The 106,451-nt window shown below is 44.5% G+C and overlaps 15 protein-coding genes and 1 pseudogene across 19 annotated transcripts; 9 read left to right on the top strand and 7 right to left on the bottom strand.

The window, feature by feature from the left end:
• Positions 1-7,379: 7,379 nt before the first annotated feature.
• On the top strand, positions 7,380-12,262 carry LOC4331650 (4-coumarate--CoA ligase-like 1). The gene is made up of 6 exons (NM_001417217.1): positions 7,380-8,437; positions 9,812-10,004; positions 10,342-10,484; positions 11,216-11,283; positions 11,422-11,524; positions 11,914-12,262. Exons 1-6 carry the CDS (start codon positions 7,403-7,405, stop codon positions 12,028-12,030), a joined length of 1,659 nt encoding a protein of 552 aa, NP_001404146.1. The 5' UTR covers positions 7,380-7,402; the 3' UTR covers positions 12,031-12,262.
• A 2,176-nt stretch (positions 12,263-14,438) lies between these two features.
• Positions 14,439-16,534, bottom strand: LOC4331649 (peroxidase 44). The gene is made up of 2 exons (XM_015773835.3): positions 16,199-16,534; positions 14,439-16,095 (listed from the first exon to the last, which is right to left on the bottom strand). Exons 1-2 carry the CDS (start codon positions 16,412-16,414, stop codon positions 14,851-14,853), a joined length of 1,461 nt encoding a protein of 486 aa, XP_015629321.1. The 5' UTR covers positions 16,415-16,534; the 3' UTR covers positions 14,439-14,850.
• A 1,811-nt stretch (positions 16,535-18,345) lies between these two features.
• Positions 18,346-24,891, bottom strand: LOC4331648 (transcription factor-like protein DPB). Of its 3 annotated transcripts, XM_015772519.3 has the most exons (10): positions 24,451-24,891; positions 23,776-23,852; positions 23,623-23,666; positions 22,834-22,911; positions 22,614-22,760; positions 22,458-22,526; positions 22,186-22,284; positions 22,017-22,087; positions 19,699-19,777; positions 18,346-18,844 (listed from the first exon to the last, which is right to left on the bottom strand). In XM_015772519.3, the coding sequence occupies exons 1-10, from the start codon at positions 24,765-24,767 to the stop codon at positions 18,806-18,808; spliced, it is 1,020 nt and encodes a 339-aa protein (XP_015628005.1). In that variant the 5' UTR covers positions 24,768-24,891; the 3' UTR covers positions 18,346-18,805. The 3 variants fall into 3 exon arrangements, 2 of the variants coding, with proteins under 2 accessions (XP_015628005.1, XP_015628001.1); XR_010740091.1 differs by lacking the exons at positions 18,346-18,844; positions 19,699-19,777 and adding an exon at positions 19,929-20,451 and having other exon boundaries at positions 22,017-22,114; XM_015772515.3 differs by lacking the exons at positions 18,346-18,844; positions 19,699-19,777 and adding an exon at positions 19,929-20,451.
• Positions 24,892-27,121: 2,230 nt separating this feature from the next.
• LOC4331647 (heavy metal-associated isoprenylated plant protein 3) lies at positions 27,122-28,805 on the top strand. The gene is made up of 4 exons (XM_015773366.2): positions 27,122-27,312; positions 27,446-27,708; positions 27,821-27,899; positions 28,022-28,805. Exons 1-4 carry the CDS (start codon positions 27,192-27,194, stop codon positions 28,603-28,605), a joined length of 1,047 nt encoding a protein of 348 aa, XP_015628852.1. The 5' UTR covers positions 27,122-27,191; the 3' UTR covers positions 28,606-28,805.
• Positions 28,806-35,034: 6,229 nt separating this feature from the next.
• LOC4331646 (ras-related protein RABF1) lies at positions 35,035-38,072 on the top strand. Its single transcript, XM_015772981.2, has 8 exons — positions 35,035-35,251; positions 35,711-35,784; positions 35,881-35,964; positions 36,083-36,177; positions 36,374-36,479; positions 36,848-36,937; positions 37,022-37,108; positions 37,803-38,072. Exons 1-8 carry the CDS (start codon positions 35,227-35,229, stop codon positions 37,839-37,841), a joined length of 600 nt encoding a protein of 199 aa, XP_015628467.1. The 5' UTR covers positions 35,035-35,226; the 3' UTR covers positions 37,842-38,072.
• Positions 38,073-38,585: 513 nt separating this feature from the next.
• Positions 38,586-42,757, top strand: LOC4331645 (cell division cycle protein 48 homolog). The gene is made up of 9 exons (XM_015775671.3): positions 38,586-38,741; positions 38,865-39,027; positions 39,620-39,848; positions 40,183-40,949; positions 41,035-41,256; positions 41,349-41,420; positions 41,492-41,773; positions 41,857-42,216; positions 42,312-42,757. Exons 1-9 carry the CDS (start codon positions 38,704-38,706, stop codon positions 42,606-42,608), a joined length of 2,430 nt encoding a protein of 809 aa, XP_015631157.1. The 5' UTR covers positions 38,586-38,703; the 3' UTR covers positions 42,609-42,757.
• An 871-nt stretch (positions 42,758-43,628) lies between these two features.
• On the bottom strand, positions 43,629-49,556 carry LOC4331644 (uncharacterized). Its single transcript, XM_015777080.3, has 12 exons — positions 49,240-49,556; positions 48,922-49,137; positions 47,748-48,839; positions 47,217-47,339; positions 46,625-46,806; positions 46,310-46,541; positions 45,999-46,208; positions 45,749-45,877; positions 44,807-44,875; positions 44,181-44,303; positions 44,047-44,097; positions 43,629-43,953 (listed from the first exon to the last, which is right to left on the bottom strand). The coding sequence occupies exons 1-12, from the start codon at positions 49,483-49,485 to the stop codon at positions 43,804-43,806; spliced, it is 2,823 nt and encodes a 940-aa protein (XP_015632566.1). The 5' UTR covers positions 49,486-49,556; the 3' UTR covers positions 43,629-43,803.
• Positions 49,557-50,441: 885 nt separating this feature from the next.
• Positions 50,442-51,412, top strand: LOC4331643 (GCN5-related N-acetyltransferase 8). The gene has a single exon (XM_015773322.3). It carries the CDS (start codon positions 50,492-50,494, stop codon positions 51,173-51,175), a length of 684 nt encoding a protein of 227 aa, XP_015628808.1. The 5' UTR covers positions 50,442-50,491; the 3' UTR covers positions 51,176-51,412.
• Positions 51,413-52,896: 1,484 nt separating this feature from the next.
• LOC4331642 (uncharacterized) lies at positions 52,897-53,450 on the top strand. Its single transcript, XM_015774999.3, has one exon. It carries the CDS (start codon positions 52,957-52,959, stop codon positions 53,263-53,265), a length of 309 nt encoding a protein of 102 aa, XP_015630485.3. The 5' UTR covers positions 52,897-52,956; the 3' UTR covers positions 53,266-53,450.
• Positions 53,451-53,582: 132 nt separating this feature from the next.
• Positions 53,583-62,133, bottom strand: LOC9268736 (probable lysine-specific demethylase SE14). 2 transcript variants are annotated; one of them, XM_015774997.3, is made up of 8 exons: positions 61,022-62,133; positions 60,857-60,935; positions 60,713-60,780; positions 59,848-59,998; positions 57,530-58,137; positions 56,447-56,866; positions 55,625-56,142; positions 53,583-55,489 (listed from the first exon to the last, which is right to left on the bottom strand). In XM_015774997.3, exons 1-8 carry the CDS (start codon positions 61,986-61,988, stop codon positions 53,972-53,974), a joined length of 4,329 nt encoding a protein of 1,442 aa, XP_015630483.1. In that variant the 5' UTR covers positions 61,989-62,133; the 3' UTR covers positions 53,583-53,971. The 2 variants fall into 2 exon arrangements, with proteins under 2 accessions (XP_015630483.1, XP_015630480.1); XM_015774994.3 differs by having other exon boundaries at positions 53,583-56,142.
• Positions 62,134-67,157: 5,024 nt separating this feature from the next.
• Positions 67,158-72,185, top strand: LOC4331639 (uncharacterized). Of its 2 annotated transcripts, none has more exons than XM_066308670.1 (14): positions 67,158-67,681; positions 67,768-67,845; positions 67,940-67,995; positions 68,766-68,885; positions 69,018-69,088; positions 69,274-69,367; positions 69,446-69,658; positions 69,803-70,054; positions 70,170-70,278; positions 71,219-71,286; positions 71,380-71,449; positions 71,538-71,612; positions 71,708-71,799; positions 71,880-72,185. In XM_066308670.1, exons 1-8 carry the CDS (start codon positions 67,322-67,324, stop codon positions 69,996-69,998), a joined length of 1,188 nt encoding a protein of 395 aa, XP_066164767.1. In that variant the 5' UTR covers positions 67,158-67,321; the 3' UTR covers positions 69,999-70,054; positions 70,170-70,278; positions 71,219-71,286; positions 71,380-71,449; positions 71,538-71,612; positions 71,708-71,799; positions 71,880-72,185. The 2 variants fall into 2 exon arrangements, with proteins under 2 accessions (XP_066164767.1, XP_066164768.1); XM_066308671.1 differs by having other exon boundaries at positions 70,170-70,507.
• Positions 72,186-72,475: 290 nt separating this feature from the next.
• On the top strand, positions 72,476-79,830 carry LOC4331637 (inorganic phosphate transporter 1-2-like). Its single transcript, NM_001402045.1, has 4 exons — positions 72,476-73,838; positions 74,194-74,243; positions 77,341-77,530; positions 77,926-79,830. Exon 4 carries the CDS (start codon positions 77,946-77,948, stop codon positions 79,530-79,532), a length of 1,587 nt encoding a protein of 528 aa, NP_001388974.1. The 5' UTR covers positions 72,476-73,838; positions 74,194-74,243; positions 77,341-77,530; positions 77,926-77,945; the 3' UTR covers positions 79,533-79,830.
• A 1,232-nt stretch (positions 79,831-81,062) lies between these two features.
• Positions 81,063-83,640, bottom strand: LOC4331636 (uncharacterized; annotated as a pseudogene).
• Positions 83,641-85,589: 1,949 nt separating this feature from the next.
• On the top strand, positions 85,590-87,655 carry LOC4331635 (inorganic phosphate transporter 1-1-like). The gene has a single exon (NM_001402044.1). It carries the CDS (start codon positions 85,792-85,794, stop codon positions 87,373-87,375), a length of 1,584 nt encoding a protein of 527 aa, NP_001388973.1. The 5' UTR covers positions 85,590-85,791; the 3' UTR covers positions 87,376-87,655.
• A 1,535-nt stretch (positions 87,656-89,190) lies between these two features.
• LOC4331634 (probable inorganic phosphate transporter 1-12) lies at positions 89,191-91,234 on the bottom strand. Its single transcript, NM_001417461.1, has one exon. The coding sequence runs from the start codon at positions 91,055-91,057 to the stop codon at positions 89,432-89,434; it is 1,626 nt and encodes a 541-aa protein (NP_001404390.1). The 5' UTR covers positions 91,058-91,234; the 3' UTR covers positions 89,191-89,431.
• Positions 91,235-93,945: 2,711 nt separating this feature from the next.
• LOC4331633 (ethylene-responsive transcription factor ERF096) lies at positions 93,946-95,119 on the bottom strand. The gene has a single exon (XM_015774758.3). The coding sequence runs from the start codon at positions 94,928-94,930 to the stop codon at positions 94,505-94,507; it is 426 nt and encodes a 141-aa protein (XP_015630244.1). The 5' UTR covers positions 94,931-95,119; the 3' UTR covers positions 93,946-94,504.
• Positions 95,120-106,451: the final 11,332 nt, after the last annotated feature.

The raw sequence follows: 106,451 nt of genomic DNA, 5'->3' as shown, positions 1-106,451 counted from the left end.
TTGCTCATTCATGCTCCACATCTACTACCCCAGTTTTTCAAAAGGTTCTCGAATTGGATTGACATAAATCCAATTGATATGACGGCGTTATGGTTGATTGTTATATGTTCGGAAGGAGGTGAACTTCTTCCCACTACACAAAATATGATGATTTATTGGGGAAGTATTAAAGATGTGGTAGTGAAGTTGTGGGTATGTGACTCCATTTATCAGGGTTCAAAACTTCAAATCATGTTGTCACGTATGCAGGTGGACTTTCAACAAGATTTTCAGGGATATGCCGTTGGTTTTCGTCTCTTATGATGCAATTGTGGTTGATTGTTATGGGTTCAGAAGGAAGTGAATTTCTCCCCACTAAGCAAAACATGATGATTCATTGGGAAAGCACTAGTAGTGTGGTGGTGGAGTCGTGGGTGTATGATTCCATCCACTAGGATTTAAAATCATGTTGCACATAAATATTAGAAATACGCACATGCAGGTGAGATTTTAACATGATTTTAGTGAGATTAGGTATATGCCGTTAGTTTTCGTCTCTTAGAGTATGTGTTAGGGGACGTTCGTAGGGGGTGTGAGTGTAGTGTTGCATGTGTAGTGGTGTAATATATAATGACTCATTAGTGTACAATTAATTACTTCATCCGTCCTAAAATAAGTACAATTCTCTAAATTTGAATTAGAGGCGTGCACTTATTTCGAAACGAATGAAGTAAATATTAGTTCAAAATATTTTAAAATATATATTAATATGTTTTTTACACTAATTTATATGTAAAAAGTTTATATAAAAATATATTATTATTCGATAATTTGAAAAATATGCCCATGAAAAGTTTGGAAAAGTGAAGTTAGTAAAAGAGAAGTTGGGAAAGGAGCAGTACTACAATTCTACAAATGTACAATTCAACAGAATTTTTTTGAGAATTAATATTATTTTTATGGAAAATCGCAAAAGTAGTGGTCAACCGGAGAAAATCGCGAAAGTAGGTCCCTGTCGAACGGGTGCAGTTCGATAGGGCGCCTATCGAACGGCCAGAGCGCGACTGGCGAGGAGATCGGAAGGCTGCCGTTCGACAGGACCTATCGAACAGCCCCCGTTCGACAGGCAGGGCTGTCGAACTGCCCCTGTTCGACAGGAGGGCTGTCGAACTGCCCCTGTTCGACAGGATATCCGTCGAACTGGCGCAGTTCGACAGGGTCGCGTTCTCCATTTATTTGTAATAAGTTATTTTTTTTAATAATATGTAATTTATTTTAGTGTGTAAGAAAGGAAAATATTTTTGTAATGTTATATGTATATGATTTAGGGTTTTGATAATGTTTGGTCAGAAATTGTAGTATTTATTTGTTGGTTAAAATATTTGAATTATTTAGTTTCATTATTTTTTGTATATTTGAATGATAATTTGTCATGATTCATTCGAAGGGTATGCTACTGAGTAATTATCCGAAGAAGTTTATGAAATAGTACTGATAGTACTAAGTTAATCGTAAAGTGTTTCTCAAATAGTACAGACAGAACATAAATGACTAAAAGTTTAATACAAATAGATAAGTCAAGGACGATCAGTGCCCTTCGCACGCTTGCTAGGTCCTCCCTTCTTTCTACGCCTAATCTGCTCAGTGGGATATGTCAAATTATCAGGGGGGTGCCTATCTCTAGCTGCCTACTGTGGTGTCACGTCTGGCCCCTGACCGGCCTCCGTCTCCTGCGTCGGCTGTGTGACCTGAGGTGCTGCGTGCCAGTAATCCATCCCTACTTCCCCCTGGGGAGGATCAGTGGAAAAGAAGTCCTCAATGAATGCTGTGCGAGGGGAGTAAGCAGGCATTCCGTGATGCGTCGACGCCGAACCGTACTCATCGTCTGTTTACACAAGAGGAAGAAACCAAAAAATATGGCGTAGTTAGTAACGATACATATAATTAGAAACTAAAGCGTGTTATTGTTTAAAATGACTTACATGTGTGCTGTGTGTGGCCCTGCTCTGGCGCACGCGGAGTGATATGAAGTCCCCATGCTGGTGTGTTCAACACGTTGTCCCCCGTTGGCATGTAAGGGAAGTGTGCCGACCCAGATGCTCCCTGCGAGGGGTGAACATAAGGCGGAGTTTGGAATACCTGCGGACGTGGTGGTGCCGTGCTCGACGTGGGTACCCCTGATCCGGCTGACCCCCTGGTGTACTCCGGTGCTGGGGTGTGCTGAAAGGAAGGACGACCGTGAGATGTGTGGGCCGCTTCGTACCCGCGACGTGAAGAGGATGGACCACTCCGATCCACGCTGGAACGTCGGGGTAGTGGTGGTGATGGCCGTCGGCCCGACGTCTGCACCACATCTGCCGCGCTCCGACAGGAGACACGACGTAGTAGTGCGGCAGCACGTGCAAGGAAGTTGTGAAGGATGCTCGCCACGTCGTCAGGCCTGACGACTGGAGGTCTCGCCTCTAGTCTTTGCAGCAGGGTGTCGGACTCCACGTGAACGTGCTCAACAAATTCCGCATGTTCCACAAATAATCAAGGCAATTAAAATTATTTAACCAGTTGCACATTTATTAAGAGTATTTAACAAGATGCACATTTGTTAGAAATAATGAACCAGTTGCACATCATTTATAAATACTGAACTAGTTCCACATTTATGTAAGAAAAGGAACTAGTTGAACCAATTGCACATTTATTAGACATACTGAACTACTTGCTAACTTTTTAAAAATATTGAACTAGTTGCTCAAATTCCACAAATAAACACGTACCATTGAGTTGTAAGCTGATCTAGGCTGAGGGGCAAACGTGTCAGTAATCGCTGCCTGGTGGGGGACGGTGCTATCTCCTTGTGGAGGAAAACACCTCCATCGTGTAACACTGCGGTACCAACGAAGGTAAGCTCCATAATAACTCCCATCGTCTGGAGGTGTCTGAAGTGCCAAGTTATCAGCTGCGTGCTCCCACTCTTGTATCGTCGGCTGAACCGTGGTCACAATAACTAGCTCGTAGGAAAGCCCGAGCCCCTTTCTGGAGTACCTGCACAACAACAAATTCACACATTAGAAAAAATGTTGTGCAGTGATTTATTTTAAAAAATGTAGGATTAAACAACTGTGATGTGAACTAACCTATGAAGACTATCAGCCAAAGGACGACCATCTCTCGGAGGGAAGTCCTGATACATGCCCAACTGTTTGAGAACCCTGTGGACATTGTGTGGCTCGACGTGCACGTCCACCACGAGGTGACAAGTCGTCATCCAGAGTTGCATATCTCGCGTGCAAAGATCCGCGAGACCGTGCGGTGCACGATCATTGACATCGTGCTGAGTGTAGGGAGTCCACCGAACACGGTCAGGCGTAAGCTGATCAAAGTCAGCTACAAACTGAGTGTAGACACGATGTAGATACAGATATTACAGTACCAGCACACATAGATACAGATAAGAACAGTTCAGTACATTTCAATTTAAAATTACAAGCCCACGACACATATATTATGATATTACAAGTGCAGTGCAGTTCGAAATTTAAATTACAATTCCAATACAAATACATGACGATATTAAAAGTGCAGTGCAGTTCAAAATGAAAATTACAAGGCCATTACAAATAGATTCGGGTAATAAAAGTGCAAGAAAGTTCAAATTAAAATTATAGACGCAATAAACGTAAATTGAACGATAACGATCTTCAAAGTAGGGAGTCCACCAAGGATAATAGCGAACTAAGGATTATTTTTCTTCTTCGACTTCCCCTTTGGAACGCGACGAACATCAGCGCCTGTGGCATCTTGCCCTACATTGTACATGCTGCAATCTTTACGGGAATGGTTCTCCCCGCAAAGAATGCAAGCTTTCTTACGACGAGAACGATCTTTCACTCCAGCTTCATCCATAAGGTTCTTGATCCTGCGCGACTGGCGATGACCCTTAGTATCAACTAATAAATTTGAGTCAGGAACCCAATTGGTTTGCCCTGGAGGAGGACGAGTGAAATCGCACACGGCACGCCAACCACGCAATTCACCACGCCAAGTTGCCTCCCACGATTCCTTTCTAAAGTAGGGAGAAACAAAAATGTTTCCATCAACACCCCCTTTTGCGGAAGCAGCAAGAACATGGGAACATGGCCGATGTAACAGGTAAGGCTTGTTGCAATTGCATTTGCAAGCGTGATACTCTGGCCACAACGTGCATTCCAATGTGATGTCAGTAGTCCCAATGCCGACACCACTCTTGTCACGAAGTCGTATCTCAAATAACAACTCTGTATTCCCAGCAGGCCACACTCTGTGGATTCCTCCCTTCTTACTTTTCTCATCCATGTACTGTGTAATAGCGGGGCTATACTTAACACTGGGTTTGCTGAGGTTCAGACTAGCCATGGAATACCTTTTACAGAGATACTTCTGTGTACCCCTCGTGATGCCCTCCAGGATAGCAACAAGTGGTAGAGGTCGTGTATTCTTCATAACCCAGTTATACACTTCAGCAAGATTTGTTGTCATCACACCATACCTCGATCCATCTGTATCGTACAACAACGACCATTTCTCCCTTGGCTCAAATTCTACCCACTCCGTGAAGCACTTCGTGACCCTTCCACGCTTCCTGCGCCGAGTAATACTTGGTGCTTCATTAGGAATGGGTTCAAGTCCCTCCGGCTCCTCCTGTCTGGCAACTATAGGTTTTTTCCTAACCTCTTCCATGTGTGTAGTGGTCAAACGATCCAGTTGATCCCATATGGCATCAAACTTTCTTTGTTGATTCTGCTTGCATAACTTCTTGAACAGGTCCATCAATCTCTTACTCCTGAATTGTCTATAAAAATTAGCCCCAAAATGTCGCATGCATCATCTGCTATGTAAATCTGGCCATGGCACGGACTGTGTGACATCTTCTTGAAGCTTCTGTATCGCTGATAGCAAACCGGCGTGTCGGTCATGCAGAACACACACATTTGGTCTGTTTTCAACAACACACATTTTAATGTGCCGCAAAAACCATAGCCAGCTTGATGTGTTCTCGCTTTCAACAAATGCAAAAGCAATAGGAACGACATGGCTATCCGCGTCGACTCCGATCGCGGTTAGAATTGTTCCTCTGTACTTGCTTGTCATGAAAGTGCCATCAACACAGAGCAAAGGAATGCAATTTCTAAAGGCCTCTATCATGCACCCAAATGACCAGAAAGCCCGACGAAGAACATTCTCCCCATATTCATTCACCTCATCGAGAATAGCCATGTGTGTGCCCGGATTTCTTGCCTGCATCACCTCCAATAGTGGGGGAAGATTGTGATAAGAATCCTCATAAGTTCCAAACCTCATCTCCAATGCTTTCTGTTTTGCCCTCCAAGCCTTGTCGTACGATATCTCATATCCGTACTCTTTCTCAACGTCATGCATTATGGTGAAAGGGGACAAAGATGTTTTTCTAACCACCTTTGAATATACCATTTGTGCCACAAATGCCGCTGTCAGGTTTCTGTGCACCAGACGGGTATTCTCCAACAAACACGTATGTTGCTCAACCCTCGAAGCTACCCATAAAGTGTCATGTTGTGGCTTGTAACCATGCACTCTCCAAGGACATCCACCCTGTATGCACTTCACGTCATACGTCGTCCTATTTGAAACCTTCACCCTGAACTCACGCTTCTGGACAAATGCCCACCTCTTCACCGCATCTTGTAAGTGACCTTTGTCATGAAACATCTGTCCAACTTTCACCTGCTTACTATCATAACACCAGTGGGCATCTAAACCATCGTTTACCTTCATACGACTCATTGATATGGTCGTCCAATCATCGGGTATGTTGGTTTCGTTGTCCCACAGTGTTGTATCTTCTCCTTCCACTACAAGCGCAAGGTATTCCTCGTTTTCCACTTCCATCTGATCCACTACCGCCTCATTCTCCTTCGCTGCATCAACACGCATAGGCGAATCAGGTTCTTCATCGTCCAAGTCGTTGGCCTCACGATTAGTACCACGAACAATGACCTCTCCTTGTGTATTACCCTCTACTACTTCTTCCCCTCGACCTTGCTTAGTCTGCCAAACATTTTCAGCTTGTCCACCTTCCAACGGAGTTTCTTCCACCACGGCATGACTTGACTCCCCCGATCGATCAACACATGTTGTCTTCTGCACCACTATTGCCAGGCTATAGCCTTTCTCCCTTACTTTACTAACAAACTTCCTCCAACTCCCAGTTGACGCAACCTCCACTACTCTCCACTGCCATCCATGTTGACCCCTCACTGGCCACACGGCACTTATGACAAATTTATCGTGCACTGGATCTACCCCAAACATATTATACAACCACCCTAACACGTCGTTCAAACCCATATGCTCCGGTGCATTCAGACTAGTATCATGGAAGGCATATACAGTCAAATCCACCCCGCTATCACATATTTGTATAGGAGCATCGCCATAATACAGACGAATGGGCATATCACCTGACATCCTGATAAAACATGACAAATAGTCTCACGTTTAATCATTTAATCATTCGATAATTACCCTATTACAACTTATACTATATTGCCGTGTACTAATTTACAACTATTAGTAACAAACAACTAGTTTAATAATCCAAATAAAATATAACACCTTTGTACCTATTTTAACACACAACATATCAATAATATGTACTAACTAAGAACTAATTTAACCGTACAATTACTTAAATACCTCTACCAACATTTAGCAATAACAAATATGTGCTAACCATACATACTAACATCGAACAATGCGAAACAATTAACAACTCTTAAACCAATTTTTTTATTAAACTTTCATATGCATTGTACTTAGGGATTACTAATGTATACCTTAACTTCACTGCTGGAGGGCGTCGCCAACCCTTTCCTCCCGGCCGGTGCCTCCTCGGCCTCCTCTCCGGCCTGCTATCCCCTCCCCTCGCTCCCTCCGGCGCTCACGGCGACGATGTGGCGACTCTTGGCGGCAGCTGGCGATGTGGTCACAAATCGAACTCGCGGCCTGGGTGGACGGGGCTTTAAACCGGCCTGTCGAACGCCCATTGTTCGACAGGGTCGGTGGAGGGCCCTGTCGAACGCCCCCGGTTCAACAGGCCTCGCGGCGCCGGGTGGTGGGCCCTGTCGAACTCCCTCCGTTCGACAGGTGAGCGTGTCGAACGCCAGCCGTTCGACAGAGCTTTGTCGACTGCCCGTCGTTCGATAGGTGCCCTATCGAATTGCACCCGTTCGACAGGGACCTATTTTCACGATTTTCCCCGGTTGGCCACTACTTTTACGATTTTCCATAAAAATAATATTAATTTTTTTCTCAAAAAAATTCCAATTCAACGCACCCTCGAGTCAGCACTCACCACAACAAAGCCCTCCTATTCTCCCGCACCAACCAAACCCAAGAGGCGGGGGAAGCCATGGCGAGCGCGTCGGTGCCGGCCGCCGGCTACGGCGCGGACGGCGTGTACCGCTCGCTGCGCCCGCCCGCGCCCGTCGCGTCCGACCCGGGCCTCTCCCTCACCGACCTCCTCCTCCGCCGCGCCGACGCCTGCCCCTCCGCGGTCGCGCTCGCCGACGCGGCCGCCGGCGGCCGCGCCCTCACCTTCGCGGAGCTGAGGTCGGCCGTCCTCTCCACCGCCGTCGCGCTCTCCTCCCGCGCGGGCGTGCGACCCGGCGACGCCGTGCTCCTCCTCGCGCCCAACTGCGTGCTCTACCCGGTCTGCTTCTTCGCCGTCACCGCCCTCGGCGCCGTCGGCACCACCGTCAACCCGGACTACACCCCGCGGGAGATCGCCAAGCAGGTCTCCGACGCGCGCGCCAAGCTCGTCATCACCATCTCCGCCCTGGTGCCCAAGATTGCGGGGCTCCGCCTCCCCGTCATCCTCCTCGACGACGACGCGAACGCCGCGGCCGCCTCCTTGCCTCCGGACGCCACCGTCACGCTCTACACCAACCTCGTCGCCGGCGTGAAGGAGGCGGATTACCGCCGCCCACCAATCAAGCAGAGCGACACGGCGGCTCTCCTCTACTCGTCGGGCACGACGGGGGATAGCAAGGGCGTCATCCTGACGCACCGCAACTTCATCGCCGCGGCGAGGATGGTGACCTCCGACCAAGACGAGCGCCGGGAGGGGCCCAACGTGTTCCTCTGCTTCCTCCCCATGTTCCACATCTTCGGCCTGTCCGTCATCACGTACGCGCAGCTGCATCGCGGGAACGCCATCATCGCCATGTCGCGGTTCGACATCAACTCCCTGATGGAGGCCGTGCAGAGGCACCGCGTCACGCACCTGTTCTGCGTGCCGCCGGTCATTATCGCGCTCGCCAAGCACGGGAAGGCCGGTAAGTACGATCTCAGCTCTCTCAAGTTCATCGGCTCCGGCGCCGCGCCGCTCGGCAAGGATGTGATGGAGGTCGTGGCCAAGAAATTCCCGGACAGTGAGATTGTTCAGGTACTAATTGAACTGAACATTTGATATTTTTCACTGTTTACTTTCATAATATATGCTGATGAATTGTTGAAATTAGCTTATGGTTGGTTGCTTTGAGGTGTCAATCCATACAGGATAGGTTGATCCATCATGGCATCATCCCGTGATTACGATGGGATTAGTCAAGTCATTGATTGACCAACCCATTGCATTCCTCAAACCTAACACGAAATAATGGTTCAGAGTTACGTTTGGGCAGTGAATTCATAACAACATTTGTTCTGACCGTACGTTTTATAAGGACATACCTGGTTTGATTTGGAATGACTACGAAATTAAGTCTTTCTTTGGCTGTGCCTTTGTGGGGTCTGATCTTGGTTGTGCCTTCCAGGGCGTAATATAGTGTTCATATGTGAAAGGGCATGTAGCCTAGTGATTGCAGTGACCTGAGTAGCACCCCAAGGTCCTGAGTTCAAATCTGCATAGGAGTGAATTTCAGATTGTGTTATTTGAGGGCTAAGTTCCTTGTTTGATAGGCTAAGTTCCTAATTTAAAAAGGTTGCATATATCCGGTTGGATGTAGAGGCCGGGTAAAAAATCTCTAAAAAAATATTGATTCGATAGAAGCTGGAAAATGACATTTAAGTGCGGGAGACTGACAATTTTGTCCTATAAATATAACCTCATTGAGGCAAAGGACATTTAATTTCTTTTTGTTTCTATATTTATACTTAAATCCTTAAAGTGTGTTCGCGTGTGTGTTGGTGATAGGAAATTAAGAATGTCAACTTGCAATATCTGAATAATAATGGATATTTTGCCTAATGCAGTGGGCATTGAACTGGTTCATTCGTAAACTAGTCCTATCAGATCTGTTTGGATCAATTTGGTATATTGTATGTGCTAATTTCAGTCTGATGTGGTCCACAGGCCAACACCAAGACAACTCGTCAAGATGTAAAAACTTGCTCTAAAAGATGTGATTTCTGGTCTGTAGCCAACTGTTCTAGACTCAAGAGGTGTGCAGGCATTTCTAGTGTGTCTTCAAACTGCAACTTATGACAGCTAAGGCCTTTTTGTTGACATAGCTGTAATAAACATTGTCCGGATACATCTTTGATGCAGAGGCTGGATTTATTTCCGTAATCCAGTTTTGGTCAAAAAAAAAAAAAGACATACACCGTCATGGTCTAGCACCTAAGCAACCACTGCAATAAGATCACAGAACTATCTTAAAGTGGTTTGGTAGTTTGTTGCACCACACTCCTTGTGGGAACATGATTAGTGTGGTGGCATTCTTTTCTTCCATGATGCTACAGTGTATCTGTAAAATCAACTAGTAAGGTTAAGAATTTTATATCTCAAGTTGTATGGCATGTTATGCTCCTCTTTCAGGGTTATGGTATGACTGAGACTTGTGGAATCATATCGCTCGAGTACCCAGAAAAAGGACAGGCTCGTGAATTTGGGTCAACTGGCACGCTTGTCTCAGGAGTTGAGGCAAAGATTGTCGACATAAAGACATTAAAACATCTACCGCCCAATCAAGTAGGAGAAATTTGTGTTCGAGGGCCAAATGTAATGCAAGGTAAAATTTGAATTATACATTTGATCAATTATTATACACTGGTTCTCAAAATAACTATTTCAAATACCAGTATCAGTCTAATACTATAATCATATTACAATGGAACTGTAGCTATTTATTTGTATTCTTTGTTTTCAATTGTACATTGAGTCATTGACAATGCACAATTTAACAAAGACTAGTGATGTCGAGCATACAAAAAATATTTGAAAATATTCCACCTACTAGACCTCACTATTTTTCACTGACAATAGATCCCAATATATCTTATGCATTCTGTCCTGCAATAATAATAGAACAAAACAATTGCTTACCTATCTGAATGTTGCGTTTGTAGGGTATTTCAACAATGTGCAAGCTACTGAATTTACAATCAAGCAAGGGTGGTTGCACACTGGTGATCTTGGATACTTCGACGGAGGAGGCCAGCTTTTTGTTGTTGATAGACTTAAAGAACTGATTAAGTACAAAGGTTTCCAGGTAAAGAAATTGATTCTTTTTCCCTAAATACTTTTTTTTGTCCAAAAAAAATTTCTGGTCAGCCCCTCTACTTATGTTAGTCACATCAGGGCCCTTGCTAATACTATGTAAATTATGTCATTGAATCTCGTGCTGATGAGTTTTATAAGCAGACTTGAAAGATCATATACATATAGGATCAATTCAGAGTTTGCCGCAAGGATAGATTGATATAGCACACCAAACCTTCTGAAATTGTCGTGGCTTACTAGAATAATTTCGTGCATATATTATTTATTTATTAAAAAAATGCTTAGCAGGAGCTCTTTCCATTCACTAAAGAAAGAATCATATAGAATAGAGCTGGTTACAATCAGAACACCAAAGAGAGAATAATATAGGATTATTTCTGGGCTCCGTTCGTCATGTATCTTAACATTTTTGTCTTGAGCATACCATAACCTCACCTTTTCTTTTTTATGGAATTTCCTGTCTTTTTTGTTTACTCTACTGATAGATTGCATCTACTGAGATTACAATACACTGAAAAGCCTTTTCTCTATTACCATTTACCAAAGCACATATTTATAGATGGGAGTTGTCTGAATAAGATCCTTCTTGTTTTAGTATCCACTATAACAATCATAACAGGAATCCAACCTAATGCTTGTGTTTTGTCTTGCTTGAGCACGCGTCATATTTTGTCCAATATATGGAAATAGCTAATCATCTCCTTTATTTTACTTCTTTAGATTGCACCTGCCGAGCTTGAAGGGTTACTTCTATCTCATCCAGAGATTCTAGATGCTGTTGTTATCCCGTAAGTTGAACCACCTAAAAATTTAAGTGTTTCTTGCTCCTTATGATATAAACTGTTCGCTTGTTACAACATTGTTGTTTTGGATCGTTCTCTCTCTGTTGTGCCTTGTTTCTTAACGGAGCTCTACTTGTTTCCAAGGTTTCCTGATGCTAAAGCTGGGGAGGTTCCCATTGCCTATGTTGTTCGGTCACCTGACAGTTCATTGACAGAAGTTGATGTCCAAAAATTTATTGAAAAACAGGTGAGGCTGATTTGGAAGTTGGAACCTTGTTTAATTGGGATTGTAGACTAGTGGAACTTTTTAGCAGCATGAGACAATTTGGGTAAAGCTCGTCCAGATACTAATGTTAATGAAACATGGAGCATCAATTAGTACATCGAGTTTCATTCATATTTTTCTTAGAGTTCTACCCACTTTGACTATACATGTACCTGGTAAAAATCCAAGATCTAAATAGCAAGAATAGTTTGCTGTGCTGGCCAAACACTGGTATTAGCATCCAACATTTGCAATCCATGAATGAACAAGTATTTTGTGTTTTCCATCGACTGCATACTACCCTAGGTGCTAATATACTTTTTTTTGACACAAAGGTGCTAATATATTTCACTAATGAACTGCATTATCAGGTGGCGTACTACAAAAGATTGAAGAGAGTTACCTTTGTGGGCAGCGTGCCCAAATCAGCTTCAGGAAAGATTCTGAGAAGGCAGCTTATCGCCCAAGTGAGATCATCCAAGTTGTAGCAAATTAATCTGCTTCTCTTTGGGAATCAATCGTGCTTATGTTTTGCCTTGATTCAGCCATTTTCAAAACTTGTCCGCGAAGGTTTATGTAGCATTGTGAAGACCACGTGAATGTATGATGTATCAGAATGGAACCCCCATACTGTGCATTATAATAATGGAACATAAATGCCAATTTCAAGATAACATACTCTGGAAAGGATATAGTACTAAAGAAAAAAAAAGCTCTGACTTAGGCTGCGTTTGTTAGTTAGGCCTTGTTTAGATCTAAAAACATTTTAGCCAAAAACATCACATCAAATGTTTGGACAATGCATAGAGTATTAAATGTAGAAAAAAAACCAATTGCATAGTTCCGTGTAAATTGCGACACGAATCTTTTGAGCCTAATTACGCCATGATTTGACAATGAGGTGCTACAATAAACATTTGCTAATGACGGATTAATTAGGTTTAATAAATTCGTTTCGTAATTTACAGGCATAATCTTGTTTAGTTATTAGTCTACGTTTAATACTTCAAATGTGTGTACGTATACTTCAAAAATTTTACACCCAAGAAGTAAACACGGCCTTAGGGTTCCCAACCCAATCCCTTTCGCGCGCACGCTTTTCCAACTGCTAAACGGTGTGTTTTTTTGTAAAAAAAAAATCTATACGAAAGTTACTTAATTAATCACGCGCTAATGGATTGCTCCGTTTTCCGTACGTAGGGCACTAGTTCCTAATTGGGGGAAACGAACACAGCCACTATCCTCTAGCATTGAGCCTACAAGTACCAACTTATTCCGTTCCAAAAATCCAATCTAGTTAGGGATAGGACATTACCTCTCCAATGAATGTCTCATCCCTGCAAGGTCAATAGTGCAGCAAGCGGTAAGCTCCAAAATTTTATCATGTTAAGATAGAGCTAACTTAAGAAGCCAACTCATACAACAGGCTAACTACAAATTATCTATAAGCTGCCTTGGTTAGAGCAAGTTTAATAGTATAGCCCACTACTAGCTCCAATTCATCTATAGCCAATTCATACAATAGTTTCTTACTATACTATTAATATATGGTCTCACATATCATACACACATTGTGTCTTGGAGTCCGTGCTACAGCTGACTACATATCTATAGCCTGCTGCTCTTCTCTCCAATTATTTATCTCCATAAAATATGTTTATAGCTAGTTAATAGCCTGCTATTGTACCTGCTCTTAAAGCATACATACATTAAATATAACAAGTTTTTTTTTGTGTGGGACCTACATAACAAATTTTTTCTCATCTCCCGTGACCGATACAGCGTGGGGCGCTGTGCAAGCGCCGGCGCTAAAACAAGCATCCGCTTGTTTCTCTTCCAGCGATTTCTTTCTCTAATCTGGTATTAGGCTGATTAATAAGTTTTGGAGCCTTCTTAACGGCGCTATTGTACCTGCTCTAAGTAGGTTAGGTTTATGGGATAGAGGGAGTACGAGACTCGCGCATCAATCATTTCATTCCATGCCAAACACATGATGCATGTGATTGACAATTGTTTGGAGGCAAAAGGTAGGGGTAGCGATGTGTGCTACGCTGGCAGCCTTGCTGCACGTGTCATCGTGGAGGACGTACGTGTAGGCAGGCGTCTTGATCGACGAGCTCCTCGGCTCTTCTACGGGTCCGGTGCTTGTGACTTGGGAGAGATCCGAGAGGGTAAACCGGCCGGCGAGAAACGGGAGGAGGCAGCTTGCGAGCAGCAGGGGTGCATGCCTCTTGCGGGACACGAGCGAAAATGCCGTGCGCGTGGCGCGGACCGAATAGTTGATGGGCCGAATACCGGCACGAGAGGGCCGTGGTTTAGCGGGCCCCTCATGGACCGTAGTTTGGCCTTTTAGGCCTTAATTTCCATGGGCTTCTAGTCACGTGTGTGCGCTCCTAGGCTATTGACGGCATAGATGTCTATCAAAACCGGTGCAATTTTACTCCGCTTAAAAATAAGTTCACTTTGCTATATAGCACTCTATCCAAAGGAAAGATTTGAACTTAGACTAGCTGCGTAGGTACTCTATTTTAGGTTGATATCTACTCCGTCTTGATCAGAATCCCACAGTGAGATGAGATGTTCCAATTCCAATTGTGCTAGTCCCTGTTTGTAATGTGTAAATATTTTTCATAAATAAATTAGTCAATGTCCATCTGAATCTAGAGTAAACACTTGTAACCCGCTTGCCATTGTTTTTTTTTCATTAAAAGAAAGAAGAAAAGTTGCATCTCATTTAGAATTTTAAGATTAATCATTTTCGTTAACCAGCCTTGTTTTCATGTCTAAGAAGACGACTTTAAAAACGGCCTAAAATAATCTTTAAAATCATATTTCACAATCTGACTTTTTAGGAACTAATGAGGTGGAAGAAACGGTGGCCAAGCTTACATGGTAGTAGCACGTATATCGTTTCACATGCATTGGTTGATCTAAAAAAACAATTACAATTGTGTACCTGTCTCTCTATATAAAAAGGGGAAATTTAATACACTTTTATTTGCCAGCCAGATTGAGTTGGCAACGAATTCTTAACAAGAATGACAAAAAAAAAAGGGAAAATGAAAAGAGAAAATATCATCGAGCTTTTGGTCGCTGTTAAAAAAAACTCGACACGACATTACTTGCAAAATTAAGCCTAGTAATTAGCGGTAGTAGTATGCTCGTCCCTTCTACAAACAGGCGAGAGAGAGAGTGAGAAAATCAAAAACGATAAATGGCAATGCGCGCTCGATCAGGCCGCCGTGCGAACGGCTCAGCTAGCAGCGCGGCATCTTCTTCTTCTTCTTCTTCTTCTTCTTCTTCTTCGTCTACTGTTGCGGCTGGCCCGCCATGCTGAAGGATTGGCTCTTCATCGCCGTCGACTTCTTCGCCGGCTCGCCGCCGGCGCCGGCGCCGGCCATGCTGAACGATTGTCCGCCCATCGCCCTCGGCTTCTTTGCCGCCGGCGCCGCCTCGTCGGCAGGTACTTCTGCGGTCACCCGCTCGGCCTTCTTCTTGTTGGACTTGGTCCCCTCCTCCTCCGCCGCCGCCTCATCGCCGGCGGCGCCACCAGCTGCCGCTTGGTTTTCATCCTCGGAGGCCGCAGCAGCCGTCTTCGCCTCACCGGCCGCCAACCTTTCCGCCATGGCGCCGCCTGAAGCATCCGTCTTCGCCTCACCGGCCGCCATCCTTTCCTCCATGGCGCCGCCTGGTGCCACCTTCCTGGACTCCGAGGCGGCGGAGGGGGACTTCCCGGTGGCCGGCGCAAAGGAGCCCATCATCTCCTCGGGGTTCAGCGAGCTGATCCGGATGACGGACGGGCCGTCGTCGGTGTTCACCGGGTTGTTGAACTCGGAGCACGATTTCCTGATCTCGCCGTCCTTGCCGGTGATGACCTTCATGCCGCTGAGCTTCGTCATGGCCTTGCCGAAGGTGGCGTCGAACTGGTCGGTCTTTTTACCCATGGACTCCACGATGGGCTTCGTTCTTGCGTCCATCCCCATGAGGCGGTCGATGGTGAGCGGCATCTTCTTGTCCATGACGAGTTCGAAGTAGTTGGGGTCGACGACGTCGGGGGTGATGGGATCAAGGGGGACGGCTCCCTTGTCGCCGTCCTTGCCGTCGCAGAAGGCGGTGATGTTGGAGCGGTAGGTCGGGTCGATGGGCGCCGCGTCGACCTCGATGAAGAAGCACTTGGCCTTGCCGATGGAGTGGCCGCCGGCGAGGAGGACGACCATCTCGTCGGCGCTGAACCCCTTCTCGGAGAACTGCGCCATGAGCTTCGGGACGGCGATGTCCGGGCCGGGGAGCGAGTCGCCTTCCTCGCGGTTGGAGACGAGCGAGTCGCGGCGGCCGGTGGGCACGTCGTAGTTGGGGCCCCCGGCGAGGCGCACGCTGTCGCGCGTGCTGAGCGCCACGATGTCCGCGCACGACACCACCTGCGGGCACTCCTTCTCCAGCTCCGTCTTGATCTCGTCGATGATGTCGTAGCCCTTCACCGAGATGTTCGGCCCCGCCTCCTTCTCCGCGCTCTGGTTCGACAGCGGGTCGATCAAGATCGACGCGTCGCATCCCTACACCACCCACACACGCACACGCACGCACGCATCCAACATCACATGCAAGTCAGCATCCGCCATTGCCGGCGGCGGGCAAGGTCGTAGAACGTGAACGTACATTGGCGAAGCAGTCGTGGAAGAGGAGGCGGAGGAGGAGGGCGGAGGTGGTAGGGTCCTCCTTGAACTTGCGCTCGATGACGGTGGAGACGACCTTCTCGACGTTGGGGCAGGTGGAGGAGTAGAAGTCGGCGGAGAGCTGGGCGGTGGCGAGCAGTGGCGCCGCGGCGGCGACGACGCCGGCGAGGAGGAGGAGGAGGGGGAGGCGGGTGTCCATCACGAGGGGTCCAGTATCGTGCAATGGTGGGGCTCGTTGCGGGCCGTGCTTATACAGAGCGCATGCAGAGGTGGTCAGCGCGGGAGAGGAGTGAGCGGTCGAGGCGCGCGCGTGCGCTGGACGGTTCATGGCTATCGCGCCTTTCGACTTCTGGGGGTGTAATAATAGCAGGGGATGCTTCTTCCTGCTTCCCTCAGCTCTTCTCGGCATGCATAGCCACGTTACCTTGTTCAAAAAAAAATGTTTTCTGGTCGTTTTCTGGTGTATCGACGGGACGATCGATCGGCTGGAGGAACGGAGGATGCATAATTAATCTAAGAGAAAATCCAAATAAATATAATTGACAAGCACACAATTTCAAATAAGTCCAAGTTTCATGAAATGTCATTGCATCAGCGATTTAATTTGTCTCAAAAATATCATCGTCGTTAATGTTCCGTTAGTACTTAGCATCTCTCCATTAAGTGCTATAGGATAAATAATACATTTATCGTGGCGGGATGATCGAAATTCTAACGGCAATTTCATCAACGGTGCAGATCCAGATCCGGATCTAGGTGCTATGGTGGTCCCTATATGGTGGCGTTTGGTGGTAGCGATGGTTCAGCTCCACGACTCGGTGAAGCTCAGCGGCCCGGCTAGGTGGAGGAGCGGGTCATCAACAGCGCTGTCCAGTCGTGGTGCGGGTTGTTGTGGTGTGTAGGTGGTGTACATAGTGCAAGTAGTTTCGATGTGCAGGTGGCATATGGTTGGATAGGACTCCAAGGTGAAAGTCTTGCTTGGCTTGACGGTGCTAGCGGCGGCGACATCCTCTGACGCTGTTCACTTTCTTGAAGGCGTTGCTATGGAGTCCTCATTCAACTCCACATCAAAAGATTTCTTCGGGTGAAAACCTTATATTCGTTTGGATTGGGCGATGTCGTCGTTCTGTTAGCGTGTCCTTAAAGCTTTGTTTAGGAGTTTTTTCCTTATTGGATGGTTGTTCTTTAGTTCAGTAAGTCAACGGCAGGATTTTTGCCGGTTTTATATAAATTAACCGTGCCGTTGTGAGATTTTTAGATCTGTTTTTTTTATAGACTCTCTTTTTTCTCTTCTATAGTGAAATGTGGGAGCACCTCGGAAAATAACATCCATCAGCAATGTCTCTTAAAAAATACCATCACCTCTCAAAAATCACAAGAGGAAATAGATACACAAGAGAAGACGAACAAAACTAGGAATTTCGAGGAGGTAGAGGTGAATGTATAGATGGCCAAAAGGCCCGAGGCCCGATGGCCCGGCCCATGGCATGGCATTTTGGCCCGGCCCAAGCACAGCACCGGGCTGTGCCTGGGCCACTCCACCGGCACGTTGGGCCAGCCCGACACAACCGGCCCGGCACGGCACGATGGGCCGGCAGCCAAGCCCGATACACAAAAAAAAATAGGGGAGTAAAAATAGACATATTATATGCCTTGGACGAAAGAAAAGGATGTAAAATAGACTTATTTTATCTATACATATGTCAGCCCAAAGAGGAGGGATGGAAAATATACTTATTTTAGCTATATATATGTCAGACCAAAGAGGAGGGACAAAAAAAATAGACTTATTTTAACTATACATATGTAGAAGCCCAAAGAGGAGGGACGGAAAATAGACTTATTTTAAAAAAACCCGATGGGCCACCCGTGCCTTCGGGCCGCCACGGTACGGCTCAACAGTTGGTGGGCCATGCCTGGGCGGGAGGTGCAGCCCATGGGCTGGCACGGCCCGGCACGAAGTGCCGATCGGGCCGTGCCGGTCCAATAGCTGGTGGGTCGTGCCTAGCCGTGCCTGAGCTGGGCCGTGCCGGGCGGGCCTTTTGGCCATCTATAGGTGAATGCAATGCAGCAATCAGAAAAAAGGAGCACAACTCTTACCCCTTCGAAATTCCTTCACGCCTTCCAACAAATTCAATCAACCACTCCCATTTACGAAGATGCAACTTTTCTACATAGGCCTGGTTTAGTTCTTATTTTTTTCTTCAAACTTTCAACTTTTTTATCACATGAAAACTTTCCTACACACAAACTTTTAACTTTTCTGTCAAATCGTTCTAATTTTAAACTTCTAATTTTAGCGTGAACTAAGGCACCCATAATAGAAGGCCAAATCGTCGTCGATAAGCTGCAGTCTTCAGTGGGGAAGAAGCCATAGTTGGCTGCCAGTATCGCCGCTCCCAGAGACAATCCAGAGCACCACACAGGCACTATCGAGGCGGCTTGTGCCCAGCGGCCGCGCGTTTTCCGCGAGCGACGCCACCCAGAGCCCCCGTCCCTCGAACCCAACCCGCCCGCCGAAGGAAGACACACAGGCGGATAGGGGCACAGCCCCGCGGCGGCGACGCTGGGGCATCGGGAGTTCAGTAGATCAACTGCCTGGATCAACGACGGCAGCCTGGGTGAAGGTCTTGCCGAAGGTTCACGTTGACAAAAAAAAAAACAAAAGGAAAAGGTTAACGGAAGGCAACTCACGTTGATTGAACGGCGATGGTAAAAATAACAAAAGGAGAAAATAGCTTATACCATGGTATTTTGTAGAGCTTACATCTCTATCTATATTATCATAAAATTTATTAGTGGTAATGGTTTTGTCACTTCCACCTATCTTATGTGCTACTATTTGCTTCCTGAACAGTATAATACATTGTTTATCGTATCATCTTTAACCAGAGTTTTAAAGTGATAATTTATTATTATATCACCGTTAATCAGAGCTGGAGAATGATGATTAATTTTAGTTAGCTGATAACCCATTTAATATAATTAGAGCCCGTTGTAACATATGGATATTTTGCTAGTATCAATGGTATTTCTTAGAATCGATGGTTTGTCGATAAACAATCTTAGAAATTTCCCCTTTTTCCATAAGAGCAGGTACAATAGCAGGCTATAAATCAGCTGCAAATATATTTTAAGTAGATAAATGAGGAGAGAGAAAGGTAGCGGGCTACAGATTTGTAGCCAGCTGTAGCACGGACTCCAAGACGCAGTGTGTGTTTGACAGATGGGACCAGATATTAATAGTGTAGTATGTAAGTATTGTATGAATGAGCTATTAGATTGATTATAAATGAATTGGAACTAGTAGTTGGCTATACTATTAAACTTGCTCTAATGGCAATGGAAAATTGGTGGACTCTTCAAAATACATTGGCTGATTGGCGGACGAAAGGCCTAGAGAACCACCACTCCAAAAGCTTTAATGAAGTGTGAACGTGTGATTGTTCAACCGAGATGCATTTGCAGTTTTTTTCTGGTCACCTGAAGTTGAGGATAATCACACCAGCGTGTAAAGATGTTCACAAAGAAGTTGTTCGTGTATCCCATATTCCCTTGTTTCCTTCATAGCCAAAACCAAAAGGCAATAAGGGAATCAGATCGATATAGAAGTATGGAAAATTTTGCTAAGACAAGTAGTAGTATATCATATAACTAAGGCAAATATCCAATACAAATGTATATGCCTACAATAAGCATGCAAAAGGCTGAAATTTCACTCAGATCAAATGCTAACTACTTCAAAATGCTTTAAACAATTACATGACGTTAAAAGACGTCTTTTCTCAACCATGGCGGAACAGATTAAAAGCCGGTTAGAAGTTACTCGGGGAGTGATACAGGTCTGGTCAGGGCACCCGCCACTCTACCAATCAGACTGCAGCGTTAAATCGGAATAAACTACTTTTCCAATGCCCACTAATTTACAGGCCATTTACACAAAAAAATAAAAAATAATAAACCAAACACGCCAGACAACAATCAACAAACACACTACACTAATGCTCGTGCTTCACTCGCCCTTTCAGTATTCCTGGAATAGGGGGTGAGCTTGGCAATCTAGCTGTACCATTAGTTGATCTTGCAGGTTGCTGCACTTGCTGCCTATAAATATTTGGCATGCTTGAGCTCTCACCTCCATTTGAAATTAGATCATGAATACCGTCGATTTGTTCTTCTCCACAAGAACTCATTGCTTTCAGTACAAATGAGTCATCATGCAACTCAAATGGTGTGCTGCAGTTTCAGAAATGTAAATATCAAGAACTTACGCTGATCTAAGGGAAATCTAAGAGGCTGCACCGATATCAAATTATTTCTTTCAACAAAAATAAAAGGCATATTTTGATATGTTTCATTCATTTGATAGTTCCTTTTAGAAAGAGTAAATTGCACTCATGGTGCAAGAACTTGTCAGGTGGGCGTGTTTTAGTACTAGAACTTGAAATTTGAGCATATTAGTCCATTAACTTGGCTATATGGTGCATATTTGTTCAAAGTGAAGGCCACATTACATATTTTTGCCACATCAGCAAGGGACGCTGTCGATTGCACATCAGGCACACAAATCGCTTATCTCCCATCCCAACAATTTTGAAACAAACTCCCGACTATTTTTCATGTTCTAATTGTTCCAGATGATATATAATGTCTGCTTCTTTCCATTTATTATGAATTCACGACTCCCAGGTTGATCCATTACTTTTGGTGAACTATGAATCTTGTGAAGCTAGATCATCTACGGCAAGATGTGGCAATGCATATCATTCCTGTTCACATGATCAAACTTTGGAAATATATAGGCAAAAATCGAACAGGCTAGCTAACTCAAAGATGTTACTGTGTGCTTCGTCAGTGGTGGTGGCGGGTGATGGTGATGCTAGTCTTCTCGAAGCAAGCGTTGGCCTTTTAGATCAAGCTAAATTTCTACTGTCTAGTTTCATTGTTCAATTGACAGTATAACTATGAATTGATTCATGCATCAATCAAGAGATTACAGTGCCCTCTATCAAAGCTAAATCTAGACCTATAGAGCTTTTGATTTGATATTGTTACCATTGAACTGGGGATATTTGCTAAAATGAACCTTCAGTCTATCTGTCGTTTGAAGGAAGAAGCAAAAACATGTTACATGAATGACATGTCTTGCTAACGTGGCCGAAAATTCCGTGTGGTATTCACCTTGACCAAAAGCGCACCGTCTAGTCAAGTTGGTGAGCCAGTTTGTTCAGTTTTCAAGTTCTTACAATAGAATGCACCCACCTAACAAATTCTTGTACCGTGAATGCAATTTACTCTTTTAGAAAAGTAAAATGAATTTCACACTTGGGCTCTCATCTTCCCAATTTAGGATGCCAATGTCTCCCTATTATTCAAGAATTAGTGATATGGCAAATGTCACTAGGATAATGAGGACCTGCGACCTGTAATTGGACTAAAACTAGATGACTTAGCTCAACCAATAAAAGCTAACAACACTTTTCAAAAGTCACATTATTTACACTTCCGCTTGTACCGTCCCATCACTAGAGGTTTGGAGACAAAAATCTCTACCATCCAAATTTGATATAGCAGCTGAGATTTTAGTTCTTTTTTACAGAGTGAATTATATTATATTTTAAGGGTTAAAAGACCACTGCCAGAATTTAAATGAGATAAGAGGATGCCCTTCCAGTGAGGACCTTCTGCAATCATATCATGAAAGAATAGAAAAATGGAAACAGAAAGAGAAAGGTGTGGCTTGCTAGATAAATTGTAAAGGTGTGACCAGATGGGAGAGAATAACAGGATTCTTGTTTTACCTATTAAAGTCAAAATGTACAAGTTGCATATCTTCTGATATTTCAACTTCCACAGTTGCATGAGGCCGTGTCTGCATGATTCATTCTTGTCATTTAGCCTGAAGTCATGTGCAGGAAACAGTGCCATGAAACAAGAGAATAGAAGACAAAGAATTTATGAACTATTCACCTGAACAAGGATAAATGGTAATGCAACTCCACCCGAGGGAATGTTTCCTGAACCATATAGCTGTTCATTTCTTTGTATCAACTTTTGCATACCTACAAACTTAACATGCCAAAAACAATGTTACCGAGTAAGGGCATTATGTGTATCACAGTATCTACCACTAAAGCCACACAATTTGAAGACTATGGTACACTGCTAGCTCAGTAGAACAGTTCATTTTATATATTGCATTGGACATGACTAAAGAAAAGCAGGTTGAGCTATATCATTACTTGGTCTTGCAGCTCCTGCAAATATGTATTTTTCTTCTCAATCCTACTTTTCAGTCCTACAAGTTCCGTCTGTAAAAGAGCATAAATAAATTAATAAATATGACTACCAAAAGTACATCAAATGTCGATAACCAGTGGGAAAAGAAGACGAAAAACCTGCAAATCTTCAATATCATTTATACTGGTTCGAGGCAACCCCTTCCACTGAATTTCCTTTTTATCTTTAGATATAATCTCCATAGCCATCAGAACATTCAGAGCATCATAAACCCTTCTCCGTATATTTTTCTCGTCATATTGTTGCTGCATTTAACACAAAGTGAGCATACAACTGACTTAAGAAATAATTGGTGATGCAGGCAAGTCATTTCTCAACTGCATTGGGATTATCCGGATCTGGTGGCAAAATGCTGTTATTGGGATCTGCAAATTCGGCAACAAGTTCATCTGCCACCTGATAAAGATAAGTCAGAAGGACTATGAGACTTGGACTTCACCAATAAGGGTAAACATTGAAAACTATCAACAAATGCATAGCCAAAATTATTACAACTTTTTGCCAGAGAGACAAAATATGATAGTTTTTAGCAATTTTGAGGAACTCCAAACATGAACATGAATAGATGCAAAGACAGATTGTTAGTTTAAATATAACAGTAGAAGAGGGTGATATGTATAGCGGATTTACAATGATCAATATGGTGGATGTCACATATTACAACACATCACCATAGTAAGATCTGAGCAAGCTGATCAAACAGCAGTGTTACATAAGACATGTGAGTGAGTTACCAATTTTATAGCCCCAAATCATGATGCGGAACATGGCAGTTTTATAGATAATGAATTGTTTGACAATACCACCAGGTGGACGGACAATATGAACATGTTGGCTTATTGGAGCAATAGCTAGTCCTGCCCTGTGCATATATTGCTATTAGGTTTTACATTGCATACATAGCCTAAGTCCTCTTGAAATAACTGATTGAATCTTCAAGGATAGAGTTAACAAGAAGACAACTATGCAAAGAAACAGGGAGCTGACACATGCAACATTTGTGATCTCAATTTGCTGCTTCAATCCATGTGATGTGACCACGTACATGATGCCATCAGATGCTCAGAACAAGATACATGAACTCGGTAGAAAGAGGAAAGCACTAACCTCGTTGTATGTTGTTCTCCCTTTACTTTCAACTTTCTCACAAACTGCAAAAGAACAAACAGTGTCATCATGAGTTTTTATAGCACATACTTGTGGTGCTTATAAATAAACTCAAATGGTGTACTAATAGGGAACAAATGGGATTTAACACACCTTTCATACTAAACTGGCGCAGCCCCCTGCCACCTTTGTCAGGACCAACTGCTCGTGCTCCTCTCTTCTTCTTCTTGCTGAATAATTTTATTCATAGCAAAAACCCTTATTGCAAATGCACAAAACTAGATAACAATGAAGGGATTTATTTTTTGAAAAGGAGCCTTAAGAGGTAGAGAACTTCTGCCAAGTCGTACTTCCAAATTCATAATGCAGAAAAACATGCACTGGCATCCAAACAGCAGTGTTCTACAGTCTGGAATCTATGTAGCAAAAGAGGTCACATGACTGATGTTTTACTGATCATCGTGAGTACAGTATACACGTGTAATAGACTACAGATGAGAACTACTCCGTATATATATAGAATTAACACTTTCAGCAAGGTAAACCTACAGAGCATAATCGTATAAGCATCCCCAGAAAATCTTACTTGCAACCACACATCAAAGTGATGGCAGGATACACTTCCCTAAGCATTTTGCAGCCCAAACACAGCTAATTACAACACTACGGACAATTTTAACCACCCGGTGCATCTCCGGAGCATTTTAAGTAGCGTACAGCTACAGAGAAAAACAAAAACCAACCAAATTCTCAAAATCTTAAAATCTTGTAATAACATTGGGAAAAAAACGCAACCCCGCGGCGAAAACTGGCAAACCAAACGCTGACCTCGTTGGAGCCTGTGAGGAAGGCGCATCGTCGCCGTGGATGTCAAGGTCGTTGAGGCGGAGGAAGGTATTCTCACTAATCGGAGTAGAGGCCGCCGCCGCCCCCGCCGCCATGCCTGCGGCTGCGGGGACATGCTGCTCGCTGCGGCTGGACGGGGAGCCCGCGCTCCCGCCGCTCGTCGAAGCGGATTGCGCTCCGCCCGAGGGCGGCGGCGTGGCCAGGGACGGCCGCGCGCCGGCCGGCTGCGGCGGGCGCTGGAACGTCGAGGCGGCGCGCCCGCCGTCGTCGTCCGGGCGGTGGGCGACGCCGGAGACCATGGGTGGCCGAGATCGCGCGAATCGGGGACCAGAATTGGGGAGGAGTTGGAGCGCGGAAACCCTAAAACGACAAAGAGGGGGCAAATTGGAGGGAGAGAAAGAAATGAGAAATCGACGAGAGGGCGGGCAGAGACGCGGAGACGAGCTTCTTTTCTCCTCTTTGCGTTTTTGTTTCTTTCTTTTTATTTTTATTTTTTTTTCTTATGAAATTTGGCGGTTTCGGCTCCGTGACGCGCCGGCTGCCGGCGCCTGAAATGAGCCCAAAGCCTAGTGCGGTGCCAGGTGGCCTCATCGTCTGAACCCAAAGCCTAGTAGGAATGAGAACTTGGGAAGCGCGAGCATTTCCGACGAAATCAGCCTCTCCAACCATTCACATAGCTAATTCCTCTCCTGATTTGGCTATTTGGTAAGCCAGACTCGCAGTTTTTTCATCTACACTTTTCATTTGGGTCTATAACAGTGAGACCTATGTATCAATCCATCACTTTTTTTTTTCGGAAATCCATCACTTTATTTCTCTCCTTCTCCTTCCTCCCACGTCCCAACCACTACTCCGTACCTCCATCCTCAATGCAATATCCTCCCAAGTGCCAACCACTAATCTATTCCTCCATCCTCAATCCTCCACCCTCGGTAGTAGTGGTGGGAGGGCGAGGACGACGGCAACATTAAGCAAGCCGCTACACTTGCGTAGAGTGGGTAGGCGATGGAGGAAGCTAGAGTTGAGGATGAAGATGTGTAAGAGGGCAGGGAGATGTATAGATAAATGGCCAATAAATTCAAAATCAATATTTGTTTAGTAGTAAAAAGTAGGCCACAATGGTGATAAAGCTATTAGCGCATGATTTTATCCATTAAAGCTCAAATCCTACTGCTGATTTGCATGTATTCCTAGAGAAGTTGTAAAGCCTATATACTTCCATTATCTTAAAAATAATAATAATAATAATAATAATAATAATAATAATAATAATAATAATAATAATAAACAACGTTATTAATAAGTCATACTACACGTTGAATTCAGGCCCAAAGTTCCAGTTGAACCCAATACAGGCCCAGTACACATGGATAACACCACGTGCGTTTAGGTCTTTTAAAATACACCGAATTGCCGAATAAAAAAAGCGTTTTTTCGGCCCAAGTGGCACAGCGTTAGGCACGTCAGCCCAAAACTGACCTCACCGCCGCACGCGGCAGCCCACCAACTTAGGTCGTTCTTATCCAACCCACCAGCTCATCGCAAGCCAGTACTAGTAGTTCTAGAACGTTCGAGAAACTGAACCATCGCGCGTCGCTGCAGCGGCTCGCCGGTTTCCGAGACGTGGGCCCACACCCACTTGGGCCCTTGATGGGCCCTACTTGGTCCAAAGCGAGCGCGGCTTCCGCCACTGGATTCCAGCGAAGGACACGTACACCGCCTCCCGCACGTAGGGCCCATTTTTGTTCGAGAAAAGTGAAGAAAAAAGAAGGGAAGGGCCAGGGCCCACGACCATCTCGGCACACGTCGCCTTCCACCTTATCGTCACAGCGATCGTCACACGGCACACGATAATTTTCGTCGCACAAATCGTCGCCTCGTACGTGTGGTTCCCTTAAAAAGGGAAAACGTCGTACGCGAGGACTGAAGAAAAGGGGAACCAAAGCCGTTGCAATTACCATCCTCCTCTGACTGGAAATATCAACGACCCCTTTCTAAAAAAAAAAAACAACTAATGCCAACATTTACTTGATTGATCACCGTGTTTTACCATAGTTTTTGCTCTGAAGCTACGTGGCAAGAAAGGACAGTACTGTATCTCTGTCACGTATGAGCCGTGGCCGCATAGAAACTCGAACATTGTGACAAGGTAGTACTGTACAAACTTGAGTTGTGGAGTACCAAACAGTATCTGGTCGGTGACATCCAACCAAACAGCTGTTGATCCTATCTAAGGCAAGTAGTACTGTACTAGTACTAAAGTCCAGTACACTGGCTACGTAGGAGTACACAGCAGCAAAGGCACCAGCAAAATCTACGCGATGACGCCACGTGACATGACATCGCAGGTGACCGTAGCCAAAGCCAAAGCACCAGCCGCGGCAGGCAGGCTGGCTTTGCTGGTGGGAAATTACCGGCCACTGAAAGGAAACTTGCGCCCGACGCGTACACGGATCCGCACGGCGGGCGGGCGAGCGGACTGACAGGGTGGCCCCACCCACCCCACCGCGGCGTCTACGGTTTCTTTCTCTTTCTCTCTCTTTTTTTTTCTTCTTCGTCTCCGTCGCCTAGTCGGCTTCGCCTCCGCTTCCTCGTCTCGTCTCCCTCCCCCTATTTATCCCCGCCCACCCAGCGCCGCCATTTTATTCGCTTCGTCAGAACTCAAAATCTCAAATTCCAGACTTCCAGAGGCGAGCACAGGAGGAGGTTGGAAAAATCCATCCATGGGGGATGAGAAGGCTGCTCCGAAGGCGGGCGCCACCGCCGACCCGGTGGTGCTGAGGATGGAGTTGCATTGCGCCGGCTGCGCGCAGAAGGTCAAGAAGTCCATCAAGCACTTGGCCGGTACGCATCTCGGTCTCGATTATTCGCCGCTGCCGCCTCTCGTTTCTTTCTCTTTTTTCTTTTTGAGCCTTTTTTGGGGGGTTCGATTTGGTGTCTGGGTGTCTGAATTTTTGGGTTGTCTCTGGGATCGCAGGGGTGGAGTCGGTGGCGGCGGACGTGGCGACGAACACGGTCGTCGTGGCGGGGACGGCCGAAGCGGCCGCGCTCAAGGCGAGGATCGAGGCGAAGACCAAGAAGCCCGTCGAGGTTGTCTCCGCCGGCGGCGGTGGCGCCGCCGCCAAGAAACCCGCCGCCGAGCCCAAGGCCGTCAAGGACGATGGCGGCGAGAAGAAGGACGCCCAGGCGAAAGAGGAGAAGGGGAAGAAGCAACCGCCAGAGGAGAAGAAACCCAAAGAGGTCGGTACACAAGAGGCAACCCTACCAACGCCATACGCATACGCTTCTCTGCTCCTCCCAACTACTCGTTTGACCTGAGAACTCAAAATGTCTCTCTGCTTTGTTGTTACAGGAAACGGTGCTGCTCAGGATTCGCCTCCACTGCGATGGCTGCGCCGACCGCATCAGGCGACGCATCTACAAGATCAAAGGTGAGGATTTTATTTTTTTAATTAATCTTTCCTCTGTCAGTTTTTGTACTACTCTCGTTCTGCTGTTTGTTTTGTTGCTTTGGCTCCAAAACTGACGCCTTCTGGCTTTTGCTATGTGTCAGGGGTGAAGGAAGTGGTAATGGACGGCAATGCCAAGGATGAGGTGAAGGTGTCGGGCACAATGGACGTGCCGGCCATGCTGACCTATCTCACCGAGAAGCTCAACCGCGCCGTGGAGGCCGTGGCGCCCGGCAGCAAGAAAGACGAGAAGAAGAAGGACAAGGGCGGTGACGCCGACGGCGGCGAGAAGAAGAAAGACGCCGCCGGCGGCGACAAGAAGGACAAAGGCAAGAGCATCGAGGTCGCCGGCCCGTCCACCGCCGCCGCCGCGGCGTCCATGGCGCCGGCGCCGGCCGAGGCGAGCACGTACCACGTCTCGCCGTACGGCCACGGCTACTTCGCGTACCCGCAGCAGCAGGGACCTCCCCCCAGCTACTACCAGTACTACGGCGGCGGCAATGGCGACGGCGTGGGCTACGCCAACCCCAATGCCGGCGGCGCCGGCGGCTACTACCACCCCCACCCCAACGACGTCCCTACCTACCAGCCGCCGCCGTCGTACCCGCCGTACCCCTACCAGCTCGACATGTCGCCGGCGCCGCAGCTGTTCAGCGACGAGAACCCCAACGCCTGCTCGGTGATGTGATCGCCATGTCTCCGGCGACAGAGCTCAGAGGCCAATCTGACGACATGTACATACCGAGGACTTTAGACTTAGAAGATCAGAGGCATCCACCAAACGTGTTGTTATGCTTTCGATCAATTTTTGTCCAAACTTACCCCTTCTGTTGTAGCGTCATTTTTTTTAGATCAATTCTTGACTGGTTAAGCGAAATTTGATTTTAACTAGAGTATTAGCGGATGAAATGGACTGATGGAGTGATGATCTTTTGGTCGCAAAATGCGTGCCTAGTCAGAGATGTTGGTTGAATCGTGGACTAGTTCTGTCTTGGTCGCGTTGCTTTTCATCAAAGACGTGGTGTTTAACCAGGCGATTGTAAATTAAAATATATGATTAAATCTTCGTTGGTCTTGTGCTGTTCGTGAGGGGCAAAGAAAAGTTTCCTCAAACGCGGAGTAGTTTAATTTTCTTTCAAACGATTCGTGGCGGCAAAATTGATCTCGTTCTTCCCCGTCCGACGTGGCGCCGACGAGGACGGATAGCTACGTCGGTGATTCGGATTCGGATATTCTCCCAGCTCTGTGTGTAAGAAGTCTTCTCCGCGATATTATTTGATGTTCTCTGTGTGCTACCTGGTTGCATTGCCGTTGCGATTAATCTTCAAATTTCAGATTATTGCGGCGATTAATAGTTTTATAATTGAAGACACACATCTTTTTCGATGTGAAGCTTTGGCCATGCGTGTGCAGGCCGTCGTTACCATCATTCATATCCCTTTTGACATTTGAGACAGTAATAAAGGGTCGGTAAATCCAAAAACCTTTTCGTCTTTACTACGTTAACTCTGATTCGTAGACCATTTCAGAACAACTGCATTTTCTGATCTACCTGCAACTTGTGAAATCCAGAACTATCACCTCGGCAATATTTGTATACAGCAATTCTAGCTCTGTGATCTACACATGTTCTGTGCAATTTTCACATGGGAATAAGAAAAAAAATAACAAAAATTTCAGCGTTCCAGACAGGGAGTCAACAATGTTCATCAAGGTCTTCGTTATCCGGAATGAAATGCCCACGTCCTTTTCGCCCACATTTTGCAGGTTTGGCGTGCCACACGGTCACCTACCATTGAAGCAATCCAAATCACTAACACGCCCATGTTTGAAGAACGCGGCAATTGATAAGAGAATAAAGAAAGCGATTAGACTGCACTAGCTTTGGAATATGACCGTATTAAGCATATTTAGACTACGAACAATTAGTCCCGGGATTGGACTACAGGGTCAGAGGGGTATGGTCTCTCTCCATGGGGACACGTGTCCTGTTCATGATTGAAACCTTCCTGGTGAATTATCCTTAAATATCATTTTCTTCCACTGTCTAATCTCACATGGAAATCCTAATAATCATTTTGTTCTTATATATCCGAAGGTTATCCATTCCGATGGCCTCTGCTCTTAATTAATTTGTGCAGTTCTTTTAATCCCTGATGCTGTTGCATCGTTGATCCGTTGCCAAATGGAGGAAACAAAACACACAGCAAAACTATTTTTTTTCATGCTCTGTTTTTGTCTTCATACGTGTGCCTGACTAAGAATATTCTCCCAAATGGCAATTAAATATGGCGTTGATTAACTCAGGCAACATGTCAGAAAAACACGGACTTCTGAAAGCTGAAACTTGGAAAATGTTGGACTGCAATTCAATTTCTGGAAGTAGTGGATAACCTAATCCTGTACGAACAACTGCTGGATATGAATCTCTTGTCGGTGTGCTGATTTTCCATTAGTTAATTGAATAATTGAGTCGGTGTTTTCTTTAATTATGGTTTGGGGCATGCCGCATTGCCGCCCTGATTACGCAAATTGTTTTTATATTTTTTGTCTCGTGGGTTTACGAATCGGAAGAATTGGGTTGTGTTTAGATCTAAAGTTTGAATCCAAACTTCAGTCCTTTTCCATCACATCAACCTGTCACACACACACAACTTTTCAGTGACATCATCTCTAATTTCAACCAAAATATAAACTTTGGATCCAACTAAACACAGCCTTGGTCTGACCGGATTGCAATGCCGGTCGTTGTGCACTAGACTTATTTTTTTTTAATTTTATCTACATTCATGTTACATTATTCGATAATATCATAATATGGCAGCAATATGGTGCTTTTATATTTTAGGGAAATGTTAAAAATAATATACTCCCTCATTTCCTAAATATTTGACGCCGTTGACTTTTTTAAACATGTTTGACCGTTCGTTTTATCAAAAAACTTTTGTAAAATGTGTAAAACTATATGTATACATAAAAGTATATTTAACAATAAATTAAATGATAGGAAAAGAATTAATAATTACTTAAATTTTTTAAATAAGACGAACGGTCAGATATTTTTAAAAAAGTCAACGGCGTCAAACATTTTGGGATGGAGGGAGTATGTATCACTGGCTGTGAGGATAACATCGCCATGTCATTGGGTCGTTCTGTTCTCTGTTCCAGCCTCATTGGATGAGAAACACATTAATATTCAAACAATATCATGAATACTGTTGGTTTGGTCAGCTTGTCCTAGTCGGATCTTTGGACAAATTGACCTGAATCGAGCTGGCAACCGTGCTAATTTTCAAGGAAATCAAAATTTTGAAAGAAACAACCAACCGACCGGTCACCGGTGATCTTATATTCTTATTTGAATAGTACTTGCAGACCGTCATAAATCACAACACTTTGGTTGTGTTTAGTTCGTGTGCCAAATTTTTTTAGTATACGGATATACATTTAAAGTATTAAATGTAGACTAATAACAAAACAAATTACAGCTTTTGCCTGTAAACTGCGAGACGAATTTATTAAGTCTAATTAATCTGTTATTAGTAAATGTTTACTGTAGCATCACATTGTCAAATCATGGTGTAATTAGTCTCAAAAGATTTGTCTCGCAATTTACAGTCGGACTGTGCAATTGTTCTTTTTTCGTCCATATTTGATGCTCTGTATATGTGTCAAAACATTTGAAGTTTGAAAAAAAAAAGTTGGAATCTAAAAGACGGCCAATGTCTTGTAAATTTAACTGTCTGCTACGTTTGCGCAATGCAGTGAAGTTAAGTATAGTTCAATGCTCCCATGTTTTTTTTTTTTTTTTTTTTTTGAGAAACTTTCATGGAAATGTCACTGCAACTGAATTCAGGTTCTGTCTGAATTGGATTGCAACTAGACATGATCCATGTAAACTCCCGCCTAAATTGAAAGGCAATCTTTGCACTGCCCTTTAAAACCTTTTTCTTCTTTAGCTCAAATTTCCTTTTGACTTTCTTCTTTCTTCTTTATGTTTCCATTTTTTATTTACCCGCAATAAAAAGAACAGGGGATCACTTTTCACTAGGGAATCTATCAAAAAACAAGAAGGAAAGAAACAAAGACAGTTTCAGACTTTGGTAAGGGCAGTGGGCCTTGCTCATTTCACCCTTTAATCACATGTTTGGGCCTTCTTTAATCCCAGATTTGGCACTCCAAACTTGTCCACTTTCTGACAGCCATTTCCCTGATGGCAGGTAGCTTCTGTGTGTGCCACATACCTGCATATGCTGGATGAGTGGCTGCCAACCATGATCCTGGACCATTTCTTCCATTCTTTCACTCATCCTGGCAGCTTCAGGTCTGGTGAGACCGTGAGAGTGGCCAGATCACAAACTTTTGGCTCAAGTGACCAACTGAATCTGAATGTGGGTGGCCTGCAGGTAAGTGTCAGTACTAACTTGCAAGGCCAACAATCAACTGGTTACTGATCTGATCTAGTATTGCAGCACATTATTTTCCTGCTACCAACTGCAAGATCGTCATCATTCTTAGGCCTGTTTAGATTCCAACATTTTTCTTCAAACTTTCAACTTTTCCGTCGTATCGAACTTTGTTACACACACAAACTTTCAATTTTTCCGTCACATCATTCCAATTTCTTTAAATTTCCAATTTTAGCGTGGAACTAAACACAGACTTATGCCAGCTGTATGGCTTCGTTTGTTAATTGTTATTATTGTTAACTTTGCTGATTACAAAAGAGTCAATTCATGCAGTTCTTTCTTTGTTTTATGGGGGCTACTTGTATGAAATTATTGAAATCTGTAATCAAATTGCACACAGTCAGAAACCGGTGGTTAGAGGCCTTGGTCCTGAAGTCTCAACTGTACTTCCTTGAATTCGCTAGATAAATCACAGAAGATGATTCGACGCATTAACTAACACCATTGAGTTCAGCATCATGCATCACAACGAAGAGATCAAAGTTTCAATTAGTACCACACAATGATCTTGACTAACAATAAGCTCCAAACCAGCGTACAGAGTTACAGACAGTTTTATTTGGCGTGATCTAGACTTTGCAAGCAACAATTTGGGCGATAGAGATAAGAAGGGAAAAAAACAGAGGCACCCGTACTAACACAAAATGTCAGCTGATCATGACGTACTGTTTACCTTCCTATGATCTGAAGAAACCTCACAATAGTGTTAACTGTTTACTGCGATACCTCAACCATGCAATATATAATTTTTCTTTTCTAGATTTCCACTATGCTTGTATTCCAATTAAAAATACTACTATCTTCTAAGATTGACCTTAGTTTTGGATTCAGAACCACCAAAATCCAGGATTGAATAAAATACCACAAATAAAATATATCCCTAGCTTGACCTTACTTTTTTATTGTCCCTTCTTCTACCATGATGAAAGGGTTGAAAGCCAAACAAAAAAGAAGTCCTTTAAGCTAAAGTTAAAGAACAAAGTGGATCGCATTGCATGGCCCCCCTTGACACATCACTTTCGTTCCTCTATTTCTTCAGACATATCATCACTTGTATCAGGTTTGCTGCATACATGCAGGAGAGGATTTGGTGGAGAAAGTGAAAGTGGAAGAAAAACATTCTTGCACGAGCAGAGCACACTACTGCCTGATGAGTGTTCTTTGCGATCCAACTTTGTAGAATTGTAGGTCACCACAGACGCTTTACGCACATGTGTTGTTGCACGCGATGTCGCATGCTTTGATCCAGACATGAGGAGACGAAATGCGTCCATCCAAATTTCTGGCAAAAGTGTCGAGGGAAGCATCGAAGTTTCACCATAGTTTACTTGAAGTTTCGCAAATTAACTAGCTAGACCTTGCACTTTACAGTGCTGAAAAAGTTGTAAAACTCGCAGCGGCTTCACAATTCAGTTAGGAAAAATGAAACCGGATATATAGGGGCTGTTCAGATTGATACTATTTTCAAACATTCTATTTTTTTTTGTTAAAGTTGCAAAAAAATGTCTACATCTAGTTTGTTTTCAAATTTGATAAATACATATGAATTCCAGCCAAAATTTTGACAATATTGACATATTCGGTATTGCCAAAAATTAGTAAGATTTATTTGGCTACAATCTAAACAGATCTTATTTTTTGGCCCATGTTATCAAACCGGCCCATTCCATTTCCGAAGTAGTATCACGTCATTTCTCTCTTAATATACAACAATTGTGCTTTTTCTGCAGCTCCGTCACCTCCCTGTCACTGAAGTTCCAAAGTAGGAGGCTAGGTGCAGATAACTTGTGTCTTGCAAGTGTCATAGATATTGTCATATATTCAAACAAAATAATTTTCAGTTCACATTTTCTCAGTGCTGCAAAAAATGTAAAACTCGCAGCGGCTTCACAATTCAGTTAGGAAAAATGAAACAGAATATATAGAGGCTGTTCAGATTGATGCCATTTTCAAACATACCATTTTTTTAAAAGTTGTAAAAAAATATCTACATCTAATTTGTTGCCAAATTTAATAAATACATATGAATTCCAGTCAAAATTTTGATAATATCGACATCTTCGGTATTGCCAAAATTTGGTAAGGTTTATTTGCTACGATCTGAACAGACCTTATTTTTTGGCCTATGTTATCAAACCGGCCCATTCCATTTCCGAAATAGTATCACGTCATTTCTCTCTTAATATACAACAATTGTGCTTTGTCTGCAGCTCCGTCACTGAAGTTCCAAAGTAGGAGCAGAGAACTTGTGTCTTGCAAGTGTCATAGATATTGTCATATACTCGAACAAAATAATTTTCAGTTCACATTTTTTTGTGGCTGAAATCTCAACGGATGAATTCCCAGAAATTCGGACAATAACACACCATTGTCCCCTGCAAACTTCTAAGCAAAGCTCTATGACTTGACAGTTCGTGAAACTCGTCCTAAAATCCAAAACCGGCCGGAAATTCCAAAGGGGGATTTGACAGGAGTGATAGGCCTACATGAGCCCAAATGCAAAAAGGCCCCACAAATAAATTCAGCCTAAGCCCACTAAAATTCTGTGGATAAAATCGCATCTCCGCCGTGTGACACTGACACCCTGACCCACCAGTGGGGCCCACTAGCCAGCGGCAACGACCTCCTCCCCCCTCTTCGGCTTCACCGACCAAACCAACACAATCGCGCGGATCAACAGACTCGAGTAGGGGAGAGAGAGAGAGAGAGAGAGAGAGAGAGAGAGAGAGAGAGAGAGAAGGCGACGCGGCAATCGATCTGCCCGCCTCACCTCCGGCCACCGACCACCGCCGCCTCCGCGTCCCTCTGCCTCACCTCGACGCCGGCTAGCATCGCCGGCGATGGGTTGCTCCTCCTCCGTGCCAGGTTCTCTCTCTCACACGTTTCCATCCCCCTTTTTTAGATTAGATTTCCTCGTTGGCTATGTTTCGGCTGCGGATATTGTTGGTACCGAGTGTTAGGTAAGCAGGTGTTGCCGTGGGGGTTTTCAAATTGGGTTCGATTCGTGGCTTGCTGCTTTGGAAAATGGGAGGGAGGGACCAGCTTTTTTATGCTGAAAGCTGATTGGGGATAAATGTTTTCGGTCACAGCGTTGATCGGGGCGAAAATTCGCGCAATCTGGACGGTTTTGAACTGTGATTTAGTGAATTTAAGTCAATTTGTGGGTTAATTGGAGGTTAGAGCAGGGTGTCTGCACGATCTCTATGAATGGGAGGATCGTGTGTGGATGTATGTGAGTGGGGGCTGGGGAAAGTTTGTAGCTGGAGTAGAAGAATTAGCCATTTTCCGCCATTTGTTAACACATAGCACTGTTTTGTCATCCAGCTCGAAGCACTGGAGGGTTGAACAATATTAGCAACGATAACTCCGCTACTGATTCAAAGGACTTGCGTGCTAAGGTTTACTGCACATTTTGCCCTTTATTACTACAATAATGCCTCTATATCATGTTACTAGCAGCTTTCTTTAACGTGTCCATCCTTTTGATGTTGTAGTTGGTATTGCTTGGTGACTCTGGTGTAGGGAAAAGTTGCATTGTTCTTCGCTTTGTTCGTGGTCAGTTTGATCCCACTTCCAAGGTGATTACTGTTTTGAGTCTCTTAGTTTCAGTTGATAATGTTATTCTTCACCTTAGATGCATGATTCTTACTTTCAGAAGTTCGATTGTTTTAAACTTATTTCCTCAAATAATTTCAGGTAACTGTCGGTGCATCATTTTTATCACAAACATTGGCTTTGGAGGACTCAACAATAGTGAAATTTGAAATATGGGATACCGCTGGACAAGAGAGGTACACATACAGCACTATGGTTTTAGCTTCTTCCAATCTTGGGATAATGGCATGCTGTTGGTGCATTAGAAGCATTGGTTTTGTGAGAAAGTTCTAGTAGTATGTGTTACTGATTTTTACAATTGATCCATCTTACGTGCCACACATGCATATGGTTTTTCTCAATCAAGAACTCATTGGTACCAGCCAATTTTAGGTATGCTGCCTTGGCACCTCTTTACTACAGAGGAGCTGCTGCTGCAGTTGTTGTCTACGACATAACTAGTCCAGAATCATTTAGCAAAGCACAATACTGGGTGAAGGTATGCTATCGCCAAATTATCTGCTTTTCTGATGTCTGGTTGATTGATTACTCTTTCTATCTTTTACTATGAGTTTGTATTTTTTGCCCGAAACTGTTCTAGTAAAATTTTATATCATACTGTAAGATTGCTGCTAAAATATTATAAATGTGTTGAAGCTTATGCTCAAAGATTACCCTGACTAGCGTGAGAAGTGTATATAATATGAACACTTGCATTTAATCTTAAAATGCACCTTCTAGATTTATTTCATCAATATCAATTGATTCAGTGAGATTGTACCATGTCGACTATTGTGAAGTATGTTATGTTTCCACTTCTTTTTTCAGGTATGAAGCACTTTCAGATTGTTTTTTCTTATATTGCAGGAACTTCAAAAACATGGTAGTCCTGATATTATCATGGTTTTGGTTGGTAATAAAGCTGATCTACATGAAAATCGACATGTATCTTCTCAGGTCAGATCTTGTGTGAAGTTGTAGTAAACATAGTATCACAATATGCTGCAAAATTGTTTTGACGATATGGTGCACATTCTGAAGGAAGCACAAGAGTATGCAGAGAAGAATAATATGGTTTTCATCGAGACATCAGCAAAGACAGCTGATAATATAAACCAAGTATTTGAGGTATGCCCCCTAGCATATGAAGCTATTTGCTTTCACGATGTCCAAGAAGCAGGATAGCTAACAAGAGAACATGCTATTTTATTTCAAATTAATCAAGCTGAACAAAAACACCAAAGCTTCAAATTCATGGAAATCCTAACTGTTTCACCCACCCCCTTACGTGTAAGCATTGAATGGACAGCTACTGCGTTAGGCCATCAATGGTCATCATCATACTAACTCGTTATGGTATGATATTTTTCCATTAACAGGTCACCGTTTTTGCATTATTAATTAAAAACAGAAAGATTCCTGAGTTAGTTAGAAGAGGTTTGGGGTATGGAAGAACAGCTCTAACCTCATATTAAACTCTCACTAAGTCACTAGCACATATATGTGTGGATAAACAATCTCAGCACAAGAATCAGTGATTTTCTCTGATCTCGCCTAAGGATCACCACAGATAGGGACAGCCTAATGTGGGCATTTTAACAACAAAGTTCAACTCTACACAGCCTACGCCCTACGGATAAACACTTCGTTGCATTTTCATCAGTCAGGTTCCTGGACATTGTCCACATGCACTGTCACCTTCATGTTCTTTTCCTATTGATGTTTTTATCCTCTTATGTTTAAATCTTTTGCTACACTACATAGCTGGGAAAAGAAACTTTGTGAACGTCGTCCTCATAACTTGATCATGTTCCTTGTACAGGAAATTGCGAAGAGGTTGCCCAGGCCAACGGCGTCTTGATAATTAGCTTCGGTGTTTGTTGAAGTGGAACACATACAAGCTGGTAATGTGCATGTAACATGTCTGTCAGGGCAAAAACTGCTGTATGGTCGATTGTTTGGAAAACAAAGGATACTGTACAGTTTATCCCATTGTGTTCAATCGTATCGTATTGTATATGTTAATAGTGCCGTCGTGTAACATCTTAGTTTACTAAAACAATCTAATATCGGTACTAAAAAAAGTTGCTTAGTTGCTGTGCCTGTGTACACCCACCACACCGAAGTTTCATCTAAACAAGTACTCCGTGTACAATTGCAGATGGCTAACCTCAAACAGACAGAAACTTTTGCCTTTTACGCTCTACAATTTGTGCAGTATAATGAATTAATGCCACGATCGCATACGAACACGGGACACTTTCCTTACAATCGAAGGCAGCAAAAGATGCGAAACTTCTCTTCCGAGCCGAACACATGCTCCTATTCCTGCACGAGCAGGCACAAGTGAACAACAACTACCTGATACACTGACATGTCGGGCCCACACTCTCTCAACTCGGCACGGGGCCCCCTCCATCTTCCGGGACCCACCTCATCCGAACTCTATGTCGCGTGGGCCACGGGCCTCGTGGGACCCACATGTCATGGACCTCCGGGGACTCCCGAACCGAGCCCAACCCGTAGGACGGTAGGAGGTCGAATCCCAAACCCCTTCGGCAAGAAAGGAGCTATTTAAGGTAGACTAATCCCCTCGTCTTCCCCCACAATCACTTCTCCCCCCGGAATATCTCCGCCAAGAGAAGAGAAGAGACACCCAACAACCCAAAACCTAGCGCCTCTGCGCTCGAGGCCCCCCCGAATCCGCGAATCCGCCGACTCCCATGGCGAGCCAGGGAGAGCCCTCCTCCTCCTCCGATCCGTAAGTTTCCCCCCTTCCTGATCTAGCCTTTTCGATCTGGTAGATTATCGAATTTTTGCGATTTTTTTGCGATTTTTTTGGGTGATTTTAATGTTCGTGGGGTGGTGGTGGTGTTGTGAGCAGGAAGGGGAAGAAGGATTTCTCGACGGCGATCCTCGAGAGGAAGAAGTCGCCGAACCGGCTGGTGGTCGACGAGGCCACCAACGATGATAACTCCGTCATCGGGATGCACCCCGACACCATGGAGAAGCTCCAGCTTTTCCGCGGCGACACTGTGCTGCTCAAGGTTTGGGGATCCTTGCCTCTGTAATTCTTCTGTTAAGCTTCAATTGCGAGGGTTTGAAGGCCTAATCTGTGGTGCTTGTCCTGGATAGTAGGAACTGATGGTCTGAATTGTGAATATGTATGAAAAAAGAACTTAGCTTTCTTGTCTCTAAGCTTAGGTTTGTGTGTCTACTGTTTTGTAGAGGATAAATTATTAGTGAGGTTGAATGTTTGCTACTTTCTAGTTTTTGCCCCTGATGTTAGCCTTGGTGTAGATTATTTATTCAGATTACATATGGTTAGATTATATGTATTCATGACTCATGACTCTTTAGCTTCCTTAGTACTAGGTTGTTACAGTAATTATGCTGTGATAAGTGATCCTCTAATTTGATTGGGTACAGCTTACAATCTGTAATTATGTCAAGATTATTGCAGTTAACTTCTAAACTGTGATGGCTATTCACTAGGTAGCTTCACAACAGTACTTATTTAGTTTTATAATGCCATGAGGTCGGGAACTTGGGATTCTGTTTTGCATTGTATGATAATTCTTGTGTCATCAAGGCATATTTTATTATTTGCTGCTGACATTTTGGCTCACTGCATCACAGGGTAAGAAGAGAAAAGACACCATCTGCATTGTTCTTGCTGATGACACCTGCGAGGAGCCGAAGATCAGAATGAACAAGGTTGTCAGGAAGAACCTGAGAGTACGACTTGGTGATGTCGTGTCTGTTCATCAATGCCCAGATGTCAAATACGGCAAGCGTGTGCACATACTTCCAATTGATGATACTGTTGAGGGCATCACCGGAAACTTGTTTGATGCCTTCCTGAAACGTAAGATTTCTTTATCACTGAAGTATTTTGATTTTTCTCTTATAGAAGGTTCTAGATAGAGAATTTTAGAGCTTTGCTGCCATGTTCTAAAACAGTATTAGCCATTTCATTTGAACTTGCTTGTTTGATACTTAATTATGTCGAGGAAAGTTTTTGTGGCTCCTAATTTCCATGAACTGTAGTACCTATATTACGATGTACATTATAACATTAACTACATTGTTGCTAATATTATGGCAAATATTCAACCTTGATATGTTTAAACGTGCTCTTGCAACCTCTAGTGTCGCCTTCTTACATCCTGCTGATACTGTTTTTATTTGTAACTTTTCAGCGTACTTCCTTGAAGCATACCGTCCTTTGAGGAAAGGAGACCTTTTCCTTGTTAGGGGTGGGATGAGAAGTGTTGAATTCAAAGTTATAGAGACTGACCCTGCAGAGTACTGCATTGTTGCACCTGATACGGAGATATTCTGTGATGGTGAGCCTATTAAGAGGGAGGATGAGGAAAGACTTGATGAAGTTGGTTACGATGATGTTGGTGGAGTTAGGAAGCAGATGGCCCAAATCAGAGAACTTGTTGAGCTCCCATTGCGCCATCCCCAACTTTTCAAGTCTATTGGTGTGAAGCCTCCAAAGGGCATACTGCTTTATGGACCCCCTGGCTCTGGAAAGACCCTCATTGCTAGAGCTGTTGCTAATGAAACAGGTGCTTTCTTCTTTCTGATTAATGGCCCGGAGATTATGTCAAAGCTAGCAGGAGAAAGTGAGAGTAATCTCAGGAAGGCATTTGAAGAAGCTGAGAAGAATGCACCATCAATCATTTTCATCGATGAGATAGACTCCATAGCACCAAAGAGAGAGAAGACCCATGGAGAAGTTGAGAGGCGCATCGTTTCACAGCTGTTGACTCTTATGGATGGGCTCAAAGCTCGTTCCCATGTCATTGTCATGGGTGCTACAAACCGGCCAAACAGTATTGATCCTGCTCTCAGAAGGTTTGGTAGGTTCGATCGGGAGATTGACATTGGTGTTCCTGATGAAGTTGGGCGGCTTGAAGTTCTTCGGATTCACACCAAAAACATGAAGCTGGCTGAAGATGTGAGTTATCACCACTACAGTCTAGATGCAAAATATTCTTTATTGGTTGCATTTTTTTTTAATAGTTATTACATTGTTGTCGCAGGTTGACCTGGAACACATTGCCAAAGACACTCATGGGTATGTGGGTGCTGATCTTGCTGCTCTTTGCACTGAGGCTGCTCTCCAATGCATCCGTGAGAAGATGGATATTATAGATCTTGAGGATGAGACCATAGATGCTGAGATACTTAACTCGATGGCTGTTACAAATGATCACTTCAAGACTGCACTAGGGACAAGCAACCCGTCTGCTCTCCGTGAAACTGTGAGTATTTTTAGTATGATCTATTTGCACATTACCAGGATCTATTCCCATTTGTTTCCGAGGCTTACATCTAGCTTTCCTTTTAAATTCAGGTTGTTGAAGTTCCAAATGTCTCTTGGGAGGATATTGGTGGACTGGAGAATGTCAAACGGGAGCTGCAGGAGGTACTTATTGCTCTTTTCTTTCCTCACTTATGAGTTCTTATTTGTGGTTAACATACTTTAAAACCTTGCAGACTGTCCAATATCCAGTGGAGCATCCTGAGAAATTTGAGAAGTTTGGCATGTCTCCGTCCAAAGGTGTTCTGTTCTATGGCCCTCCTGGCTGTGGTAAGACTTTGTTGGCCAAGGCAATTGCTAACGAGTGCCAGGCTAACTTCATTAGTGTCAAGGGACCTGAGCTGCTTACCATGTGGTTTGGTGAGAGTGAGGCCAATGTGCGTGAGATTTTTGACAAGGCTAGGCAGTCAGCTCCTTGTGTCCTCTTCTTTGATGAGCTTGACTCAATTGCTACCCAGGTTAGTTATCTCTTCTGAACAAACGATTTCCATGGTTTTTTCATGATAATCTTTATGGCTGATTACTTTCAACCATATTTCAGAGAGGAAGCAGTGTTGGTGATGCCGGAGGTGCTGCTGATAGAGTGCTGAACCAGTTGTTGACTGAGATGGACGGCATGAACGCGAAGAAAACCGTGTTCATTATTGGTGCTACTAACAGGCCAGATATCATTGACCCTGCCTTGCTAAGGCCAGGGCGTCTTGATCAGCTTATCTACATTCCTCTGCCTGATGATCAATCTAGGCTGCAGATCTTCAAAGCTTGCCTCCGGAAGTCACCTGTGGCCAAGGATGTAGACCTGAATGCTCTTGCCAAATACACCCAAGGTTTCAGTGGTGCTGATATTACAGAAATCTGCCAGCGTGCATGCAAATACGCCATCAGAGAGAACATTGAAAAGGTAACATAAATATCTTCAATATTATTTAGTTATTAATTCCAAACATACTTCTGGCTTATGCTTGCGTGCTAACGGAGACTTGATTTTGATTTCAGGACATCGAGATGGAGAAGCGGAGGAAGGACAACCCTGAAGCCATGGAGGAGGACGAGGTTGATGATATTGCTGAGATCAAGGCGGCTCACTTCGAGGAGTCGATGAAGTACGCACGCCGGAGTGTGAGTGACGCCGACATCCGCAAGTACCAGGCCTTCGCCCAGACTCTGCAGCAGTCTCGTGGGTTCGGCACCGAGTTTAGGTTCGCTGACCAGCCAGCGTCTGGCGCCGGCGCCGCCGCTGACCCCTTCGCATCCGCTGCCGCCGCAGCTGACGATGATGATTTATATAGTTAGATCGCTGTGCTATTTATATTTAACCTCCGTGCTTTTGTTCAGTATGTCTATTTCGCTTTGGTAAACTTTATCATATGTAACATACGGGGAAACAGTGTACTATTTTTAAGTTAATATTTTGAGAGGTACTGAACCGAATTGCATGTTTCTGTATGGATGTGTCGTGGATGAGCATGGTTGCGGGTTGTATTCATCGATTGGAGCATGGATAGATTTGCGTTGTATGTTTGTGAGGTTTATAGATGCTCCTGCAAGGCTGGAACTTGTTGAAGTTTGTTTTTATAGTGTTAATCCGAGGCTTCATTTGGTCGGCGAGACACCAACCGACAAAAAAAAACAAAGGTCAGAGGGCAGACATAAGTTGACATAAGAGATTACTCCGTTTCTTGATAATTGATAATTTCGGCGTTGACAACTAATTGCTTTTGAATTGTTGAGACCAAATTGAAAATATTTTGAACGTACCACACATCTATAACATTACCATTTTGTACTGTTTGAAAATATTCAACAAATATATGAAACGGATACAAATAGTCCGATCAAAACTATTTGTAATGCGTAGATTTGTCCCTAAAAGTACTTAAATAATATCACAGATTCATTGGAATTCTAAAAATTCTCAAATCTTCTCTCGCATTCTCTCCTCTTTACCTCCTACGTAAAGAAACATCATTTACTCCCACTTCATCCATCAATACTGTCGGAACCAGAAAAGCATGCATAACACGGTGATGCCATCTAATTAATACTCTCTCCGGACCGATAATACTTGTCATTTTAGATAAGGGTGAGGTCCAACTTTAAAATCTTTGATTATGAATCATTTTTAAAATCATTATCTTTCAAATATGGTGATTACATGTATAGATTAGTCTTAAAAAGTATTTTAATAAAATCATATATTTGTTAACACTTTTATATATATTATAATAGAAAATAATGGTCAAAGTTATTTTTTGGAGACCGTGTTCTTGTCTAAAACGATAAATATTATTAACCCGGAGGGAGTACGTAGGATTGAGCAAATGCACATTCTGCTATTACATCTAAAAGATTTGGCGCAACGCGCGTTTTGATTTTACACTCGATATGCCAAAATTCTGTCGTGCTCATGTAGACACAATATGAGCACGCCGATATATCGTTTGTATGCTACGACAAAAAAAAAACTACTTTGCCTCGCCCACAAAGCTCAGCTCTCACCGGATGTTCTTCGCTTTTTCTTTTTCCTTTTTTCAGCCCCATCTGACCTATCCGATCGTCTTGATTGTTCCTGCCTGATCTCCATCAGCTTCGCTCTTGCATCTCGGAAGGGAGCATCTGATCTCATGGCCAACAATTCCTAGCAGAAGAGGGATTTCACATCAAAGTTAAGAACTAGTAGCAAGAGTTTTTGATGGAAAAGGAGTTTTTGATGGAAAAGGCGGAATCTTACTTTTATATGATCCATTGCAGCAAGGTTGAAACCTATAGCATCCTTGCATTCCTAAAGGATGAACATCACATAAATACATTACCAGGTTGCTGCGAAAGGTATAACGGGAGATAACAAAAGTAACCAAAAGTTACCTTTACTCTACTGTAAAGAATGCCTTTCAGTTCTGTAAGTATCGATCTTGCAGATGGTGTCGTAGTTAATTGGCTGTGGTGTGTTTGAAGCAGCACTAGGCAAACCCTACAAACAAGCTCAACCTGCAGCGTACAACAGACATCAGGATTTGTGCAGATGAGGGTATGGAACAATTAGGTCAATATAAAATAGAGTAACACAAACGTGTGGAACTGAATTAATCAACAAAATCCATGAAGCCACCAGTGATGACCCAATATCTCTGTAATTTTTTAATGTAAACAGTAGCTTAAACAACTTCCATGAATCAGCGTAAACCTAGCCATTATGGACTACACATTTTTTTACGTCCTGGGTATTCATGCACATAAAAAAACTCACAATTTTGAACTTGAAGAGAGACAGCTAGACTGCTAGTTATGAAATGGCTTGTGATAGGAATGGTGCGATTCTAGCTGAGAACAAAGAAAGTGGTTTCTGACAAACAACACTCGAAAACTCGCAGTAAAATGAACTAGAATGGAATGTCTATTGCAGTCATAGGATTGGAAACTGAGAAAGTTGACAGGTAAATTACATTTATGACATAACTAGTATAGAGAGCAATGAAGTACTAGCATTTTACCTTCAAAGGAACCATAGACCACTCCTTTAAGTAAGACATGATCTTAAGTGCATCTGAGAATGGCAATGACTGTTGCAGGGAAAACATAAATATATAATCAAATGATGAATGATTAATATACAAGGATGAATCTGTTTAGTGGTTTTTTAAATATGCTAACGAACACAATCAATATGCTTGACAATATGGTTATGTACTAAAACAACAAGGCCAGATTGAACAAAATCAAAGAATTGTGTTCTATACTACCCCAGTAGGGCATGACACTTTATGGTTCCAGAAAGCCTTTCTTACGTGTGCAGTCTTGTTGAAGTTGGAATTCATCCTATCAGTTGAATTTTGTTTCCTTTGCAATAGGGGCAATCATGGGCCACTTTGGATTGATGCCAAAATGTGCCATGCCAATTTTTTTGGTAGTTTGAATAGTAAATATGATGGTTTGGTTTGAAGCCAAATGGATGGTAATGCACATGCTTAATTTGGTATAATTCTAGGACTTTCTTCACCATAACATAAAATTTGGCTTCTAATTGGTATCAATCCAAACACATTACTTAGAACTCCACCCTACCAAATTATTGGTAGTGCCATATGCCTAGATTTTGGCACTACCAATGTTTTGGTATGGCACTAAACCAAACAAGCCCTATATCAGTGAGTTTCATCCATATCTTCCCTAAAAAAAATCTACAATATACCACTCACAGCAAGGTTGCCAGATGGCCCTGGGCCCACATGTCAGTGGGGCATCGGTGGAATACGTGGACATTAGATGATACTCAATGCATAAAATGGATCACCACACTACAAATATTGGCTAGTAATTTACTATAACAACAAATAATTGATGGTGGCTTTTCCCTGAAAGCCGTTCTGTGAGAAATACAGGACAAAACTAAAGGAATGATGTCATCCATTAGGGAAGATAAGGGAAAAACTTACAAGGAGAGCCTGTTCCAAGTCATTTGGACGAACATTTGAAACTACATTCAAAACATAATCCGATGGTGACTGCCCTTGCATTATAACATTGGGTTGAAATGTAGTTCCATTCCCATTATTTTGTCCTTCCTGAAATTATAATAAATGTATAGCTGAAGTAAATATTCCACTTGGTGAGTCATCATTTAACAGCAGTAACAGAATAGCAACAAGGGTTGCACATTATGTTTTTAGTTTCACTTTTTAATACCTGGTGCTGATCAAGGCGTTTTACTTCTTCCTCGGCAGTGTCAAGTGCATCAATAATTGCATCAGCAGCAGTTACTGTCTCTTTGGTTTTCCTACCAGGAACACCTACAGAACCCTCATCAGGAGCACCATCTTTTTGCCCATACTTGTGGTCCATAGCACTATCTAAATCAGCCTCGAAAGTTTCCTCCAACCTTTTCTCTTGCTCTTCCTGCATTTATTTTTGTGGGTTTCAGAGCTAAGAAAAATCTAAGCAAAGATAGCAAACATTCAATAACAGGATTCCATTAAAACAATACAATCACTGCATACCTCAATGAAGAGTTGTTCTTCAGTACGATCCCAACGCCGAATAGAGCGGTCATGAGAACCTGTTACAATAAAATCACCACGACTGCTGATGGCAAGACACCAAACTTCAGCATGGTGTCCTTCCAGTGTTAACAACAACTCGAATTTATCAGCATCCCAGTACTTTACAGTGCGGTCTTTCCCAACACTGAACATATAATGTGTTTTAGAAACAAACTTAACATCCATCACACTGCAAATTGAACACGTGAGAAAAAGGTGTAAGGATTGTGCCAACAGTCAAATCACAAAGAAAACAAAAGGGCAAGAAATAACCTGTCCGTGTGGGCAAATATAGACTTATGGCAGTCACCAAAATCCATACCCCAAATTTTCAAATTTTTGTCTGCAGAACCAGTAACTATTAGAACTCCATCGGATGATATATCCATGCAGAGAACTGGAAGTTTGTGGCCATAAAGGGTAAGGGCAAACTTCAGTGAGTCCATAGTGAAGACCTGCAAACACACAGCACAAGATGTTGAGGAAATTGATGAAATCAAAAACTTAATTCTAGATTGCATTTTTATTTCCATGTTTGCAGGATGCCAACTGGCACCTCAAGATATAAAAAAAGTTCAGTACAAGTGCTTACTGCGTTACCAAGTTTGCAGGATGCCAAGAAAATATTAACAATAATAGCTTTGCCCATATAAACTGACTGGCGGAAAATAGATATTTGCTTATGCTTGTCCTGTTCTAAATTAGAAAACTAAAAATTTTATGGACAAGGAAGTAAAGAATCATGCTCTCTATCTATATACACAATACATAATCATAAAAATAAGCCCCAAATTTGTGTTCACATAAAGGTCCCCACTAAAAAGAATGTAGTTCATTTTCTAGAGAAGTTCAAAACCATACAAACCTTGACTGCGCCATCCAAGAGAGCAACAGCAATATGATTCCCAGTTGGACTGATGGTTACTGCAAGGACATCGTCATTCATTTTCAAAGTTTTGACATTTGTTACGCTCAGCTGCTTAGAGTCCTGGAACAAGATGAGAAAACACTAAAGTTATTCTAAAAGCCTATGCAGACGATATTTATGATGCTTATCAGATTAACATTGAAAGTTCAACTAGAACAGATAGATCGATGATCTTGCGCATTCATTACATCAAAAACAGTGCAACACAAGAAATTCTTTGACATTGAATTTTTATATTTCTGTGTAACATCATTTAGAAATTTGGCAAAACATGCCTCTTCATGTGGAGAACTGGTTAGTAAACTTGCAGGCGCAAAATAAACCAAAAGAATGTCATTAAGAGATGCATCACAATAAATTGTTGTTCTTCTTGGCATATAAATAATGGAGACTTGGTTAAGAAAAACAGACACTTCTGTAGAGTCATAGGAGAACAGACGATGCCAAGGGATTAGACAGAAGACTCACATTATCAGATTTCTGCATCAATTGGTATTCCCAGAACTTGACATCATGATCAGCACTTCCAGTGACAAAACCCCATGCACCAGCAGTTCCATCCTCGTTTGGAATGAGTACAATTGATCGTATGGAACCAGCATGAGCTTCTATAACCTCAATAGAGCTTCCACTATTAATATCTATAATCTCCAAAGTACCACTCTTTGTGCCTACAAGGGCATACCGATTTCCAGGAACAAATGCACTGCACAATCCATAATCAGAATCAATTGTCCGGAGACAGTCGCCAGTACTAGGATTCCATATCTTAACAGCATTGTGACTTGTTGACATCAGGAGGTTGTCCTCTGAGTTAAGTGCAAGACTCCTAATATCAGAACGGTGTCCATGCATCTCAATGGAATACATATTCGACACATTCTCATTATCCACTGAGTATGTCTCAAGCATGTTATTATTCAGAGATAGAGACAAGGTGGCAAGGCAACCTTTTGGTGGATTGTTTGGAGAAAATGCGACAGAGCAAATTTTCTTGTTAACCCGCAAAACATGGAGAAGCTTAAATATATCGGTGACAACAGGAGTGGGATTCTGCAAGTCTTGAGCCGACAAAGGATCTATAACAGTACCATTCCCTTCAGCAGCCATGGATTTGGCCAAAGCCTTCTCCTTCTTTCTGTGCATCCTCCTCTTGGCCTTCCGTGCTGCCTCTGTTTCATCAAGAACCCTATAAATATCCACCGTCTTCCCAGCCACCTGGCATGCCACAAGATTACCGTTCTTATTGAACTTAACAGTCGCTACCCTTTCCTTGCTTTGCCTTGGAATCTCACCAAATAGCTTCAGCATATCCCACTTGCTCCAATCCTCACCCTCCTCAGCAGATTTCCGGACCGTAAACACCCGCAGCTCTTGATCGGCCGACCCAGACACCAAAAACCTCTCGCTGGGATCCACATCAATTGACCATATTTCACTGCGGTGGCCACCAACAATCTGAAGGCAGTGCTGCGTGTCAAGGTCCCAAACCCGGATTAACTTATCCTTGGAGCAGCTCACTAGTTTCTTCCCTGAATCCAGAAACACCAAACCCGTGACCTACAGCGAGTAATCGCCAGATTAGTATGACTGAACTTTGCTACCCAATAGAGACAGAGAAGAGAAGCACAATGTAGTATACCTGATCACGGTGGCCACGGAGTCGATAAAGGCCGGCCTGTCCAACTACATCCCAAAGGATAATGTCACAGTCCTTACTGCCAGAGGCGATGATGGCGCCAGAGGGGCCGAATACGAGGGCGGAAGCCGCAGAGCGGTGGCCATGGAGGGTCGCCTCACAGGAGCCGGTCTCCGTGTCCCATAGCCTGATGCTCCCATCGGCGTGCCCACTCGCAATCTGAAGCAAACCAACACAGCGCACGAGATGATGAAACCAGCTCAAAATGCGGAGAGATTAAACCGCAAAAGGGGAAAGGGAGGAAGGTTCAGCGTGTGATACCGAGGAGGCGGAGGCGGAGGCGGCGGAGGGGAAGGTGGCGAGGCAGGAGACGGCGAGGGAGGGGGACGGGGCGGCGGTGGCGAAGGAGAGGGAGGGGAGGCCGCGCTTGAGGTCCCAGGCGGCGAAGCGGTCGAGGGCGGCGGCGAGGAGGAGGCGGCCGGAGGGGTCGTACGCGACGTTGGACTCCGGGGAGGCGACCACGCCGAAGGAGATCGCCGGCTCGTACCGGAGGTAGGCCTTCACCATGGCGCCCGGCCGCCGGCGGCGTGGTGGAGGAGGAGGTGGAGTGCGTCGCTGCGGTTAGGGTTTATGGCGGCGCGTGCGACTTCGGTCAAGGGGGGTTTAAAAGCCAACACACTAGACAAAAAAAAAAGGAAAATAGAAAAATAGATATAAAAGAGTAAAATTCATAAAAATTTCGAGGCATATCTAACATAAAACCTAAATTATTATAATTTTTTTCAGTGAATCTCAGATTTTAAGGTAAAATATCTTAAGCTTATATTATTGTTTTTAATATATTTATGTATAATAATTATAAGATAATAATAATACGAGATATTGCAGAGTACATATCATTTTTTTCGATTATTGGTAGTATCATTAGTTTTTATATATATAAGCAACCGGTTATATATTTGTATTGTGTTTTTTCAATTGTATAATAGTAAAGGAAAAAATGAATTATGCCGGAGGGATGTGTATTTTGAGCTTAATAATGTAAATATATACTTAAAATATTATAACTATTAATGAAATTATGAGCATGTGATATAAATATGGGGATTCTTCAAAAACATTTTCTCTTAGTATCTGGTATTTTCTAAAATAAATCATAATATATGGGATTTTATATTACATAGTACTCCTTCGTTTTATATTATCGTTAGATTTTTTTCCTTAGTCAAAGTTATATATGTTTGACTAAATTTATAGAGAAAAATAGTAATATCTACGACAGTAAGTTAGTTTCATTCATTAAATTTAACGTTGACTATATTTTAATACAATATTTGTTTTGTATTATAATTCTTAGTATTGTATTTTGATACAAACTTAAATTATAGAAAAATGATTAAAAAATTCAATCGAGGTATAATATGAAACTGAGGAAATGTGCTTTAAAATCTATAGTGTTTTCCAAAATTTACTCCAGATAAAAAGTCACACAAGGGGGGGGGGGGGGGGAAATCTCTCCATTTGCCAGTCGCCACATCTCCCTATCGTCTCCGCCGCAAGCCCGCAAGCGAAGATGGCGACGCCGGCGAACGCCACCACATTCTCCGGCGAGGTGTGGGCGGAGCTCCGCCTGGCGGACTCCAGCGACGTGCCCCACATCCACGCCCTCATCCACCAGATGGCGGAGTTCGAGCTCCTCACCGACCTCTTCGCCGCCACCCACGAGCTCCTCACCTCCACGCTCTTCCCCTCGCCGCCGCGCCCTCCCTTCACCTCCTTCACCGCCCTCATCCTCGACCTCTCCCCGTCCCCGCTCCCCGCCTCCGGCCCCTCCACCATCGCCTCCCACTGCCTCGACCTCTCCGCGTCCCCGCTCGCCGACCCGGAGGCCGCCGCCTTCGCCTCCCCTCGCGGCGGCGGGCGCGTCACCGCGGGCTTCGTGATCTGCTTCCCCAACTACTCCACCTTCCTCTCCAAGCCCGGGCTGTACGTGGAGGACATCTTCGTGCGCGCGCCGTGGCGCCGCCGCGGGCTCGGCCGGATGATGCTGTCCGCGGTGGCCGGCAAGGCCGCCGAGCTCGGGATGGGGCGCGTGGAGTGGTGCGTGCTGGACTGGAACAAGAACGCCATCGACTTCTACGAGGGGATGGGCGCCGAGGTGCTCCCGCAGTGGCGCATCTGCCGCCTCACCGGCGCTGCACTCGACAAGTACAAGGGGAACCAGGAGGAGGGGGGAGGCAGCAAGGCGGCGGAGTAGATCGGCCATGGATGGAAACGTCGATTCTTGGCTGTCCAATCTCGAGTGAGTGATTAGTGATAATAAAGGTAGTGGATTTTGGTTCCACTTATCTGCTCCTTGTGGTGATGTATTTCTTGATAGTGATTCAGTGCATTGGATCGGTTCTTCATTGCTATGAATTACAGTGATGTTTTAGCTTGATTATGTCATGAACTTGATCTGAAACATTTCGGTATCAAATTCTTGATTGAACCACACTGATTTCGGTATCAAATTTCTCATAGGGTGTCCAAGTTGATTCATCAGAGTTCAGTAACACATGGCTTCAGTGCAATTTGCCTCCCATGTCTTATTCATTATCATCTAAGCTATTTTCATTTGTGTCCTGAATCCCTGATGCTTCCATCCTGGCAAGGAAACATATAAAAGAAAAATGGAAGAAGTGGAGTAAAAGCTCCAATGGTATATGAATGTCTTAGCTGGGTCATGTATTCATGTTGTTTAAAGATGAACGAAAATGTATGTGACTGCGGCACATATGCTACTAAAATGTTACACATCATCTGACCACAACACAGATATTTTGATTAAGACCTGCAACTATGTACAACAGAAGTAGGAGCTGAAACAACGCTCCTGGGATGTGTTGAACAGTTTTTTACAATTACTGGAATCTACATTGTTTCTAGGAACATGTAATTTCTTCCCAGATTGAGTTTCTGAAGCAAGATCTTTCTGCAAACTGTCTAGTAACAGTATCATTCTAGCTGGATTGGCTTATACATTCATCTTTGTTCTTGTCGGGACCACAGCCATCAACCACTGTTTGACGAAACTGTATTATCTAAATGATGATTGAATCGGATGCATATTGCATGAGGCTTTAGGGCCTGTTTAGTTTGCTAAAACAAAATTTTTGGACGTCACATCGGATGTTTAACCGAATGTCGGAAGGGATTTTCGGACATAAATAAAAAAAACTAATTTCATAACTCGCCTGGAAACCGCGAGACAAATCTTTTGAGCCTAATTAATCCGTCATTAGCACATGTGGGTTACTGTAGCACTTGTGGCTAATCATGGACTAATTAGACTCAAAAGATTCGTCTCGCGATTTCCCCCCTAACTATGCAATTAGTTTTTTAATCTATATTTAATGCTCCATACATGTGTCCAAAGATTTGGTGTAATGTTTTTGAGAAAAAAATTTGGGAACTAAACTAGGCCTTAATGCAAGCTGTATTCTTGTTCGGACGTCCAGTTAGTCAGATTGGTTGCAAACATCGAAATCCAATTGATGACAGTATAAGGTGCATGTAAAATTGATCAGCAAAGACATTTAAGCCAAAACGTTCTTGTATAATCTACTACACATTTTGACCCCAACCTGTATGGCAAGTTTTCTATCATAAAATTGAAATATTCAATTCTATCATCCTGAAAACTTTGCGAGTAGGCAAAAATCATGAGAAGAGGTCACCCGCCGGTCAGCCCATTGGTATTTTCTTTCTTTCATGAAAAGAAAGTTTTTCTTCCGTAATCCGAAGATGATAGTATGATTAATGATTCTACTAGTAATTGTGATCGGACGGTGGCTTTGCCTTTGCTCGCCTTCTTTCTTCTTCCCTACTCCAAGGCTTATTACCGCCTCTTTTTCCTCTCCACGCCTTGCTGCTCAGCTTCCTTCTCAAGAAAAACACTACCCTATAAAATGTAAACGACGCCACCTCTCCCAAATCATCGTAGCAACAGCGACAGCCAAAAAACATCATCAAAATTCTTCGGGGGGAGAGAGTTTGATGGAGGAGAAGGGTGCGGAGGCGATGACGCAGAAGGCGCCGGAGAAGGAGGCGGCGGCGATGGCGTGCTACCGGAGGACGGTGGGGGAGGAGGCGACGTTCAAGGAGAGATCCAAGGACCTGTTCCGGCAGTTCAAGGACGCGCCGGCGGGGGATCACTGGGTCTGCCTCAAGAACAAGGTCCGCGCCGCCGGCGAGTACGCCACCCTCCGTACTCGCCAGGGCATCACCATGTTCGGCGAGCCAAATGTCGGCGACCTCTTGGGAAGAACCAAGGATGACGACTCCAAGAAGACGCCTTCCGCGTAAATTATAGACCAAGATTGAGTGGAGAAGCAGTAGCATTCTTGAGGGCGAACCATCTAAGTTTGTTAATAAGTGTTCTCTCTATGGTTAAATGATTGATTAGTTCGAGTTTTACTCCGTTCGTGTTGATTAGTCCAGGCTTTCGAGGTGTAATAGAATACTGCAACAATAGAAGTGTGTTTCTTTTTGTTTTGGTTATTTTCCCTTCAATTCATCAAGGACACGCTGAATTTCGCCTCCCGGCTTACACGGTTACACCTATAAAAACATCTGGATGAAAGCACAGTTCATATACCATCGCCCAACAACAATAGTTGTCATATCGTAAGCCATATTATTATTAGACAGCAATGTGCTCACTGAGACCATGAGACATTAACACATTTTTCAAATGGTACTTGGAAGTTATCCAAGTGATCTGTATTCATAAACTTTACGGACTGAAGAAAGAATGAATGATCCCATGTAAATGGGAAAGATCAGCTGCTTATGAAAATCTACGTTGATGCATCAGGGGGTACAATCCTTAACCCCCAACTATTTCTCTACTTTCTACACTAAACACATTGCTAACGAAGGAACAAACACTAGGCCTATCAGACGTCAGGTGGTTAAATACGTGATCTGGTACAACAAGCATGGCCTCAACAGCTAGAGCTTTTGCCCCCAGCTGTGATCACTCATCAGTAACATGAAAAGTGGCAACCTATCAATAATGATTAAACTTCTTTCTATGGCGACTATAATCTGAGACATATCTGAAACTCTGGCCACAGTCAGGAGCCGAGCACTTGTACGGTCGCTCGCCTGTATGGACTCTGATATGCTCAGTTTGCGCCCACAACCACTTGAAAGTCATTGGACAACCATCCCAGGGGCATTTGAATGGCCTCTCATCTCTGTGTACACACTGATGACGCTTCAGGTATTTGTGAGAGCTGAAGCGCTTGCCACAAGACTCGTCGGTGCAGATATTGCGTTGGTGAGCACGAAGTTCAGCTTTAGTCTCAAATGTCATGTCACAAAATTCTATGTCACACTGAAATGCTTCCACCTTTGCCTTCTTCCTCTTATTTGCAGTTGAAGCTTCTGCAGTTTTTGTTTCGTTTGTCATGTCTTCAACAATCGCAGGTCTAGTCCTTGGTCTCAAGCTTTCACATGGAGAGCGGACAAAGCTCCCCAAGCTTTGGGGACTATTAATATTGAACTCAGATCCGCTCTTTCTTTTGTGTTTGCGTCTGGCATAACATATGATATTTGTTCTGTTTGAACTTCCAATGCTTCTAGACACTATGTCTGATGAGCAGAAGCCATGCGACGGATCAGTGATCTCTGCAACTTCATCCTGAGTTACATCATCTGCAGATTGGTCATTGCCAGCCAGTGTCATCAATGTCAAGGAAGCTTTGCCAACCTCATCCTTTCCAGAAGAGACCTTAGATTCATCGGCTAGAACTCCAAGTAAAATATCAATTGAATTTGACTCTGTGTGCATGGATGTTCCATTTTTTCTGGGAATTGCAGTTGTTGAAGCAGATTGCGCACCTTCTGAAATGATGAAATCACTGCTTGGAGATTCATGAGGTAATTGTGTGGTATGAATGCTATTGAGCTTAGCACCCTTGACATCAGTCAAACTGGCCACAACCTCAGCCTTTGAATTATGGACTGCCTGCAACTCACTGCCCATCAAATCATGAGCCATAGACAGCTTTTCGCTTGAAAAGGCAGCATCAGTGGAGACAGGGCAGTCCAAGGTCAGACTGCAACTTCTGTCACTGCTAGAAATCATCTGGTCACAGCTCGACTTTGGTGTTACAAGAACAACACTACGATCACATGTTTCAGGTTGATCATCTGTATCAGGTTCGCTGTTCTTTAATACAGTGTCAGAACAGTAAGACGTATTACCACAGCTATCCTCATTTTCAAGGGTTGATGATGCTGCCCCCCCATGTAATTCTCCTGCAACCAATTCTGTGTTGGGATTATTACAAAGTACCATGGCCAACTGATCTTGTTGAACTTGCAATTGTTCATCTTTGCACACTGAAGTTGCATTGTCAGATTCTAAGTGCTCATGATTACTTATGAAGTTCATGCTGCCTCCCTCAGCGATAAGCCCATTGTCCAGGAACTGTTTTACAGTACTCAACTCAGTTGATTCAGCACCACATTGTTCTCTGGTAGGTTTGCCAGCTGACACTGCAACAGTTGTGGGTGAATCCTGGGAATCAAATGAACAGATAGGGTCATCACATGCACTCACACTTACTGGACGCTCACAAACTTGATGCATCATAGGATATTCAGCAACAGCAATTGGAATATTAATAAGAGAATGTCCATCCTGATCATTCACCTTGGGACGCTTGCACATATCAGCTACATCATTGGATTCTTGCAGGACACAATCTTGTTGCAGAGTTTGTTCACTTCCAATGTTTTCATGAGCATTTCCAGAAGTGTCTATCTGAGTTTTTGTAACTGCGGGCTTAACTTTGTCTGGAGTTGCCACAACATCAGGGCTGGAAGCATAACCAATGACCTTATATGGAGTCCGTGCTTTCCTGCAAAGCCATTTCAAGTTTGAAACAACTGAAATAGGTGATGGCTTGGAAAATAATCCCCAAAATGATAAAGGAGGCTGTTCTTGACTCTCTGGTGTTTCTTTCCTAATCTTGGAACTATGTTTGAGGTTTAGACCCATCCGTGATGTCCAATCTGTTCCCTCTTCCTCATATCCCTCATCATCAATTGAAATATTAATTAGATGCAAATTAGACTTGGACGCATTTGCTAGTGCAACATCTTTATAGTCAAACTGAAACTCAATTTCCTCAGCTATTGATATTGCAAGTGCTTTTAGTTTGACATAATCTGCAGATAATGGAGGGAAAAAGGTTATCACTGAATTCAGGGGACAAATTAATCAAATAATCACAGTTAAAACAACTACATTGATTTTCAATCATGATTTAAAAAGTTCAAGATATTTGGAAGGAATCAAAAGGGCCCATAATACTTAAATCCCCTCGGCTAATATCTCTTATTTTCAGTTAACTTCAGCTGACAAAAACATGTCAAATAAACAATAAATAAAATTCCACATCCAGTGTGCAGGATTAATACAATCTACGGGAGTTACATTGAATGTGACAACAGAAGTCTGCATCAATCGTACCTGCATGGCATATGATGAGGGCATGAACTCCACCTTTGCTCGCAAGCAACTCCTCAATCTCAAGGGCATGTTGTAAGCAAAAGATCCGAGGCCGTGCAAATGCACAGCCTGTATTCCAGCTGATAGTTTCCTCACTACCTTCGACATCTGGTACATTAACATCACCTCTGCCTGATTGTTTACTCAACTCTGAGCCAGGGCAATCACTTGGTATTTTCTTCTCAGGGGTTTCTGTGTCACCGTAAGGATGAATGGTATTTTCACTGCTACAAGAACAGGAAGTGCCAATATGTTTCCCTAGGGTTCCATTAAACTCCTTTCCCATCAAAGAAATGTCACTTCTAATTGGCTTCACATCCTGATGACTGAGGTTAGCATTTTCCACAGGGCTGGACGATCTATTGGCGATGAGTGGGCATCCTGATACATGGGGGAGAAACATTTGTCAAGTTTTTGTACATGAAAAGAAAATAGAACAAATCATTAAAGTTGAAACATAGAAGATGCTCAGGATGATGGATGGAAACCCATGCACTTCAGTAATACAAATACCAAGAGCTCAGCTAGACAAAAGTCTGGCTATCTCTAACTTATTGACGAAAAAGACAGTTATATTAATCTTGTGTAGTAATCAAGCAACAACGCACACTGTACAATAAAAATTATGGTACTAAACCTAGTTGCAGGCATAACATAAACATTTGAGAGGATTACAGATTTGAGTCCAAATGATCATAATACCCTTGTGTGCATTATTATACGTTGCTAAGGAGTCGACATTCATTATCCTCCAATAAAATATATGTTCAAGTGTATGACAACAGTTCCCTCTTGCCGAGGTTTATCATAACAAAAGAATCTGCCTCACTGTAGCTCACTGAAGGCCACTAGAACAACAGCAACGTGAAGTACACACACTGGGAACGCAATTAATTTATTGGACATAGAAAAACAAGACACTTGAAGAATATCTAGGTCTTATGAAAAAAAAAGATCTACAACCATCATACAAATTCACTTTATTTCCTACATTTATAAATAAGGAACTAAAACACAAAATCTTCAAAGATAATAAAGGCATACCGGAGCTACCATCATTAGGAGAGCACGGAAGCACATTTGAACAAATCTCTTTTTCACAACTCAGTTTATATCTTTCCTTATCAACAAGGGAAATTTCTTCCAGTGCTTTTCTGGAAGGTTGCAAAATCGCCATAAATGGATAGCCAAGAATCCCACATGCAACACATGTCAATGAACCAGAATCAATGCTCAAATCAAAAGGCAGGTCATCTCCGTCATCGGTATCAAGCTTTTCTCCCTCAGGAGCTTGTTTGCTATCCATAGACAAGCCTTTAGATTGTGTCCCAGTCATACATGCAGTACCATCAGATGAGCTGTCATCTTTTGAGCTGGATTGGGTAGATCCAATTCTGGGACCATCTTCACCCTTCTTTTCAGGAGCTTTTGAGCAAGACGAGCAGGGGTGTAGAGCGGTAAGCGATGGCAGCAAGTCAGGCTCCCATAGAACAACATTATCAACCGATTTTTTTCCAAGAAATGAACATATAAGTTCATTTTCACTAATCATATCCTGCAAGAATTCCTGTTTGACCAACAGTTCTCGGTCTTCTTTTTTACGATCTCTTAGACGAGAAGTTCGGATTCCAGACAGTAGTTCTCTAGGGTTCCTGAAAATAAAATGAATCCAGCAGACTCATAAGTGTGTGCTATGATAATGATTTAGCATACTTGTTAATATAAATGGGCACAGAAAGCATTAGAGGTAATGATTAAAATATACAATCAAATGAGTGCTTCAATATTAAACACTTCGAATAATCAATGAAATTCCAAAACACAAGGCAATCATGTGAGCAACAAATGAACAATAGAAGCTTTCAAAACAAAATGAACAATGGATAAAAAAGGCAAGTAATTTGTGTGGATGCAGACAGCCAACATTCTGCTTGTTAGCTTCTCTTTGGGGAGTGAATATTGATGGCTTCCAACAAACATGGAATTGTTACAGTGGCAGAATCCATAGGGATGTAATCATCAGCACTTACTTCCATTTCTTTTGTTTCGATAAAGCATATATTTTGGACCTTTTGGCTTCTTCTGTTGTTTCAATTGTTTATCATTTCAGATTTCCATGTCCGAAGATATAGGCTGTGTTCGGCACTGTTCCCAAAAGAACAGTGCTCACGGAAAACGGAGCGATCCATTAGCGCGTGATTAATTAAGTATTAGCTTTTTTTTCAAAAATGGATTAATTTGATTTTTTTTAAAGCAACTTTCATATAGAAACTTTTTGCAAAAAACGCACCGTTTAGCAGTTTGAAAAGCGTGCGCACGGAAAACAAGGGAGATGGGTTGGGAAGAAGGGGTGCCGAACACAGCCATAGTCAGTTGTAACTTATTCTGGTAACATCTAGAATGGTCAGTTTTAATATATATATCAAAGCCATCTTCCCTCCTAGGCAGCCACCCTAGACCCTCCTAGGTCCACCTTAGGGTAAATTAGGTGCTAAGCACTGATCTGTTTCCCAGCTAGAGCCTGAACCTTCGCAAACACTTGTTCACATATATGATACATCTAAAACCCTTTATGAGTTCTTACTACATTGGATAACTATCCCAGAGAGTAACCTTCAATCATGGTGTCCCATCTACTATAATCCAGAGAGCACTATGCTACAAATAACGTAAACCATTGCCAGATTCAAAATGTAAAGCGGCAAGCTAGCAAATACCAATTTATGTAAAACATAAACAACTTATGCAAAATATATGTATGAAGGTAAAAAAACATATACAACTTATCATCAAAACTGTTGTGCACAAAAAATACATATGGAAACTATGAATGCAAATTTCCTATTCCCTAGGGACTCTAGAAGCCTTAGCTTCCCATATAGAGTTGGGCAATCTAGAATCCAAGGTGACTTAAGAGAGGAGAGGAGAGAGAGTACAGCTTAGGGGAGGGGATGAGGGAGAGGGTGGAGAAATGGGCTCATGGACTGGGTAGCGGGTGGGTGTAGCGGCTTGAGTGGGTTTTATGCGCTACATTTTCCATTTGCCGTTTATATTTCCATCTGATATACTTGGAATATAATGTGATTTAGTTGAAGTCTAGCTTACACCTAGCATTGTGGTGATCCTGTAATGCGGCGTCTCCCAGGAGCACCATGACAACTTCACCTTTGCGGTTATGCGTAATCCTTCTGTATGGCAGACCTAACAAGCATCTAACCCCTACCCACTAGCTGTAGCATTTGGTTTGTTGGAGGACAAAGGTAATATATTTTGTTTCATCAACCTATTAATGAGGTGCAAAAACTAAAAAGACACTTTGGACAGCACAAAACCAAACTCCAAAAAGAAAAAGAAAAAAAAACCTGGATATAAATGAAACTGCTAGCAAGTACAATAGTTGTTGATGGGAGAGCATTGGAAGATAATTCATCACAGCCCTTCGAACTGCAGCCTCTTTAGCAAACTTCAACCATTGGGGAGTCGCAAAATTGGCAGCTTCTCCACAATTGAATCCTGTATTATATTACACGAACATTAGAGTTGCCGATAGCATGCATAGCAACAAAATAAAATAAGGAATCTACTGAACATGACATGCTGCTGACTGCATTGGATATTCAGTTTCTACAACATACCACAATCTACAAATTGTTTCTTTTGGTTCCACAAAGTAAATGAATCTCATAGATAGGTTGACTCTCAGATATAAAGTGAGATCCTTAAGAGGATCTCAAGTGTTCCATAAAACTATGAACGCAAATAGGTTAATACGAAGAAGCTTGAATTCTTCAAAAAATTAGTATGAAGTTGAAAAAAATCAAACTCACCAAACTAGTTAAGACAACGGTAAAAGGATCACCATAATCTTGCTTCAGGAAACAAGTATGAAAGAGTAATTTGTTTTGCCATTACCCATTAGTATCATCTGAATAACCTAGTTTATTATCTTGAATTATGATTCATGACAAGACAAAACAGTAGCAAATATTGGTTATATTATAACTGAGTGTGTATTACTACCACGGCTCCATCACATCGACAACTGCACTTCATGCCTAGATCTATGCAGCCACATGCACTGTGTATTGTAAAAGATTTGTGTTCATTGACAATACCATAAAGAAATTAAATTAAAGCATACAAGGTTCAGATGATTTAACAACTAGCACATACTGATGAATCAAATAACAAGTATTGTGAGTTCAAAATATGTATGATTTAACCCACCATGGCTAAACCCGACATGGTAAGCCCTTGGGAATGTCACCACAAACTCACCAGGATATTGCACCAATCTGAAATACAATGCATGTCAACACATAAATTAATTAAGATTGGTGTATTGATTGCTGACGGTTTCAGAACTTGTACCTACAGCAGGGCACACCATTGTCTATAAGGACCTCTGGGGACATTAGTGTTGTTTTCTCACCAAGCACTGCTAGTGACGCTGCAGAAACCAACCAGAACTCATATCATTCGCACCATCGCGTGAGCACAAGATCTGGATAAAGAAACACAATATAAGACAAATACCGATCCGATCAGTGTTGCCTCCATAGCCATGTACACGGATAACTTCCTCAAGCTCAACAGCCCTATCACCAGGAACCGCATACCACGTCTTAGGTGCGCCAGTGTGGAGGAAGTTGAGACTATGCAGATCATGATCCTCCACATGCCACGCAAACCAGCTGAACAGCATGCCAATGTAAACCATTGGAGAAGTCACCCCAGGAACATCGTCAGGCATAAACCGTGTGAGCGAACCAGGAGCCCGCGCAATTGCTTGCAGGTTCCATGGGCTATTTGACAGCCTCCAGCCTGAACTCTTCTCCCATTCGTCCATCGGGGCAGTCTCTCTTTTCTGCTTCTTCTTGCGTTGCAACTGCACGGGTGCAGCAAACCCAGAGCCAGGGACATCATTGGCGTACTCAATATAGATAGGACGGTCCGCCGACGCCTTCCAGAAGAGTGATTCCACCGCGAGCGCAGTCGGTTCGTGGAGTCCAGCGAGGTGCGTCTTTGAGAAGGCGCGGGACTTGGACTCAAACTGGTCGAGCGTGTACCGCTCCCCACTCTGCCACACCTGCTTAAGCACCTGCGGCGTCGGGCGTCCACGCCGCGGGTTGCCGAGCTCCTGGTGCCGTGTCGTGAACACCGCGGCGGAGACCGGCGGCGGCGAGGAGGAGGATGGAGGAATGGACGAGTCGGAGGCGGCGGCGGGAGAGGGCGCGGGGGCGTCGCAGGAGGAGACGAGGGAGCGGTTGAGGTGGGCGAAGACGAAGCGGCGGGAAGGGCGCGGGTGGGGCGGGATGACCTTGCAGATGCCGTAGGCGGCGGCCTCGCGCTCCACGCGGGAGAGGAAGGCGATGGGGTCGGCGAACTCGGACTCCGTCGGGCGGTACTCGGGCGCGCGGGGGAGCCCCCTGAGCCAAGCCGGGACGGCGGGATCCGGGGCACTGGCCGACGCCGACGCCGCCGGCGGAGGCTGGGGCGGCATCAGGGGGGGAGCGCGCGGCGAGAGGGCTAGGGTTTTGGGAGGCGGGGACGGGGAGCGGAGGGGAGCATTTGGGTTGGGGGGGTTTGAGGAGAGGAAGGGAAGGGAGGATTGGGCAGCCGACCAAAGGAGATTGCGAAGACGGTGTGCGGGGGAATCGCGTCGCGGGTGTGGGTATGAGGGGAATGGGGGGGGATGCGGGCGGTGTGTACTGGAGTTTGTGGGCGGTGGCTGTGGTTGCGCGCGGTCGTCGGCCCGTGGGCTCGCGTCTCAAGGCTCAGGGTGGGGGCCGGGGGGTGAGTTTTGCTTTCTGCGCTTGTCGTGGATAGGGACTGCGGTTAGTTTTTGCCCGCAAAACTAACCGCCCTTCTCTCGTATGCCTCCGCAAGACCGCAAATACCACCGCTGTCTTATACAAGTAACATTCAACAACAGAAAGAATACGGTGTCAATAAATTAGAAAAGTGTTATGAAACCTATTTTTATTATAAGACGAATTAAAATATGAATGGAAAGCTTACTACAAAAGAAAACTTGCGTCGAAAGCCAGCTTAGGAGAGAAGCCGGCTTACGACGTAAGTTATCTTGCAGTAGAAGCCAGAAGCTTCCTCCGTCTATAAATAGGACCCTGAAGGTCCAAAGTGAGATAGAGCTCCCTCGAGCACCTCGCACCTCCTTTTGTAGCTTGTAATCAAATCCAAAAGAAATAAAGCTTCCACTCGCTCGTATTTTGTGTGCTCTGCAGCTCTGTGTTTATCTGCTTGTGTGTAGAATTGACTAGTTTCTTAAAGAAAATAACATTTATTATAATTTTAAATTAACCTAATAAGAGCTTTTTTTGTGTGTGTGTCAATGATTGAGCTATGTTAGCTCCAGAACATACATTGACGGAGCGTGGGGCTCCTTACCGGGAGACCGCGCAGGCCCCCCTTTGCCGGTTCGGCCGGGGGCGCTAAGTGAGGTTCTTCGCCCTCGATCTGAGGAACGTCAGTGAGAGAGGAAGCGCACAAGACACGGGCGACGTAGACAGGTTCGGGCCGCTGAGAAGCGTAATACCCTACTCCTGTGTTCTGGTGGATCTGTGCGTGAAGAAATACAGAGAGCCGGAGAGCCAGAGAGGGTTCAGGCTCTAGAAATCACTCCCCCCTTCCTCCTTTTTCTCTCTCCCTCCTCTCCTAGGCCTGGGCCTCCTTTTTATCTGGTCAGGGGTCACCACATGGGCCTTAAGCTGCCTAAGAAAAGAAACATTCTTTTTACAATGAGGGCTAGTCTACAGCCGGAAGTGACCTCTGACAAGCACAGCACACGCCTTCTGCTCCGCTCGTCAGCTCTCCCGGTGGACGCCCGTTTCAACCTTCATTCAATGGCCAGTGACTTTCTTGCTATGCTTGCGCTGAAGCCTAGAATGGATCTGACCGGGACGGACATACCAACTCCAGGAGTCAGCACGCCAGCTCCGGCTAGAGACGAGAGCCAGGAAGCTCTCATCATTCCGACGGGACGGGGCGAGGCGTGCGACAGGCCGCCTGTTGCCACCTAATCCGCGATCTGACCGGTCTGTGACCGGTCACATACCGCGACTGGTCACGGACCGGATAAGCATGCGCCACGCCGCATTGAATGCGGCGTGGCGCGTTCGTCTGACCCGCTATAAATGCGGTTAGGTGAGCGTCGCTGTGCTCACCTAACCCACACACGTGGCGCCAACACCACAGGGGGTCGGGGCGCCCCAGCCCTCGGGGCCGAAACGGGAGCGGCCCGACCCCTCGGGGAGACAGAGGGAGGGGCGGCCACGTCACCCTCGGGCCCGACCCCCCCGAGGGGGTCGGGCCACGTGGGTGATCGCGGCTACCCAAGCCTCTAGTCACGATACCCCCGGTCCCATGTCACCGACATACATTGACAATGCATTTGAATTTTTATGATGGTTTAAAATTTTTTATTTTATTTAAAATGTAGTCAATTAATCATCCAAATGTTATTAAACGTAATGCGGATTCATATTTATGGATTCAGCTTAAAAGATTTTGGATATGGAGCTATGCCAAATATAACATGGGAGGAGTGATTTAATTCAATTTTAAATCCACGAAAGGAGAACTTGGTGTTAATTGCTTTCAACGGGATTTTCAACGGGATTTTAAATCCATTGAAGAATGATCCGGGGTCCATGGTTACGAAGAAGGATTTATCAGGATTTTAAATCAATTGAAGATGAACTTGGTGTTGATGAACAAGAATATATATGCTCCCGTTGTTTCGTGGAATAAGCGAAACAACATATTTACAAATGAAAAGTAATTTGTGAATAAAATTTTTATATACGTGTTCTTAACGATCTAAAAGCAAATTCTGTAAAATAAACTTTGATTAAAAACCCTTAAAATCAGCTTCAAAATTAAAGTTGAATTTTCAAAATTTGGCTGATAAGCATAAACATAAGCGAAAATATAAGAGGTCATGTGACTTCTTTATATAGTTGAAACCCATCAGCTCCAAAAGCTCAGTATACAAATACAACACGCCATAAATCCGCTATAAATTATTACTTTGAAGTATCTTAAATCGTATGAAACCATAATGCATCATACAATATTATAATTTACAAGCACATAAACCCATTATGCCCACATCATTTTCGCCACATTTTAGCATATATCTATCCATCGTTTCTATAATCTGTGACATACATTGATCCATGCATTTCACATGGCATTAAAGGATCTTAAATATTGACCATCAGTGACAATGCAATACGTAGCCTCTCACCATCCACCTGTTCGGCTATCAGCCGCAAACAAATTTATTTTTTAAAATGAATTTTAGAGTTGATTTTAGTTTTTTTCCATCATAGCATATTAGAGCATTAGCTTTTACACAACAAAATTAAAATATAAAAAGTTTTATCCTTAATTTTTTTAAGTGATATGACTTATCAGCCGTATCTCAACTAATCATAGTTATTCCCTCCATTCATTTTTATAAGTCATGTTTTGATTTTAAAATCTTCTAAATTTGACTTCATTTAACAATCAGGGCCGATATCGTCATTCTTTACATCTTTATACATGTGGTATGTGTTTAGTGTACAGTGCATGATGTGATCCCAAGTCCCCAAATTCATAAATCTAGAAAAGGGCCACTTTTTTTTTGTTGAGAATTTAGCATCCGTGCTAGGAATAGTACTATAGTAGTAGTACTAACCATCTGGGCCGTGCTAGCCTGTAACCCTAGAGATAATTGGGCTGGGCAGCTCTAACATTGGGCCAGAAGGCGAGGTAGTCCAGGCCCACAAATAGCTATCAGCAGCCCATCCCCAAACATTCTGTTTTGGCTGGTGGAGCCCACCCATGCTAATCCAGCTAGCTTCTCGTCTGCACGCCGATATCATATGCACCCAACTCATGATGAGTTGCGCACGCTGACGCGGTGGACCATGCTACAATGGACCCACGTGTCAATGGGTTAATTCTGCACGAACATTCTCGTCCTTCGTCCACAGGAGTTTCTGCAGAACTGAAGCCATTATTGGGGAAATTTTTAAAGTGATCCAAAGCTTATGCTGAGTTGTTCTAAAGGGATCGAGAACTATTTTTTTTAAATGGAACGGCGAACCAGTATATGAATAATTAAGTGTTAGATAAAAATAAAAAAAATAGTATGATTGTATAATTACTCCCTTCATCCCACGATATAATTGTGTGTTTGGATAATGGGAAATGAGGGGTGGGATTGGGATTGGGAAATAAAGAAAGGGTTAGGATTAAATGGAAGAGGGAGAATGGATGTTTAGGATTTAAAGATGTCTTTTGATGGGTGGGAAATCATTTCCCAATCCCATTAGCCAAACAAGGCCTAAGGGATTTGTCCCTTGTAGCTGTCCTATAATATAAGAGATTTTGGTCATATCCATTAACTCCAATTCAAATTTTTACCTATTTTAACCCCAACTACCCACTCGAGAATTCTAATTCGCGCGCGCGGGCCGCGCGTGAATCTTTTTTTTCTCGCGCTGCTTCTTCTCTTTTCTTTTTTTCGCTCTCTTTTTTTCTTTGATTTTCAAATCTTGAGTTGAAAGTTTTTAAATCTCGAGTTGAAAGTTTTTAAATTTTTTCAAATCTAGACTTGAAAGTTTTCGAATCTGAGTTGAAAATTTTCAAATATCAAGTTGAAAGTTTTCAAATATTTCAAATCTGGACTTAAAGTTTTCGAATCTCGAGTTGAAAGTTTTCAAATCTTGAGTTGAAAATTTTCAAATATCAAGTTGAAAGTTTTAAAATTTTCAAATCTAGACTTGAAAGTTTTTGAATCTGAGTTGAAAGTTTTCAAATCTCGAGTTGAAAGTTTTTAAAATTTGACTTTAAAATTTAAATCTTAAATCAAAAGTTTTCAAATCTGACTTAAAAAATTTCAATCTATTAGTAAAAAAATATCACAAAAAAAATCTTGAAAATCTTCATAATTACTTGTTATTAGAGTTAAGTGTTAACTAATATAAAGTAGTTATAGAGAGGGAATGGAAGGGGAAGTGTTCGCTACTGGCGTGTGTAGGGAGGGAAGGGAAGGGGAAGTGCTCGCTGCTGGTGCACACGCGCCAGCTAGCAACCCCCTACCCACTCACCTATAAGCAAATAACATTTAATATGGGCGTTCTAGTATTTTATTGCTATCCTTAAACTTACCTAAAAGAGAATAATCTCTTATATTATAGGATAGAGGGAGTATTACATATAATTATATAATTCTTTAAAGTACTTCGTCCATTTTATACAGTAAGTCGTTTGATATTTTTCTTAGTCAAACATTTTTAAAATTTGATTAAGTTTGTATAAAAACATACTACTATTTTTAATACAAAACAAACATATAATTAAAATATATTTGATATTAAATTTAATAAAATTTATTTAATGTTATAATGTTACAAATTTTTACTTAAACTTAATCAAACTTAAAATACTTTAACAAAGGAAAATATTAAATGAAAGAAGTATATCGTTAAGCAATTCGACAACATATGTATTTCCTCTGTTAAAAAAAAGGCACAATGCTATTTCATCATGTTTAGGTTGGTTTTTTTTGGACGGGGAGACTACGTGAGAATTAATTAAATAATAAAAAATAGAAATTAACAAAGAGAAGAAAAGAACACACGCCCTCTCCTCCGCGGCTGAGCGGCTGCGGCTCCGCCTCCTCCCATCCCACCATCCCAAACTTCTCTCGCACCAGTCACCCTCCTCCCGTCGCTTGGCCGCTCTCTCTCACTTCGCGCGCGCGCGCGAACCCGCACCTATCGCCGCCCATGCCCTCGCGCTCGCGGCTCTGATCCGGTCGCCATGCAGCAGCGCTCGCCGACGGCCGCGTCGGCCTCGGCCTCGGCCTCCTCGGTGGCGGCGGCGGCGGGCGTGGGCGGGGTGGAGCCGGCCGTGACGCTCGACCAGGTGCCGCGGTGGAGCGACGCCGACCAGCGCCTCTCCCCCTCCTCATCCCCCACCGCCGCCGGATCCGACGAGACCCCCGCCTCGTCGTTCCTCTCGTTCGCCGACCCGCTCATCGGCGACGGCGCGGCCGCTGGGGCCGGGGGCCGTGGCGCGTCGCGGTTCCCCGTCGACCACGAGATCAACTCGAAGATCTGTCTCTGGCGCGGCCACCCGTGGAACCTTGAGGTCGATGCCGTTGTCAATTCGACAAATGAGGTCGGAATTCGCTTAGCTGCTAGCCTCGTGGTGTTGGCGTGCTGCTAATGTTACAGTTGATATGATAAGTTTTGTGGTTGGTGTAGAACTTGGACGAGGCGCATAGTAGTCCAGGGCTGCATGCAGCGGCTGGGCCAGGGCTCGCCGAGGAGTGCACCACCCTGGTGCGGTTTGATTTTGGGGTTGCTGTTTTGGGGGTCAATTGGATTATTTGGGTTGCAATTCATATGAGGATTTTATTTTTGTCGATGATTACAGGGTGGTTGCCGGACTGGGATGGCTAAGATGACCAATGCATATGATCTGCCTGCTCGGTTGGTGATCTGATTTTGTTTGTACGGTCGCTTTCTAATGTGTGGTGCATATGTATTTACAGTATTAGCATTTTTTATTTTCAAAAAAAAAGTGAGGATAATGGCATGGAACTCTTGAATCATGATAATATCTCACAATATACCCAAATCACTATGTTATCTGCATGCATTGCTAAACACAGGGTCCTGAATCCCATTAGATCTGTGAACATTATTATCTAAATAAGAGAAGCACACATGATCATTCATCATTGTAAACCTGTTCTTTGAATATAACACAAACATATGTTCTTCTGCTGTTAATGATTTGTACTTTCTTAAATAAATATCAAAAGGAATAATAGGTTTGTATGGCGTGTTTCATGGGTTGATTCATATTGCGATGTTTCTATGGCAGTTATATTCTTATCATACTAACCTCCTGTTTTGTCTGCAAATGGCTGAGCTATTACATTCAAAGCTTTCACATCACATAGATTGTCCATAATGTGCTCAGAATCTCAGACTAGATTTCTTCTTAAGTGCTATATATTCCACTTCATTACTTCAAAACCCTATTGCAGGTTGACTGTAATTTGTTGGAGCAATGCAGCTTTAGCTCTACGATATTTCATTTGAAGAAATGTGAAAAAAAGTGACAATGTTTACCAGATTAAAACCTACTTGTTTTCTACCTGAGGATGTTAGTTTATTTCATGATATGGTTTTGAGATGATACACTGATATACATGCTCTTCACTGACCTATAATGCTTATGAATGGTCTGGCAGGAAGGTAATTCATACTGTGGGCCCTAAATATGCTGTCAAGTATCACACAGCTGCAGAGAATGCACTTAGCCACTGCTACAGGTCTTGTTTGGAACTTCTCATTGAGAATGGTCTGGAAAGGTATATTAAAAGCACCATTTGAATGCATATTTGGTTTGGGTTGTTTTGAAGTTCCTGAATGCTACATTTCACATTGCATATGTTGTAATTCCATCAAAGCTAAGTATTTTATTTTGCCTTTCATGTGATTAGCATTGCAATGGGTTGCATATATACAGAAGCCAAAAATTACCCTCGTGAACCGGCTGCTCATGTTGCAATAAGTGAGTTATCTGATCAATAGTTTCTTCTGCCTTTTGTTATCTTTCGCTGTTTGATTATTTCTACTACTCTTATGCGATTGCCTTACTGGTGGAGACAGTAGTTTCTTTCTTTATGAATGATTATCTGTTACACATTTAGCTTTTCCTGGTTTTAATTCCCGACTTTTTTGGATGATGGTGAACAGGAACTGTTAGACGTTTTCTGGAGAAGCAGAAAGGCAAAATAACTGCTGTTGTCTTTTGTACTACTACATCATCTGATACAGAGATATATAAGCGGTACTTAGACTAACACCCACTTATGCTAGCTAAATATGATAAATTTCTTATAAAGGTTGACAACATTGCATTTTGCAGATTGCTTCCCCTATATTTCCCTCGGGACAAGAAAGAGGAAGAGATTGCTTCATTGAAACTTCCAGCTGATGTTGGGGATGAGAATGGTGAAACAATAATAGATGAACGGAAAATACGAATAAAACCTTTGCCTGCTGGGTCTGCTATTAACAAATCTGCAGCTCCTGCGCCAGTAGATATTCCTCTTTCTGATTCTGGATTGACACGTAGTAGGTGAGACAACCATTTGCCAAAATTTTGATTCGATTACTATTTGATCTCCTTCAAGACACATTTTTCATTATATACCCATTGTATGTTCAGTTGTCCTATGGCCCCCAATTGGGTTTTATCTGATCTTAGCTAGTCTCTAAACAGGAATTCTTTCAAGTTAGATTCATATTTGGATCCTGCCTTTATGTCACTAATTAAAGATCCAGATCTCCGACGCAAGGAGCAGTTGGAAAAGTCTGTTCAGGCAAACAAGGGATTTAATTGGGCTAAATTGGTTGGATTTGGCGACCTTGGTGGTCCTCCATTATCTGCTGCTGAAGATTATTCACTTCATTCATGACACCTTGCTAAAGCAAATTCTCTCAGTCTCTCAGAGATTGCTGAGATGAAAATAATGTATGTAAATTACCATTTTCAGTTAAATTCTTTTCTAAGATTCTCCCTAGTTTGCTTGTTTATTTTAGTTTACCTTTTATCCTCACATCATTTGCCTTTTCCCCCTCAATTACAGTTACCGCGGTGGAGTTGATAGTGAAGGGCGTCCTGTTATGGTGGTTGTTGGTGCTCACTTTCTACTTCGCTGTTTGGATCTTGAGCGATTTATTCTATATGTAGTAAAGGTAATTATCAATCTAACTGAGATACACGACTTGCACAATATAGGATGCAGAAGGCCTGATTGCCTTTCCGGACATAACTGAAGTGAATTTGTGAACTCCCAAAGATTAGCTGATAGCTGTCAGTTACATATTTCCAGTGCATATGAGAGCGATGGAGTTTCTCAGCATTTGTTCTACCCTGACCACAAGCTGATGATTCCTATCTATTAATGTGTTTTTTTCTCAACAAGTAATTTCAATGCAACCATTTCTATTCGTTATACCTTGTGATGATGATTCTATTTTTTGTAGAGCTTTAGAATTTCCCCCCTTTACAAAGAGCATTGGAATTCCACTAGATTGCAGATACCAAAGATTGATGCAGCATATTTTATGAGACTCTCCTTAGTTGCATTACTTTTTTACAGTGAGATAACATATTCCTTGGGTTGATCTTAAATGAGGGGTGGACCTTGGAAGTTTTTTTAGGAAGGGAATATAAATACTTGTATATAATCCAAGTTTCCTACTGCCTTGTGTTAAATAGATGGTTTTTACTTTGTCCATGAATCAACCTGGATTTTCTCAATATTCAGGACATACTGGATGGAACACCAAGTTTAGTACTCCATCCATCTTGTTTTGAAATCATGAGTTTGCAGGAACCAATATACAGTGTCTGTTATGAACTTATGAGGTGTGTTCCATACAGTAGTGCCAGAGAGCCACAGAGCATCTAATATCTATAGTTCCAATAGAAAGGAACAGTTTTGTTTTTTCCCACTAACTTTTTTGAAGCGGGCCTGGTTCAAGCATCATGGCAGGAATTCCCAAATGAACTATATAATAGATTAGCTAAGTTCGTTGCCCAAAAGTTAGCCTATCTAGACCACTGTTAATGCCTTTGTGTATTTGAATTTGGCAGCTTATTCTGACAGGATTAAATTTGCCTTCTTTGCAGGAGTTTGAACCATTGATTCAAAAGCCTTACTCAATTGTCTATTTCCACTCAGCAGCATCTTTACAAGTGTAAGATTCATGAATAAGTAGGTTGAGAAGGACATTGCAATCCTTTCTAAAACTTGGTGCATGTAACACGAGCTGTTTTAATTGATTTTGCAGGCGACCAGATTTAGGATTCATGAAGCGGTTGCAACAAATATTAGGTCGGAAGCATCAGCGCAATCTTCATGTCGGTATCTCATATGATCACACTGTGTGGTTCTGATTGTTCATTTAGGAAAAGAAATATGAACTGGTGTTGTTATTGCACTCCACAGGCTATATATGTACTTCACCCAACTTTGGGATTGAGAACAGCTATATTGGCTTTGCAGCTTTTCGTTGATGGGGAGGTACTTGCTATTGCAGCCATCTCGCTCGTTTCCTCCCCAATTCTTTGACACATTTCTTTTTCTAATTTTAGCATCTTCCTTTTTGTCTCAATTAGGTCTGGAAGAAAGTTATCTATGTCGACAGACTTGTGCAGCTGTTCAGATACGTACCACGTGAACAACTGACAATTCCTGATTTTGTCTTCCAGTATGTAATGTTTCTAGAATTTTAAGAGGTCTGCTATAAACTAGGGTCAATACTGACATTCTGACAATTAAACTCTGCAGGCATGATCTCGAAGTGAATGGTGGAAAGGGCATAATAATTGACCCTAGAACAAAGCATGTCTACCAAAGACCATCAGGTTGATAAATATAGCCTGCTATATGCAGAGATCCTCCAATACCACACTGTACAATCTCTTTGCCCTCTATAGAAGATTTTCCTTCTTGATCTGTGCATTTTGTATCTAGTTGAGTTGGCAGTGTTTTGTAGCCTTCTAGTCTTTTCTTTCTGTTCTGTCAGGGAAGCGTAGATTATTATGTATATGTATCGCTCTATATAATAATAAAAAATGCTGTGGCCGTCTCAAATTCTCCAGCTAGGCTGGCCTCTTGGGTGCTGTGTAATTCTGGCTGGTCTTTGCAATGAACATATGTTCGTAGAGAAATAAAGTGATCATTGTCTAAGTGGCCAGGAAATAACATCTTCTTATCTTCCCTTTCAATAAAGGATAATTTGTTCAGTATAAGAGAAGTCCAAGCAGTCAACTTATATTTTATGCACATAATGTCAAGTCTGGCGTGTTTCTTTTATAAGATGATTTATATTCGCCGTGTATACTAGTAAGACAAGAATTTGCTCAAAACAATGTTGCAGCATATGCCGCAAAATGAAAAATGTCAACTCATTTATAATCAATATGGTTGACAATTTGCGGGTGCTTGATTTACAATTTCATGGTGCATGATCTTTTTTATTGTTTGACATAGATAGGTGCTTAAGGTCAGACTGCTGCTCTCGTGAAGTATGTCATTGGTGGTTTTACTTCTGCTAGCATTGCTATTTGGTGGACCTGCTCACAACTTGTGTCTAGCATGGTATTGATAGTTCTTGGTATCTGAAGATACAAGTAACAGCAAATTACTAGCCTCAGAATTCTCAAATTAATGTTATAGCATACTATCTAGTGCAAATTGATAGCTTGCTGTGGCAAAATGTGAGTCAAATTGATGCACAATTGATGATTTTTTTGCCCATGTGTAGAAGTTTACCTAAAAAACCATGAAATAGCGAGGGCAGATGCACTAGTAATTGTAAGGAACATTATGGACAGTACATTCTCCTTTGTTGGAGGTGCTAATAATTGAAAATGAGTTATGGGACAAACTGAAAAGGAAAAGGTTCATTTTTGCATGCTCTAGTAAGTTTTTCACCGAAAACTTTTGTACCGTTTAAAAATACATCAACCAACTTTTGAAATTGTTGAAGAGGCGAAAATGATGAGGATGTTGGCAGACAAGAACAGGTCTAGCCTTCTAGTAAGCGAAATGGTCGGGTAGGGGAGGATGGTGAAGGCCAGTGTTCTTCGGCCATGGAGAAAATTAAGGAGGTTTGGGGGAAAAGGAGCATGGAGGCAAGGAATGTCTCCTGATGCAAGTGAATTTGAATGGAGTGCTCTATGGCGGTTGTCGACAACGTGTGTAACACAATGGCGGCGCTTCTCAGGAATGGGGAAGCTGAGAAGGGGGCAAGAGAGAAAGGATTTTGTGATGGAAGGAGATAAAGAGACGATGTCAGCAGTGGTGAATCTGTGTTGGTGGTGCTAGAAGAGAGGTTGAGGAAATACCACTGGTAGAGACGGAAGCAATGCACCGTGTGAGCTTAACTGTGGTTGTCACATTAGGACCATGGGAGATGGAAAAGGCACAAGATAGCGCCATCTAGGCTAAGAAGTAAATGGTGAGAATCTGGAGAAGTTAGGAGGTTACTAGTTTGTTTTCTGGATTCTGTAGTTACTAAGTCTTGAAATTTGGACTTATCTAGACTGTTTGGGGTTGGAGATTATGAGAGTAGCTGCAGCGGTTAGAAGCTTCTTCAAACAAGGGCATTCAAGTTACCACCTATGTAAGCAAAATCCATCTTGGTTTTCATGGAAGAGGTTTTCTAAAATGGTTTTGGAATTGTTATAGGTATAGGTGGCACCAGGATACGCCAGGTGAATTCATCTGTAGCTATGGTTCAGGGTAAGTTCACCTTTCTTTAAATGAAAAAAAGGATGGTAATCTTCTGTAAAAGGGATGTTATGGATTTTTCCTGCAAGTATTAACATGTGATATTCTTCAAAAATATTTATTACACGTGCTAGTTTTAAGAAATTGCATTTCTCGTGAACAGCTGGGCAGACAGCCAGTAGGACTTGCATACTTTCACCTAGTTGCATTACAAAATACAGTTGCAGCTCTTTGTTTATATGAGTTGCATATATTCCATGTATCTTTGACTTGGCAAGGCGGCTTTGTTTTTTGATTTGGCAAGAAGATGCTAAGAGCTATGCATCTTTTCTTTATCCCAGTTGAAAACAGTGCATTTTTCTTACAGAAACGTGAGTTGGCAACAGCTGATAGGCCAAAAGTCTGCTCATATTGAAGGTAACCTGCAAACTCTTAATTTATCGTGATATGGATGACTAGCTTGATGTCCAGCAATAGAAACAAATCATGGAGCCGCACCATTAGGACAAGCTTAGCTGATCATGAGTTTATCATGACCATGCAACGCATATACATGGAATGTTCCTATTCCCAGTCTGTCCGTCTTTGTGATGCTTATTGTAGTAGTAAGCTGATTATAACCACACTTTTTTCTTAAATTTATTCTGGTGAGAATTTAGCCACTTCAATCTTGCGATTATTTGCATACCCATATCTTAGATAGTACCATTTCTTCACATATGGAGTACTTCTCTTAATGATTTTTGGGGTTATGATGAGCTGACTTCACGTTATCTTTCTGCTTTGTCCTAGATTAAAAAATATTCTCTTTCTTTCGCTTTTGCTGACTTGGGCTTATCCAACCATGAACCAAGTAAAATATGATATACCTACCAGGAAGCCAATAGGAAGAGGAGAGAGGAAGCCATGTTTTCGGTGGTAGGAGACTGGAGTATTTCTTAAAAAACTCTCAAGAAAAGAGAAGAAAATCAAAATCAGAGACAGGGGTTTGTGAGCTGCTCAACTTTTTTTTAAGGAGAAAACTTGGTAACGTGAGCTAACCGTAACTGTAGTCATTGCATCCAATCTGGCAACGATAGCAGAGCAATAAGATCATTCTAAATTAAGTTTCTTGACCTTTCTAATTACGGTCGTGTTAGCCCAACACAAATTAAAGATTATGACAACTGACAAGGTTCCCAGGCATATTCGGATCTTTTCTCGCGTTGACCCTGATTATATTAAACCAAGGAGATATAATAACCTAGCACTGTCTGCGTCCGTGGTTATCAGATGTTAAACGTCGTAATCCGCTGTTATGCTAATTAACTGTGATTGCAAGAAGGAAAACCATAGAAGGGAAACAGTGGGTTTGACTAATCTTATGGCATCGCATACATGTTGATAACTCACAAATGTGTCCCTAACGCATTGTCTGAAGGACTGAAGGTTGAGTATAAGGTGGACAGAAAGCTCGTGGCTCGTTAGCTCGCTCGGCTCGTGACAGGCTCTGCTCGGTTCGTTTGAATTTTCTAACGAGCCGAGCTGGCATTTTAGCTCGTTAGAGATAACGAGCCAGTTCGAGCTGGCTCGCGAGCCCTAACGAGCTAGACTCATAACAGCCCAAAAGCCCAATACAACAAAAAGGCCTAAGCCCAAGACATTGCAAACCCTAGTCCTCACTCAATTCCCCACTCTCCCCCCAGCCGCCGCCGCCGCTGCGCCTTTCCCCAAGCCGTCGCCGCTCCGCCTCTCCCCTGGCCGCTGTCGCCGCTCCGCCTCTCCCCCATCCGCCGCCGCCGCTCCGCCTCTCCCCCAGCCGCCGCCACCGCCGCTCCCGCTCCGCCTCTCCTCTAGCCGCCGCCGCCGCCGCCGGGAAGATCGAGCACCCGCTGCCGCCGGTCTCCGCCCCTCCCCCACCAGCGCTCGCCGCCGCCGGTCTCCTCCTCTCCCCTGCCAGCGCCCGCCACCGACGGGAGATCGAGCGCCCGCCGCCGCCGGTCTCCGCCTATCCCCCACGCCTGCCGCCGCCGGGAGATTGAGCGCCCACCGTCGCCGATCTCCGCCTCTCCCCCAGCGATCCAGCACCAGACGCCGCCGGCGAGCTCGAGCTCGTCTCCTCCAAGTGCCGGTGGAGCTGCGTCGAGTTCATCCCCTCCACCGTCGAGCTCCTCCCTGTCCCTGTGGTCGCCGGCGAGCTCGAGCTCGTTTCCTCCGCCGTCAAGCTTCTCCCCTCCTCCCCGTGCTCGCCGGCTACGTCTCTCGCCCCTAGCTCGCGAGCTTAACGAGCTAGCTCGAGCTTGTTGACGAGCCGAGCCGTTAGGATAACGAGCTAGCTCGAGCCAGACCGAGCCGAGCTGAGCCAGCTCGACATCCACCCCTAGTATAAACCCATAAACGTACTAACACAGGTACAATTTTTCTAATTAAGATCTATTTACCAAGTTTTTGAGTTTTTCCCACCATCCGTTCGATTAGTAGTTGAACTGTTGAAGACACCAAATGACATCAGCAGGCAATTGCCAAGATTTTATTCTGGAACTTCCCGGATGTTTCCTCTGTTTTATATTATACTCCCTCCATCTACTTTTGATAGTCATATTTCCAAATCTAAAAAATTTATTTTTGATAGTCATATTTCAATCCAACAACCTATTCTCTTAATGACTTTCTTGGATTTAATGCATGACTCCCCATTCTTCCACGCATGATTGGCTACATGGGCATTGAGAAATGTTAATATTAATGAATCGTTTGTTTACGAGAAATGACTAGTAGCATGTTTAAATGAATGATAAGTAGAATTACTTATCCTTGGTCTGCGTGGCAAGATGAAATATGACTATCAAAAGTAGATGGAGGGAGTATGTCGTTTGATCTTTTTCTAATTAAACTTCAGGCTTGTTCAGATTGATGCTATTTCAAACCATACCATTTTTTATAGAGTTGTCAAATATGTGTATCTATTTAGTTTCTTGCTAAATTTTGATAAATACATAAGAAATCGTACCAAAATTTTAGTAATATTGTCAAACTACCAAAATTTTAAATTTATCTTGGCTACAATCTGAACAGCCCTTCTTTAAGTTTGACTAAGTTTAAAGAAAAATATAGTACTATTTTAAACACAAAACAAACATATTATGAAAATATAAAATGTATTCAATGTTAAACTAGTTAAGTATTTTAGATGTTGCTAATCTTTTTATAAATTTGATCAAACTTATCAAAGTTTAACTAGAGAAAAGGCTAAACGACTTATAATATGTTATAATATGAAATCGGAAACTGATGGTGTAGGACTTAACCAAATGATCACTGCTCAAGACCAAGACCCTATTTGCATGCATAGCTTTGTCACTGCCCAGCCGATCCTGACACCGTAGAATTCTAAACAGTGGGAGGCCATACGCTGATATGCATAGATAGTTGAAAGTTAATTTCACATTCCACGATCCTGCAAATAGAATAACATTTGACTTCTGTACGGGCATTTTAAAGACAATATATGTCACTATCTGCTTGCAATCTACAGTATGTACGGTACATGCAATGCAGTAGAAAGAAAATCTTTTTTCTGCAACCATGCCCTGTCTGTATCCTGTCCGGACTGCGCTGCGGCTATATATACAGCACCATGGCAACAGAGATGAGGAAACTAACAGAGCACACAGCGATCCCCTCTGCTCTCTCTCCGGAGTCAACCCATCCTCAATCTTCCCAAGGTACGCAACCCTCTCTCCTGCATCTGAGTTCCATGTTAGCAGAGATGCTAGATTAATTAGTGTTGCGGTTTAGCATATTCAGGAAACGTTCTACTGAATATTTGTTGAATCATATGCGTAATATTATTACCCGCCAATAAGATTAGTTGTGTAAACATGTGCTTCTACTATTTAGTACAGTACGCATTAAAAATGGACACACCCCTATCTATTGAAGTTTCAATTACTGAGCGGTAAATCATGAATTCTCAATCTCAACAGTGCGAAACCTGAAATTTCTCTGTTCAATTAACATTCAACGATCTAGTCAGATATAAATGGAGATGCCTAGGTGAAGAATTTTCTATTCTTTTGTGATATGTTGTCTGTACTAAGCAAAGCTTATAACTTTGCAGCTTGAGGAAAAAAGATCATCATGGCGGGATCGCAGCTCAACGTTTTGGTCAAGCTCGACCAGGCCAAGACGCAATGGTACCATTTCATGGCGATCGTCATCGCCGGGATGGGGTTCTTCACAGACGCCTACGACCTCTTTTGCATCGCGCTGGTCACCAAGCTGTTGGGTCGCCTTTACTACACCGACATCACCAAGCCCAACCCAGGGACACTCCCGCCCAACGTGTCGTCCGCCGTCACCGGCGTCGCGCTCTGCGGCACGCTCGCCGGCCAGCTCTTCTTCGGATGGCTCGGCGACAAGCTCGGCCGCAAGAGCGTCTATGGATTCACGCTCATCCTCATGGTCGTGTGCTCCATCGCCTCCGGTCTCTCGTTTGGCCACACGCCCAAGAGCGTGATTGCCACGCTCTGCTTCTTCCGCTTCTGGCTCGGCTTCGGCATCGGCGGCGACTACCCGCTCAGCGCCACCATCATGTCGGAGTACGCGAGCAAGAAGACCCGCGGGGCCTTCATCGCCGCCGTGTTCGCCATGCAGGGGTTCGGGATCCTCTTCGGCGCCATCGTCGCGCTCGTCGTCTCGGCCGGCTTCCGTCACGCGTACCCGGCGCCGTCGTACGCCCAGAACCCCGCCGCGTCGCTCGCGCCGCAGGCTGACTACACGTGGCGGCTCATCCTCATGTTCGGCACCATCCCGGCTGGGCTCACCTACTACTGGCGCATGAAAATGCCCGAGACGGCGCGGTACACGGCGCTCGTCGCCCGCAACGCCAAGCAGGCGGCGGCTGACATGTCCAAGGTGCTCCACGCCGAGATCGAGGAGCGGCCGGAGGTGGTCGAGAGCCAGGTGGTCGCCGGGGAGACCTGGGGCCTCTTCTCACGGCAGTTCATGAAGCGCCACGGGATGCACCTCCTGGCGACCACCAGCACGTGGTTCCTGCTCGACATCGCCTTCTACAGCCAGAACCTGTTCCAGAAGGACATCTTCAGCAAGGTCGGGTGGATACCGCCGGCGAAGACCATGAACGCGCTCGAGGAACTCTACCGCATCTCCCGCGCCCAGGCACTCATCGCACTCTGCGGAACCATCCCGGGCTACTGGTTCACCGTCGCCTTCATCGACATCGTCGGCAGGTTCTGGATCCAGATCATGGGCTTCTTCATGATGACCGTGTTCATGCTCGCGCTCGGCGTGCCCTACGACCACTGGACGCACCCGGCGCACCACACCGGCTTCGTCGTGCTCTACGCACTCACCTTCTTCTTCGCCAACTTCGGGCCCAACAGCACCACCTTCATCGTGCCGGCTGAGATCTTCCCGGCGAGGCTCCGGTCGACGTGCCACGGCATCTCCGCCGCGTCCGGCAAGGCCGGCGCGATCATCGGCGCGTTCGGGTTCCTGTACGCTGCGCAGGACCAGCACAATCCCGACGCGGGATACTCCCGCGGCATCGGCATCCGGAACGCGCTCTTCGTGCTCGCCGGCACAAACTTCCTCGGTATGCTCATGACGCTGCTGGTGCCGGAGTCCAAGGGCTTGTCGCTGGAGGAGATGTCCAAGGACAACGTCGTCGACGAGACCGCCCAAGAAGCGATCGCCCAAGCGTGATGTCATAAACATGCCGTCTCGACGTGAGTGACTGAAAAAAAATGTATGCTTTATTACTCTATTGGTGTGATTACTTAATCTAGTTTTGTATACTTTTGTAGTGTCTCTCCTTTTACAGTTGTGGATTTGTGGGGTTTCTCTTTCTTTCTTTTTTTTTGGTTGAAACAATTAAACTTGTTTGTGAGATTTTGTGAACTTTCCCTGCAACTGATATAAATGGCATACATTCATTTCAATTGTATTGTAAATGGCGTGAGCGGCTTTGCAAACCGCTAATAATATTGTTACACTTTCGTTATTTTCAATTGACTAATTTCTTCTGGTTTGTTATGTTAGTCACCTAAATTTATGCAATGCATATCGTGATTTTTTTTAAGATCCCAACGCCAAGTGTTCTCTGCACTCGGCCTTCTATCCCTCCTGGCCCGAATAGTTCATTAGTTCTACTGGGCCACCTCGTCACGCCCGCTCGGATGTTTTAGGGTTAGCCTCTCGCGGCGTCATGGACTGCGTTGGGATTGGGCCGCGGAGCGCGCCAAGCGCCCAAGCCTACAGGGTAAAGTGGTAACCGCGTCACGCGGACGACGGTCACGGGGCTCGCGAGGAATCCGCGGCCGTGCTCGTCGCGGCGTCGGCTCGTGACTGGCGGCTAAAAATCGCTTGGGCATCGGGGGGGGCGCGGGGGGCGCTCCGCTGTAGGCGTACGTCCTGTCGGCTGCTGTTGGCTGTGGAAGGCTCATCTCCCATCCGCCGAGCCGCCTTGCTTGGTGCCTTGGTCGCCCGCGGCCGATCGAGGTGGTCCGCTTGCCGCTTGCGGGCTTGCGCGGTTGTGACGTATTTAATTCCATGGCTGACTGGAGTGTCAACCGATTGTTTTCTCTGACTCGCCGCTGACAACGTAGCGTGCAAAATCGGGTGATTTCGGGTTCATCCTCTTCGTGAGGCAACTGCGGCTGGTCAAGTCTGACCTCACGGACATCGTGGGCAACCAGTGCATATGCTGCTGGCGTGGCGTGGGGCGGCAACGACGCTGCTTGTGTTCGCCGCAGTCGGGGCGCCCTACACCGCCGGGCGGCGGGCGCCTCGATTTTGGGAGTGTTGAACGTTCATTACTGATGCCATGTGACCGGGTATTGCTGTTGCTCTTCCTGATTTTGGGAGTGTTGCTATTGGTATTGCTATTACTGAACAAACGTATCTTTCGTCGTAATAAAATGGGTTATATGCTGGTCTTGATTTTTCAAGGACAAGTTTGCCCTTTTGCGCTTACAAATAATGCAGAGTAACAGTTCCCCTGACCATACTATTCCAGATTTCTTATTCCAAAAGGGAGTTATTTCAACATTTTGTTCCTTGCCATTGCAACAAATACAGAATGGCAGCTTTGCAGCCACGCAACCGCAAATTAAAGAGATTAAAGGATTCATCACAATCCATAATTAATGGTTCTGCTTCAGCACCAAACGCTATATTTCCCAGTTCCCACATTATATTCATCATGATCATCACACTCAAAAATTCACCACAAAGTTCACAAAGGAGCATCTCAAACCAGTTGGTCAGATTACTGAATGTATATATAATACTCCTACATAGTTTAAGAAGTTCTCATAGTCACTTAGCTTAGCTTAGTTGAGATCAGCACAGCATATTGCAGACCAATTACCATCAAACACACACACACACACACACACACACACACACACACACACACACACACACACACACTAATCATCTATGGAAGCACTGACCAAGCGACGATGACCGACATGGTGCAGAAGCCAAGCACGAAACGACCTTCGCTTCTCAAGGCCGGCCTAGCACTGAAGCTCATCTGCTTACCAACAACTGTGTCACTGCCATTCTCTGAAGCCTCAACACGGAGGTTCAGCTTGCCTTTCTCCTCAACCACAACGACGCGCCGCTGCAACACGACGAGCCCATCATCGGCGACAACCACCTTCCTATCACCAGAGTCGAGCAGCACCACGTCTTCGTCAATGCCAGCGGTGCGAGCGCTGAAACGGGCCCTGAAATCGGTCGATCCTTGGACGACATGGATTATGATGGTTGCTTCCACTGCATATGCGAATGTGCAAATGTGAACTCCAACGTGCTGTGCTCGGTTGACTCTACCTCTCTTCTTGCAAAGCCATTGTTTGTCAGGTAAGCATAGACAAACGCATGGTAGCTTAAAACCTTGTCTTGAGATGCTGGTACCCTACCCTTTACTTTGAGGTCAACCTCAAAAACAACAGGATCCAACACTACGACAGCTCGACTAGGGCCTGTAAGCACCAAAGATGATGAATCCTGCAGGTATGCATGCCACAAATAAATTAACATGCCTGTTCAACAATGTATTAATTGTTTCTCCTCAATCCAACAGATTTGTAAGAAACAACTTAGCATGGTACACAATAGCCACAAAATTTGACATTTTGACCCTTTGCAAAAACTAATTTTACAAATGAACCGCTGCCAAAACTTATTTCAAATCTAACATTTTTGCTCAACGCCAAATCGTGTGGCGCGGACCTTAGACACCTCAGCGCCACGTCAGCTGGCTTTGAATGCCATGCCACGGCGGATGGGAGACTAAGTCAGCGTGCCAACGTACATTCAGCGTCATGTTATTTAGCGCTGAGGTATCTAAGTTCAGCGCCACACGATTTGGTGTTGAGCAAAAGGGCCAGATTTGAAATAAGTTTTGGCAGCAATTCATTTGTAAAAATAGTTTTTGCAAAGGGTCAAATTGTCAAAATTTGTGCACAATAGCAGCAAGACTTTGTCACGATATCTGAAAGTTTATGTTTGCAATGTGCTGATGGCGGATCTGATATTGAAAGAATAAAATCGAAACAAAATAATATGACGGAGAATAGAAAGCATCAAAGCAATGGTAGGAAGGAACATGCCTGCAGTAAGGTCTGGCAGTCGTCCCTCTCGCGGCAGAAGAGGATGTTCCTCTTGCGATCCAGTGAGTCGCGCACGGCGACAACACCATAGACATCCAGCGGCCACTGGAGGTCCCCCATAACCTCCACCACTTTAACCGAGAAGATTTGTAGCAGGTTCATCGGCCAAGACTCTGGCCATATTGGCCCGTCCGTATGCCGCATCGGCAAGATTTCCGCTGCACACACATATAAATATAAATTGATTGACAAAATCAGATTGCATAATTGTCGCACATCAAGTGGTTATAAATTGATTGGAAATTCAGAATGAGATAATTCTCACCCTAATACATATGCTGTTTTCTGTTATTTGGATTGAATACCCGTGTTTATGTGAGAGCAATTTAAAACATGTGGTTATGTGCTACATTGGTCTCTAAACATGTGGTGTTGTGAATGATTGACATCGGATTACATAATTGCCAGTTTGCCACACATCGATTGGGGGGGGGGGGGTGGGGGGGGGGTAAAGTGATTGGAAATTCAGAATGAAGTAATTCTCAAACACAAACATTCGTCATTGCAGAGAAGAAAATAGCAGCGAATTTGTTTTTAGCTGTCTTCATCCCTCATCCCTGTTACCCCCACCCACTGCAATTCCCAGCGCATCAAAATCAAACTCAACTACTATAAACCTAGCACGAATCGCTGCCGCCACTGTTGAATCAAGGGCATCCAAATGTGCTAAATACGGGAAGTGTAAATTAATATTCCTTGAACTGCATAAGGGATTTTGTTTAAAAAAACTCACTTTCGTCCTCGAAAGATCCTGTTTTACCGTAGATCTCAACCCAGTCCTCGCGGTAGGAGTCGAGGGGATTGGAGGGTGGCTCGTCGTCACCGTAGTCGTCGTCGTCGTCCATATACTGATGATGGTCGTCGTCGCCGCTGCCCTTGCGCAGCCGCTTGGCATCGCCTCCGGTGACGGCCTCCTCTGATCTGCAGTGGAGGTGGCTGGCCGCGTCCCCGCACCTCTCCGCGCCCGTATCCACCTCCATCACCGCCGGCCCGCCGCTTCTCATGAAAGCTAGGGTTTCCCTTGATGGTTTTTCCGGAGTACTACTGTACTACTCCAGTTCGGATTATTTTTGGAGCAAAATAAAATAACACAACGGATGATGGCCGTCCAATTGCATCAAGATTTGAGTCAGATTCGTACGCCGTCATCGTCCGTATAAAAAAAACAGTTTCTAAATTCTTCATTTTCTGGATTCTACTTTTTCTTCAAATATTGAGAAAAGCTGGACTCGGCTGGTGATAACATGTAGATGTTGGAAAAATAGCTTTTTCCTTCACGCTAAAATTAAAAGTTCGGTTGAAATTGGAACGATGTGACGAAAAAGTTGAAAGTTTGTGTGTAGAAAAGTTTTAATGGGATGGAAAAGTCGAAAGTTTGAAAAAAAATTACAACTAAACATGGCCCAAGTTCTTTTTTTTTTATATTCTATAACAATAGTTTCTTATAATATGAAAAGTAGTAGCTTTGCTATTAGACCTTTGCTATTAGTAGTAGCTTGTTTGGCGCCATCCTCTTGTTGAGCAATCATTCTTCAGAATTCATCTGAAGTAGCGAATGGCAACAAAGGGGTAAATCGTTTTGTTTGTTTAGCTCGAAGGAGTAAACTTTGATGTAACCACCCATACTCAGGATGGGTGTAGGCAGTGCAGATGGCCTAACGCATTCCGACGGCAACGGAGTTCTGGCGAAGGAGAGGGCTCCGTGACGAGGACGAGGAAGGAGCCATCAGAGGAGGAAGTCGGGGTGGCCAAGGCCGAGGTGGAGCAAGGAGGGATGTGCCCCTGGCAGCGGCGAAAGGCAGAAGTTCGGAGTAGGTCGGCACAGGCAGGAGGAGGTTGGGGAAGTCCGGCGAAAGTATCGGCCGTGGAGCTATACGCCGGAGAAGGGAAGGTGGCCATGGGGCCACCATTAGCAAGTGGGTATGGCTGGTCAGATTTGGCTACGTTTGCCTGGAGCAACAGCAACCAACAAGGACACAACGAGGTGAAGAGTTATCCTCGAGGCGTAAAAGGTGAAGATGGCAATTCGCGGGGAGCTATAGCTAGCCTTCTCCAGTACTTCTGTCCATATCCTGTTCTGCGTCACGAGCCATGCAAACAAAACACACACATCTCTGCGTCATTCGCGGGGAGTAGTTTCGCTCGCTCGCTAGGGCATGCATGCTTGTCAAGTTGCTCGCAAGAGTTCATCGTCAAGAAGCTTCGCTGGAAATTTCGTCGACCTCTTCTCCGATTGTTGTAGCGAAAGGGACATGGTTTGTTCTCTAGCTGAAGTTTCAGCCCCATGTCAATTCCATCACCAAAACGAGATAGCGACAAGCCAGATCGTATTAGCTAGGCATGTGCCATGTGGAAAACCAAGAAACAAGAGAATTTAAGACGGGAAGGCCCAAGTGTGTACTGCAACTACTGTTGCGAGCTGTGCGTCCACCCTACCGAAGGACGCCTATGAACTGGACTTCATTGAGCCAGTAGTGCAGCCAGCCCATGCTCTGCAAAATCCTACCCTCGCATACTTCAACGGCGATGACTTCCATATCAAAGAAAGAATGTTCAGTCAGAACTACTCCGGCTAACAAGTACAGTAGTAATAACCAATTGAACAAACACGGCATTCAGCTGCTGATTTCCAAGCCTATCCATATACTCCCTCTGTTTTTTAATAGATGACGCCGTTGACTTTTTCTTACATATTTGACCATTCGTCTTATCCAAAAATTTTATGTAATTGTATAAGATATAAATCACACTTAAAGTATTATGACTGATATAACAACTCATAATAAAATAAATTATAATTACGTAAAATTTTTGAATAAGACGAATGGTTAAACATGTGAGAAAAAATCAACGGCATCATCTATTAAAAAACGGAGTTAGTACTTGGTTCTTGCTCAGCTTGTCGCTGTCTTGTTTCAACCTGCTAATGAGAAGCGATTGTGTTACGTACTACACAGTACAGACTACAGACTACAAAGTATCCATCTCAACATGCTTCGTCAGTAATTGATGAAGATGTGCCGGTTAATTACTGCTCCAAACGCGGGAAGAACGGAGACCAAAAGACTTCCAGTTTTGCAGTCCGCCCCCTCTACTGTGCCCCTGCTCTGCTTTTGATAAGAACGGCAACCATTAGAGTTGACTAGTTTGAGCATTCAACACTGGACCTGCGACTGCGAGTAGTATATATCTGCGTCCAGTAGAGAACAGTCAGTTCAGCGGCAAAGCAAAAGAAAAAGTTAGATCAGAGGAGAGCTCAGAGCTCAAAGAGTTGGGAAGCCATGGCGGGAGGGCAGCTCAACGTGCTGAGCACGCTCGACCAGGCGAAGACGCAATGGTACCACTTCATGGCGATCGTCATCGCCGGCATGGGCTTCTTCACCGACGCCTACGACCTCTTCTGCATTTCCCTCGTCACCAAGCTGCTCGGCCGCATCTACTACACCGACGATTCCAAGGACACCCCCGGCGCGCTCCCGCCCAACGTGTCGGCCGCCGTCACCGGCGTCGCGCTCTGCGGCACGCTCGCCGGCCAGCTTTTCTTCGGATGGCTCGGCGACAAGCTCGGACGCAAGAGCGTGTATGGTTTCACGCTGATTCTGATGGTCGTGTGCTCGGTCGCGTCCGGGCTCTCGTTCGGGAGCTCGGCCAAGGGCGTCGTGTCTACGCTCTGCTTCTTCCGGTTCTGGCTCGGCTTCGGCATCGGCGGCGACTACCCGCTCAGCGCCACCATCATGTCGGAGTACGCGAACAAGAGGACGCGCGGGGCCTTCATCGCCGCCGTGTTCGCCATGCAGGGGTTCGGGATCCTCTTCGGCGCCATCGTCGCGCTCGCGGTGTCGGCGGGGTTCCGGCACGCGTACCCGGCGCCGTCCTACTCCGACAACCACGCCGCGTCGCTCGTCCCGCAGGCCGACTACGTGTGGCGCATCATCCTCATGTTCGGCACCGTCCCGGCGGCGCTCACCTACTACTGGCGGATGAAGATGCCCGAGACGGCGCGGTACACGGCGCTCATCGCCCGCAACGCGAAGCAGGCGGCGGCCGACATGTCCAAGGTGCTGCACACCCAGATTGAGGAGAGCGCGGACCGCGCCGAGACGGTGGCCGTCGGCGGCGAGAGCTGGGGCCTCTTCTCGCGCCAGTTCCTGCGCCGCCACGGCCTCCACCTCCTCGCCACCACCAGCACGTGGTTCCTCCTCGACATCGCCTTCTACAGCCAGAACCTGTTCCAGAAGGACATCTTCAGCAAGGTCGGGTGGATCCCGCCGGCGAAGACCATGAACGCGCTCGAGGAGCTCTACCGCATCGCCCGCGCCCAGGCGCTCATCGCGCTCTGCGGCACCATCCCGGGCTACTGGTTCACCGTCGCATTCATCGAGATCATGGGCAGGTTCTGGATCCAGATCATGGGCTTCGCCATGATGACGGCGTTCATGCTCGGCCTCGCCATCCCGTACCACCACTGGACGACGCCGGGGCACCACACCGGCTTCATCGTCATGTACGGATTCACCTTCTTCTTCGCGAACTTCGGGCCAAACAGCACCACCTTCATCGTGCCGGCGGAGATATACCCGGCGCGGCTCCGGTCGACGTGCCACGGCATCTCCGCCGCCGCCGGGAAGGCCGGCGCCATCATCGGAGCGTTCGGGTTCCTGTACGCGGCGCAGGACCAGCACAAGCCCGAGCCTGGGTACCCCAGGGGGATCGGCATCAAGAACGCGCTCTTCGTGCTCGCCGGCACAAACTTCCTCGGGACGATCATGACGCTGCTCGTGCCGGAGTCCAAGGGCATGTCGCTCGAGGTTATCTCGCAGGAGGTCGCCGACGGCGACGACGAGGAGGCGGCCTACCCGAAGTAATTTGACCGCGCGCGTGATCACGCAGGGAGTGGTTGCCGCTAACCATTGGTGTCATCTCTTTTCCCAACTGTAACAACTCTAGTCGTCGCTTCCGTACGAGTGGTAGTTTTTTCTTTTTCTTGGATAAGTTTGTAGAAATTTCAATTAGTGACTAGTTTGTAGTATATGTGAGTGAGATGTGTGTATATGTTCTTGAAGAATTGGTGAACTTTTCCCTGGATTTGAAAGAACCGTGTAGTTTGAAAAAAGAATGCAATGGATATGCTAGTAGTTCAGGAAATTGATTGTTTGTAGCGACCACACGCAACATATCCATTTTTCTAGTACTCCGTTCGTCCTGTTCGTTGACTGATCAACTCTTGGCTAGCTTGGCATCTAAGACTACAGTACTACTGAGGAGAAAATGACATCAAAATCGTAACTTTGGGGACCATATATAAGAAGCAGCACACAGGTTAGCAAACTTTGTACCGCTGTCAAGGCGTCAGCTGTGTGGATTATTGGGACCAAATGAGGCGTGGTCGCGTGGAAGCTGGAAAATGCCCTCATGGATTATCATATGATTAATCACTCTATTTTTAATCAGCTGGTAAGAGGTTGACTTAGGATACCTATGGAGAGGGTGAGTAAGAGGAATCTGTACGTACACACTTATTCTTTTCTTTTAAAAAATCAGGTAATTTTACTTACTCAGCCTAGAAATCCAGGCGGAAAAGGATACAGAGTGAACAAAAACAAGCATCATGTGCGGATGGTTGTATATACGTAGGACACATAAGGTGTACTTCCTTCGTTTTATAAAAAACCAAATTTTAGAGATAATCTGGATATTTCTCTAAATTTAGGTTTTTTATTAAACGGAGGGAGTACATGCGTCTGTGAGGATGTGTGTTGAAGCTACAATGGTGCATTCGGTTGGACCTGGCCGATCTGTTGTTGGTTTGGACTGCATCATTGATGGACTTTTTCCTTGATGTGTTTGGTGCATTTGTTTAGTTGGGCCGTACGAGTTGTTTGTTACGAGAAAGTTCACTTGACATCTCTGAACTATGGGTCGAGTTTCATTCATATCCATATCGTAAAACCGTTTATGAAACATCACTTAGGTGGTGTTTGAATTCTTGAAGATGAAGATGAAGATTAAATATTTCACGCAAAAAGAGATGATAATAACATGTGATTAATTGAGTTTTAATTATTGTAAACTTGAAAAATGGATTAATCTGATATTTTAAAACAACTTTCATATAGAAAGTTTTCGCACGAAAGACACCGTTTAGCAGTTTGAAAAGCGTGTCACGAATATCCAAAACTTAATCCACTTTTTTAAGTTGAAATGAATGGAGCCTGACTTCTAAATCCAGTGAGAATTCGCTTTTAAAAAAAACCAGTGCATGTTGAGTCTATTTGCATTATTGAAAACGATTTTCTGCTGGCATGCCGCATACGTGACTCATTGACTCAGTCTTCGTCACATGTGACGCCTATACGATGCTTATGTAGCACTATCTAAAAAACATCGATGAGAGTATGAGACCCACATGTATTGGGAATCTGGTTAGAAAAAAAGTTGAAACAAAACCATAAATTTTCCTCCACTACTCTTGTGAAATGATAAATTTTAAAACTAGAGATGCACTATTTGTAGGACAGGGGAAAGTATTGTAGTTCTGAACACGGGAAAGTCTTTTTCAGAAAGCACGACCTTGTATGTATGTTTGTGTAATGATATATTGTAATCTATCTATTTAATTTTTTTCTATTTTTTTTATAATTGTTTAAGTAACATGCAAATAACAAGGAGACATCCCACAAAAGTTTAGAATAGCTTCTATTAATGAGCAACTTCTTGCCATGAATTAATTAAGTTCTACGAAAATTAGGGATCAACTTGAGGTACAAAGAGAACTCCTGTACCTAAAAAGCAAGTACTAACATAGTTATGATAGTTACTAGTAGGAGTACGATCTAATAAATATAAGTATAACATTTCCTATCACGCTACAAGTACGAGCTTCGCATGCAAGTGTTCGTCATCTCGTTGCGTCCTGAAGGATTACACCATCTCAACTCCGGACGAGTTGACGGCGGTGGCACCGCCGTTGGCAGAAGCTTCCTCGTCGTCGGCCTCGCCGGACATCTCCTCCAGCGACTTCCCTTTCGATTCCGGCACGAGCATCCATGTCATGAGGAACCCAACGAGGTTGCACCCGGCGAGCACGAAGAGCGCGTTCCGCACGCCAATCCCAGGTTTGTAGCCGGCGTCGACATGCGCCTTGTCCTGTGGCTGCGCCGCGTAGAGGAAACCGAATGCTCCGATGATCGCGCCGGCCTTGCCGGACGCGGCGGAGATGCCGTGGCAGGTTGACCGGAGACGCGCCGGGAAGATCTCGGCCGGCACGATGAACGTCGTCGCGTTCGGCCCAAAGTTGGCGAAGAAGAAGGTGAAGCCGTAGAGGAAGACGAAGATGACCTGGTTGCCAGGCATGGTCCAGTGGTGGTACGGGATGGCGAGGCCGAGCATGAACGCCGTCATCCCGGCGAAGCCGAGGAGCTGGATCTTGAAGCGGCCGATGATGTCGATGAGGAAGACGGTGAACCAGTAGCCCGGCACGGTGCCGCAGAGCGCGATGAGCGTCTGCGCGCGGGAGATGCGGAACACCTCCTCGAGCTCGCTCATGGTGCGCGCCTTGGGGATCCAGTGGATGCTGGTGAAGATGTCCTTCTGGAACAGGTTCTGGCTGTAGTACGCGACGTCGACGAGGAACCACGTCGCCGCCGTGCCCAGGAGGTGCGCGCCATGGCGCTTGGCGAACCGCGCCGAGAAGAGGCCGTAGTCCCTGCCCCTCGTGATGTCCTGGAGCTTCTCCTCCTCCACCTCGATTTCCACCTGCAGCACCTTGGCCATGTCCGACGACGCCTGCTTCGCGTCCTTGGCGACGAGCGCCGTGTACCGCGCCGTCTCCGGCATCTTCATCCGCCAGTAGTACGTCAGTATGGCCGGCAGCGCACCGAGCATCAGGATGATGCGCCACACGTAGTCGGCCTGCGGCACGGTGGACGCAGCGGCATTGACCTCGTACGCTGGGGCCGGGAACGCGGCCTGGAACCCCGCGGACATGGCGAGCGTGACAACGCCGCCGGCGAGGATGCCGAACCCCTGCATGGCGAAGACGGCGGCGATGAACGCGCCGCGGGTCTTCTTGTTGGCGTACTCGGACATGATGGTGGCGCTCAGCGGGTAGTCACCGCCGATGCCGAAGCCGAGCCAGAAGCGGAAGAAGCAGAGCGTGGCCATGACGCTCGTCGGCGTGTGCGAGAAGGAGAGCCCTGAGGCGATGGAGCAAATCACCATGAGCAGCAGCGTCATCCCGTAGACGCTCTTGCGGCCGAGCTTGTCGCCGAGCCATCCGAAGAAGAGCTGGCCGGAGAGGGTGCCGCAGAGCGCGACGCCATTCACCGCGGCGGCGATGTTGGGCGGCAGCGAGCCGGGGGTGGGGCTGGCGGGGTCGGTGTAGTAGATGCGGCCGAGAAGCTTGGTGACGAGCGAGATGCAGAAGAGGTCGTAGGCGTCGGTGAAGAACCCCATGCCGGCGACGATGATCGCCGTGAAGTGGTACCATTGCGTCTTGGCCGCGTCGAGCGCGTTCAGCACCTGCAGCTGCTGGTCCTGCCTTCCCATGGCGTCGCGTTTGCGTTTGCGTTTGGGTCGGCGGCTGCTGCTACGATCCAACGCGATGGTTATAACAGATCGGAGTTCGAGTACGAGATGAACCGTGTGCCGTGCAAAGAGCCCGATTCCGTTATACAAACGAGATACGTATGCAACGCCATTGGCAGACACTAGCACCCCCTCGGATACGGCACCGTATCTCGTGCAAACCAGAGTTGCTGTGCAACCTTGCAAACTTTCAATCAAGACTACATGATGCTCATCCGATGGCTAGGGACAGAGGTAGGCTACTTTTGCACTTAATCGCCCGCACTCATCTCTGCTAATCTGTTTTTTATACAAATCCCCCCCTGCTTCATGTGGCCGCCGTCCTCCGCCCTCCCGCCGTCGCCGCTCGCCGCCGCGACCGCGTCCCTGCCCAGCCGGCTCGATGCGGTCGCTGGCCCGCCGAGCTGCGCCTCCCGCTGTCGCCGCTCGCCGCCGCGGCCGCGTCCCCGCCCAGCCGGCTCGACGCGGTCGCTGGCCCGCCGAGCTGATATGCAATGGAATCGTGTTCTGAGATTGACACTGATGTACTAATTTTGTAATCTGAAACTCTGAAAGATTGTGACTGCAAATATGCAATGGAATTGTGTTCTGTCATTTGATAATGAGATTGAGTCAAGTCAAGTTGAACTATAAAAAAACATTTTTCTTGCTTGTGGTGACAGTGGAACCTATGGGTGTGTAACTGTATAATAGCCTGAATGAACTACCAGCTGTTTTCTGTGTCAATCTGTCAAACTGAATATATGCCCAGCTTCATGCATTCGGATGACAGATGAACTGAAACCAGCACGGATTTTGTAATCTGTCAAACTGTCAAACTACTTGTTCTGCATTTTCTGCACATGTGCTAGAGCACAACAGCTTGATAGGTTTGATACAGGTTCAGTTTCATGTATTGTCATATATTGATGGCAAACATGTCTTAGATAAGAAACTCTTGATGCAGTTCAGATTTTGGTAGCATGTACCCCTTTTTACTAAATTTTGGCAGCATCTACCCATAACAAGAGCATACAGGTTAAGATTAAAATGTTCACAATACGAAAATAAGCATGTCTCATTCAGGAATACATCAAGTATAGGGATACAAGTTCAGAATAAACTTCCAGCAAGTACACTTCCACGGTTCATAGTTCACACCTTGTTTGGCCCGCGTCCACGATAATGACAGCATGATATATGGCGGCGGCCTCAACGGAGACGGGATCAATAGCGACGATAGGATCAACGGCACCCGCCCGCTGGTCCTGCACAGGGTCTATCGCGTTGGAATCCGAAACGTCGCGCGTGCCAGACTCCATGGCGGCAGCGGCACGGTCTACCCCGTGACCTCACAACGGGAGGGTTTGCAACATGGCGGTGGTGGCGTGGCGAAGGGGCGTCGGCGAGTCGCTGGCGGGCGGCGGGGACTCGAGCGGGCGGCGGCGAATCGCGTGTGCTGTAGAAACGAAACGACGCGGGAAGGGCGGACGGACGGACGCTGTGATTAGGGGGGATTTGCATAAAAAACAGATTAGCATAGATGAGTGTGGGCGGTTAAGTGCAAAAGTAACCCACCTATATCCCTAGCCATCGGATGGACATCCTATGGTCTTGATTGAAAATTTGCAAGGTTGCGCAATAACCCTGGTTTGCACCAGATACGGTGCCCTCGGATATACTGTGATAACAGAATATATCAAAGCAGAAATCCGGGTGTACGAATGCCTGCCAGCTATCCCGATCTGCGCGGCGGCAAATCCACCGTGACATCTGATATAGTGATATGTGGCGCTCTGTTTTTGTTCCGAGATTCGATCTGTTTCTGTATCCGGCCTGCGTGCGAAGCCCGTGGGAACCGAGGCCCGACACATACCACGCGACCGAGCTATCTCGCGCATTGGCCCATGCATCAGCAGCACACCTCCCACGCAGCCCATCACCGGCCCAGCCTGCGTGTGCGCCGTCGCGAACCCGGCCGCGTCCCGCTCTCCTCGTACTGTACGGGCGCGCACGCGGCACACACGCCTCGATTCGATCGGTGGGTTCGGTTTGGCAACTTCCGAGGACCACTTCTTTTTACCTGTTGGGGAATCGGTTTTTACCAGGCTACCCCAGCCCCAAAAAAAAGTTTAATCCTAACTACGAACCCGGACATATGCGTGCCTAAGTTCATAGCTAGGGTTTGGCTTTTTTTTTTTGCTGACTAGTTGAAAGAGGGAGGGTTTACTGTTCTCAAGAAGTAGAGAGTTAACAGTAGCATCAGATAATAAGAGCATCTTTATCTTTTCATGGATTCCGTATTTCGGTCAATAAACTTTATGCGGGAAAACAAAGTAGTATTCGAACGAGAGAAAGTAGTATCAGTAGTATGGAAAATTCACCGTTTCCATGTTACTACCTTCGTTTTTAATAGATGACACCATTGACTTTTTCTCACATGTTTGACCATTCGTCTTATTTAAAAATTTTATGTAAATGTATAAGATATAAATCACACTTAAAGTACTATGAGTGATAAAATAACTCATAACAAAATAGATTATAATTACGTAAATTTGTTGAATAAGACGAATGGTCAAACATATTAAAAAAGTCAACGGTGTCATCTATTAAAAAACGGAGAGAGTATATTATAGTCCTTCATTGACCAACATGAACAAGACCACGAGATATATACTCCCTCCGTTTTTTAATAGATGATGCCGTTGACTTTTTCTTACATGTTTAACCATTCGTCTTATTCAAAAAATTTACGTAATTATAATTTATTTTGTTATAAGTTGTTTTATCACTCATAGTACTTTAAGTGTGATTTATATCTTATACATTTACATAAAATTTTTGAATAAGACGAATGGTCAAACATGTGAGAAAAGATCAATGACGTCATCTATTAAAAAACGGAGGTAGTATAGTTTAACGAATACACAGTATAATACTGTGTATTAATTTTGTATAACGAACGGAGGGAAGCGTATAGTATACTAGTATAATCAATTGCCGCTCCAGTACTTGAAATTAAGAGTATATACAGTACGTAATATTACGGTTCTGTCCATGCTAACGTTCTAGCTGTCCAGATGTGCTTGACTGCTTGCCGGAACACCGAACAACGACGTGCATGGTCTGAAACGTGCGTGTGCCGACGCACAAATCATGAGTCGTGCGTGCGTGCGTGCGTGCGTGCCCACATATGCTCTTGCATGCCATTAGAAGAAGCTAAGCTAGCTAGCTAGCTAGGACAGTAGTACATACTGCCTTGGGCTTCCTCTGTTATTGCTACTACTATGCGTAGCTAGCTAGCAAGCTCATGGTCTCGATCGTTTCAAGGAGCGCATACAGACGAGATCACGACTGCTCCATGTCCGTCTTGCTAATACCGACGGATCGGTATGTACTAGCTAAGTAGCCATAGTAGCTAGCTAGCTAGTAGTTCTTATCACGATAGTTGGTCTCCGCGAGGAGGTCCTCCAGGACCTTGTCGTCGAGGCACTCCAGCTCCACCTTGTCCGTCGTCCGATCGGAGCCGCCGCGGCCCGCCGCCGCGGAGGAGTTCGCCGGAGGAGGCGTGGTGAAGGAGGACGAAGAAGAGCCGGTGCTGGTCATCCTGCTTGCGGCGCCGTGATGATGATCTCCCGGGAAGTTGAGCATGGCCGTGGCGCCCTTCATGGCGAATGCGGCGCGGTCGTACGCCCGCGCGGCCTCCTCCGCGGTGTCGAACGTGCCGAGCCACACGCGGGCTCCCCCGCGCTCCGGGTCGCGGATCTCCGCCGCGAACTTGCCCCACGGCCGCTTCCGCACGCCGCGGTACGACGACGACGATTTCCCCTCCTTACTCTTGTCGTCCTCCATGCGGACGCAACCGCTCGCACACGCGAGAGGCCTGACGACGCCGATTGGTTAATTGGCTTATATACGTATATACCGACTTACCGAGCTCACAGTTTCCGGTGCTATTGTGATCTGCAGGTAGCAGGTCTACTATAGCTAGGCAGCATGCAGCAGTGGCGGCGGCCAATCGGACATGGATATGCTAGTCTCAGGCGTGCAATTGTGCATGTGGCGGCTGGAACATGCGGCCTATTTATACAGTGGGCGCGCGGCATACGGTATACGGGCGCATGCAGGGCGTATACTCCTATATATTGTAGAGTACGCTCTCGATCGCTTTATGATCAAGTTGCCTCATTATCACCCCTGGCCGGTGTTGGTTATCGGCAGGGGTACACATACACGCAAGTCTACAAGAAAACAATTCTTGCTGATGCATGCCAACATTACCGCTTTTCTGACCATTCAACCACAACACCGTGCTGATGTCCACTGCTACTACCATCTCTTTTGCTTTGCCCGGATCGAAATGGACAGCAGAAGCCGCAGGAAGCTGCTATCGAGCTAGCTAGCTAGTAGCATGGTATTCATTTACTCCTTATGTTTAGTATTATAAGTTGTTTAGCCTTTTTTTTAAAATTTTTTTAGGTTTAACTAAATTTATAGAAAAAATTTGGCAACATATAAAAGATCGATTGAATTAGTTTCATTAAATATATTTTTTTTTCAAAAATACTATTATATTTTTCTATAAATTTAATTAAATTTAAAGAAGTTTGATTAGAAAAAAATCAAACGGCTTATAATAATATGAAACGGAGTACCAGTTAACAGCATCTTCAAGAATGAAGTGTTACCGGGGAGAGCAAATTAACATGAATGTCTAATCCTGGTAGGAAAGATAAAAGGTTATATGTTTGTTCTTTTTCTAATGAAAAAATGGTTTACGTTTTCTGTCGTCATCATACACGTAACTTATAAGCTATAGTACTAAAATAAGATAAGATAAGCTTAATTATTTGCGTGTTCTCTATGTTAAAGTATGTGATAGATATAAAAATACTACATCTGTTTTCTAATATATAAATACAATTGACTTTTTTTCCTTTAACTGTGACTAATAATATATACTTATTTACTTGTGTATTATTTACTAAAAGTACTTCAAGCGTGTCCAATATGTGAGAGAGTCTATTTATCTCTCGAAGTAACGTCTCCTAGTTTTACATGTCACCCAAAAAGTCATAAAAAATCTGATATTTTTATAGGATAGATTAATATTAGATGTAGCAATCCACACATACAAATTCAAACGGGACTTACACGACATAAAAAAAAATTAATAGTCATTTTTTTCTACCTATGCAAGTTAAATTTGAACTTACATGTTTATGCAATGATATATCACATACTACATCCGTCCCATGTTTCTTGTCGTTTTGAGTTTTTGTTTGTAATTTTTGATCATTCGTCCTATTAAAAAAATTTGGAATTATTATTTATTTTGTTTGTGACTTGCTTTACTATTAAAAGTTAAAAATACTTTAACTATGTGTCAGGGTTACGGATAAGGTATACCCTTTATTCTTAGATGTACGTTGTATACCGACACGATATACCCTCACGTATACGGATAGTTTCCATATACATTAAGGAAATCTATCACGTGATAGAGATGGTATCTACGGATAGAGAGAGTTCTACTCGGACAATGTTGGGTCTTTACCATATTGTGAGGGGTCTGATATCTCTGAGTCCTACTTGGAGATCAACTGACCCGCGGTATATAAGGGACCCCCTGGGCAGGACTTAAGGCATCAAATATCACCGCTAACATATCCACTACAGCCTACGGAGCCGGAGCTTGCAGGAGCCAAGTCGCCGGGAGATTTAGTTGGACCAACTCGACTACGGTCTCATCAGTATCATTGAGTTCTGCTATTCCCTTTGTAATATGTGGTTCCCATCATATAATCCCATACCAACTGGATTAAGGCTAGTACCTACCAAGGGGCCTGAACCAGTATACTCCTTGTCTTTTGTTTGCCTGATATCGTATTACGTAGATCCTCATACCAACGGACCCCAATACCCTCTATATCCGATCTACGGGTATCCCCCGTCGACATTATGACTTATCTTTTTTATATTTGCACTAATTTTTCAAATAAAAACGAATTGTCAAACGTTGGAAACAAAAAGTCAAAGCGACATCTATTATGGGACGGAGGTAGTATATAGACTTAAACTCTTCAATCAGGGGATATCCTTTTGTTGTTCGCATGCCATAAAAGTAGTTATGATTTTTTTAAAAAAAACTGATAAGATAGATTAATATATGATATATCATTGTACAAAGATTGCAAGTTAAAATTTGACTTCTTTTTCAAATTTATTGTTCTTTAGGCACTGCCAAACTAAAAAAAACTATAGTTAGTTAGTTAATTTATAGGCACTGCCAAATTTATTGCTCTTTTTCAACTTATACAAGTTAAACTTAGTGTTACATGTTTGTGGAGTAATCTATCATATATTAATTTATGTTGTTATTTTTCATAACCATTTAAATATGATATGTAAACAACAAGAAAATATCCCTTCAAGAGTTTAGAATCATTTTCCCCACATATCTATGTATCATTTCTTGTTTAAAAAAACAGAGAGAATATATTCTATGCCACTGAGTTTATCACAGTTCAATGATTTGATATTGACATTGTCTCTTTATTCAATATACCGATGACTTTATCAATTGTTCTACAATATACCATTGGGATGAGCCTCTTTTTTTAAAAAAATACCCAAAATACCCTTAGAGACATACTCCCTCCGTCCCAAAAAAGACAAACTCTGGCTATATATCTGGACATGATACATGGTTAACAATTAGTTTATCTCATTATAAAGTTTCAAAAAAAATAAAATATTTTATATGGCCTCCTTACACAACAGAGAAGTATGTACATCAGTTTCAATTTGTTTATGGTATTTTTGTTGTTTGGAAAAAAATATTTTTGTGTGGTATATCAGAGAGAAATAGCTTATACAAAAGAAAATAGCAAAAAATATCTTATGTTGCATATGAAAGATAATTTACATTAAAACCAACAACACAAAAATATTTTATATAGCATATAACAAATAAGTTATATTTAAAAAATAGAAATGAAAAAAAAATGAAACTCATATACAAACTTTTATACTGTAAGAAGGCCACATAAAAGTTTTCTTTTTTAAAAAAACTTGTAATGATATAAATCAATTGTTATACTTATATGTCCATAAGGATATTTTTGGTATTATTGAAAAATAAGCCCAACCCAATGTTGTATTGTAGAAAAATTGATAAAGTCGTCAGTATAATATAGAAAGAGAGAAAATTAATGGTAAATTGTTGAACTATGACAAACTCAGTGGTATAAAATAGATTCTCTCAAAAAATACTATTAATAAATTAGATCATATGCACAAAAGAAGGGGATATTCTCTCGAGAGATGAAAATCCACGTCTCTAATATGTACTCTATTTGCTCAAGAAGAATAGGCAAACGAATTTAAAAAATCAAACTTGTCGTATATTTAAAACTACTCATTCCATTCTAAAATATAAGTCACGACCACCACAAAAGGCAAAGAACAATAAAGAATTATAATTATCTACTCGTATGAATTATCTTAATAAATACCATGCATATTTTCAATGAAATTAGATATATATCTTAATGGTAGAGGTTTTCTTTTTTAGAAGAATGAATTTAGGGGAGAGGGGGGGGGGGGGTATTAGTTATTTGGATGAACACATATGTATCTTGTAATATGAAATATCGGGAATAAGGATAGTACTAGGATACGATTGATTAATTAGTATTTAAGTCAATAAGTCATTGCTACTAAATACCCAAATTGGGATGGAGTATACTAAGTACTACTACAGTATTAGTTTACATTCACTCCGCCTTGTCCGTCCACGAGGCTCGGTCAATACGTACGTCGTCCATTTTTCCACGTTCCTTGTACTGTTGTACATTATCTCTCCATCATAAGAACTTTCACTCAGCTCTAGTTGAGACGTTATCCGGTGCAACATACCCAACTAGGAGCGATCGAGGATGGAGTTTGCACAAGTCGCTGGGCGGGGGAATCTCGGTCACGTGGGTGGCGCGACCGGACGGTGGACTAAAGCGAGTAATATGAGGATGCGGAATATTCACCGCCGCCCGCCGGCCCGAGCAAGGGTCATTGTGATCGTGGTCGACCGAATTAATCGAAATCTATCCCCCGGCCGGTCGTGTGTTGTGTGTGTATCGCGCGCATCGATCAACCTCTAGTGATGCACGCTAGCTACCGATCGCTCTCCTATCGCCCAGCCAAGTTGAACTGTCCCTAGCTAGCCCTGCCTGTGGTGTGGCTGTGTACCAGCTGCCGCGCGCGCTATGCATGGATCAGTACGAGCGCGCGCCGCCAAGCTCGCTGCTGCTGCCTGCTGGTACAAAAATCAGAAAAGCGCTTCTGGCTCGCGCCACCTGTTCAGAGCTAGGCTAATAATACAGCCAACTTATTAGCTATAAGTTTCTTTGCAGCCTCCTCTCAGCACACCCATATAATAGTTAGCTCTTTACAATTGGATTGGAATTCGGTGACATTGCTCCGGTGACATTCCCTGTGACATTGAGTCACTGGCGTGTGGGACTCACGTGGGTCCAGGCACATGTGGGTCCCACATGTCAGTGACTCAATGTCACCGAGAATGTCACGGGGGAATGTCACTAAATCTGCGTCCTTTATAATTAATATAGGACACACTTATCTCTCTCACAGAGTTTGTTGGTTCTTGTGTCAAAGCCGGCTAAGTTTACAGCCCGCTTCTCCTTTCTCTCCTTTCTTCTCTTCTTCACCTCAGCATTTAGTTTGTTTATAGCCTACTATTATACTTGCTCTCACTTGGCTATTTTCTCGCCGTGAGCAGAGCCGACGTTAATGTTCATCCGCCTTGGTACTTTCATGCCGTCGGTGAGCGGCCGCGTGCGGGGAATTCCCGCGGATCAGGACGAGATCAATACCGTCGACGTCGGCCCGCTGCCTCGGCTAGCAAAACAACAGCCATGCGTTTGTGCCTGGTATGATATGAAGTTTGAGACCTCGATCACTCTTGTTATCTTGTATTGTACTCACCATGTAAGCTGTCGGCATACTGTAGTTTCTGCTGCTGCGGAGGTGGCTACAAAATTCCTTTGGCCAGTTGCAACGGGGATCGTACACCTTTTTAATCCAATTATTGGAGGGTGTGTTCACGTGTACCAGCAGAGGAATATAATGTAGGAAAGGCAGGGCGTAACATCCACCACCCTGCATGCATTCTGAGAATATATATTGCCATGAGATTGACTGAACGCCAATGGAATGGAAATACGTCTCGTATATGTATGGCTAGTAGAGATGCACCGTACGTGGAGATTCCAACCTCTTCTCTTTATTGTCCAAATATATGAAGGAGTACTTTTTAAACCAAAAATGAACACATGCATGCATGATTCCTTCAAGAACGACCGTTTTTTCAAAGAAACCTCGTAAAAGGACCGGAAGCGTTTGTTTTCATTTAAGAAGATTAGACTGGCTCAGCTTTTGAGGGGAAACTGGACTGAAAAACCTCACATAAGCATGGTTTGCAGAGGAAACGGTTTATTGAGGAAAATCAGACAAAACTTACACGAAAAATAAACTTATGACGATACAAATAAAGGTCAAAACACATGTCATCATTGCTGAGTTCAGAAAAGCAACTCCGACTTCCTATGAATAGACCACGGACAACGCAGGGCAGGATCTTCGAAACGGAGCCTCCAAAGAGGAAGACAGAGTCAAAACGCGAATAACGTCAATCCGAATATCGGAACAAGGTTTTCACCCGAAGAAAAGGGGAGAGCAAAGTAACGATGCCTTCAAGAAAGAAAACGACGCTCACAGGTGTCGACATCGTTGGCTCTAGCCCAAGATCAAGTAGGACTTTTGCCCCGACTCTCTCTCCCTACCAACTACGACAACACCAACTACCACAGCGCTACCAAGACGAAAGCGGAAGAGGGTTATCGTTCTCGAGCTTGCCATCCTTGACAAGCAGCTCCGACTCCTCCCCTAAACACCAGCAAAAGGCTGCGTCGCGGAGGTCTCATGCACCCTCTCTTCACCAAACTGAGCACCTTGCAGTCGCAAGAACAATCAAAACACAAGCAGTGCTGATGGCACCCGAACTCCAAGCAGAAATCTACCAACCAAACTGGCTCCCCATCCCTTGGCTTGGAACTCCCCACGATCGGAGTCTAAGAGCAGACTGGTCAACAGAAGGGGAGGAGTTCTAGAGAACGGGAGAAGCCCCAGCCGATTGTGGTGGATCATTTGTCGTCGACCAGTCCACCCTCCACGCTGTTGTATACCGTGTCCTGTGGCTTTCCAAATGAACAAATTGCATTGGCAACCGACCGGCCAACCCAACAACGGCATCTCCAAGCGGCAACACCACCGACCACCTCCCAGCACCAAAAATTGCCCGCCAGCTAGTTGCTTCTCCAGCCACCTCGTCAACAACCTCTAGTCAAAAGCCGACCTCCTGCCCATGGCTGGCAGCCACCTGCACCTCTCATCCAATTCGCCAGCCAACTCCACCGTCAGCCGCAATCACCTCCTATTGGGCTACAACTCACTGACAACACTCCCACCACCTTTGCCGGCCACCATCCTGCCCACCGACATCGCCCCCACCACCTCTGCTGACCACCTACACCTCCAACTCCAAAAATTGGCCTCCCCCAACTCCATCGAGCCTTCCGGAACCAGGAAGGTGACGACTAGATTGCTGACGCCCCTCACCTCCGGCCTTCTTCCTCGCGCCGCCTCCAACTTGCTGCTGCTGCTGCTTCGCCGCCGTCGCTCTCCAACTCAAGCCTTCTAGATCCAGGATGGAGACGACCAGATCTAGCTAGTCACCCCCTCCACCTTTGGCCTTTGACTTCCTCGCGCTGCCTCTAACTTGCTGCTGCCGCTTCTCGCCGCCTCCACCCCGTCACCATCACTGATGCATCTCGTCGTCGGGTCGCCACAGTTGCTGTCGAGCGTCATCCCACCTCCCCCGCGCATGACTGGGCCCGCTGCTTCATGGCTGTCTACCCCGCCACCGTCGTCCTTGCTCTCCGAGCTGTGGTCCAGCTGCTCGCTCTGGTGGCGGCGGCGACAGAGGAGGGAGGGGGGAGAGCGGTGGCGGTTAGGGTTGTCGCCCGCCTGGTTGTTCGCGCGGCAAGTGACGCGGGTGGTCTCTCCCATCTCAATAACAACAAGCCCCCAGATGACGGGCTTTGTGAGGCACATACACTACACTACTAATAAAGGGCAAAATGGCCCTAATAAAGGGACTTGCTGCCACATACGTGGTTTATTAAAAGCTGCTATGCATTTTGTAGTTGTGTGATTATGTGAACCCAACCGACTAAGATCGAAAACCAAGATGCCTAGCAGATGCATTGTTGTCCTGAGAGGAAAGCAATGCTGAACTCGATCTGTATTTCTTTTTCTTATTACAAGGGTGTATATTGTAGGGACATATCCGGTGAAAACGAGTTAAGTGTTTGTCGGTGATATGGGGCTGGGGGTATCAAGACTAGAGGGAGGAGGCTACCCCTAGTACCCATGTGGCACTCCACCGAAGGGGGTCGGGCCCAGTGTAGGGCGGCGGCCGCCCCTCCATGCCTGGGGGTCGGGCTGCTCCGACCCCCTCCGCAGGACGCCACGTGTGCGGGGTTAGGTGGGCACCCCCAACCCCACCTAACCGCATTTAACGTGCCCTGAGCAGGCGCGCCATGACACATTTAATGCGGTATGCTGTGCGCCTGACCAGTCTATGACCGATTGAATGATTGATGGGATCGTAGTAGTGCGCCTGCGCACTGCTCACACGTCAGGCGGCGTGCAGCCTACCATGCCCCGTCACATCATGATGATTAGCCTCTCATCCTGGCCGGAGTCGGTTCATCCGCTATGGTCAAGGCAAGGCTCCCGTTTCCCGGTGCAAATAGGAGCCCATAAGTCTTTAGCCATTAAATGGCGAATGACACGGGCGTCCCCCGTGGCAGTCGACGTGATTTGATGGGCACCATGCTGTGGCGCTCGTGCGTGTGGCTTCCAAGTCAAGTAATAAGACATGCATTTAATGCAAAGAATGTACTCCTTCATCCCTACATAGGCTTTTGAGCCCATGTGGTAACCCCTTGAGATATAAAAGGAGGTCCAGACCTAGCAAGGGAGGGGTGTTGGAGTGTGAACTCCTCTAGCGGGGAACTGTGTAATCCCCCTTTGTTAGTTCGGCCTAGGAGCAGCAAGTGAAAATCGAGGAGTTGGAGGAATGGGAGTAGATGGTTGTCGCGTGGGGGTCGGGCCCTTGAGAGGGACAAGAAGCAAGAGGTTTATATAGGTTCGGGCCGCTTGGAAGCGTAACACCCTACTCCTGCTTATGATGATTTTTTTGGGTTTACAAAGTCTTTGAATCTCTGGTGAGCAAGCTGGGGCTCAACCTTCAATCCAGGGTTCTTCGGATCTCACCCTCCCCTCCGTAGGCCTGGTCCTCCTTTTATATCTCAAGGGGTTACCACATGCGCTACCTGTTGATGCGAAAAACACACACTGGCCTAGGAGATCTTCTTAGCTCCAGTGCAGGTCCAAAGGTTGATGAGATGCGAGCGTGCCAGTCAGTTTGATCCTGCAACTGATAAGATATGTAAACATCAAATAAAACGACTGATCGGCTGACAAGCCAATGGAATAATTCCAGCCGATGCCGATACTAGCCGATGCCGATAGGATTTTGAGCAATTGGTTGTATGTCCCATGCAGAATCTGGCACTTAAGTAAATAATCACACAGAGACAATCGGCTGATGATAATCAATATAACAATATAATCCAATAGAAACCAATCAGCTAATAATAATATGATCGGATAAGTAATGATCTGATGGTTATAGAATACACCGGTGGAGGTCCGATGTCATAAAATCCACAGATTAGATTAAACGGTGAAATCTTTGTTACCATCGGCTAAATCCAACTTACTCCCTCCATTCCATAATATAAGGCACAACCACTTTTCTTATATGTTCCATAATATAAGGCATACATGCAAGCATGCAATTAACTATGGCATCTTCTCTATTAAATTATTATTTTTTCAAATCCTCCACTCTCATGTTATCTAATCATATTGGATGCATGCATTAGTATTTATTAGGATGATCCAAACTATAGGATGATAATAATTATTTCTTGGTCTTTGGATTAAGGGTGGTTGTGCCTTATATTTTGGAATGGAGGGAGTATATGCAATCCTTGTAAGCTGATGCAACTTCCAGATACCTCATCGGCTAAAATCCCGATGAAACCCATATTGGCAGTCAAAAAGCAGGCTAGGGAATATGGTTCTAAACACGACTTAGTAGATCGAACTTAACTGATGTAGCACTAAGTATGAAAAGAAACACAATGTCTAGATAATCAAGCCGTTGACTGATTTTTAGGGTGGTAGATGCCTTAGCCAATGTTATCTAGTAAAATAATTTAGTCGATACCGGCAGATACCCTAAAGCGAGACAACCGATATTGCTAAATTGAGATACTAAGACTAGATTAACTAATACACATGATAAATAGGCAAGCAAATATATCATCTAAACCGGAGCAATCCAAGAGGTTGAATGCACTGATGCAGCCTTGAACGACGCCAACGTAGACGAGACAATTGCCTAGGCCGGCGGAACATTGGACTTACCCCTTCATCGGAGATCGAAAAACGATGCAGCCCTGCGTTAGGTGCCAAGTCCCCCTGGATGATAAAATAAAATAGAAAAGGTAAAAAGGTGGCGATGTGCCGAATTGTATTGATCGTGGAGATAGTTTACAATGACCCTGGGTGTACATATTTATATCCATGAGTAGATACTAGTCCTTGTAGGACAAGAAAGAAACTTTCCTAAAGATAAAAGGAAAACACAAAGTCCTTATTGACACTAAACACATTTTCCTAAAGATAAAAGGGAACTAACAAACTATTCCTAATTAATAGATACACTTGTCATGTCACATCCTCATTGAACTCGGACTCTTGTGGATAAATTTCCTTTAATTGATCCGACTCCATCAAGAACACAACAGCTGACGATTTGACGACTCCCATCGGCCAATTCCAAGACTGAAGCCGATACTGACTCTAGGACGATGATGACTTCGGGCTTACCAAATTTTGGCGTTAACACTACCAAAGCCGCCTCGAGAGGAGGGAAATATTCTTTACATTAAATGTGTGTCTTGTGCCTTAGCTCGAAAGTCATCCTTGCATCGGCTGCCGTGTGGGACCTATCAAATCATCGCGGCTGAGACGGGGTGTAACACCCTGAAAATTCGACCGACAAAATCAAAACTCTAAAAATACGGATTTTCAAAAACTTTTTAAACTAATTGCATCATGCCGATCTTATTCGTCTATTTTATCTGGATTTGATCTCGAAGAGTATTAATCGTGAGTAAAGAATAGTTAATTAGGAATAAACCTTAAAAACAAATTGGTAAAATAAATACAAAATAAAGATTAGGTGGGATAGAAATAAATAAAATATTATCGCGACCATATTTGGATCAATTAAATTTAAATACGATGGAATAAGAATTAACCCTAATTAAAACTCAAATAAATTACATAAAAATAAAATATGAGTAATATTAATCTAGGGTGAATTCATTAGTTAAGATAACACAAATATTGAGTAAAATGCATATATGCAAAATTAGGAATTGTGGAATCAAATTTATACGGAAATTACACTAAAATCGGGATAATTAGAAATCGGCACTGTTCATTGCACCTAAGGTGTTCGACGGGGTCCCCTAACCCAGCTCCTCCTTTTTCCCCTCTCTCGTCGCCAGCCGCCGCGAGCCCGCACCGCGCCGCGCCGCGCCGTCCCATCGTTGCGGTCACGCCGTGCCGTCGTGTCGCCGCCCATCGCATCCCGCCCCACGCCGCGCGCCACCGCTGTCGCCGTCGCCATCGACGTCCCGTCGCCGCGCGCGTCCCATCGCCGCTGCCGCGCCGCGTGCCGTCTCGTCGCCTCGCGCCGCGAGCCCGCGCCTCGCGCCCCGCGCCGCGCCGCTGCCGCCTGCCGCGCTGCGCGCCGTCGCCATCGCACGCGCGTCGCATTGCCATCGCCGTCGCCATGCGCCCCGCGCCGCGCCGCGCGCCGCCGCTGCCGCTCGCCCGTCGCGTCGCTCGCGCCACGCAGCCGTCGCGTCGCCTCGCTCCGCGCGCCCCCACCTCGCGCCCCGCGCCGCCGTCGCGTCTCCCCTCTTCCCCTTATTTCTTCCCCCCTCCCCTATAAAGACCCCGGCCCAATCCCCCTTCTCCACCCCACTCCATTCCCCCCTCTTCTCCCTCTTCCCCTTCTCCACGCGCCGCCGTCGTCGCGCCGCCGTTGTCGTGCCGCCGCGCCGCCACCTTCGAAGCCGCCGCGCCG

The sequence above is a fragment of the Oryza sativa genome, chromosome 3 (assembly GCF_034140825.1).
Source record: "Oryza sativa Japonica Group chromosome 3, ASM3414082v1".
NCBI classification, from domain to species: domain Eukaryota; kingdom Viridiplantae; phylum Streptophyta; class Magnoliopsida; order Poales; family Poaceae; genus Oryza; species Oryza sativa.
This window is presented reverse-complemented; position numbering and strand designations above follow the sequence as displayed.

Coding starts and splice junctions, on each gene's coding strand:
- LOC4331650 (NM_001417217.1), top strand. CDS start 7,403: ATGGCGAGCGCGTCGGTGCCGGCCGCCGGCTACGGCGCGGACGGCGTG. Junction 8,438..9,811: donor CGGACAGTGAGATTGTTCAG/GTACTAATTGAA, acceptor CTCCTCTTTCAG/GGTTATGGTATGACTGAGAC. Junction 10,485..11,215: donor TTAAGTACAAAGGTTTCCAG/GTAAAGAAATTG, acceptor TTACTTCTTTAG/ATTGCACCTGCCGAGCTTGA.
- LOC4331649 (XM_015773835.3), bottom strand. CDS start 16,414: ATGGACACCCGCCTCCCCCTCCTCCTCCTCCTCGCCGGCGTCGTCGCC. Junction 16,096..16,198: donor TCCACGACTGCTTCGCCAAT/GTACGTTCACGT, acceptor TGGGTGGTGTAG/GGATGCGACGCGTCGATCTT.
- LOC4331648 (XM_015772515.3), bottom strand. CDS start 24,767: ATGGTCTCCGGCGTCGCCCACCGCCCGGACGACGACGGCGGGCGCGCC. Junction 22,285..22,457: donor TGCAGGAGCTGCAAGACCAA/GTAATGATATAG, acceptor TGGCATGTTAAG/TTTGTAGGTATGCAAAAGTT. Junction 22,088..22,185: donor TACCATTTATCCTTGTTCAG/GTGAATAGTTCA, acceptor TGAATCATGCAG/ACACGGCCTCATGCAACTGT.
- LOC4331647 (XM_015773366.2), top strand. CDS start 27,192: ATGGGGGATGAGAAGGCTGCTCCGAAGGCGGGCGCCACCGCCGACCCG. Junction 27,313..27,445: donor GTCCATCAAGCACTTGGCCG/GTACGCATCTCG, acceptor CTGGGATCGCAG/GGGTGGAGTCGGTGGCGGCG. Junction 27,709..27,820: donor AGGAGAAGAAACCCAAAGAG/GTCGGTACACAA, acceptor TTGTTGTTACAG/GAAACGGTGCTGCTCAGGAT.
- LOC4331646 (XM_015772981.2), top strand. CDS start 35,227: ATGGGTTGCTCCTCCTCCGTGCCAG. Junction 35,785..35,880: donor CAAAGGACTTGCGTGCTAAG/GTTTACTGCACA, acceptor TTGATGTTGTAG/TTGGTATTGCTTGGTGACTC. Junction 36,178..36,373: donor GATACCGCTGGACAAGAGAG/GTACACATACAG, acceptor AGCCAATTTTAG/GTATGCTGCCTTGGCACCTC.
- LOC4331645 (XM_015775671.3), top strand. CDS start 38,704: ATGGCGAGCCAGGGAGAGCCCTCCTCCTCCTCCGATCC. Junction 39,849..40,182: donor GTTTGATGCCTTCCTGAAAC/GTAAGATTTCTT, acceptor GTAACTTTTCAG/CGTACTTCCTTGAAGCATAC. Junction 40,950..41,034: donor ACATGAAGCTGGCTGAAGAT/GTGAGTTATCAC, acceptor TTGTTGTCGCAG/GTTGACCTGGAACACATTGC.
- LOC4331644 (XM_015777080.3), bottom strand. CDS start 49,485: ATGGTGAAGGCCTACCTCCGGTACGAGCCGGCGATCTCCTTCGGCGTG. Junction 49,138..49,239: donor CCTCCGCCTCCGCCTCCTCG/GTATCACACGCT, acceptor GGTTTGCTTCAG/ATTGCGAGTGGGCACGCCGA. Junction 44,304..44,806: donor GGTCTATGGTTCCTTTGAAG/GTAAAATGCTAG, acceptor TGTACGCTGCAG/GTTGAGCTTGTTTGTAGGGT.
- LOC4331643 (XM_015773322.3), top strand. CDS start 50,492: ATGGCGACGCCGGCGAACGCCACCACATTCTCCGGCGAGGTGTGGGCG.
- LOC4331642 (XM_015774999.3), top strand. CDS start 52,957: ATGGAGGAGAAGGGTGCGGAGGCGATGACGCAGAAGGCGCCGGAGAAG.
- LOC9268736 (XM_015774994.3), bottom strand. CDS start 61,988: ATGCCGCCCCAGCCTCCGCCGGCGGCGTCGGCGTCGGCCAGTGCCCCG. Junction 60,781..60,856: donor AATGGTGTGCCCTGCTGTAG/GTACAAGTTCTG, acceptor ATTGTATTTCAG/ATTGGTGCAATATCCTGGTG. Junction 58,138..59,847: donor GCAGTTTCATTTATATCCAG/GTTTTTTTTTCT, acceptor TTTTATTTTCAG/GAACCCTAGAGAACTACTGT.
- LOC4331639 (XM_066308670.1), top strand. CDS start 67,322: ATGCAGCAGCGCTCGCCGACGGCCGCGTCGGCCTCGGCCTCGGCCTCC. Junction 67,846..67,939: donor CCGAGGAGTGCACCACCCTG/GTGCGGTTTGAT, acceptor CGATGATTACAG/GGTGGTTGCCGGACTGGGAT. Junction 69,368..69,445: donor GATACAGAGATATATAAGCG/GTACTTAGACTA, acceptor TGCATTTTGCAG/ATTGCTTCCCCTATATTTCC.
- LOC4331637 (NM_001402045.1), top strand. CDS start 77,946: ATGGCGGGATCGCAGCTCAACGTTTTGGTCAAGCTCGACCAGGCCAAG.
- LOC4331635 (NM_001402044.1), top strand. CDS start 85,792: ATGGCGGGAGGGCAGCTCAACGTGCTGAGCACGCTCGACCAGGCGAAG.
- LOC4331634 (NM_001417461.1), bottom strand. CDS start 91,057: ATGGGAAGGCAGGACCAGCAGCTGCAGGTGCTGAACGCGCTCGACGCG.
- LOC4331633 (XM_015774758.3), bottom strand. CDS start 94,930: ATGGAGGACGACAAGAGTAAGGAGGGGAAATCGTCGTCGTCGTACCGC.